Here is a 121,896-nt window from a genome sequence, read left to right as displayed (position 1 = left end):
TAAGTGCCCTATCGTTTATGTCAATTAGAACGGTATGATTTGTACCATTCCAATTTATAGAACTTACAAGATAGTTGAAATGATGGGTTGGCATGGTCAAGTTATCATTCTGACAAGTTTCACAAGAATAACTGGCGAGAAACAACACATATGGCAATGGCTTAAATCAACATGGGTTAGGCCAAAAACTCCCTAATTCAAAGAGGGACCATTATCTATAAGTCTTTTGTGTAATCACATTTCTATCTAATTAGAGAACGGGGTCAGGGGGGGGAGGAGGGGGTGGATTGAGGGTAGGGAGTGGAGTGGTCATAAAGATTTGCTAGACATTCTGTTGCTAGCACATGTTTATGTCACTTCATTTATAGACACACTTCATTTTTCTCCCTTCAAGACAATAAAAATTAACTCCTAGCACACAACTAAATGAACTTTAATGAACTTTTTTGTCAGAAAATAACGTGGAAAGTACCTTGCCAAAGTATTACTAACGCTGCATAATTTAGCATTGTGGGTATCATTTTACAGACAACAAAAAAAACAGAAAATTGAAAGAAAAGAAAATAAAACCACGGTAACTCTCGTTGAATAAGTATTATTATTATTTCTAATTGAAAATAAAAAGGTCATTCTCATGATGCAACTGAACTGTTGCTGAGCTTATAGAAATTTGTAGAAAAACAAACAGTAGATATTTACAGAGCCTATTTTTCACTCCATGTTTGTCCAATTCTATTGGACTTTTACATATCATTTTGTAAATGAAACTGTAAATACATGACAGAGTACATATGAAGAGGAATTTCACTTTTGTAGATTAAACAATGGTACAGCTAGTGGATAGATTGGGAGGAAGTGGGTGTTAGGAAACCCTCCCCTCCCTCCCCCCCCCCCAAAAAAAATGATATACTGTCCCATTATGCCCTACATAAGGTTTGAAAGATCCCCCTCCCTCCCACCCCTTGCAGTTAATCTGTAAACAAACTACTCTTGTTCTTTACTGCTTTACTTCATGCATAATACATATCTTCATTATCCTCAAATATAAATGGTTTCCAAAAAAAGTCTGAAAACAAAAGATTAGATACAGGCCTGAAAGTTCAGGCTATTTAATGGCTAAATGCCAGTGAATGTTGCCATTTGCCAGTAACAAGGGAAGTGCACTGTCAACTTTCTGGCAGCAGACATTACAAACTTCAACTCATCGGCCTGATTTCTGTACTGGACTTAAGCCCTGTGTTTCGGCTTTTTATCAGCAATTATTGGGCTCTCAAATGCCTGTACAGTAACTATTTATGTGTGTTGTAATTGATAATGCCAGTGGCAAATTTTTAGCAAGTGGCTAAATTGTGGAATTTTAGGTTTGAATTACATAGGCTTATGCTACTAACATAAGAAATATGAATATGCTAAAAGTAACAGAGATGGGGGGAAAAAACATCACTTCATCATGCTAATTTTAGTTTTAAGATGTAGAGGAAATCAATTTCTTTGTGCAAGTCATTACTTCTGTTACAAATCAAACTGTTGTTGTTGATTTTTTTGATGTAGGAAGTACAGAGATAATTCTTCTTCTGTCTTACATACTACTTCAAAATAAATTAAAACTGTTAGCAAACTGCTTATCCACTAGAGAGCCTGTGTAAGAGATTGTGTAAAAGTAAGTTGGCCTGACGTTTCGATCCTAGCAGGATCTTCTTCAAAGGCTAAATGACAAGTAACAGTAACAGAAGGGACAAAAACATGCACAGAATACAGACAGGTTAATGAGCATGGTGAACACAAAGAGATGGATGTAAGGGGATTAGTAGACAAGGGATGGAGAGAAGAAAGAAAGAAACCAACAGGGGAAGAGGAGAGGTAGGAGACATACTACTTGTATTACTTTCTTAACATGATTTTCTGAAAATTGTTGAGACCAACACAACTTTCAACCATTACTGTCAAACACCTTCTTTATATTAATGTCAAATATTTTCAAATTATCCTTACTTATAAAATGAACTTTTAAATTTGAAAAAAAAATTCAAACCAGTGACCGACCTGAGGATTGTAATCCTGACGTCACTCTTTTAAACATTTCACATAAGTTCTGGCAAATAATTTCTCTGTTTTTTTAGAATTTTTCTATTTTATTTCCCATCAGTTTTTCCATTGTTTAGTTCACTTATCAAATGGACTCTTCGACAGATAATTGGATGACCTACTTTAAGATGCAAAAGAGTGTGACAAAAAAAAAATTATAAAACTTGTTTACACATACATGGCATATCCTACTAAGCTTGTATTGTGAAGTATCGGACCAGTTACTACTCATGAGGAACGGAAAAGTTTAAATATGCGCTCAGATAGCTGGAGAAACTATACTTAGTTATACACATCGATTATTCTAGCCAAGATGTGTCCATGGACGTTTAAGGTCCCAAGTTTTATTTCTCGATTACAAATCAAACCCTCTTCTGTTAGTGTCACCCTGTGTAAGCGTTGCTCCCGATCACCATCAACCTGATGAAGGGACACAATTGAACAAAACAGCTCTTGTGACTATTCTGTATCATCAATGAATAATACTTGGTACTCCTTCTTACTATCCATGCCCATCTATTTTCTTTTGTTACCCGGCTATGGATCGCAAATCCATCTACCTATTTGTAATGGGTCTTTAAAAGTAAACGTGGTTTAGTTCATGAGCACTTCCAACTGAACTAAACGAGCATTGGTGTCTCCTGGTAACCTGTATGGCAACATGCCAGCAAATGTGATCAGTGACTTGGCTTGCATTCTCAGGCTTGATTGATGCTGTGGAAGGGCAAAACAAACAAAAACAAAAATGTCAGGTGGGTATAAAGCAATGAAAGGAATGTTTCCATAGGAGTTTAAATATCCACCTTTGTCTTTTAAAATATTATCCATCATCAAGGAACTGATAATGGATCATAATGCTTTAAGAGAAGCACTGAGACATACTGCTAAACCAGTAGGAAGGCCCTTGACTACCTTGCTAGGAAAAATAAAGTCGCAATTTAAGGATGTTAATATTAACAATTTCGAGGAAGCAATAAACCTTGCGCAAGATCGTGATACGTGGCGGAGGTTAATCACTGAGCATGTCGGATACTCAACTTACTACTTACTACTAAGGAACTGAAAGATTGCAAGCCCAAGTAGCACTGAAATGCTTTTTTAGCCACCCTTCCTTTTTCTCTTGCTCAAATGATATTTTAAAAAACTACTGGATATATTATATCATTGAAATATATATTACCAGCAAAAATGCAGCACATACGAAAACATTGGTCAAACATCAGGAGTTACTGAGTGTGCGAAACATGATAAACGTGTCCTCTATGCATTTCGTTATGAGCAAACTTTCATATGCAGGTACTCTTTTGTCCAAAAAGCATTGGGACCTCTACTGGAATGTTAAACTTGCATCATTGCCTCAAACTGGGGACATGTAACTCTGATATTGCAGCATTGAGATGGAACATTTCAGTTAAAGACAGGGAAAATGCATTGAGAGCAGCATCTTACAGCGGTGACTGATTTTATCAAAACATACAAACTGTTTCGTAGAAGTTTTTGTGATAATAATAAGTAATATTTATATAGTGCATAATCAGCGAAGCTGCTCATAATGCTTTACAAATGTAAAACCTAAATACAAATAGTAACAACAAGAACAAAAAGAACAAAAAGTGATCAGCCTTTGGTAATTACTTGAAATATATTCGAAGGAAAGTATTGGGAAAGAAAGAAATAAATATAAATGATACCCAATGACCATCCCCATTCATAATTACATCCTTCAATCAGATAACCATTCACTGTGTGCGTGTGTAGCTTACCCTTTCTTTACCCCCGTCCTCTGGCCGTGATCCAAGCCTACCTCTGGGACTCTGAGTGGTATTTGAACGAATCGAACGGTACTTGGAGCAGAGGATGTTCATCGTGGCGAGTAAAATATCCGGCAGATTCCGACGAATCTTGAGTATTTTTAGAAAAGGAAGGAGATAAAAGAAAGTTGCTCATTTCAAATATAATATCATCTTTACCAATTATTTTGGGTAGTTACTTTACAATACTTTCACTCATTATCTTTTATTATTTCCACCAGCAACTGAGGCCAAATTAATTCTTATTCAGTGTATTGCTAAAAGGTAAAAGAAATTGATGCACCTAAATTTTGAAATTCAGTTCTGATCTTTCACTGCTGATTTTTGCATACATTTTGTTTAAGCCTACTTTGGTTACCAACCCTGGGAAAAAAAAAATCAAATTTACTGCCCAGGAGATAATATGTTGTAAACTATACATAATGATCTATTGAGTTTGTACAGCCTTCTGTATACAGAATAAATGCAACACTGACCAACGCTCAGCTTGATTAGCCCACTTCCCTGTGGGTTACGTCCTTTCATAGAGCTTGACGGTCACCTAGACAGATGAAAAGAAGTTCAAGAATACAAAAACATCGGTCACTCACCTCGTCTGTGTACTGCTTAAAACTTGTAACTCGATCGTCCACAGTGTCACGTGTTAAGGCTATTACTTGGAGTCTGTTGATTGTCTGAAAAAGAAAAAAAAACTTGTTAAAGGTCTACGGCCACTTATGAACAAAATTGTCCCAATCACTCTAATAGGCATTAGAAATCATATAGATAGATAGATAGATGGTTTATTCAGCCACATGCATAAAAATACAATGGAAATTGTTCAAAACACAAGAGCTCTAAAACAGACATGAAATTGAAACGCAAAACGATGAAACACATATAAAAAGTGATATTGCATGAGTAATAAATACCGGTAGGCTATCGACAATGGTATAAAAACATTGCGATAAAAGTGACGATGTAAAAAAGTACGAATAATAAGAAATATGTACGGCAAGAACCATAAAATGTATACTTGTACGATAAACAGAGCGCTAAGTCAATGTAATATATTTAATGTTTATATATTTGTAATATGTCATTTTACCATGAAATCATATAAAAAAATAATTCAAAGATTGATCATTTTACAAGTCTTTTCTCAGTTCTAGAAGTCACATTGTTCATTAAGAATTTAATTAAGTCAACAGTTCAAAGTGATCTCAAATGATGGTTCAAACCCAGGAATTCTGTGGTCACCAACTTAAACTGTAACTTGTTATATTTAGCTCCATAACATCGCATGATTTGTGTTTGATAAAAATTATTATGATTAAGAAAAAAAAAAAAAATGATCGCCAAGAAAAAATTGGAGAATGCAATGTATTGCTCAATCTTAAAATTTGGGACTCCTTCCAAAAAATGAACTTGAATTAAAGGGAAACTAAAAAGTATCGAATATGCTAAAAGTTTCAGATATTTGATTTTACCATGATGACACAGACAAGGAATGAAGTAAGTTTTTCAAATTTTGCATTGATCCTTGTTTGAATGTCGTACACAGTAATCTGCATATACCTCTACAAACAGTTATAAAAATGATAGATGGTTTGATGAACTATCAACAGGTATGAAATAATACCTAGCCTGCTATCACTTTATGTTGGATCCTTTGAACTCTACACAATATGGCTTCAAGAATAATTTATAATAAAGTTGGTTATATGCAGGGATGTCAAGAGCTAGTTGGGGTGTAATGACAACTATATCACTGGCTCCCCATATTGAAGTCTTCATTTTGCCTTTGGTACATTTTGAAAATGAACATAAGTTTATCAAGGCCACCTAATTGACTCTGTGCCCGCCCACCCCCCTCCATCAGGCCTCTTTTCCTAAGATGTGAACCCAGTCTGACGCGGGTGAAGACTTACTTCTAGAGCCTGGTCGTGTTCCTGAGCGTGGTACTGGTCGAAGAAGGTCATCAGGTCGAGGAGGAGATAGAAGGAACGGGTGTTGGCCCTGCTTCCAGTCACAGCTTGCATCTGGTACCTCTCAGCTAGGGCCACTGCTTGCCTCCGAAGGCGATCTCTCTTGGACTGAGGAGTCATCGCCATGGAAACCAAAGGACTCAGCAGACGGTTCATTATCTCCAATACTTTACTGACGTTCTGAAAAGTGAAAGGTTAACAGAGAACTCTCAAATTATGAAAGAGAGCAAATGTAAGAATGGTGCCCCCACCTTAATGGTATTTCACTTGCAAAGTGAAAGGTTAACAGAGAACTCTCAAATTATGAAAGAGAGTAAATGTAAGAATGGTACACCCATCTTAAAAGTATTTTCACTTGCAAAGTTGTAGATATTTTCTACACATGTTACTTTCAATTTCACTTTTTCAGGAAAGAACAATTTACAATTTATAAATTATGAATAGTGTATCATTTTCACTAGTTTTCTATTCTTATCTGATTCACGAACATCCAACTCCTGACCAACACCTTTTATATACCCTTACCCAAAGATATATCTGAATTTGTATTTTTCGTTCCCTTTTTTTTTATATTTTACAATACCAAAGCACAGGACACCATTCATAGACTCACCCCTCCGAGATCATACAATTTAACAGCTTCTTCAAACAGTCCTTTGTTTTCTGTGTCGTCTGCCACTGTCTCTATCACGTTCTGAGTATCCACCCCAAATTTATCGATGGCGCCCTGTCTCCGAGACCCGTCTGCCTCTCTCCTCCCTAGTAAAGTTTCAAACTCCCTGGTCTCCACCACAAGTTCACTGAGACATTTCACAAAGTAGCTCTTTCCGTGAGTGTCATGAATATTTCTGAAGGATTGAGAAAGAGCATTTCATAGTTTAACTCCTTGTGTCGATAATCAATACAGCAATTAGGCTGCTTAAAGTTAAGATTCTGGGTTCAGGTATGGTTAACATTCCAGATAATAAGGTTCATGGACAAGATGGGAATGTTATTTTGTTTACGAGATAAACCATCAACTTTATTGGCCTATTTTGTGTTATCATTTTTTTGAATTGTTATCATACAGGAATGGCACTTCCCCATGTTAGTACTACTGATACTCACAAGTGCCAAATGTACAACAGGATAGTTAATTTGATGTGGTGACCATACTACCACAGGAATAAATACGTTAACCATCATAATGGGGATATTTGGCAGATTCTCCAAGTCTCACTAAATGTGACTCCAATATTTATCTCAAAAGATTAATCCATAATCTGGGTGGCATCTTACAACAGCTGAATTCTCTTTCACAAGTTTCCATATTTATGAATTCTCTACTGATGTTAAGAGTAAATGCAGACAAAAATAAATGTTCTGGATAAAGGAAACACCACTTGGACAGCCTTACCTTAGAAGGAAATAATACTGCAAGGCTTCCCTTGAATCTGTTGCCTCAAACTTAGCTGTATACATAATGATGAGTCTAGTGTAGTTTAATCTCTGCATAGGGCTGGGATCTTCTGGATTTCTGCTCACTAAAGGATAAAAGGATATATTAAAAAATAATTTGATATTAATGTTACAACAAATTACTCAAAGCATATTTCATAAACAAATCTCTTCTGAATATTATTGTAATGGAGGAAGAAATTGGTGCAACTATCAACAGTGTTGCCAAGGAAACAGGAGAATGCATGGGCTACAGTGTACAGTGACCTTATATATTGGTATGGTGTGCAGGTGTGGTAAGTGTCTTTAGTTTCACTGTCTGTAGATTGAGTTGGGTAGTCTTTATTGTGAACAACTGTATTTATACAAACTGATGAGGGTTGGGAATATGTTAACAATATTTTACACCAAACTTCAGAAAAGTAACATGGGTTAATTAAGCCTTTTTATATGTTATTTACTTATTTAACAATATTTTTATTCAGTTTCTTTCTTTAACAGTTTGTAATAACTATCATGTTGGAATGGCAGGAAACTTTGGGGGGGGGGGGTCTGGGGAAGGAAATAAGAAAGAAAAGACTTTAACACACAACAACTATGATCATATGGAGGCTATGAAAAAGTTACCTAATAAACAGATGTCATTTTAAAAATCACTGGCTGCATGTATGAAACATGGATAGCCATAACAATATTGTTAACTGAGTTTGACTTTTGATAACTGGTATAAATACTGCTATTCTGAGATTGGCCTCAAATGCATCGTCCTATTTTACTTTATTGGAGACTACGTCAGACAAATCCACAATTCCATTCGAACAGTCATAAATCTGACAGAAATACTCACAAATTGGTGTCTGAGTATTTTCTGGTAGAATGAGCAACCCTAACTCATGTAGGGCTATGGCCGCGTGAACGGCGTGGCTTCGTAGATTCGAGTCGGTCCGCGACAAGAATTCTATGGCAGCCTCGAATTGAGCTGACAGGAAGAGGACTTTAAAATAGAGGAATGGATTGAGATGGGCGCTGAAGTGTGACTCTCCGTATTCCTCACAGAGGGTGACCTGGAGGGTCTGTAAGGAGAGGTGGTCAGAGGGACTAGAGCTGGGAGTTTTGTCCTGGAAGGACACCTGGCAGAGCTGTGGGTGAGAATGAAATTATTATCCAGTATTAGATCAACTAAAGTATTGTCAAATATTCAGAGTTAATTACTTCACAATGAACAGGTGTGTTAGTTTTCATACAAAGGGGTAGAGATAATAATAATAATCAGCAGTTATATTTACGACGCTTAAGCTTCAGAAGTGCTATACAAGATTCGAGCACTAAATTCTTCACTGTTGCTACAATGGTTCACTCCTTTGGGTCACACATTGGTGAAGAGCTTTTGAACTTCTACACTAAATATGCTGTCATATTTGTAGGAAGTTTTCAGAATTATAATTAAGACTTCTACTAGCTTCAAAGGCTGCAATCCCAATTTTCTTATCTTTTAGTTCTAAGAAGTAAGCAAATGACTGTCTTAGTATGGCAAAATGTGACCCCCCCCCCCAAAAAAAAATCTTGCTTTTTAAGATTCATTACAGTTAAAGTAAACAGTGACTACACAGACTGATGGGAATTGAATCAGTTTTATGATATAAGATACAGAGAGGTCATCTCACCTTTAGCCAAAGATAGTCTTCTGTCTTGTCACAAATCTCAACATGGTTATCGCTGATGTCACATTTACCCATGATGCAGTACACAGCTCTGAAATCAAAATGTAAATAAAAAAAATTTAAACTAGTGAATTTAACATTTAAAATATACTGTACTGGTGTTATTAGTAAACAAAAACAAATTTTCAGACATAAAAAGTGATCAATAATTTTAGCTATGGTTTCATTATTAATTTTGATTAGATTATCACATAAGTCTGTCTGGTTGTGAAAACCTAAGCATGTACCATGGCAAGCCATCAGTAAATTAAGTCAAAAAAGACCAAACAAAATCAGAACTGAAGGTGAAATAATGGTTCTATTTGCATCATACTTTTCCTCAGTAGCTAAATATCAAAAGTGGTTCACTTATATTTTAAGCTGTTTTATTTATTTTCTCTATATTTACTGAAGTCCTCTTACCTCTTGAATGGATCAGAACTGTTTCTGACAGCTCTCCTGTAATGTAACCTCAGCTTGGTTTCTATTCCTGGAGAGAGCCTGAGGAAACAAACAAACAAAGGGCACCATTGTTATAGATTTACAAACCACAATAGCGAGAAGAAACACAACATGGAATCTGGACAATCTTTAAGGGTGATGTGAGAAATATTACCAGACTGAAATAATGGAGACACAACTTGAGCACTTCATTCTCAGAATGATCATGAGGTCAAAAGTATTAAAGGAACAAGAAAACAAATATCAACAAAGAAAAAAGGTAGGGGAGCAGGAAAAGAGAAAGAAAAAAAATTCTAAACCTATAAAGTATCATTACTTTATAAGTGCATGAGAAAAGCAAATTATAAATGTTTAATATATTTGAGTCTTAGTTCGACTCATCAAGTTTCAATTCAGAATATGAATTCTGAATTGAAACTTGATGAGTCGAATTAAATAAGCTATGTCAAATGGGGATTTCGATACTGGCTAGCATAAAAAAAACCTCCAAAGGTTTCTAAAGAGTCACAGTTCTTATGATATTTCAAGTTCATGAATATATTACCTTCTGTCTTCATTCTCCATGTACTCTTGTAGAAATTCTTCAAACTCTCCTAAATCTTGTCTGTTGATCAAAAGGATAAATATTAGTTAGATTGACATAATAATATCTATGTTTTAGGCTATTTATCATCTGAGACAGTATCTTTCTAAATTGTTTAAAGCTTCTTGAAGACTGTTTCACTGATTCAAATCATTTTAAGGTAGCAAATCTGCCCTCCAAGAGGAATTTTGATTTTCATATATCTTACTTTTGCCACTTTAAAAACAAGAAAACTGTCAATGGTTTCTTACTAAAAATTGTATTGTCTTCTTAAAGGGCAACAATGCTGGTTTAATACTGGTGTTACTAAATCGGTTGTTAACATAAAATTTGAATTTACACAACCTTGACTTTCTTGAATAAACACAACTGCACAATGATACGTTAAAGACTAAAAAGTATCCCTTTGAACAACATTTGGATACTTTCTACAGCCTAATGGTAAACATTTACATGGCGTAAGACAGTGGCTCTTGCAGACTTAGAGCATGTTACTGCTGTATGCTATGGAATGCAGATAAAGAACACAGATGGCATTGCTACACTAGACTGGAAATGCTACTACAATAAACTCAAGTGTTGCTAACCCAGCAAGTGGCACTGTTACTCTAAAGGTGATGCACCTACCTTCTCTAATCAAGAGCCTATACTACTATAAATATGACCTGCTATGATCGAAACGTCAGGCCAATTTACTTTTACACATTCTCTTACACAGGCTCTCTAGTTGGTAAGCAGTTTGCTAACAGTTTTATTTATATTGATAAATATGACCTGCTTATAAAATATACAAGAGTGTCAATATCCCAGTTAAGTGTGGTACTTTGACTAAAAGTGTGCTACTACAACTTAGACTGGAGCCTCTACAGTCATAGACAGGATAAACTACCACACTAAAACAAGGGTGTTAATACCCCCATTATATGTGACTTCTACTGAAAAAGTGCTTGTACCATAGTAAACACTAAACAGGAGTTTTAAGTACCACTACCCTGGGCTTGAGCCATCTCTGCTCTGAACAGGAGGTGCCACACTGTTTTCAAACCAAACGGCAAGGTTTTAGGTTAGCAATACCCCATATCAATCTTTAGGTATTTGTGATGAAAAGCTTAAGTAAAGCAACAAACATCATGCAGACTATGTATGAACACAGGTCAGTAAAGGACAACTTGTTTGATAACAGAAGCACTTACGAAGCACTCCGCACAGCTGTTGCTATGGCATCCAGATCGCCGCACCTCAGACAGTAGTAAATTATTGGCCATATCGGAAGGTTGTCCACTTCACCATCCTGTAAGAAGAAAAAAAAATTGGAAATGGATTATTACGTAAAAGATAAAATCATCTCCGTTACCTGTGAAAATTTGGTAAATTGTAATTCAAGCCACATAATTGTTTCAGAAATATCTGAGAGCAGATTTCTGTGTTTTGGTCAACACTTGTGCCCAACCTGCCTAGATTACTCAAGATAAGATTGCAATGAACCAAACTCAGAAACCCGACTGATTGACTATATTCCCTATCTACTAGGCCAAACAGCTGGATTGGTAATTTGATGTTGAACTTGGGTTCCTTCTAATCCAGGCACTGCAGGCAGTAGGAGTGGAAATTTAATATTAATATACAATACTGTATAACTTGGATACCTCTAGTCCAGGCAGCTGATCTGGTAATCTGATATTGAACTTGGGTACTTCTACTACAGGCAGTAGGACCGTTAATTTAATATTAATATACAATAACAACACATAAAATGGATACCTCTAGTCCAGGCAGCTGGACTGGTAATTTGATATTGAGCTTGGGTACCTTTAGTCCAGGCAGTAAGAATAATAATTTAATGTTAATACACAATAATGTATAATATGGATTCCTCTTGTCCAGGCGACTGGACTGGTAATTTGATACTGAGCTTGGGTACCCATTGTCCAGGCAGTAGGACCATTCATTACATATTAATATATAAATAATGGATTAAATGGATACCTCTAGTCCAGGCAGCTGGACTGGTAATTTGATTTTCAGGAAGGCTTGGACCAGAGGATAAGTTCCTGGTATACCTCCTAACATGGCCTGCCTCATGTTGGAACTCACAATGTTTCTGATGTATTCCACATAACTGAAAAAAGTAAGGGATCAGAAAGAAATTCAATATAAAGCATTTACAATGGTTTTGAGACGTAATATAATCCAGAGTAGGAAGTTCGATTACAATTCTATGGTGACAAAATGATTAGTTATATCAATATCTGTGTGTTGTGGGAGGAAGGCGTTGGAGGGGGTGGCAATTTGGGTGGCTGCAGGTACCAGCTTCCCTTAGAGCTCATGCCTCACTGGACACTGATGTGGAAGTGTATTAAACAACTATCACCTGACAACTGAAGAGACCAATTGAGACATTTAATGTCTTCTAACTTGACTGTTATCTCACTATTTAACTGTCCAACATTGACATTGATATTTCTGGGAAAAAAAGGCAGGTTTTTAAACCCTCACATGACTCTTACAGAGAAGAGGACTAAAATTGTTACCAGCTTTCAAGGAAACCCCTTGCTTGTGCTATCAGACTGGCCTGTACCCTGGATGTACTACGGGTGTCAGCTACATCAGATCCCTCACAGGCCGGTACTGAAGACATCTCACCAACCATGGTCCATAACTCTGTAACATTCTATGGAAGAAGGGAACAGTACAGATATGGTCATTTTAAACAAAATCTAGCAAACAAGGATCAACAAGACAGACACAAACAACTTCTACCCTAGCTGACCAGTTACAAACTAACACCGGTTAAGAACAAGCAAAATAAACAAAGTAAGCAAGAGGCCAGTCGTTGTAACATTATAAATTATGAAAGGAACGGTACAGATATGGCCATTCAAAACAAAACCTAGAAACAAACAACTACTACACTAGCTGACCAGTCACAAGCTAACAAACTCACACCGGTTAATAACAACAAAAATAAACAAAGCGAACAAAAGTAAGCAGCCATTGAGAAGCAAAGAAATTTAATTGATCTACTTTGAGATATGGTTGAATCAGTTACTAGCCAGATAAACAATATGATGAAGACACTACATGTATGAAAGGAAAAAAAGAAGAGCAAATGATCTCTTCAGACAACAGAAAAGAAGCATTAAATTTAATATTTCTTCTTAATTTGTTCTTTTCCAAATCCGTGAAGCAAACTGCCATGGTACGAGGTAAATAGATAACATTGAGATGGTATTAACTTTAATCATCCAGAATATAAGAATATGAAAATAACTCACAACAACAATTCCATGTAAGAGTTTTATAAAAAAATAAATCAACAATAAATAAATAAAAATAACTGAGAAGTTGTTTTAAAATACTCTTTTCTTAATTGTTATGTGAGTTAAAATCACTCACTTTATTTTCAAACTGCACAGAGGCTTCTTTGAAGAGGTCCACAAGGTTAGGTCTGACCCCTCTGGATACCACTCTATCATTATAAATGTACACCTGAGGTAAGGAATTAAGCCAAAGAAAAATCAATATCAAATAGATGAAAATAGTTGCATCGCTCATTTCTTCCTTTTTGCCTCAGAACAAAAGAATATTTATAGAAGATATAGAAAAAATTTCACTAAAGTAACTTTGGAATGCCCATATATGTTAATCAATGTATTTACAGCATGTGTACTCGCTGACAGACGTTTTAAGGTAGTCAGTATAGGCCCCAAATTTTGACACGCTATAATTTCTAGAAGTTTTCAAAAAGTATTTTCCTGGAGGTCTTGACTCTCAAAATTGTTCTCAGGCATTTTTTAAGGAACACACAAGATGACTGAATATCCCAGTGAGGATAATTACCTAGAAGGTTGTAATAAACCCAGTTTAAACATTTTGACCAAAGGTGACCATATTTGAACATCTAGCATATTTGGGGCCAATATACAGCATACCTTTAAGTGACAATGATCATACCTGACAGATGACAATCTTTTCTTCAACATTAATTGCAAAAAACTGAATCATATTTTATAAACTCTTAACTCTAACCCCTGTGAATGCGTTTCAATCAGATAAAGGAAATTAGCAATGTCAGGATTGACTATCTTCTATTTAAAAGTCTGCTAGATGGTCAAGGGAAGACCTGGACTTTCTCTGAAGATGTCAGAGGAGAAAAGTTGCTGATTGAATCAGTCCTGAAGGTTATCACTGGCAGATATTAACATTGCAATGTGGACACTACAATACGGTGACGACTGAAAGCAATTCGTCTTTGTCTGAGTAAAGACAACTGGTGCAAAAGTTTGACTTGTTTCCGTGAGTCATTTAATAAGCTCACAACTGATATATTTACTGACTAATTTGACTTACCTGTCGGGCATAAGCCATCTCGACGTTGTCAAGGTTACTGCGACCTTCCATGTGTACTCGGTCTGATATCATGCTGCTGCTGGAGTCGGCTGTGACATCGATTAAATCAGGACTGGAACCAATTAAAGTATCTAATATTCTCTGTTTCTCCTGGTCCCACTCGCTCTGCAATGAGTCCCAGAATCTCTGCTCGGCTTGCTGGAACGACTAGACAGGGTCAGGTGGGATTGAAATATTGTTTGTTACAAAACTGTAATATCACATATATGTGTAGTGAAGAGAATCAAATGACTTTGAGGATCGTGAAACTTTCAAATATACTAAACTTTAACTAAATCAAAACGAAAACATGTAACAGTTCACTGATTGATGATAACAACAGGCTTTGCATCTGGGACTTGTTGAACAGTCATTAAACTATATGGTGAGACCCAATTTGGGGTTTCTGTGGGTCACTGGTCTTTACCGAACGTCAGAAAATTGGTCTTCGGTTTTAAGTGCTTGTCCATATCGAACAAGTTTTTTTTAAATTTTTACATAACCATAGTCAATGCAAACCTTGATGCATTATGAGCAATATTTCTGAGTAGCGAGGATCTTACGGGTCACGGCTCAGTCCTTATGGACAGTAGTCCTAGTTTAAGGTCAGGAACAGGGACTACAAACATATATGTACATATCACAATTCTTAAATACAGTGTCTTGCTTCTGGGAAAACGATAGAGAGCCTTAGCTCTCGAGTTGGTCATCTATTAGTGGGTGACTTACTTGACCATTCAGCAGATTTCAATTCATCGAGTGTACAAATTTCTTATTATTTCATGATAGCAGAACTTCATACGTTAGGATACATTTTGGCTGACCCCCCCAAGCATCACACTGATAATACATGCAGCACAAGGTTCGGGTTTATAGTTCCATCTACAATACTGTTTGATAAAAGATGAAACATGAAGACAGCCATGGGAATTATAGAACAGCTTACAGCTTACAGTATAACAACACACTGCACAAACAGTACATTGGATATCTTTACTTTCTCAATTTTTAAATCCATCTTCCTGTATGTAGCAGACTCTAGTCAGATTCTCCATTCATGACAAAAAAAAAAGATAAAATTCCTAAAATGACACTGATATTAATTTGTTATTGCTGCTGATCGTCTGTTGCCCTTCGCACATACGTTTAATTCTTTGATACATGAATGTTAAGTAAAAACTTACATTCTGTTTTGTTTCTTCTATAACTGCCAGAAGGTTATTTTCTCTTTCATTTCTTAGAAATCCCTGAAAGATGAAAACAAAGTAAGGTAAGGTCACAACTTCTGCATGTAATATATCCATCAAAGGTTTCTCTGAGGCTACAGACCCATGCTGCCGCCCCCCATGCTGCCCCCCCCCTTCGTCTGTTTCCTTCTTTATGTATCTTCAATTTGTTATATGTATTGTTCAGAAAAGGAAGCTTGCTTGTACTCATATGCAGCAAATTTAGAAGTTTTAGAGGTATCTCACAACTTTGGGCCTTTCTATGCCGGCTAATCTTCTTCTTTTTTTTTGCGAGTAGAAGGTGGCAGCAGAGGGTGATAGCCGCACATTTCAATGACACAATGATGCGCTACAAAAATGTTTTTATACAAAATACAAATGACTTAAAACATTTTAGGCATGCCAAATTTTGCCAAAGACATTTCGGGCAAGAAGAAATGTCTTGGAAGATCCTTATGGTTTTAGTGTACATTCAGCAGTAGTATTATATATACAAAGTTGCTTCAAATATACCAGCAGTGGACTTCTTTCTGACAATTACCTGAATGTCTGTGTCTCCTACAGGCTCCAAAGGTTCAAATGTTTTTGCAGTGCTCAAGGATTCTAAACGATGTGAGATGTGAGGAACATCAAGGCCTTTGGAACCTAACAAGATCAGACTTTTGAAAAAAATGGCAAAGAGATGGAAAGATGAGTACTTATAGCAAAGGTAACTGTCCATATGAGGTAACACGTATAATATGCAGTGCATAACAAAATGAAAACAGGGCAAATTTGGAAGTAAGTTTTTTTCTGGTTATAAATCTCTCGGATAACTACCCCTTACAATCTGGTTGTCCGATCATCAAACTAGGTTGTCCAAAACAAAGGTAGAAAAACGTCAACTTTTGATGATAGATGTAAACTAATCAATGAAAAACCTGTACTTTACAGTTTTTGTTTTAAAGATATTGGAAGTATATTTGAGCCATATTTTGTTTTCCCTTACCATCAACAGCTCATTTATGATAAAGGAACACAGTAATGCAATATGAAGCCAATATTAGCAGTTGATTTTCACTCTCTTTACTTACGCTTTAACATCTGTTTCATCCTGTCCTCCGATCTGAGCTGTTTTTGTCCATAAACGTTGACTCGTTTCCATAATTTGATGGAGGTTCTGTTCAATCCGAGGGAGCTCTGTTCCCGTATCGACATCAGCTGTAAGCTGCTCCGCACTACGGAGCAAGTCTCCGAATCCTTCCATTTCATCCATCTTAGCAAGCTACTTGAACTCTATTGTAAAAAGGTCATAACCTTGTACATTTCATCTTGCAATTAATGTGCACAATATCGTACATTTAAAAAAAAAAAACATGATCCACAAAGGATGTTTGTCACAATTACATGTGGATGAAAAAAAAAAAAAAGTTTGTGGTCTTTTAAGTGTTCATCCCTTTAATGTAGACTTCTTCTACTTTATACCTTTAAATAAGATATTCCTCCGAAGTAGGGAGTCCTATAAGCAAACAAAAGAGAGTCTATGATCTGCATGTTGCTCAAAAACACTGCAAGTTTGAATCAATATCGTGTTAGCTCTATCTTGTGTTGTAGTTCTTTAGTTTGTTCAATATGCTTAGGGTAACATGACAGTTTTATGAGTGAAAAATGCAATATGTAATGTAACATTATATTGCAACTGGAAAAAAAGAGAATTCACATTTTAAGCTTTTTCTTTCTTCAAATTAATGTCAGCTCACTTCCTGAACATGATAAGAAAAAACAATGACTGCTGTAAAAATAGAAGAAATCTTCCTCAAAACTAACTGGCCAATTTTCACTTAGGTGGGGGTCAGGCTGGCTATAATTCCAGGCAAACTCATAATATACTTAGCTAAGTTACAGTTTACAGGATGTAGCCTTTATAAGCCCTACTTAGTTAGACCAGGCCTTGGCTATGGCTTGGATAGCACATGATAAGATGATGCTAGTAATAGGCCACAGTACCACTGCCAGTAATATTCATTAGGCTACTGCAAGTTGGATTCGGAAGACAAGTGAACAAGAATTGACATTTACTGCCACTATCACACTGGAACAGGCCACATTGGAGCTACCAGTTCCAAGTTAACGCAGTGTACGCTAGCTGGTTATATTAGTTAGGCTACTTAACTCTGGCCTAGGTCCTATGCCTAGGCTAAGTGCACTGTAGCAAGGATGTAAACCTAGGCCAGTAGTATGTGCAGTACGTCTATATCATGTCAATAGTCTCAAACCTAACCTTAGGCCAAGACATCATGTAGATACAAAACGGAAAACGTTGGATTGTGCCCAACAATATATCTAACAAGTAAAACATGAACACCAAAATAATAAACACAGAAACTTTGATCACCCTTTCCAAAACAGAACGCTAACCTGTACTGTTGTTTCTTTTCGGATCAGTACATTCAAAATTTAGTGTATGGCGCCGTGCGATGGACTTGATCAAGTACTAGGAGCTAGGTACTAGCTATAACAAAAGACTTGATACAGGCTAATAGTGAAGAGTAGACACTACCCGAAAAAGTTAACCGGACAAAATAAATTCTCATTGAAAGTGCGCCACTATCTCCTGGTAGGAACAACTTTGGAGTTGTTCAACAACTACTGTATGTACAACTTTGGCAAATTTCAACAGTCGTCTTGCAAAATAGCGTCAACATCAACTCTTCTCAAATTATAATCATCGATTGTAGCTAGAAGCTACCAACATGCAGTGAACGTACATGTACGTAGGCCAATCACAATGCATGAATATATATTCTGACAGAAGAACGCAACATATCACATCAGAAATGTAAATTTTGACCTCAATACATTGCTTCACCGCCATACCACCCGCCCTGAAAATGAATTTATTTATTTATTAAACTTTATTTTGAGAGGGTAACTCGTTTAGCCGAAGCTAATCTTCCACGAAGCCCTCGTACAATACAAACATAGATAAATATCAAGTAAAATATATAAGTATAAAACTAAAATGTTGCAAATTAAAAAATGCTAAGTGAAGTATGAAATTATGAATGAGTATAAACGAGTAAGATTCTTAAACTACGATCAAAATGAAACAAGAATATTATTATTAATATTAAAATTAAACAATGTGTATAAAATCAATAAAAACAAAATCACACAATTACTGATCTAAAACTTTCAAATAAAACGAAGAGAGCAATAAAACATGTCATTACTTGATAAAACGTTGAACTAATCTTTTAAAACTACTTAAGCTGTTTGCATTTTTTATTTCATTTGGTAGTGCGTTCCATTGTTTTGCAGCAATGTGGGGGAATCTTTTCCTGTGGAATTCAGTTTTTCCTCCAGTTAGAAAGACTGCCCAGATGATGTAGTTGAACGTAGGCAATATGTACATCATGAGTATACTCAAACATTTCTTTCATGTAAGACGGGGCAAGTCCGTGGAATGATTTATATACCATAACCAGCCTTTTCATATTAAGACGTTCATTGAAAGTATGCCATCCAAGTCTTTGTGAAAAATGTGGAGGGCGGAAGTATCATTCCGCCGGGCCCCGCTCCGCAAGTCAGAAAATACAAAATTAAGTTTACAAAATGGAGTGGGTGTTGAAGTGTGCTATATTGCACCAAATTGTATCTGAGGCCACCTGGAAATGCAAAAAATTCCAAAGGGGAGGGGGACACCCCCTCCCCTTAGACCCCTCCCTCAGGCCGGCCATCAGTCTTCAGCCCCCCCCCACTCAAAAGTACCTTCCTACGCCACTGAAGATTACAATAATCCATGAATGGCTGAATATAGCCATTATAGTATAACACACATGTAGGGATGTCGATAAATAGTTTAATTTAATTCTTCTTAGTGCTATTCTACTACTTATGGTATTACAAACAAAATCAATTTGATCATTCCATGTAAGATTTGCATCAATCCTGACACCTAGAAGCTTCTCTGATGAAGTATTACTTAGCAGCTCGTTATTTATCATCACATTTAGATTGTTGGAATTTAGAGTAATTTGCTTCTGTTTAGAACATATTAACATGCTTTTCGTTTTCTCAGTATTAATAACCATCTTATTTTGCTGACACTAATTGTATATATGTTTAGCATCTTCATTTAATTTAATAGAAAGCTCATCAATACTCTTATCACTAACATGAAATGTAGTATCATCTGCATACATATCCGCAGAACAATGTGCAAGACATAAATCTAAATCATTAATATAAAGTAAAAATAAGAGTGGCCCAAGAATTGAACCTTGTGGTACACCACTTGTAACGTACATTGGGGTTGATCTTTCCCCGTTTGAAAATACACTTTGTGTTCTGTTATGCAGATATGTCTGAAACCATTTAATTGATGTATCTGAACATTGGTAAATTTTCATTTTTTCTAATAGGATATCATGATCTACTAGGTCGAATGCTTTTCTTAAATCTAGTATATTTGAATAATGATGACAAACCGTGTATATAATGATGAACAATGACAAATTCACAAATATGTCATGCCATTGTCAATTTTGGGCACTTAAAAGACACATATGTACTGTTTTATTTTAATTTTATTACATGTTAATTATTATTTATTTTTAAAATATTTTTCCATGGAAATTGGATTCCATGTTCCCCTCGCTATCTCTGCAAACAAGTAGAAGAGTTATGTGGTACCTTTTTTATGGTTTGTACAAGTTATCGTCTGTACAAGTTATCGAAAAAATAAACACCTTCGGTCTATTCAATATTGTTTAATGCACAACTCGCCAACATTTTTTCTTTGGAGAGTCACTTCTTTCCTAGCCTTTATTAAGGCGTATCGGCCACTTTTTCTTTGCCAAATGCGCTGGTTCTTACTATTCATCACGCTTATGAGCGATTCGTTCCTGTGATTGCACCGGCCTCTACAAAGCGTATAAGTAGAACGGTGAGCAAAATATAACAGCCGTAGCATTTTCTAGTTTTATGTAGGGAGACGCATTCGCGTGCAGAGTCTCCTTCTTTCCCAGGAATAGTCTTTGCTACACACATGAGTTGTTACATGCAGTCAGGACTCAGGACGTAGCGGGAACGTTCAGAAAGGGCACGCGAGTTGAAATCAGAATCCGACTTAATCGTGCTTTTGGCATGAACTTTTCCCAAGTAGGTATCACAGTTTGGTTGTAAAAGATTCAAAATTGCATTTGAAATGAATTTTGAGAACGACTTGACTCTATTAAGCTTTTAAATTTTAAGCCTAACTTAAAAAACCTGTTGCATGTTTCCTTATGTTCTATCTATAGCCTGTTCCTCATAAACCATTTGCGCGAGTATTATGTGCTATCATTCATGAAGTATCATTTCAGTGTGTTGCTTTTACCATATCTTCATATGAGGCATAGGTCTAACGTTAGTCTAAGCCTAGGCCTAAATGTTAGTCCTCAATAACAGCAAGCACTTATGAAGTCAAAGACCGCACGTCAATACGGCTGGACATACAGACACACTTGTTGTAAATTTGGCAGGTTGTATTTTGCAATGTTAGTACTTCATGTAAAATGTTGGAAAGGCTCAACCGTCATGCATAGGCCTAACTAAGTTAGGCCTAACATACATAGGCCTAACTTGTCAGTGTCAGTTAATAGATACAGTTGAGGAACTTTAGTGAATTTCAGCAGGTGTAACTGCTATGCTAGGTGTTTGGTAGTGTTTACATGTCATATGCAACAATAGATTGTTGCAAGGACCAACAATGTATTGCTTATTATTACACTTTCTTTTTTTCATGGACAGTGGGCGCCTAAAGGACACAGAAGAACAGCAATATGTTCCTGTACTCGTTGACCCTTCAGAGGGCTTCAGCCATCATCCAATCCATCCATGGCAACTTTGACGGTTCCAAGCAACAGCAGATTGTCGTGGCTCGTGGCAAAATCCTAGAACTGATCAAGCTGGACCCAAACACGGGGAAAATATACACCTTACTCAGTCATGAAGTCTTTGGGGTTATCAGGGCAATCATGGCTTTTAGGCTCACTGGTGGCAACAAAGGTATCTTATGTAGAAGCTTTAAGATGTTATCACAGACTTTGAGACTTTAACATTAATAGACACTTTCCTTGTTTCCTACGAGATATCCCAGTGATTTTGACATTGACTTAATTGTACAAAGCTGTGTCCATTGCAAAAAGTCTTTTAGCAGAGGCGTTGCATTTTGTGTACAATCTATTTGATGGGATTAATTTGTTTTTTTGTTGGAATTTTAGGAGGCAGCAAGGTAAAGTAAACACTTGTGTCTAAAATCACATGCTTTAGCATTGCAGGTCCAGCTTGGCATCTACATAATATGTAAGTAGTATAAGTAGTTTGGTTGTATCAGAATCAACCTAGAAGAAACTCTCTCTTGTTGTAATAATTTATGCATTAGAGTTTGTGTGTGTGGTATCACAGCAATGATATGTGAATTATAACGTCTCTAAACCTCTTCTCTCTGCTTGCTTCCTCCCATAGACTATGTGGTAGTTGGATCAGATTCTGGAAGGATCGTAATCTTGGAGTATGTAGCATCAAAAAATGCCTTTGAAAAGGTGAGAATGAGCTCAGGCTTTGATTTGACTACAGAAAATTATTCAAAGAGACAATACAGACCAATATAATTGAAAGTCAAAAGTATATATATCATGAATTTTTCTATTTTAAGAAATGGCAAGGGAGGGTTTGGGGAGGGGGGAGAGGTTAGGGCTTTCAGGTAACAGTAATCTATGCAAGTTAGCAAAAGTTAAGATAACATCAATTTACTCCACAAAGGGTAAACCGTATACAAAATTATATAAAATTATAAATAGGGATGCACCAGATATCCGATCCGGCCGGACTATCCGGCCGGATAGTGAGCAATGTTCCGGTTCCGGCCGGATATTTGTCAAAATCTGGCCGGATCTTTTTCAAAATCTGGCCGGATCTTTTTCAAAATCTGGCCTGAATCATTCCTTAAAAAGGTGTTGGTATTAACTTAAATCAATGGAAACTATTTCCAAAAAATAATAAAAACATTCAAAGTAAGGAAAAATTAGGTTTAACATGTTTAATATAATTTTCTCAATGGTCTGACCCACTAAATGGGGTCTTAATTTCCCCTTCTTTATAATATGCGTATACCTCACCTAACATTTGCTCCTTGTTTCATACTTCTACTTCTTATTAATGATTTTCTTTTGTGTAATGAAAAAATCCGTCCCGGCCGGATTTTATCCGGCCGGATTTCATGTACTATCCGGCAAAATCCGGTTCCGGCCGGATCCAAAAATTTGGATCCGGTGCATCCCTAATTATAAAGACATGTACTAACAATCCTAAAATAAGACAATGGTCAAGTGAAGAGACCGGAACAGTCCTAGCAAAAGGTACCAAACAGGCAAGCACTAGCCTTTGAATTTTAAGTTATGAAGTTTTATGCATTGTGGAATAAATGAGGAGGATTGTCGATTTGTACAGGCCAATGGCAACCACAACCTACCACTTTGATGGATCACCGCCCTGTCCAGAAGCACACGGAGTGGGTGGCCATAATCTTGTCTTGTTTAAACTCTAGGAGCTGTTGGTAGCATGTTGCCAAGGTTATGGATCAGTCTTTCTGTCTGTCTTTCCTGTCATCTCCTCCTCCCCCCCCCCGCCTCCCCTTCATCAGTTCAGGTTTTATTAAGAGGTTACTTTAGTACAGAATGAGGTAAATACCATATCCTTGGACATGATGAATACTACCAGTTCGCGCTTCATCTGAAAAATAATGATGTAAATCTGGAATATAAATTCTGATCCAAGTATTGGTGGTGTATCGTTAAGTTAATTGTAAGCTGCCCCATTTCTACAGAAGAGCCTTTTTCCACTAATGAAGAATGAGAGAGAAGTATGTTTCTTCTTGAAGTCCACAATCTGTCCTTATAAGTTTTTTTTTTTTTTTAAGTAAATGAGGTCAAGTAAGGTTGTGTATTGCTGGCTCCTTTTTGAACAACTTTGCTTTTATGTAGAGGCTTTTGCGACATCAGATTTCAGCGATCATTTTATTTTCTGTATGATCAAGTGATACCTTACTCTTGTTTTAAAAGTCATAAAGCACTGTGTAAGGGCACTTGAAAAATAATTGAGTTTCTAAACTGGAACTTTCACAACCACTTAAATATTTAATTTTTTTTTGCATTCAGCCTTCAGATTACTTTTAAGTGTTCTTATGCTTAAACGGAAAGAAAATAGTGAATAACTTGGGTATTCCATTTTCAAATCCTTGCATACATTAATTAGGCAGATAATTTCATTCACTGATTAAGGCTGTATATATGCTCTAGCAACAATAATCATGGTTTTCACTGACCGACAGGTACATCAAGAGACGTTTGGGAAGAGTGGTTGTCGTAGAATCGTCCCTGGTCAGTTCCTAGCCGTGGACCCCAAGGGTCGTGCCTTCATGGTCGGTGCCATCGAGAAACAGAAACTTGTGTACATCCTCAACAGGGATGCCCAGGCCAGGTTGACCATATCTTCCCCTCTAGAAGCCCACAAATCCAGTACTTTCTCTTTTCATATCGTCGGAGTCGATGTTGGTTTTGAGAACCCCATGTTCGCCTGTCTCGAGTTTGATTATGAGGCAAGTTTCAAGTTTTGTTCCATCTATATGTTTTGTTAATACAAGTGTGATGATTACTTATTTTGAATCAGATGGGAGTTTTCAGAAGAAAGTAGTTTGAGAAATAAGGGCATTTAATAGCCCACCGGTCAATCCTGTCAAAATTGGCACTAAAGGTTACTCTGAATTTCAGCATGGAATGCAAGTTGATTTTGTGGTAGGTCCTCACTAAGTCTTGTAAAGTCTTGGTTTTCCTTTTCTTCCATGTTTTCTGAACATTCAGTCTTCATTTTGCTGTGCAAACCTCACATGAACCATGTTAATGTTTCAGAACTAAATGTGCTGCTGTCTTGCATAATTTGAATTGATCTATTGTTGTTCATGCTGGTTGCTATTGTTGTTCATGCTGGTTGCTATTGTTTGAATTTATCTATTGTTGTTCATGCTGCTTGCTATTGTTTGCAGGAGGCAGACAGTGATCCCACAGGAGAAGGAGCACAGAACACCTCTCAGCTGCTCACCTACTACGAGCTGGACCTCGGCCTCAACCACGTCGTCCGCAAGTACAGCGAGCCTTTAGAAGAACACGGAAACTTCCTCATCGCAGGTAAGATGCGGAAATGGGCATTACCTTACTTAATCCATGAAAGTTGTTTCCATCAAAAGTAAAGAAGAAAGAGCTCGGTAAACAATAGCCATTGAAAACAGTTAGTACCCCAGGCAGGATTAGAGTGGCAGCCACTTAGCAGTGTAGCACAGGTCTTGCCTTAATTTTGTAAACTTTCAACAACTCGATGGGAGTTGAGAATCGTTCCTTCAAGCAATTGGACATGATGAAATACTTCCAGTTCGCGCTTCATCTGAATAAGAGTGATGTAAATCTGGAATATAAATTCTGATCCAAGAGCTGCCTAGGTAATAATTTATGGAGCATCGCATAGCACTTTCCATACAAGCAATTTCTGTACAAGTGCAAAGATTTATGAGCAGATTCTGTAAACAGATACCATACTATTATGTAAGAGACATAAATCCAGAGCCTTGAAAACCCTCTACACAAAATGTGAACACCAAGATATTTCAGGCTGCCTGTCTGTACTAATAACCTAGATGGAGATGGAAGTGAAAGAATCTCATTCAAACATCAAGGTATAGAATCCTGTTGAATTGTTTCTTCGTACCGTTATGATGTAGTGTTTGCTCCATACAGATGTCCCATTGCAATGCCTTTCTGATATCGTCCAAAAATCTGTACATTGTCTGCCAATAGAGGGGTCACTTCCTCGTTACAACTCAAGTTTTCAAGCCAAGGAGCTGGTTTACCTGATCCTTGGATTTTTTTTTTCTCGTCAAACCTTGCAGTTCCTGGTGGTAGTGATGGTCCAAGTGGAGTCCTGGTGTGTTCAGAGAATTACATCACATACAAGAATCTTGGAGACCAGCCGGATATAAGAATGCCAATTCCAAGAAGAAGGGTAAATTTGGTTGATTTTCTCTCAAGGACAGTAAAGAAGTATATCCGTGTTTTAACTGGAACCATAGTATGTTATGAGAGACGAACCTTGGAGGCTTCAAAACTGCTACACAAAATGTGGAATCTAAATGATTCCCTGCGCCAGACATTAAGTTCAAAGTAATTAGGAATCCTTTTGTCTTTGCATACATGGTATTGCTGGTTACGATAGAAAATGACCAACTTGGCAGACAGTGATTTCACATTGAGACAGCAGTTATCATAAATAATGTAGCTACCTCTTTAAGGTACTAAGAGTTTTGTAACTTGACTACAGTAGTAGCATACAAATCATGCATCGTTTACTTCAAGGGGCTTTATCAATTGTAGCTTGGTAGATGGATAGACTTTATTTAATTAAGAACATGAAACCACATAAAAGTTTCAATAATTGATAATGGGATCAAATTAAATGGTTCCATCTCTCCCCTTGGGGATGAAGTTTGTCGATTGTTTTCTCGTTTCTTCACATGTAATTGTTTCAAGGCATTTCCTCTCTCAAACAGAATGATCTAGACGATCCAGAGAGGGGTATGATATTTGTCTGCAGCACAACTCACAAAACCAAGGTAAGGTTACTGGCACACTTAGGATAACCTGGCCAGTAGGGTAACCTGGCCAGGGACATTTGTCATTTAAATATGTAAAATATTCTTTTGTTCCTTTATTTTAAATAATGCATAGGACTTGATGAAATATTTGACAAGTGAAGCAGTTACCAATGGAAACCAACTGCAGAAATATGTCATTAACATCCTTTCTATGGAAATGTATGCATTTCATTTGGTAGTACTACAGGTCGTATAATCACATCCCTACCTCTCCTCCCCTCCCCCCTCATTCTTCATGAAATTAGACAGTTCGTAGAATTGAAAGTATATATCTTCATGATGCTGCAAGTGATCTCGTGGTCGTTTGAATTAGCTAATGGTGGTGATGAACTTTGTGTTGAAAAAGATGTTCTTAACCTAATTTTAATGTTTTATTTCAGTCCATGTTCTTCTTCCTGGCTCAAACGGAGCAAGGAGACCTCTTCAAAATCACCTTGGAGACGGATGAAGACATGGTCACGGAGGTGAGGATGAAGTATTTTGACACGGTGCCCGTGGCGACCACCATGAATGTACTCAAGACGGGGTTCCTCTTCATTGCTGCAGAGTTTGGCAATCAGTAAGTAGTGAGCTTCATTCCTACAATACCATTTAAATGTGACCCACTCTGTGTTATTACATGCTGCATCTATGTAAGGATTGAACTAAAGCCATCTGTTATTAGCTAAAGAAGACTTATGGACATGAATTGTACAACAGCTGTGACAGGAATCATATTTGAATAATTTCAGCTTGTTTTTCATTAATTACTTCAGTGTATGGAACAATGAACCAATTTTTTGGTTTTGAGTTTTAAAGATAATATTTTGTAGTTTTGTATGGATGAGGGGAAAAGCTGAATGTGATAACACCGTTGTACAAAAGAGACAATAGTTGTATGACACCATCATAGGTTCGAACAGATACCTTTATGGGTGCATTTCAATGTCGGGCTTGTCTTGCTTTGTTACAGGGATGTAAGTCTTCCGTATTTTTACGGAAATCTGTTTTTTTTTTAATTCCGATAAAGTTCCACAAAATTGTACAAATATCGAAGACACAACGCGGCAAAAATGCCTGGCCCGTTGTAGCAAGCTAACTTCAATTTTCACTCATCGATCAAGCAAAATACCATTTCCTGTTACACATCGCATTGCACTGTACAACATTGTGTGTGCCATGTGAACATCGTTGCGTACGTGCGAACTTCAAATCGCCATAGCTCATTTCTGTCGTTGAAAAACCTTGCCTAATTCACGTTGATTCGTAACTGCTGGTGCTCGACATAAGTTTTGGAATTAACGCTTGTGATATTTGTGAGCGCCTAAATCTACGGGATACGCATATGATAGTCGATATTCGTGATCGCTTTCAAATGTGAGACTGTTTTTTATTCCGGATTTCGCTGCGACGTATTCGTTACTTGGAGCTAGCCTAACATAACGATAGTGTGTAAGTAGTCAGAACAAGGGGTAGAATGTGTTAGCGCTAATACTTTTGAGCTAGCCTAACATAACGATAGTGCGTAAGTATTCAGAGCTAGGAGTAGGATGTGTTAGGACGGCTTTCTCCGAATAGTTTTCCAGGTTTTTTTTTTGGCTGCACTTACATCCCTGTTGTTAGTTAATGTTATAATGTCAGAAAGTATTACAGTTGGTTAATATGCATTTTGATGTAATAAATTTGGTAATAAATATTTGGTAATAAATATCTGTTCATTTTGTGTTTCTCTTTTTTGCAGAACATGCAATCATTACAAAACTTCTCAATAAACCAATAAAATTTTTTTATTATCTGATGGTTTGAAACATCCATTGGTACATTTTTCTTCTCTTGTATGAGAAAAAGCAAGATTTTGCTAGAAATATTACTTGCATCTGTGTATTAAGGATTAAAATATTTGTAAAGCAAAACAAATGATGATGGGATACTTATTTGTTATGGCTTGAAGTCAAACCTTTGAGTGCTGCATATTGCTGGGAAACAGTTGGTATTCACACAAACATTGGCTCAAGCAATAGTATGTATTGAACTCTGTGCTAAACAGTTGAGTATCTTGTATAGTCTGCATGCAGTTGTAAACCCTACGCAGTGTCAGTGTCAGTACAATGGTTATGCTTGGTGGGATATTATTACAATAGTGTCTTGGAAATGATGAAGATATTTCGGGTTTTATCTGCAATACTCTTGATGACGAATCTCCTGATCCAAGCCCATCATGATTTGTTGATTTTGTTTTCTTTGGAGAGCTAAAGTTAATGAAATCGCTAGGAATGCAATGTGTGGCCAAAAGCTCGTGATTGTGATTGTGTAGATGATTGTGTAGATGATTGTTTAGATAATGATACAACACTTTTAAATATTAACTCTGATAGTGTTGATCGGTAAGAAAAGAATGGTGTGTGGATATGTATGAAAATTGAGCAGAGCAATAATGAAAAGGGGCAAAATGGGATCAGATTTGGAAACTGGTTTGAAGTCTTTGATGAAGTGCACTTCAATAGTTGTATGACACCATTGTAGGTTTGAACAGATACCTGTATGGATGCATTTCAATGTTGGGCTTGTCTTGCATTGTTAGTTAATGTTACGATGTCAGAAAGTATGGCAGTAGATTAATATTTTTGATATAAGGAATATTATTTGAAAATAAATATCTGTTCATTTTGTGATTCTCTATTTAGCAGAACATGCAATCATTACAAAATTTCTCAATAAACCAATTACATTTTTTATGGTGTGAAACATCCATTGTTAGATTTTTCTTCTCTTGTAGAGAAAAATCAAGCTTTTGCTAGAAATATCACTTTTATCTATGTAATAATGATTAAAATATTGTATGGCAAAAACAAAAAACTTTTTTGAGGTCAATTGCAATGATGGCATTTGTTCTGCTGTTGCAATTCACAAAATATCTCGGAAATTAGATAAAATCATATATATCTTAGAAAAGTGGAGGATGTGGTTTTAAGCTAAAGATGTAGAAAACTTCAGCCACTGTAATCTTTCCCTTAATCCTTTCCATTTAATCCTTTCTTTTAATCCTTTCCTTCAATCCTTCCCTTTCATCCTTTCCTTAAATTCTTCCCTTCAATCCTTCCCTTTAATCCTTCCCCTTTAATCCTTTCCTTAAATCCTTCCCTTCAATCCTTTCCTTTAATCCTTCCCCTTTAATCTTTTCCTTAAATCCTTCCCTTTAATCCTTTCCTTTAATCCTTCCCCTTTAATCCTTTCCTTTAATCCTTCCCTTTAAACCTTTCCTTCAATCCTTCCCTTTAATCCTTTCCTTTAATCTTTCCTTTAATCCTTTCCCTTCAATCCTTCCCTCAGCTACCTCTACCAAATCGCTCATCTCGGTGATGACGACGACGAGCAAGAATTCAGCAGCGCCACTCATCTCGAGGAAGGAGAAACCTTCTTTTTTGCTCCCAGGCCTCTCAGAAATTTGGTGGAAGTTGATCAACTGGAAAGTTTGTCACCCATCCTCAACTGTACCGTAAGTGTCATTTTTTCATTGGCTGGAAATAAGGAATGAATCAAGACCCCTCATCGATGGCTGGCACAAAGTAAACGATGAAATATTGTGGACAATCCCTGCAAAACTTTTGATGATAAAATTGCTTATCCTTGGCTTTGAATGAATGGAGTTTGACTGCTGTGAATGAAAAAAGTGGTGTCTATGTGGCATGTTAGTGTGGTGATGGTCACATTTTAAATGTGTCTATGATAGCAAATAAAAGACAGATATCAAACTAATGACTACCATAGCCTCAACACACTATGTAGAACTCACATCTGTAAGGTATAGGGCTGTAACGGTTAAACGGTTAACCGGTTAACCGACCGAACGGCCGGATAAACGTCCGCCGTACATCGTATAAGTTTAACCGTTTTTGTAATGCCAATTACGCAGTCGCAACGGCGCGTCTTCACATCACTTTATTCCCGAAATAGACCGCAACATTTGCTTGCCGAAAATCACGTAACAATTTGCAAACTTTATCACGCATCCATACAAAAATTTTTTAAGATTGGCGGTACGATTGAAGGGATTACCAAGCGGTATGCGACCCGTGAAGCGCCTATTGTTACCCCGTTCGACAACGTGGCGAGTCTGCATCTAATCCTTTCAAATTTATATTGTATTTAAGCAGTAAACGTTTTCTTTATTATGATGTAATTTCAGTTCAGTGTTCCCTCTAAGGTGCGGGATTCCATTCAACAGACTCAGTAATCCCACAAAACATTTGTCTGCTGGAAATCCCCGCATCGTTTTCTTGCATTCGCGATAAGTTTATACTCAATGCACAACGTATACACTTGACTGTAAAAAAAACTCTGAAACTCAGTAGAGAAATAAGCAATTGTGTACGAAAAGTAAGTTGGTACACCTTTCAAATTAGACGAAAGATCGAGCAAAAAACTTTCGAAAAATTCAAGCGAAACTGGCATATCGTGCTAAATGCAACTAATGTCATGTAAACAAGGCTCTAGTACACCCAATTATGAATAAAACGTAAGAACACATCTGCTGTTAAGCGGCGAAAAAGTATTTTCTAGAATTTCCAAAATTGCGGAGAAAATAATATCCTACCATAGTTTAGTGTATAGCAAATAGCCTAACCACCTCGTCGGTTACGGATCTCACGTAACTACAAAAACACAACTAATTGTATATTGCGAAGTTTACGTTTTCTACAAGAACATGGAAACAATATTAAGCATTTAGTTAATCATGCCAAGTGGCCTTAAACATGTGATTACAAGGTTTACTTTCATGTATCATGTGGAATAGATTGTCTTGTTCATGCGGAGGAGTCAGTTGCCTGTTTTACTTACCTAGCTGTTACGGGGATCATATTTTACCTACTTTTCTTAAACGTCTAAGATAATAATTCTCATAACTTAACCGAACCTTTACTGACTGACCTTATTAATTCTAGACCATGAAACGTTCCTTGGCAACATGCCAAAAAATTGTTAACAACAGGTGTTAGACAGGGGATGAGCTCACAGTTGTTTGGCAAGGTACCTTGGAAAATGTAGCCTACCGTAGTTGTAGTATAGTGCAAGCAATTGTTAGGCAGTCTAGGAATGGGGCTTTGCCGAACGTTGTTTCATAAAATCGCATGTTTTTTTAAGTTTAACTTTTTAATGATTGTAAGCAGTGTTCGACTTATGGCCAAAAAATTGCATAGCAACAAATTTCGACACTTGCTATACAATATTTTTGTTGCATAGCAGTTCCCCAATATTGAATAGCAGTTTTGAAATTACCACAAAACGGACCAAATGTTGGCGATCAATGTATTAACTAGAAAATTTTTGTTTATTATTATTATTTATACTAGTGTTGCTACGATAATCGTTTTCAATATCGGTATCGGCCGATATTTGCAATATCGGCAGAATATCGGTATCGGTAAAATTTTGCCTAATTGCCGATAACAGCAAACCGATATTGAACTTTTCTTTTTAACAGCAGAGCTACCTGTACTTATTTATACTTGCAATGATTTGTTAATCTGCCCCAGACGATCCATTTCTTTAGCGTCAGTTAAACTCAGATTCATTTTCGATTAATATTCATGGAAACCTGACTCTCCGTAACATCTAAAAACACGTCTACAGCGCGAATATAACCAATGACCTTCGTGAACCTTGGCCTACACACAGCATTAGTGCAGCATATATACACTGTACTAACCATTCATTTCCTCAAAGGCCTCCGTGAAGACCTTGAACATGATGCATACAGTAACTGCACAGTTCAGCAGTGTTGGAAAACCTTGTTCAATTTCCCGCGAACACACTGCCGATTTCCCGCCGGTGTTCGCCGACCTAGCACGCGTTACGTGCGAGCATAAAGGCGTGGTGTCCAGGGGCCCGTCTTAGGGCTATGGTGGGGTCATGGGGGAGAACCCCTCGTGATCCTGAGTGCGAAAGCCCCCGAAAATTGTTGTCATTTTTTGCGATGTCTGGCGATGAAAAAATTCGCAGTTGAGGATGCAAAATACTGACAACTTTTTTTTTTTTTAAATTGTCACGAAACTGATGAAAATTTTAAAGTCACAAGTTAAAGTAGCTATATTATGTTATAAAATGAAAAGACATTTAATCTGTCTTTCAATCTTTAAAAAGTGCAACTTACAAAACTTCCGATATTATGAAACAAACAACGTTCAGCAAAGCCCCGTTTCTAGACTGCCTAACAATGAATAGCGTGCACTATGCGTTTAACCCTATACCCAACTACTGTACCACGGTACATGTGCTGCGAATTTGCCCAGGTACCTTCCCAACAACTGTGAGCTCATCCCCTGTGTAACACCTGTTTGTTAACATTTTTTGGCACGTTGCCAGGGAACCTTTTAGTTACGTGAGATCCGTAACCGCCGAGGTGGTTAGGCTATTTGCTTTACACTTAACTATGGTAGGATATTATTTTTTCAGGTTTTTTTTTCGCTATACGGTCAAGTGAATAAGTTGTACATTGAGTATAAACTCAATAAATTATAACTTCTACATTGTGATCGACAGTTCGTAAGTTAAGGTTTGAGTGTTTGCTCCCAAATCTGACTAGGAAATTGTATCGCACAAATCGGCACAATGTGCGATGCTGATTTGGAAACGTCTCGCAAGTTTGTCGTGTTGGATCGCATTTTGCGATGCGATACCGGAAAAATCGAACACTGATTGTAAGACAGATAGATCTCTTTTCATTTTATAACAAAATATGGCTACTGTAACTTGTCATTTCAAAATTTTCATCAGTTTCGTGACAATTTAAATTAAAAAAGTTGTCAGTATTTTGCATCCACAGCTGCGAATATTTTATCGCCAGACGCGCCAAATTTTCCGGGGCGTTAACCCCTGGACCCCCACAAGGGGTTCCACCACATGACCCCACCGGGGGACTACCCCACGCCATTATGCTACGCGTGCTAATTGTGTTTGCTGCGCGAACTCCGCCGGGAAATCGACAGGGTGTTCGCGGGAAATTTTACAATGTTTTCCACACTTACCCCCTACCCTCTGCCTACCCCGCCACAATGCACAAATTCAATATATCTGTGACCCATTGTTGTACTTGTAATTGCGTAGGCCTAGCCCTACTACCGTACACTTCTGTAGTAATCGCTTCCTAGCAACCGACATTCCTAACCTTGGCCTAGCTGGCCTTGTAGTCTAACACTCCATATGATCGCGAACTTCAATACACAATGCCAATATTAAGTAGGCCTAGTAATATTAGGCTTATAACTGCCATACAATGCCTGCGCTATTACAGTAGGGGCTACGCAATTAACGAAGAAATATTTGCTTCAAATATCTCTGTAACAGTTACCGATGAACTGAAAGAGAAAACTTCATGAAAACGCGCGATTCGTCTTTTTCAATGCAACGATCGTCAAAACTAAGCAAATACAACCAAATTCTTGACATACGCGTTACGAAAAAACGATACTTGCAGCGCTATTTTGAGAATGTACTTCCGCATCAAAAGTGGTGGCGCTCTTTCGGAATTATAATCTGAGCTATATAACTCTGATTTTCGGCTCTTATTTTGAGGCAACAACACGGGTTACGTTTAAACGTTAACCGTTCGGTTAATAGAAACGGTTAACCGGTTAGTGAATTGACCGGAATGACACAGCCCTAGTAAGGTAACAATTAATGATATTTATCTAAGAGAATGATAACTCTTCAAGTAAGCACAGGGTTCATGTGGTCCAAGACATCACAGAACATTGTTAAATTCAGAGATTTGTTGGAGAGAACTTTGCAAGTCTCACATGACAGATTTTCATGAATAAATATTAATTGAAGGAACCTCCTTAAATATATATTAATTTGAGGGTGTTTTCTGTCCAAGTTTTAAGTTTATTTTGTGAAATAATAAATAGATATACGTTAAAAAGTTGAGTATTCATTAGTAGTGGTTCTAGGAGGAGTATTCAAATAATTATTATGAATGCTACTATAGTAATGTGGTTTGATTTTCACTTCACAGATTGCTGATTTGGCCAATGAGGACACTCCACAGCTGTATGTAGCGTGCGGACGAGGACCAAAGTCCTCGATGAGGGTTCTCAGGCACGGTTTGGAGGTGAATGTCCCCAACTCTTACTTTTACCCTGTGTACTGAAATAGGTGCAAAGGTTTAAAGATATAGTATTCCCTTAATGATTTTGCTGTCAAGTACAAGTCTGGCTGATATTATGTGGATATTTATTTATTCCATTGGCGATATATCTTAACATTTATTTCTTGGTTGCTATCTTGACTTTCTTTCTGTCTGCAAAAATTACTGACAGAGTTTTTCCTGTTGATTCATCACTGTTCATGCTTCAGCAGTAATTGTGTTAATTAACCTTCTCTTCTTACATGATATGTCAATGATGCTTCTGCAATGGTAACATATTGTAAAGGACAAGCTAATCCTTAATGATATCACAATTAAAATTGAATAATTCCAATTTGTTTCAAACCTGGCTTAGTAATTGCTGAATTTGAATTTAATGCAATGACAATATTTCTCAACACTATTTCCTTGGTATTTAATCTTGGATTTTTTTTAGTCTGCAAGATATACATAGGATGACTTATTTTGATGCTGATTCACAACAGTGTATGCTTACATTTTTTGTCAAACCCAGCTCAATAATTGCAGAATGGATGTTAAACATAAATGCTTACAACATCTGCTGCCGTGGGGAAGTCTACAGTAAAATAATACAGCTTATACCGTAAAAAAAAACTTGTTGCTGTTCACTTTGGAGCATTCAATGTCTTAGTTTACTTCACCCATTCCCCATTTTGTTTTACCATAAAGATGTGAATATTATCTTTCAATTTTATGCGTTTGTTTTCAGGTTTCAGAAATGGCGGTGTCTGAGTTGCCTGGTAACCCCAACGCTGTCTGGACCGTGAAGCGTAAAGCAGAAGGTATGATATCAGTAAATGGTGCTCACAAAGTTAACTTGATGGGATACTTGTTTTGTTCTGGCTTGAAGTCAAACCTTTGAGTGCTGCATATTGCTGGGAAACAGTTGGTGTTCACACAAACATTGGCTCAAGCAATAGTATGTATTGAACTCTGTGCTATGCAGTTGAGTACCGTGTATAGTCTGCATGCAGTTGTAAACCCTACAGTGTCAGTACAATGGATATGCTTGGTGGGATATTATTACAATAGTAATAGTGTCTTGGAAATGATGAAGATATTTCGGGTTTTATCTGCAATACTCTTGATGACGAATCTCCTGATCCAAGCCCATCATTATTTGTTGATTTTGGTTTCTTTGGAGAGCTAAAGTAATGAAATTGCTAGGAATTGCTAGGAATTTTAATGTCATGCAATATGTGGCCAAAAGCTTGAAGTGATTGTGTAGATGATGATACAACACTTTGAAATACTAACTCTGATAGTGTTGATCGGTAAGAAAAGAATTGTGTGTGGATATGTAAGAAACTTGAACAGAGCAATAATAAAAAGAGGCAAAAATGGGATCAAAATTTGGAAACTGGTTTGAAGTCTTTGATGTTCAACAACTTTCAAAGCCAGTGATTTGCACAATTCCAATAAGGGGTGGGGAGTTAATGGCCCTCCCAGATTCAGTTGGGGAGAAATGGTTCAGTCGTGTAATTGTTTACATTAAGTTGGCAAGAATTAGACCACTTTCAAGTCCAAGAGTATGTTTTGGACAACCTTCCATGTATACCTAATTTACAGTCTGTACTAAATATCTACTCGTTTGAGAAAAATTTGTCAGTTTGTCGGAAAAGACTGCTGTTCAAATCGGTTCTTAAGGTGTATTGCTAAATTGATACAATTTTCTCCTTTGGCATATCTTCACGCTATGTAAGTAGAATTCTTACAGTAAGGTAAAATCAGTGGAAAACATTTTCATTTAGGTGATGAATATTACTCCTAAGAGGTCAATAAAACAGCAAAGCAAACAAGTGGAAACTTGCATCTAGCAAAGACCAACTCTTCCCCTCCTCTTGTAAAGAAAATCAATTTTTATCTCAATACATTACATGTATAGAGATATTGTAACAGTAAGTGGGACTCTCTCTTCTCTTAAAAATTTTTCAGCGTCTTCAAACAAAGTTCTTTTTCTCTGGAATTTCCAGAGCAAGAATATATCATATAGACCAACAAAAGTTACTATTTTTTATTCCAGAATTGTATCTCATTCTGTGACTTTTTCACCGATTTATGTCCAAATCGGGCCAATTCGGGCCGAAAACACACTTTGTCAGACCTGTTTTGCACACGCTCCAAAACTTATGTTTTATGAAAGAGAATAGAATAGAATTGTCTTTCAACAGTGGTATCGTCTAAAGTAGGGTCCTATGTATTATATGTTTTATTAACATATTAAACTTTCATTTGTTGTTTACAGGTAGGTATTAATAAGAATTTTACTAGCTGTATATGACATTTTATGGCTTTTATTTGCTTTATTTGATGTTTAAATGATTTTTCTTTCTTAAAACAACACTGAGCTGTCGCCCCTACTTTTAGTAAAAAGGTCCGTTTTTGATGATTAAGCCCCGCCCCCAAGTCTGTTTTGTAGCAGATTGGCTATGACTCATGACAGCTACATGTTATATAGGAAAATGGCTACCCTCGCGACAAATTTTCTGTAGTGTAGTTAGGTACGCGAGGTGTGTATTGCATGCTAATTACATATACACAGCCTGTACTGCTGAATTCTACGTTTTTGTAGCATCCATTTAAGGATAGTACTGGTGTTCAGGTAGCTTTTCAGAGCAAGGGCCATGATAAGTTTGTTTGAGTGCCCTTCATGTATTTTGTATAATTACGTATACACATTCTTGTATTTCTGAAGACTACTTACTGTAGGCCTAGTGCATTTAAAAAATATATATATAGGCTATAGGCCTAGGCCCCCTAGGCCTATTAGGCTTTCAGTGATAGCCACATTAGCATTGTACTGGTGTTCAGACAGCTTTTCCTAGGAAGGACCAGGGTAAGTTTGTTTGATGGGTACGTATAAAACAGGAGCCGGCCATAGCATCACAACTTTTATAAGACTATAAAAATTGTATAAGGTTATGTTTTATTTATAAGGATATAAGATGTATAAGGTTATAAGAACAAAGTGGCTATTCTTACGACTGTTTGTAAGAATAATTTCCGATTACGCATGCGCAGTTGCTATTTTTATGACAGGAGTACTATTTTTTACGACCAGGAGTAACAATAATTTCCGGTTAGGGTTAGTGTTAGGATTGGGGTTTAGGGTTAAAGTTAGGGTTACCCCTACTACATGCGCAGTTGCTTTATTTACTTTACTGTGCTTGAATTCGCCCTTTGTCGTAAGAATAGTTTATAAATAATTGTTACGACTAGTCGTAAGAATATCCATGGCCGTATGTTTAGCTTTCTTTTGAACCTGTAATGTTTGACATCAATTGTACAAGGAATTAAAATAAAATAACAAAATGGAGAGGAACTGAGGTGGCTATTAGGGGGGGGGGGGGAGGAGGCCACCCATCACTTGCATATAAAAACTTGTAATCTTCTTTTACATTATTTTTTCCAAGTCATAAATCCATGAAATCTTCATGTCAGAAAAATTGAGATGGAAAAACGTGGGTTGTTTTGATATCTAGAAGTGGACACAGTTTTGATGGTAGTCACCACTACAGTCTACAGTAACATACAGTAGGTCAATAGGCCTAGCTCTCAAGGCAGGCATCAAGAATATGGTCGAGTTGTTCGCCTCTTCTAATTTGGCCGTTGTGATTGACGTCAAACTATATGACCAAAAAGTCCAACAGAGACTGACCCAAGATGAAGGATACCACATAAAAAACAAGTTCTTAAATATTCTATGACATTACTAAACCTTGCAATGTCGTTCTTTCGACTAACAGGCAATGAGCGCTAAAGGCAAGACTAGCAGGATAAAGTGTAACCTGCAGAGACTATTAGTGGCAAAAATGCAAGTTATATATTCGTTGTACCATGATTGATATTGATAATTGTAGAGACAGAGCAAAGATTTGAAATTAGGAATCAAAATTAAAACTTCCAGTATTGAGATACTGCGTCATTGATGCTCTTGTTTCTTTTGTGTTCCTACAGAGGAGTACGATGCTTACATCATTGTGTCCTTCGTGAACGCTACTCTGGTCCTTTCTATCGGTGAAACCGTAGAAGAAGTCACAGATTCAGGGTTTCTCGGAACCACACCAACACTCTCATCCTCTCTCATAGGAGATGACGCTCTTCTTCAGGTAAGGATCTTTAAAAACTAGAAAATGGGGTGGGGGGAAAGGGTGATGAGAGGAAGAAAGTTTATTTTTGTAATAATTTTATCTCGGACATGAAAAAGAAGGATAAGATCATGAATTTATAGCAATTAACCGGCTGGCAAAAATCGTGATGAACGTTTTCCTGATCCAAGCTCATTTGACCATGATTTGTGTTGTTTTTCCGACCTATAACTCTGATGCACATTGTCAAATTGTCTTTCAATGGCTTTAAGAGAGTAAGTCACAAAAATCCAGTGAATTATCACAGCTGGTCTAAGGAGGCTACAGGTTATTACAAGTTGTTTAATGAGTAAAAAGTAATTTTACCCTGATCTATGTTATGCAGGGATTAGCACAAAAGTGATCTTGTAGGCCACAGTGATATTTTTTTAACCTAAGCAGACAACAGGCAGGGACATACCTACTCCCATGACAGAAGAAGGAAAAAGTAAATTACATGGGAACTTAAAACACATCAACGCATTGTATATCTATTACCTTAAATCCCATCTCACAACTTTGCCCTAGGCCTCTATTCAAACTCACCGAAGTATAAATATTTAATGTCGTTCGTTGCAAAATATTTGGTCGGTGGCATTAACAGGGTTTTTCCAAACCTTGACACAGGCCCCAGAAAAGATTGTACATCGTCTGTCTGTGCATGTGAGTCTCACTATGCTCAAGTGTGAAGTTATGAATTTAATAGCTGTGTGATGCATTCATTGATTGATTTGTTATCCAATTAATTTCTTTGATTTCTTTCCTGTAGATATATCCGGATGGTATTAGGCATATTCGAGCTGATAAGCGTGTCAACGAGTGGAAGACACCCGGCAAGAAGAACATCGTCAAATGTGCTGTCAACCAGAGACAGGTATGAGTACAGCCTGCAGAGCAGGTGTTTGTGAGTTGACCATTGCTGTAACAGAGCAGAGTGTGCGCTGCTTGCTACAATGTTGTATTAATGTTATAGTAATGTGCTGTCAACCAAAGACAGGTATGAGTACAGCCTGCAGAGCAGGTGTTTGTGAGTTGACCATTGCTGTAACAGAGCAGAGTGTGCGCTGCTTGCTACAATGTTGTATTAATGTTATAGTAATGTGCTGTCAACAGAGACAGGTATGAGTACAGCCTGCAGAGCAGGTGTTTGTGAGTTGACCATTGCTGTAACAGAGCAAAGTGTGCGCTGCTTGCTACAATGTTGTATTAATGTTATAGTAATGTGCTGTTAACCAGAGACAGGTATGAGTACAACCTGCAGAGCAGGTGTTTGTGAGTTGACCATTGCTGTAACAGAGCAAAGTGTGCGCTGCTTGCTACAATGTTGTATTAATGTTATAGTAATGTGCTGTCAACCAGAGACAGGTATGAGTACAGCCTGCAGAGCAGGTGTTTGTGAGTTGACCATTGCTGTAACAGAGCAAAGTGTGCGCTGCTTGCTGCAATGTTGTATTAATGTTATAGTAATGTGCTGTCAACCAGAGACAGGTATGAGTACAGCCTGCAGAGCAGGTGTTTGTGAGTTGACCATTGCTGTAACAGAGCAAAGTGTGCGCTGCTTGCTGCAATGTTGTATTAATGTTATAGTAATGTGCTGTCAACAGAGACAGGTATGAGTACAACCTGCAGAGCAGGTGTTTGTGAGTTGACCATTGCTGTAACAGAGCAGAGTGTGCGCTGCTTGCTACAATGTTGTATTAATGTTATAGTAATGTGCTGTCAACCAGAGACAGGTATGAGTACAACCTGCAGAGCAGGTGTTTGTGAGTTGACCATTGCTGTAACAGAGCAGAGTGTGCACTGCTTGCTACAATGTTGTATTGCAATTGTAGTAATGATACTATGAGAGCCATGACCTGTCAGCTTTTACTTAAGAACTCATGAATAGTCAGTAGGTGTTGATGAGTTTTCCAGCGAACTGTTCAGTTTAAAGGTGTAATAAAGCTGTAGATGTAATACCGTACGTATTCAGCTTTCACTGGATTCCTATTGGTCAGTGATCCTCATGAATATTCATTTTGATTTCCAAAAAGAGACCCCGTAGAGCTCCATCCAGATTGTATTTTGTTAAAGGAGGCTTGGAAATGATGAAGATATTTCGGGTTTTATCTGATCTCTTGATGACGAATCTCCTGATCCGAGCTGATTTTACTGTTGATTTAAGTAATGGAATGTAATTAATGTTAGCTGTGGTAGTGGTGTAACAACTTTTTACCTTTGTCATCACAGGTTGTGATTGCTTTGACTGGCGGAGAACTTGTGTACTTTGAGATGGATCCAGTGAGTAAAATTATTTCTTTCATTTTTAGCATATATTAATTATGATTAGCATTTAACATATATTCTCTGTTTGGTTGCTAATATAAAAAAAATCAACTTTTCGAATCAATTAGTCTCTATGATAAGATCCAAACCTTTACTTTGATGATGTGGATGGTTGTGGAACCTGTGACTCAATATGTCTCTATCGTGATTTATTTTATTCACAGACCGGCCAGCTGAATGAGTATACAGAGAGGAAGGAGATGTCCACAGATGTGAAGTGCATGAGTCTGGCTAGCGTACCGTCAGGTGAACAGAGGGCTCGCTTCTTGGCGGTCGGGCTGGATGATAACACTGTCAGAATCATATCCCTGGACCAAAATGTAAGTATTGATATGATTTGTAATTGCTCTAAAGAATGTTTAATCAATTAATGGAAATATAAAAAATAAAACATAATAAAAAATAATAATATTATAAAATATAATGAAAATAAATTGGATGCAAATGTTTGCTGATGATGTGTATCTAATTTTGGCTTTTGCTGTACACTGACAAAAGTTTCCAATATACAGATGAGTTCATAGAGAATCAGTCTCGGTGATGATACCTTGGAATGAATAATGAATATTTATGGTGGCTGTTAAAATGGAAACAGAACTTTTGATCATTTGCTTTCCTTTACCTCTAGGATTGTTTGCAACCACTCAGTATGCAAGCCTTACCAGCTCCAGCCGAGAGTCTCTGCATCGTTGAGATGGGATCTGGGTCCGATACTAGGGAGGAAAGAGGCGAGGACAGGGGGACGTCAGGGGGTCTGTTCCTGAACATTGGTTTACAGGTAAATAAGCAAATGTGCCTGAAAGTAGTGAAGTATGTTGCACAGAATCATTTTACAACCTTGCAAAGTTGAATTTCTATTGGGGCTCGCCAGCCATGCCTTAAAACAACAGAGGGTGCTTTCATATTGGTCCTATCTGGTTCTATTGGGGCTCGCCAGCCATGCCTTAAAACAACAGAGGGTGCTTTCATATTGGTCCTATTTGGTTCTATTGGGGCTCGTCAGCCATGCCTTGAAACAACAGAGGGTGCTTTCATATTGGTCCTATCTGGTTCTATTGGGGCTTGTCAGCCATGCCTTAAAACAACAGAGAGTGCTTTCATATTGGTCCTATCTGGTTCTATTGGGGCTCGTCAGCCATGCCTTAAAACAACAGAGGGTGCTTTCATATTGGTCCTATCTGGTTCTATTGGGGCTCGTCAGCCATGCCTTAAAACAACAGAGGGTGCTTTCATATTGGTCCTATCTGGTTCCAGAAAACTTTACTAGTTGTAGTTATTTGGAGATATTGAGAAAGAGATCTTTTTGAAACATTTTTTCAAAGTATCTAGTCAAAATCACTTACATTGCGACCGGTATGAGAGCACTCTCCGTAGAAATGCTGGAGAGCTCCATTTCTTCACTGTTCCTAACTTCAGAAGAGGAGGTCATGATGGAGGTATTTGAAGATGGTGTGTGCATTCTACAGGATATGATGACTCATTCCAATCCGTGCTTCATCTGAGAAAACTGATGTCCAAATGGAAACATGTTTCTGATCCTGTGTAATGTCAGACATTGGGTTAAATTTTCATCTGATGAGTGCACAACTAAAATATGGAAAAAAAAAGAGAATAGAAACCAAAGAAAGATAATTAAAAATGAAAAAAAAATGCTTGCATGTGCTTTTACAACAGACATTCTCAACTCTGAAATGAAATCTAACATTGTGCTCAACTATATTTGTGTTTATTAAAAGAGAAAAAAGATAGAAACTCACATTTTTTTGTGTGCTGGAGGGGGGGGGGGGGGGTTGGCATCCGATACAATTTTCAATACAATGAAGGTAGACTTTGGTTGGTTAAGTTAAGAAGAATCATGTTATTGTCCCAGGGTGTGGTGCAGCAACTGTGGGCTTCATTGTTAGAGAGACTTTACTGACTATAGACTGAGGGGATACCCTGTATTGAGTATTTCTTATCTTCCTATTACAGAATGGTGTCTTGTTGAGGATGGTCTTAGATTCAGTGACCGGAGACTTATCTGATACGAGAACAAGATACCTCGGCTCAAGACCTGTCAAGCTCTTTAGAATATTTATGCAAGGGTCAGAGGCTGTGAGTATTTAGTTATTCTTGACAGAGATTTGGTATTTCAATTTTATTGTATGTGGAGGGGAGGGGGGGGGGGAGATGGGCAAGAAGAGATTTGAAGAGAAACTTTGAAGTGGAAAGGAGATAGGGAATGTGGAGTAGTAAAATGGAAGGGGAGTTGATGAGGGAAGGAATGAACTGTGATGGTTTCCTCATCCTAAATAGGAGATGGTTTTGTATTTGCTTTGTTCTGACTCAATGATGAAACTATTTACTTATTTATGATCACTTATGTAAGGGAGGGGTTGGTGATCTTGTAGGGAATGGGATGATAAGATTTGTTCACTTACTTTGGTCACAAAGGAATTTCAGCTTTTCACTTGTTTTGTCTAAGTGAAAACATCATCCTCTGACATGTAGGTGGAGACATGTATCTTAGCGAATCTGATATTAGTATCGTGTCTTTTTTAAAATCTGAACTGCACTCATAACATGGATCCTTAGTTTCATCATCAGTTTCATCCAGTCTTCTTGTTGATGTATGCTGCCCTCTATTTCAAGTGAAGCACCTGCTAGCTGGAATTTGTCATCAACTAGCTTTGATTTCTTTTCCTTCCTTCTGTAGGTGCTTGCCATGTCCAGTCGATCGTGGTTGAGTTACTGGTACCAGTCCAGGTTCCATCTGACACCACTCTCTTATGAGACGTTGGAGTACGCCTCCGGCTTTGCCTCGGAGCAGTGTCCAGAGGGCATCGTAGCTATCTCTACCAACACACTGAGGTGAGTGGCATCAACACACAAAGACTTCTTTGGTCATGATTGATTGATGGTCCCAGCAAATAGTCAGGGATTACTGGTGTGTATGATCTACTGTGTGGCAGAAGTTATAAATACTTTGATATGGTTCCTATGGCTGTGCATATTGTTGTGTGCTGATTGCATACCACACAAAACCAACCCAGTTTGACCCCTCCAGGTCTCTGTAGACTGCACATTCCAAACATTAAAATAATGTGTTTTTCAGTGTTGTAATGAAAATATCTTGGGTAGGTTTTTCATTCAAAATTAAGTATTAATCCCATGCAGAATGCGAATAGTTTGTTTGTTTTTACTATTTCTAGATTTGACAATGTAGAAATTGACTATTCTTGCTGCTAACGAACTGAATTGTTAGTAGATTTGAGTATGGAACAGTATTGTATATCATAGTAGAATCAGAACAAGGATGTCTTGATGACTTGTTGACTTACTATTTGCTTTAAAGAATCTTGGCTCTGGAGAAGTTAGGAGCAGTATTCAACCAGGTCTCGACACCTTTAAAGTACAGTCCAAGGAAGTTTGCAGTCCTGCCAGACTCCAGTAATGTAGTCGTCATAGAGACGGACCACAATGCATACACAGAAACCACGAAGGCTCAGCGAAAACAGCAGATGGCCGAAGTGAGTCCCAAGTACAACTTTATAGACGTATACTTTCTATGATGGAGATAGGCCTGTGCAACAACTAAATGTCTGTTGTAACTTAAAGCCTCATTACTTATTTAATCTGGATGGTTTAAACCATCTCTTGTTGGTAGTAAGTAGTGTGTAGAAAGTACGCATAATCATGACATGTGCTCTTTCTCCAAACGTTTGGCCCATTCGCCGAGATCGAGCGAATGAAAAATTCAGAGGAAAAAACACAAATTTGCACAAGATATTTTCTATTAAATATTCAAAGTTGCTATTAGGAATAGATTTTGTTCTGCCAGTTACGTGTCCTTGTTGTCAAATGGTTGACAACAAGTGTTTTTTTTTTTTTTTTTTTCTTGTTTTGTCTAATTGATTCAAAGTCTATGTGTGACAGGTTAAATTAAGTTGTACATTTGCGATGTATATCATGAAGAATAATAAACAAACTCCTTCCAATCTTAGCGTGTCCAATGATGGTCAGGCATTTGGGCTGAATGGACCTGCTACTTCTAAACAGTGGACTGGAGTTTCCAATCGTTGGGGTTTGTTGACAATGGACAGCCGAGTTCTTCAGCTGTTCACTGTTAACACTACCTGACGTTGGGACTCTGTGTCGATTACCTCACCTCGTGTGAGAATCACATCTGCTGTCTGGTTGAAGTTGTGTCCTTGATTACATCTGTACTCAAACAAACTGAGGACACAAATGTTTAAAATGTTAAAGTCACAAGAAAAGATGTGTATGCTTGTTGTCATATGGTTGGCAACATTTGTTGCTTTTTTGTTTACTTCCAGGAAATGGTAGAAGCTGCTGGTGAAGAGGATAGAGAATTGGCAGCTGAGATGGCAGAAGCATTCCTGAAGGAGGACCAACAAGAGAGCGAGTTTGGATCTCCCAAGGCCGGTGCCGGGATGTGGGCCTCTCAGATCAGGCTACTGAATCCCGTCCAGGGAAACACCCTAGATACGATCAGACTGGAGCAGAATGAGGCTGCCTTTAGGTAAGAGACTAGGTTTGGAATTAAAATGGGTGTGTACTTATTCCTAGACTGATAATAGTTAAATCATAATGGTGAATAATGTTTTCAGAATATTGTTTGTATAGCTCTAACTCTCTTGTGTGTGTTCGTATTTGTACAATTGTATGTTATAGTAGGAAACCTTACTGAATTTTTCCTGTGAAAAATATATTAAAGCACGCTTTTGTATATGTTTGTCATGAGACTGGCTGTTTGCTGGTATTTCTGTATTACGCCACAAGTATGTTGTGCCAGGTTCAAACTATAACAAAACTCCACCCTCCTTAATCATGTCCATATATACTACGTAGTACACAGAGCACCCAGTGCAGGCAAACTGGTGTAACAAGTACCACTTGTTTCAACTGTCCCTAATGGCACTCTCTGCTTAAGCTTAGGGTTCAACTCCTTTTGCAGATGATATACAACTTCCGAGCGGTAAGCTCGCTTTTTTCGATTTCTGTGACTCCCATAGCATAAGGTGATGTTTGATTCGTTCACAGCCTGTCGGTCTGTAAGTTTAACAACCACCCAGACCAGACGTACGTCTTGATCGGTACAGCCAAGGATCTGACCATGAGCCCCAGGACCTGTTCTGGAGGTATCATTTACACCTACTTGGTCAAGGAGGAAGGCAACGAGATTGAACTTATACACAAGGTCAGTGATGCAGTCTCCATTTTCATTTCAGCAGTTTGTTATATCAACTAGGTAACATAGCAGTACATCAGAGTAACACAAAGAGTGCACAGAAGCATACAAATACCCCCGGGTGAATTTGTATGTAGACACAAAGCATGATTGACTCAAAAAAGTTCCAGCTTGTGCAGTTTTTCACCAACATTTAAGGTGCTTAAGCCACTGACTGAAAATTTCCACACATGTTTTGAGAGACCTCTTTAGGAATTATTATCAAACTTGTATGTACTTCTAGTAATCAACTACTGGTACCACCATGCCAAATTGAGTGGAACTTCATTAGGAGTAATATAACAGTGAATTTGGTTCATGGTTTGGGAATGTTTTGGAATAACATGGCTGCATCAAGATCATGCAGAGCATCGTGATAGGAAACCCAAACACAAAGTCAAGCATTATTCAGGTGTTTTGGGACCAATGCTCCTAGCTAATGGATTCAAAGTCTATGTGTCACAGGTAAAATTAAGTTTACACTTGTGATATATATCATAAAAGAATCGTAATAAAACTCTTTCCAATCTTAGCGTGTCCAATGATGGTCAGGCATTTGGGCTGAATGGACCTGCTACTTCTAAACAGTGGACTGGAGTTTCGAATCGTTGGGGTTTGCTAACTATGGACAGCCGAGTTCTTCAGCTGTTCACTGTTGACTACCTGACGTTGGGACTCTGTGTCGATTACCTCACCTTGTGTGAGAATCACATCCACTGTCTGGTTGAAGTTGTGTCCTTGATTACATCTGTACTCAAACAAACTGAGGACACAAGTGTTTAAAATTGTAAAGTCACAAGAAAGATATGTAAGCTTAGTTACAGAAAGGTTGGGGGTGGGGGGTGGGGGAGGAGTGCTCAATGTTGGTTTGGGGAGGAATGGGTGTAAAGTTCATCCAGTTAAACATGTAGTGATTGAACCCATAGAAAACACAAGTTATAGCTGATTATTTACTAGGTTTTCTTAACATTTAAGTGTTTAGTTGTAGCTAAAAGCAGGTAGCCGGTTTGAGCAAGCTCCAGGAATTATCGGCGATAGCAGTATCAAACAAACAAATATTCTGAACTGTGACAGAAATTTAGCGAAAACTTGATGGAAATATGGAACTGAAGTGAATATCAGGCAATACATTACATTCTATTACTCCATCTTCATAGTGATTCACAGCAAAGATTTTATGAAAATAACTGCTTCAAGACATTGTACTTCACATTCATGAGGAACCCAAAACATTTTCAATCAAACTTTGTCTTTTTTTCTCGCAGACTCTGGTAGATGACGTTCCTGCTGCAATATGTCCATTCCAAGGAAGAGTACTCATTGGGGTCGGAAAGCTGCTGAGAATATACGACCTTGGCAAAAAGAAACTGCTGAGAAAATGTGAAAATAAGGTAAGTGGAATATCAGAACATTACTCGTTGTTATGTGACTACCTTAAACCTTAAGGGAGGCTAACAATTGGAAATAGAAAGTGGAAAGTGCAAGGATTTTCTACCAATCTCAGAAAGGTTGGGACTCTGTACTACTGGCAGATAATGGGTAGAGGGCATCGTAGCCTCCTCTGAAGATGGGTGGGTCCCAGTCATGATGTTAATTATTGTCATGACAGTGATGCTGTGATTCTGATCAGTGAATTTATCTACCTTGGTTGACATCAAGCGTCACTCACTCGTACCGATCAGAAATGGATAACTCTCAAACTAGGACTTAATGGCTATCAGTATATCTAGACATTGAATTCTAGACATTCTAACATAAGTAACCAAACTAGACATATGATGTTGAAGGTGAACAGCACCAGTAACCAGGGCACTAACCTTGTTGTGGCTAGTTACCCTGAAAATGACAATAAAAAGACGAAAAAAGTAAAAAATAACACAGAAAATACATAGGTCTTTTCTTTAATTTTGCTTCACATTTGGTAATGGGGAATCCCAATCTCCCTTTACCACAGTCTGGAATTCCTTTGATATGGATATGGTGGAAGGTAGGGATGGGGGGGGGGTTGGTCGGAGGTGCCTGCCATTTTGGTGGCAAGGAAGCAAAATTTCTGAAAGTTATACTGGGTTTTATTGTGTGTCAGGCAAATATTAAATAAATGTTTCATTATGCTTGGTAGGACTAATACTGAATTTGTATGACTTTATCAGGAGGCTTAGTATCCATCTTAACTTCTTTGCAGCACATTCCAAACTTCATCGTCAACGTCACCTCCGTTGGTCAACGCATCGTTGTCAGCGACGTTCAGGAGAGCCTCCATTTTGTCCGGTACAAGAGACAGGAGAACAGTCTGGTGATATTTGCGGATGACACGTACGCGAGATGGGTTACAGCTACCTGCATCCTTGACTACGACACGGTCATGTGTGCCGACAAATTTGGCAATATTTCAGTGGTACGACAAAGCAAATGATCTCTATGGATAAACAGAGAGGCAGGCAGATTTCAGTAGATAGGTGCAATAGATTTGTTTTGATAGATTTCATTGAAATTTGATTGACATACTTTTCCCCGGGTTGTGTTGATTATTCTTCTGGAATCATGTAGAATAATTATAGCAAAGTATGAGTTATGAACATTAATTAAAGCAAAACCTGTTCCTGGTAGATATTCATAAGTGAAAATTTATCTCTGTGAGTAATAACCTTTGTGCATTAACTTTGTAAATAATGGAAATGGCAGAATTTTATGAATGGGATGTTTGGATCCATGATTATCTGTTGATCCTTATACTAGAAGTGATTATCTGTTGATCCTTATACTAGAAGTGATGTATAAACAGACGAGCTAGGATTTGAATCCTTGCATGTTGAAATGTGGTAGGGTACATCAATGTAGGAGTCCCGTAAGATGAAGGATCCTATACAGTTTTGAGTCAAAGTACTACACAAGTTTGCAACATATGCAGCAGTTTTCACTTAATCAATTTCATAAAAACATACCTTAGTTATTGTCAGCTTCAGTCAAGGCAAGGACTAGGTTATCGTAAATCATTACGGATGATGGTTGGTTACCATGGTAATCTCTCAGCTGTATTCCATGCTCACTTGTAGACGGAAATGATGAACCAATTCCAATTCGCGCTTCATCTGAGATTAACTGATGTTGAACTGGATTAAAAGTTCTGATCCATTTACAGATACGTTCCGACTTTGTTTTGTTAGCTATACATAGTAAACATCAACAAATAGCATTTATAGAACATTCGAGATTATCGTTCACAGTTTGTACATTGTAGTGTGTTTGGAAGTGGTGAAAGACCTATAGTCTAACAGAAATTAATGAGGGCATCCAGTGGCTGTTTTCTCTGCCTTTTGTCAGGAAAACTGGTAAAATCAAAACATAGTCTTTAAGCTCAGTTGACTACCCGATTTCCCATGTTGTGACAGCTGAGTTGAGCAGGGGTGCATTCAGTCGAGCAGAGTTGCCAGGAAACCACTTGTTTGCATGTATTTAAGGTCCAATGATGAGGATGTTGCAGTTTGCATAAAATTGTTTCATGTACATCTAATTCAAGCTGACCGAACCTGTTACCATCTCATTTGCAGGGTGCTTATAGCATGGTGTAACTAGATTTGGAGAAAAAAGACGATATAATCTGCTTTTGATTGTATGAATCATTTGAAGATGTTTGAGTTCATTTGTATGTGTTGAGTTCATTTGTTGAGTTCATTTGTTGAGTTCATTTGTATGTTTGAGTTCATTTGTATGTAGAAAGGTTTGTTTGACAGGAAGACTGTTTTAAATGATTTGACAATGATGACAAGTGACGAGAGGGTTTTTACATCGTTTTGTCTTCTCTCAGATCCGTCTGACGTCCAGCGTGAATGACAGCGTAGATGAGGACCCAACTGGCATCAAAGCCCTTTGGGACCGAGGCGTTCTGAGTGGAGCATCTCAGAAGGCAGACCCCATTGCCACTTTCCACGTGGGTGAGACGGTCCTGTCACTACAAAAGTGTACCCTCATCCCAGGTGGTTCCGAGTCGGTTGTGTACACCACACTTTCAGGAGCTATTGGAATCTTAGTCCCCTTCACATCACATGAGGTAAGATTGCCTCTTTGAAGCCCTATGGTCATTGAATGAATAATTAATGAATATGATTGATTGATTGATCGATCAAATTGATTATATTTACAGTACCTTATGAATATAAATTCTTGTCTTCTTTAATCGTATGGTCATTGGCTGTAGTTTAAATGTTCCCTGCAAATAACTTCTGTCATCAACCTTTCCTCTCTGTAGGATCACGATTTCTTCCAGCATCTTGAGATGCACATGAGAGCGGAATACCCTCCTCTTTGCGGGCGAGACCACATCTCGTACCGGTCATATTACTTCCCTGTCAAGGTGAGTGTAGTATCATTGCAGTGATACATACCTGTTAACCTATAGGGGTATAAGTACACTATATCTGTATAAGTAGGAATATCATGTTGAAAGTACTTGTTTATCGCCAACACTACCTCTAGGAGAAACAAATGACATCCTCTAAGCAAAGAAGGAAACTTTAGCCTCCCTCAGTTTATATGGTTGATGGCTAAGATCGTGGATGCCCCATGTGGGGTTTGCCGCAATAGGGAAAAGTGTACTTATTGAAAATTATTTCTGAAGAAAAGGAAAATACTCACTATTTCTAGTATCTAGAATATAGACCAATAGTGTCTTGCTGAATTTTAATCTTTGAAGTTAGTTGTACTGCTTATATGTAATACTCTTCAGAGGGCTGGTAAAGTGAATCAACTTATTGCATTAGAGATCGAACGTTTTCAATAAGAGCCCTGTGAGCCACATCCCGCCGTGGGGTGTGGGGGGGAGGATGCAGTCATGCTGATGAATAAAACAAATTCCACCCACATTCTTGCTATAATCAGGTATGCAGGCCATTCATGTCTTTTAAGTGGACCACCTATTCAGTGTACCCTGTACACCCTGTAATTTTGAGATAAATTTGAAAAGTTGAATGTAATCTGTACACACTTATTTATGCCTACAGGAAACTTTGTGAGTATATCTAAGGGGACAATTTGTACTGCCCATTTTTGCACTTTGGCAACCTCCAAAGCACTACAATTTCAGAGTTTGCGTTTTCAACATTCATTAAAACTATCTCCGCATTGGTGAACATTTAAAGGGGTCAAAACGATTTGTTATTTATCTGTCTCTTTAGTTTGAGGAACAGTACTTGGCTGTAACACACTAAAACTGTCATTGATGGGGAAATATTCCATTCCTAAACTAACATTTATATTACTTTCACAGAATGTGATCGATGGTGATTTGTGTGAACAGTTTAACTCTATGGAGTCAGGGAAGCAAAAGAGCGTGGCCGAAGAACTGGAGCGGAACCCCAGCGAGGTATGTCCACCTTACAAATGTCCTCCTTAGAAATGTCCTCCTAAGAAATGTCCTCCTGAGAAATGTCCTCCTGAGAAATGTCCTCCTGAGAAATGTCCTCCTGAGAAATGTCCACCTTAGAAATGTCCACCTTAGAAATGTCCTCCTTAGAAATGTCCTCCTTAGAAATGTCCTCCTTAGAAATGTCCTCCTTAGAAATGTAGTAGACAGTGTGGTGGTGTACATTTCTATACAGTTTGAGTCTACACAAGTTGAAACATTTATAGCTGTTTTCAGTCAAGGCAAGGACTAGGTTATCGTATATCATTATAGATGATGGTTGGTTACCATGGTAACCTCTCAGCTGTATTCCATGCCCACTTGTAGATGGAAATGATGAACCAATTCCAATTCGCGCTTCATCTGAGATTAACTGATGTCGAACTGGAGTAAAAGTTCTGATCCATTTACAGATACGTTCAGGCTGTGTTTTGTTAGCTATATATAGTAAACATCAACAAATAGCATTTATAGAACATTAGAGATTATCGGTTACAGTTTGTACATTGTAGTGTGTTTATCTGATTTCAAAATGTTATCGGTTCACATGCCGTTGTATTTAGGTGAACTATTCAGATATTTCCGATAGGCTCAGCTTGACCACTCTGACCTATTGTTTGGTAGTGGTGAAGACCTATAGTCTAACAAAGATCGATAAGGGCATGCAGTGACTGTTTTCTCTGCCTTTTGTCAGGAAAACTGGAAAAATCAAGACATAGTCTTTAAGCTCAGTAGACTACCCGATTTCCCATGGTTTCCCATGTTGTGACAGCTGAGTTGATCTGTGGTGCATTCAGTCAAGCAGAGTAGCCGGTTTACAACAAAGCATTTGGGAAACCTTGTTTGCATATATTTAAGGTCCTATAATGAGGATGTCGCAGTTTGCGTAAATATTTTCATGTACATCTAATTCAAGCTGACCGCACCTGTTGGCATCTCATTTGCAATGTGGTGGTGTACATTTATAGATCACTGTCATGCGGGTGGTCTCTAAATTGCTATGGCCATTTTGTGAACTACTCGCTACAATGATGGTTACTTGTGGTATGCCAAGCAGTTTTGAAAGCAAAAACAAAATCAGTATTTAATTCCTGATTTCATCATTTTGACAGATATTGCATAATGAAGAATGAGTGTGGTTTTCTTGTCTTCTCTTAGTTCATATCATTAGCCTGAAATGTGTGCCCTTGAGTTTGATATCCCTGTCAACATATTCTTATTTAAGAATCATCCTGAAAATACTGCTTATAACATAAAAATTAGCTGGTTAGCTCTGCTTGTGCACCAGTTTACAAACATGGTAGACGAACAACATGCTAGTGGCCAAACATTTCTTCAATATTTTTTGTTTAATTTACTTTTCTAAACTGTTTTTTTGTTCTGGTGGCAGGTATCAAAGAAACTGGAAGACATCAGGACAAGATTTGCCTTTTAACTTGGTTGTCATGGAAACCCAGAAATAAGAAGAATGAACTGCAATTATCTGTGAGGGTCATCTACTTCAGAACATCACATTGTACCTGAGACTGAGTTTTGACAGAGTCTTAGGTGTATCACACAGAACAGTAAAACAGGCATTGTTGGTGAATATGAAAACAATTCTTCTGGCATCTATTGCTGGCTTTGTAGATCCCACTGCAAGAAGATTTAAATTTAGAAGGATTCCCTGTCTTTGCGGTTTGGACGTCAAGATACAAAAGTCAAAAGTAGCCTCCAGATTGTACTGAGATGTGGTTGTCCCATCATCAACGTGTCAAAGAGGTCAGCTGGTCGGAGGAAACATTACACCTCTGCACCCATCAGCGTTATATTAACAGAAGTAATCGGTCGTCGAGATTGGAGACTTCTGGGAGCAGATGCTAAGCCTTGTGACAAATGGTTCGGAATTTTAGCAAGATAACGATTATAACAAGCTTGACAAGGACTTTGATATAAGAAACTGGAAGGTGATCGATTGACGGGATTGATTTCATAAGCATTGGCTTGACTACCTGTACTTTTTGGTGTATATGTTCCATTGCAATTAGGCTTCAGTTGCCAATAATCTGGATTTTAAAAGTCCTTACCACCCCCCCCCTCCAGCCACCCCAGCCTCAACACTGCCCGTTGTCCTGGATTTGCAATATCTACATCAGGCTTCATAGATCTTAGGAATCTAATATGTTGCTATGTCGTAATTTGAAGATGCTACCAGCACAGATGTTCTTTAAAAAGGTAGGCGGTAATGACAATTGCTCTGATTTAGCACTTTAGTTTTATCTTTCAACTACGTTATTCCATTTTGATGATCAGATTACGCCAGAATGGCATAGATTTATACTTGTGAACGAAAATTTACGAAGCAATTGAAATTTCTCTAAATTCCCACAAGCATTAAAAAGTTTGCTGTATAATTCTGGTATCTGGTTATATATAAATTTTTAGTGAAAATGCTAAGAAATTACAATATTGGTATTTCTCCTTTGACCATATCGATTCAAGTTGTTTTTGTGAAGGTTTCTGTAGATAAAAACTTGCATTCAAAATAGATGTCACAACTATGACGTTTTAACATGGCAACTACAGTGACTATTAGTGCAGCTGCATTTATATATCACACAGTAAATGAGTATGGGGTACATGTGTGCAATGACCGTATACCTAGATATATAATTTCAGCTAGAAGAGTAAGTCAGTGTTATTTGTTCTCTATTCAACGGGTATTTTAATCCTACACAGTGTAAGCGGAAACGGGGGCTGAGAATGTATCAATATCAGTCAAGTTGGTTTGGTTTGTTTACATTGCCATGATCTCTCTCTGGTGTGATTTTCCTTAGACTTCATATAACTATGTCTTGATTGCCAGATGGCAGATATAAAAATTGATGAAACACACCCCACCCAAGTAGAGATTTGTAACTTTATACTCCTAATTTGCTCTAGGTTGGAAGATACAAATTTATTATTCTGGAAAAATTTATTTTGACAATGCTGTACAGCCATAAACATATGTATCAGGGGAAGACCCAATAATAGATTGTAGCTATTTGATGTGGTCATCCATAGTTGCACATAAAAGATTGAGATTTTTCGGTCATGTAGCAAGACTCCAGGAGGACGCTCCAGCAAAGGTTGCTTTAAGAGAAGCATTGAGACATACTGCTAAACCAGTAGGAAGGCCCGTGACTACCTTGCTTGGAAAAATAAAGTCGCAATTTAAGGACGTTAATATTAACAATTTCGAGGAAGCAATAAACCTTGCGCAAGATCTTGATATGTGGCGGAGGTTAATCACTGAGCATGTCGGATAGACGAGACTCAACTTAATACTACTACTAGCATGGACACTTCGAAGTTCAGACACCTAAGCCATAAAAAAACCCAAAACTTTATCTTCTGGTATAAATCACCTGAAAATATACTTGATATGGTGGGAGAAGTGTGTAATTTTACGATACACGGCCAAACTTTCTTTCCCGCAAACTGTTTTCACGTTGTATTCCAAGAAGATTCTTCGTGATTGTGGAACTGGTATTTCTTTGCTAGAGTATTGCGAAGTTCGGACACTCGGTCCCACAGTGTGGCGCTAGTGATAAAATTGGTGGCGCAGTTGCTCTTTCAGTAGTTATAACAGACTTCATAGATCTCCGTCATTTTATTGACAAATATGTAAGTACTTATTTGCGAACGGGTCATTTTGGAGAGAAAGTATCTGTAGCTTCGTAGTTTTTCGTGAAATTGGCTGTTGCTATAGGTTGTCATGGTGAAATCGTGTATTTCCTAGGGGTGTCCGAACTTCTTAGTGTTCCGAACTTCGCAATACTGACTATACTATTTGATGTGTTAATATCGAGAGTGATACCCCTGTTGCAGTTTTGGGGTATTTTAATTTATATTACTCCCAAAAAGTTGGAATACCTGATAAAAGATAATGACCTGACCTGCACTGTGGGTAGTAACAACAAAGACAAAATCCTCCGAATCCATGGTGAAAAAAAAGTGACGCTTAACGCCTTTGTATAATACCAGACCTTTAATCATGTATAAAGAACTGAGCAGTGACTCATCACTGTTCAATGTTAATAGATTGGCAATGACAAATTTCTTTGTCAAGTTTTCTTCTTTTGTAAGTTTATCGTATGTAAAACAACACCTTTTTTTTTCATTGTTCAGAGCACATTGAATATTGTAAATACTTCATTTTGAGACTACAAAAGAGAAACAATTTGAAATAAACATCACATATCTTGTCTGTCAATCTTTTGTGTATAATTTTGTTTGTTGGATATTAGTAAAAATATCTTTTTTTAAGATTATTATGTAACACATTGTGGCATTTGGAAATGTTTTTATAGGAAGTTACATAGTGGAGGGGTCTATATGCAGTGGTTTAGCAATAGAGGATTCATTGAACCAGGGTCTTGTGTGCTTGGAGGGGGGGGATATGGGGAGGGTGGGTGGGGGGAGTGATGGAAGGATTCATTCCAACAAAATTAACCAGCAGATCATAACTTCCAGTCATGATTATGCATGAAGAATTGAATAAGTGCCAACATGCCCTATGCCATAGTTTGTCTTATTTCACAGACAACTGGGGTTTTTGCAGTTGACAAGTTAACCGTCCACTACTTTCACATATCATAAGCTACATAACGTGAACAGTTCATCCGACCTGCTTTATCTTTCATACATTCGCTCATTCCGTGAACCCGGTCTGAAATAGTATTGTCAAGCGAGACAGATGCGTCAATGTTAAAGGAAAGCATATAATACAATTAAACAAAATTCAATTCACTTATTCGACTGGGGGATGCACTCCACGGCAGTACCTAATCTTTCGGTTGAATCTTTGCTTTAGCAGAGTGCCAGGCAATAAAATGATCAATTCGCGTTGCATTTTACGTCATATCACGTCCAATTTACGATTTATGTTCTCGAACTATTGACATAAAATCGAAATTTCGATTTTCAAATTGGCTCTCCGGGTGTCTATAGCTATATGACAAGAGAACCGGATTTTCGCACGTAAGAGTTGCCTTCGGGCTCAGAACAAAAAACAATATATAGGATTATAGGTAAACTTACGCCCATATAATATCCTGCAAAATGTAAATTATCTCAGGTCTTGACTTGAATGTCTGAGGCACCTTTGACCTGAACTTATTTGAATCCTGTTCTAGCTAAAAAGTTATGTGATCTTGCTAACTTCATTTATCAATTTTCAGTGATTTTCAATATCCTTATTTGTACATAGTTAGAAAATAATGTAGTACTTAGTTCTGAGGATATTCACATTCTTTCTATACCTCATCTCGCACGTAATGTCAGATGTGGCTCTATAAATAAGTGAAAATTTCCTCCTAGCCGTATTTAATCTAGCGTAAAAAGTAATTCCTGAATGGTAACCTTGGTAATAATCATGAAACATTGTGCAATCTATCTACAGTGCAGAAACAACAACAAAGATTCAGGCAGAGTAAGTATTTAGTTGAAACTTAACAAAATTGATCCCTTTCCTTGAAATGTATAGTGTATACATAGTGTTTTCAAATATTGCAAACAATATTCTCAACAAATGAACTGTAACTGAGGTGCCTGACAATGAAGCTTCACTCAAATTTTCAAACATAATACGACGCATCTGCATTAACCTAGGCCAAGTCCAAGCCTAGGATAGACCAATGCTATCTCAAGACAATTGAACTGCCGTTACACTAGGGAGGTTTTACTTGTCTTGTCTGCTACTGCACTAAGCGCCTGGAAGTGGCTATCAACAAACAGTCATGCATCGCTGCTCGCAACTAAATTAAATTTTGCTATTATAGCTGTTGCCGTTGATCAGGCTTTCAAAAGTAGCCACATCCGGTGCTGTTTTGGTACTGGCTGGTAGGGCGTTCTATGTTTTAATTGTCTGGGGGTACAATGAAAATCTGTAGCAGTCTTTGTTTGGTCTAATAACATTATAATTCAGTTCATGTGCTTGGCGGGTAGTTTGTTTATGAGATGAATTCTTGGCCAGGAGATGAGTGATATCTATTGTTACAAGTGCAATATTTTTAATCAGATTAGAGCAAATACTAATTAGAAGATGCTCTCGGTCGTTGCTAAGGCTAGTACTAGCCTAGTACTATGCTAAATGCTGAGCACTTGAGCTAATAATTCCCATAGCCTAGTATTGCAATGGACATGCATATGGAAACATTTCGGGGCATTTTTAGCATTAAACATTATGCAATACATACATCACGATTCTACGATACAAACTCATTCATATAAAGACATTCCATTCTAGTCAAGGGTGTAAGGACGATGTTTCTACAGACATTATGTTTATGTAAATATCCATTGCTCATCTCACTGTACGATCTTTACACAGTCAAGCCCCTGTGACTATTCCTTATTATTTTCATTTTATGTTCAACTTAATTTACAACAAACTACTCATTTTAAGTGATTTTATCGCAACAATAGATTGACCACCATCCTAGTAGAAAGTATCCTGTACCATATTACTTAAGTCCAACCTTAGGTATATAGCTACATATGGTACTGATAGGCTAGGCTATGTAAGTATCGTCTAAGATGTGTTTCAAATGATGCCAAATTCATTGTCTTGACCAACTTACCATATTATAACAGTAGGTGTCATCAGCTACTGTGTCTTGCAGTGACATTTGTTATATATATTTTCAGTGATCAAACTACTGTCAAACCCCATAGCATTAGCAACTGCATTTCTTTGGCAAACTCGCTGTACGATGGCATGTTCTAATGCTAGCCTACTGTAGGTGTGTGATTTATTGTACAGTACATGCACACTTTGCACGTAATTAGTATATGGACGTGCAAAATGTTCATTGTGTGTGTATCATAGTGCAGTACGGTATTCCCCACAACAGAGTAGCGTCGTCCTAGTCAGTATAACCATAAACACTAAGTTTTCTCAGAATATTTATCGCTTTTTAGCTTACAAGAGATGAATCATATGATAGATTATTTTGACTATTTGCAATTCTAACACATATTAAAGCATTTAAATACTTTGTTACTTAAAGAAACAAAAAACTAAGAAGTTGTTCACGCTAACTTTGTTGTATATCAATTAGCTATGAAGTGGAGGTCTGTCACTTAATTTTCTAATTAAAAACAGGCGAGTCCGATATTTGTAGACTGAACCCATCAGTAGTTTCCACATGGTTGCATTTAAAGCCCCCGATGGATCGCATTTGTTGCGACCGAGAACGAGCCTTGTGAGTACGAGAACAGCATGAAATTTTGTGGGTTTGAGGATATTCTCCATTGAAAAATTACATTATCTATTATTTTCAAACCTTCAGTGCGCCCAAGAAAACTTGATGAAAGTTGATGTAGTTAGCATTGCTCGATAGATAACTGTTTCAATTAGCTGGTTAGATAACTGTTTCAATTAGCAGAAACTGGGCGTCTTAAAGTAAAACAATCGCTACAGTAGCCTTTATGAACTACATCATGGTACCAATGCCACAGGGTCCTTGTTAAAAGTTAGAAGAATTGATTCCTGTCGATCAAAATTGCAGGGAATGGAAAGGAAGTAGGCCCAGGAATATTCTCATCATGAAACAAACCATTAAAAAAAAAATTGTTAATGTCAAATGTAAACCAAGAAATTCAAACTCCAATAATCAATTTCTCAATCAGTTTATTCATGATCTGAGCTTGATTGTAATACGGTTACGATGGTTACGACTGTGAAGTGCTTTTAGCCAAATATATATTAAACCCCTCCTCACAGGACATATACAGTAATGCATCATTGAATACCATGGAGATTCAAACTGCTTTGGAAACATTCATGGGTGGAGGTGACGGATGGAAAGGATCAATCTATGGCCGCATCTGTACGACAGAGTCAATCAACAGCAGACCTGCATATCTCAGTGACAACCCTCAAAGAAAGACGGTATTTGTGTTCGGGGCTGACACGGTCAAGAGTGCTACAGAGAAAGAACCTTTCGAACTTCTGATTCATCTTGGTCTCTTACCTGAATATATCCACCTCAAGGTTGGTTTCAAAGTCTATAAAAAGTACAGTGTGTGTAAAAGTAAGTTGGCCTGACATTTCGATCTTAGCAGGATCTTCTTGAAAGGCTAAATGACAAGTAGCAGGAACAGAAGGGACAAAAACTTACACTTCAGAAGATCCTGCTAGGATCGAAACGTCAGGCCAACTTACTATTACACATTCTCTTACACAGGCTCTCTAGTGGATAAGCAGTTTGCTAACAGTTTTATTTTATTTTGAAAAGTACAGTGTATAATATTTAGATTTGTCAGCAGGAACAGTTTGCCCAAAATTAACAAAATGCGGGTGATTGAATTCTTTTACACCCCCTCAAAATTGTAGCAACTTTGCTTGCACAAACATAGGTCTGCCCATAAAGGCTTTCAAATGTGGTAAGTGCTAGCCTGCCCATCCCCATCTTTTACTGCCTGCAGTGCCACATCTGTTGAAGGAAATTTAACAATTTGATTTAAAAATGTGAAGTACAATTCCTGTTAAACCATTGCTTCCCAACTTACTTTACATTTCTCCTCACAACAATCTGCTGTGACTAGAGTGTACAAGTTTGCTGCATTTAAAGTTTTATATATTTTTTAAATCTTGATTAAATTTTTTCATTTTGAAACTTGTAGCTGTAATTTTCAACCAGCTGTTGTACATCTCTTCAATTTTACTATCATCCTTGAAAACAAACTCCTATCTACATGGGTACTTGAAATTTGAGAGCTCTCAAATTATACCCTATTGGTGAAAAAGTGCTCAGTTTAATCGCCTCAGATATGCTATCATTTACCTTGTGAGTTGTAGCATACCTCTGTGATGTATAACTTTTAGCTTTTAACATGACCTTTGTCCTAGACTGTTGCTGTTCTGACAAAAGTTGAAGATTGCAGTCTCATAGGTCTTGATACCATCAAGTTATGCTTGTGTTTGCTTAATGTTTTGGAAAGTTTCTTTATAGTGTCATTGATCTACTACAGGGTATCACTTGAGTTACAGAGTATAGTAATTGAATTGATTTTGATGGTAGGCCAGTGTATGGAAAGTTGAAAGGGGGAAGAAGAAAAAAAGAATAGATTAATTTCAGGTATACTAAGGTGCTTAGACATGACGTAAACAGCCATATTGTTTGCGAATATATAATTTGTCGTTTGTCGTTTGTGTGTCTTAATAGTATTAACCATGTACGAGTGGTCTTCCATGGTGAATTCTGTTTAACAAACTTCTTTTAGAGGTCCATAATAATTTATCATATTTATATGTGATGAATTCATATCAACACACTAAAAATTTGAAGGAAAAAAAAATATCCTTTCCACTTTGTGTTAAAAAGAGTACAACTAAGATAAAGTCCCAACTGAAGGTGAAAGAATCCGTTTATCGAGTAGGCGTGCAAAGTATGGGCCACGAGTCACATACGACCTGTATGCATTGTTTATGTGGCCCCCGGAGAAGATTTTAAAGACCCTATAAATATGACCTGCAATGATATCTAGAACAATGGTCTTATCCGTCCATAAATCAAGTCAAACAATTAATTCACTGAAATGAATAGGAAACAAAAGCAGAACATGTAACTGTCATGAGTTTGTATATAGAAGCAGTTACTTCAACATTAAACAGATGGGTAATGCACATTTAAAAACTTCACTAATCTTGTGGAGGCTAGTTGGCCCCATCTTGCTCTCGGCCCCCTCTGTACCCCCTCTGTACCCTCAGTCTGCCCTTGCATGGAAGGTTACCTACAGTACCAACTGGGCGGTGTCTTCAAAACTAAATGTTTGCCCCCTCCTCCTTTGTCATTTTTAGGCATGTGTTCAACAAGCGTCTTATTGGTTGGTCCTATTGAAGCATCTTGAAGATGATGCCTGCAGACTCCCATCGAAGCCTTCCATTGTTCCTGCTACATGGGATGGGCTGAAAGACTTTATACTCCAGTATTATCCACTAGCAGTGAACGATGTCACTGAACACTGGGGTACTGTCATCTCTACTCCCATCGAAACGTTTGAAAAAGTGGCCGGTTTCAAATTCATCAAGGCCTTGGAGAACGTTTCTGGTAATCTGTTTATGAGCTACTCAACGTTCTCCCAGCTTGAGAGACCGGTTCGAGCTTGGCAAGTGAGGTGCTTCCTCTATTGCGAATTGAGAATCTTTGAACTGTTCAAAGGTGATGGCTTCACTTACCGTCAAAATGGATGTAAGGACGAGAGAGAATATATGGCTCCAAACTTGAGGTTAACTGACCTGAGAGAGGACCAGGTGGCTGTCATTCCGTTAAATCTGAACATTCCAATAGATGTACACGATGCTGCCGACCAATGCAATATTAGATAGAAATATTCATGTCATGTGTGCTAGGATACAAAAAGTTACTTTATCATTGTCAATAGTATTCAGGTTTTATTTTTAACTTATTTTAAGGTTTCTTTCTACAAAAGTGTGTGAACTAGGAAAGAGTGCAGTCTCTTGCATTTTTTTCAATATTATTTTTAGATGTTGTAATTTTTTTTTTTTTTTTTTGAGGTCATTGCAAGGTAAACATTATTATGAAAAGTGGTATATTGCAGCAGGTTATGTTGCCAATTTATAAAACTGAAATTTAGGCTTTACCTTTGAGCAGCTGTTAAACTTTTGTCTTTTTCATTGGGAGAGTATCTTAGTAAGACATATCCCTCTTCCTCTCTGTATTTGTAACAACTTTGGTAAACAGGCAAGTGACTGGTGAACTGAATATCCTTTGACTGAGGACCAAATTACTTTTGTTTTAGGCATTCATAATTATGAATGTAAAAGAATGGTTTAACAGAGTTGTTAATGTTAATGTTAGATATAGGTGGTAGATAAGATTTGGTATGCTGATTTGCACTAATAGCAATGATTCAATTATTGAACTTATGTCATATTTCTGCAAGTACAGACAATAAACCATTTTAACAACATTTAGCAAAATTTTGTTGCAAAGTTACAATGTTTGGTGTAATGTTTTGCATGCGGTTGTCGAAAGCAGAGTATGCGACATCACAGCAGTTTAGATGCATAGTAGGAGCTTATTGTCAGTGGTGGAGGTCAAAGGTTATGTAAGGACAGATAATTGAACAGCATGACATCTGGAAATAGCTAACTTTTGCAGGATTCTGGATACTTCGTATTGAGTTCATGAAGCCGCTTATGTATGTTAGAGGTTAAAAGTCATTTCAAATTTGGACAGTCTAGACAGATCAGATATTTTTAAAATTCACCCAGTTGGGACAATGTTTTTACAAACTGAACATTCATGTCATGTTTCAAAGCACTTGTACTGACAGTATTATTAGTGTGGATATACTCTATCCATTAGATAAGGTTGCAAGCATAAAAACAACATATACCAAGCTATCCATTAGATAAGGTTGAAAGCATGAAATGATACTACAACATATACCATATCCATTAGATAATGTTCAAAGCATGAAATGAGAGTACAACATATACCCTATCAATTAGATATGGTTGAAAGCATGAAATGATACTACAACATATACCATATCCATTAGATAAGGTTGAAAGCATGAAATGATACTACAACATATACCTTATCAATTAGATATGGTTGAAAGCATGAATTGATACTACAATAAATACTCTATTTATTAGGTAAGGTTGAAAGCATGAAATGATACTACAACACATACCCTATCAATTAGATAAGGTTGGAAGCATTATGATCCTACAACATATAACCTATCCATTAAATAATGTTGAAAGCATGATACGCTAAACAACATTCCAAAGTTGTCTCAACTGACTGAAGAGTGAGTGTCCATGCATGTTGACAATGTGATTTTTTGTGAATTGTTGCTCAAAGATGATTTAAAGACTGTACTTTAGATGTCAAAATGGGAAATCTTTATATAAAGTTGATCTCAAGAGAGATAACTTGGATAGATATTGTAGGTCCTACTGTACTAAGAATGTATATGTCAGGTATGTACAAGGCCCATTTTGGTTTGTGGAAAAAAAAGTATTAGTACTGAGCAATAAAGGTATATAGAAAGTACATACATGATCACATTTATCAATGAGTACATTTACCCACTCGTCGCCGGTCGGAGTATTCCACTATTACGTAGGGGTGTTTTGTATTCGTGTACAATCTAAAACAGTCGTTGTTTTGTCGTTCTCAAATTATTTTCAGAACGACACGTCACATGACTTACCTGTTTTAAGTTTATGAATGATTAATATTTATGTTACACAACCGGCGACGTATATGGGAGACGATCCCAATTATAATGTGTATTTTTCCATGGTCAATTGCATACTTAAGCTGTTAGAGGTGTAAGTTTTTTTCGGATCCAATCACAAATTACGAAAAGCCTCAGTATTACTAAAACTTACAGCATTTATAAGTTGTAATGTTTTCATCAGAAAGTCGATATTGTAGAGACAAACAATGAAACAATGTATCTTCATTGATTCAAATCGCTAAAAACATTTTATTTTGCAATCAAAAGTATGAAATAATGCAGTGGCGTAGGAAGGTACTTTTGAGTGGGGGGGGGGGCTGAAGACTGATGGCCGGTCTGGGGAGTGGTCTTAGTATAGGCGTATGGGGCCATTTCAGTTTGGGGGGGGCAGACATTTTTGTGCCCGAAAGTTCCCGTGACACTATCTAAGCGGAGCGCCACCATCGGTTGGCGCGTAGCATACAAGAAAATTTTTGGCAAAAAATGCCTCTCAGATTGCAGGAAATGGCACTTCTGAGGCCTTGCAAGTTGCATCAAAACATTCTTTATTTTATAACCTCACGTTTTAGAAATTTACACTTCCCCAAAAATTTGGTAAATTAGAAGAAGAAAAATGGTAACATCACTTTGAAGGGGAAAAATAGGACAGTATATTTTTTAAGCTCCTTTTTAGTTACCGTATTTATTATTTTAACACAGTACTCAGCTACCTCCAGAAAAACATACATTGTTCAACGACACGTAGGCGGGATAATGTCGCTGTGTCAGGTGAGACTGCAATTTGTCTCACAAAAAAGTATAAAATATAACAAAGAATATGATAAACCTGTACTTCGAAGCTTGTAGGCCCCACCCCCTTACCATCCATGAAAAAGGGAAAATGTTTCTTATATACACTCATGTCGGAAAAGGCCAGGTGTACAGTTGACTAGTTAGAAAAAAAAATTGATCGTGCAAAAAGCGTGGCAGCCCAGATGAGCTGCGCTTACGGTTGTGTTACACGGAAATATTCGGACATCATGATGCTAAATAAAGTAAACATGGAATTGTCGGGCAAAAATTTGAAAAAGATCCGGGCAAGCTACTGCATATTTATATATATATATATATATATATATATATATATATATATATATATATATATATATATATATATATATATATATAAAATCTCCTCATAGGCTGCCCGAATTTTTCAGGACTTTTGCCCGAATTTCTTGTCCTGTGGAAATTAAGGGGGCAATCTGCCCCCGCCTCGTACGTCTATGGGTCTAAGGGGAGGGGGTGTCCCTCTCCCCTTTTGAATTTTATCCATTTCCAGGTAGCCTCAGATGCAATTTGGTGCAATATAGCACACTTCAACACCCACTCCATTTTGTAAACTTAATTTTGTATTTTCACCTGGCCTTAGATGCAATTTGGTGCTCCAAATGAATTTTTTTTCTCATTTGGAAATGAAAAAGGGGGTTTTCTGACTTGCGAAGCGGGGGGGGGGGGGGGGCGGAATGATACTTCCGCCCCTCCACATTTTTCACTGGGGGGATGGCGCCTCCCAGCCCCCCCGGTTCCTACGCCCTTGAAATAATGGATGCCATAGCCTTAAAAACGGTTTAACTCATAAAATACTATCATCGTGAAAATTGTACAAGAAAATTATACCATAATGAAATTTCCAGGGTGAAAGTTGCAGTTTATATCATGTTTAGCAAAAGAGCATATTTTAACTATCAATTCGTATAAACCTTAGTTTAAGTGTGTATGATATTAAAGTATAACGGCACGATGCACGTGTATGTGGCATTTGTTTTTTTACCCTTGAAGCACCATTGTAAATAAAAATTTAACACATCAGTCGGATAATGTAAACTATGTTACAGTAATTATAAAAAGAGTTGTCTATAACAAAGAGCGTGTCACGGTCAAACAAAAATCAAAATTGTTAGTTTACTGGATGTTTTCAATAATGTGGATTTTCGCAGTTCCCTTAAGCCAAAGAGGCAACTTGATGTTTCGCCAAACGTCTCTTAAACTATGATAATATAAATCGAAGGTCAAAATTCGTCAGAAGGTGGTCGATTCCGTATAATGGTGTTGACTGGAAATATCTTTAGATGACTCCATTCTTCTCTTGCTTGTGGTTGTAAGCTTCTCCTTCCACATTTTAAAAACTTCAGATTTGAAGATGAATGCCAGGAAAATAAAAACTCCCTGTAGGGAAGTCAAGATGATGAAGATGTACCATAAGTACTCCTGGTTGAAGAAAGACGCAAAATAACCGACGATCCATGTCAAACTCAAAATCACGAATATCTGTAAAAGATTAAATGAACATATAAGTGGCAATTAATACGTTTACTATTTATTATATATATATATATATATATATATATATATATATATATATATATATATATATATATATATATATATATATATATATATATATATATATATATATATATCCACAAGAAAAAAATGGAAAAAATGATACTTTCATTTCCAACTTTATTACTTAGAACGTTAAATAGATAAAAAAAATATTTCGAGCGTTAACACGGCTCTTCTTCAGTTGTACTAATGAAATGGAAGAAACTAGACCTTATTGGTATTTAGCTTAGCATGTATGCTCATAAAAGAGAGATCCCTGTTGAGCCCATGGTTGTGTGTGTTGAGGCGTAAGATAGTTTTTAGTTCCCGGTTGCTTCTTTCATGAGCGGTTTTGAAGAAGCCGTAGAGAATGACAAATTTGAGGTCAGATAAGTTGTGATTGGGGAGATTAAAATGTTCGGCAACAGGGAAACCTGGGTTATTTTTGCGGATACTTAGTTTGTGATTATTGAAGCAGAGTCTGAACTTTGTGCTGGTTTCGCCAATATACAATCTTACGCCCCCAATAAAAAGCATACCTTACCTTGATATAGATGAGAAGCTCGCGTAGTTCACTTCCGTTTTCCCTGCCTCTCACTCTGCGACTGCTGTTATGCTGTATACATAAAGCGTATACTACTCGAGAAAAGAAGAACAAATTAATCAGCAGGGACACCAGCACTGGAACACCGAATGCTATAAGGTTTATAGAGGCATCGCCAATCCAACACGCTTCCTCATTGCCGTACGTTAGTGGATATCTCTCGCCGCGATCAGTTAGGTGTACAACCAACAAAGCACCGCTAATCAAAGATGGAAACAGGAAGCAACCTACGACGTATGTAGCCACCTTCTTACAAGACGGTTTATGTCCACGAACCGTTTGATTCTTTAAGCTAAATGTCTGCTGCAAAGTAAATCCAAAGATACAACTCGATGAAAATGCAGATAGCCAAAAGAAATGACCAACCCCTGCTAATATGGAACAGACCATCGGTATGGAAGTTGCAATTCCAGCAAAAAGTAGACAACACTGTGCAATGATTAGACAGAAGCAAAGAACCATGATTAAAATGGGTGCAACACGAGTTCTTAACGTAGAGAAGCAAGAGTAGGTTAAGAAGCTAAAGGAAAGTCCAATGATCGACAATGTGATTCCGATGGTACTTAAGATACTTTGAGCTGATGTAAATGACGGAAGAAATGCTCGTATTTCTCCACTGGAATCTAGAAAATTACAAACTGTTATCATTCCATCTTGATTTACAGAGTACTCGTCGGATGTGAAACGAACGGTGGTATTGCTTCTAAAGATTAGTGTATCCGAATTATTTCCTTCATTAACAAAAAGGGATGAATTCAAGGATACCAGAGGACATGTCAATCGCACTTTACATCTCTGCAACGAAAAGTCATCAACAACACTGTTGTTGTTAAGATATTTTAATGTACGTCTGAAACGTATCCGAGTGATATTCATATCCTCTTCTGTGGACACGACTCGATTCCAAAGAGTATCCGAAGGAGGTACACCAGTTTGCCAAGGTGAAGTACACAGCAGCTGAGAACTCAGTGAGGAAGAACATACATTTAAGATCTCTACGGCGTCTATAATTTGACAAGAGGATGAACTGAAGTTGGCAGAGATTTTCACCGTACCTGACGAGAATATTTGTTTCACTTCGTCCAAGGAAATTGTTTGGCTAATAGAAAATCGAGTCACTGTCACATTGGTTCCACATGTGTAATGCTGTGACGAATTTGCGGCAGTGATTATGTTAACTAATTCTTCTGGCAAACACTCTCCAAAGATTGAAACAGGCATTTCATTGGTACATGGCATTATTGTCTTTAGCGTGAATGTTACTGTCAGAAGGAATTCTTCGCACAATCCATCGGCAACAGTAGGGTCAGTAGCATTGGGTATACATCGGTTGCTTTCGAGAATGTATCCTTGTCTACAATGTAACTGTAAGCACGTCGACGATGTCGGATCAAAAACTTGGCCTTCCTCGCAGTCAACCAATATGGTATCTATTTTATCCTGCTCACTTGAAATGGACACCCCACTACCGTCACCAAAAAAATCGAACGTTATGGAAATTGGGACCAGAGGCGGACCCGGAGGTGGACCAATACATATTTCGTCCCCGTTTGCGTTAAAGTAGCATTCCCTTCCACTAGTAACTGGGCAGAACTCAAACAAAGTTAACTCTTGTGCAGGGTTGTCTGCGTAGAAGCATTCAGCACAGTAGCGATTCCTGAATACCACTGAGTAATCAACACTCAGAGGGGCAAACACCACCCGGCATCCTTCCGAGTATTCGTCGTTGAATTCTGTGTCTGGACAACTTGACTGGACGAACGATTCCTCTGATTGACTACGGCATGGAATAACTGATGTCACATTAAAAGGGTGATCGGCAGGAGGTGCAAATGTAACATTCTGGCAAAAGCCAATGAAGATCTCAACTTTCTCTTGCAATGTAAGGTTATCGACAGGTGGCAGAAACCCCAGGTCTAAACACTCTGCCGTGATACTCCATGGCGTCAAGGAAGTGAGCTCCTGTCCATGGCAAATGGCACAAAAGATATTCCTGAAAGTGATTCCATTTTCTGACACGACCGGAATACCGGTAAGTTCAGTTAAGTTGCCCACCGTGTAGTTCAGCTCGCCTTCATTCAGTTGGCATTTATTCGTACCTTCCCAGGATGAGGGACACTCAGAAATCATCCAGTATCTCTCTGAAGATATAATATCCGTGGTACATCGAAAGTAGTCATTGTAAGAGGAGAACTCCTCAAATATGGGTGCATTCAATGAGCCGAGTAATTCCAACTGCTCGTTGTACAAATCGGTATCGTAGCAACAATCTTTGAAGCTCTTACAAAGAGGATGACAAGAACACCTTGATGCAGATTTTGAATATGTCTCAAATGGTGAACTGCACATGTGGTCATCTGGGCAATATTGTACATACACTGTGAACAAAATGATAAGAACACACGGACGTTATGAAAAAGAGGAAATATTTTAAAAAAAGGAATCAATACGAAGGAAAGTAAAACACACATATCTATAGCCTTATATTGAAAGAAGTTAAGCGCATTTAGAACTTTCAATTAATATTCAGTTAGTAAAGTTCTGTGGCAAGCACGCGGTATGAAGCTAGTTTTTCTTGTTTCTTGTACGACATCCCTTCATCGTGTTGTTTTCGTTCTCATCTTATAACTTATTCCTTTAAGACGAGGCATTCGGAGCATCTCTTTGTTACGCCGACGTCAATGCTTTTTCCTCTAGTGAACTGAAACCGTGCTACTTGGTTTTCTAAGTACGTTTTACTGATAGATACTTTGTTTACGTCATATCCTACTAACTAAATATGTAGGCTAGAATAATGATGAACCTGTTGCTAAATCAGTCACAAAATATAGAAATTCTCATATATATATATATATATATATATATATATATATATATATATATATATATATATATATATATATATATATATATATGTATATATATATATATATATATATATATATATATATATATATAAATATTTATATATATAGATGTTAAACTGTGCTTAAAAATTATTTTCTAAGTTTAAAACTTTGTGGTCATGCATAAGTATATTGCCAGTGTTTTCTGTCACCGTACAGTCCCTTAAAATATTATTTACATCAAATGATATAAAAATGGATCTACACGTCATTTTGTTTTCTCTGAAAGATAGGTAGCGATCAATTAATAATTCCGATTCGCAAAAGACAACCCGCATCTTCGTCAAGTCAAGTCTATGGTACTCAATTCATCAACTTCTAGTTTCATGAACCTGATTTGGAAGTGACAATGGAACAGCTAAAGGTCAGGTGGGTTTTTAACATAGTCCGTTATTTATTTACGATTACATGCAAAATTATAATGTTGTATAACGTTGTACTCTTAACAAGATACTCACAGTCCACTGGGTAGCTTTCACTGTTACAGTGTACAGTATCCATAAATACTACACCGACAACGATAATCCAAAGCCAGTGAACGAAAAGACCACCTCTAGGCAGAAGTAAGGGCTTCATATTGAATGATGATGACACTATGACGCAATGATCTCTAGTGCTACAGCAGCTAAATGAGTCCGGAAATATGTGCAGTAGAATACGGTCATCAAGATTTGTCGCTGGTCATTCAATACACTACTTCTAAATCAGGCTTTATCGATTGTGTTCGTGATTTAGTGTCTGAAGCAATTAAATGCCACTTTTGTCCTATCGCTCGCTTACAGTCGTTCCAGTCGAGTGAAGCAAAGGGAAATGATTGTTGTGCTAGTTGCCATTCTCCGCATTCCATGCAATGACGAAAATTACGATTAAGAGAGACACAGCAAACTGTTTGATCTACTGTTTGAAACTGATACTAATAGCCTGTGTATATAAGTATAGAGTGACCGACGTTTCGATCCTATTCAATAGCAGCCTGGTCTTCTTCAGTGGCGAACTGAAACGAATACAGACTAAGGAAAAATTTCTAAAGAGTTTGAGTCAAAGAAAGTAAAGTATAGTCCTGTAAAGGTGGCTGCACTTCTCAACGTTTGTTTGTTTTACCTTGGCCTTGGTTATTTTGGTCAACTCAAGGCGAGACGAACGTCACACGGTGACACTAATTCACAATCTGCACTTGTATTCAAGGTACCTTATGTTAGCATCTACCTGTTGCAATTGGCAAAGGAACTGTCTGGCTTTAATGTGGCATTGAAGCAATTGGTGGCAGAATACATTATTAACGTACGAGTGTAAACAAAAGGTACATAGAAACCACTTCGAAACGGTGTTGTTAAGTAAACTACTGGTTACTCGCGGAATGGGAAAGAGACACCGAGAGAGAGAGAGATGCGATGGGTGGGGGTCGGGGGTCAGGAAGAAGGAAGAGTGCTAAAAGGGGGGCCAGGTGGCATAATTTGCCCATGGACCTGGTTCTCATCGGTTTTGTGTATCGCTGTTTGTTAAGAAAGTACCCGATTGCCGTACTCCGTACTCCTTGTATGATTTGATTGGTTATTCTGATGAGCAAGCCTAAACAAAGTCAGTGAATGTTATCTATTTCATTTCTTTAACAAATTTCCATGAAGGCTTGCCGCCTCATTTACTTGTCAAAGAATGTGATTCTGAGCCTGTAATGGTTATATTAATATCTGCCTTATGTATCGATCATTATTGCAAAATTATTCAGATTATCTTATATAAATTTGCTACAAAATTATGGAAACTGTCAACTCAGTTTCTGTACGTGTCAAACAACAGACGAACGAAGCTCCTTAGATTTTGGTATCAATAAACATGCAAACATGTCCTACACAGCTTGATGGTACATTTTTGATTAATCTGTTTTCTGCATGTTCGTCCATTTCATTTTTTGTAAACCTCGCAATTTATATGGAATAATTCACCGAGTGAAGAAGTGCTAAAAGACAGATAAAAGTCGGCTTTGCTTGATTATCGAACGTCATTATCTGTGTACAATGAGCCATGAAAGAAGTTTGTGTAGGTGTAATCTGTAGAAATCACCGCTCTGCATCTCTGGAGGGTAGTACCCTAGTGGGAATAAACATATAAAACTGTTTAAATCTGTATGTGTAATTAAACACCTACGCGACCTCTTTCTCTACCTCAAAACAAATATATATATATATATATATATATATATATATATATATATATATATATATATATATATATATATATATATATATATATATATATATATATATATATATATATATATATATATATATATATATATATATATATATATATAGGGAACATAGGCCTAAGTAAGAAACTTACCTGTTTAACTGTCAATGACTTCTCGCAGAGCTTTAGGCGCTCTATAGTCATATATGATTTGCGACGCAATAATGAACACAATTTGTGAAAATTTATCTTACTAACTCCATTGCAACAAAGCGCCAGGGACAAATGTGTATTAGGCCTCTTATGTATGTGTAATTTTTTGGGGGAAAGTCTAGAACCGAGAAATGGATGATATAGTCTCCGGAGTGACTCGAACGCAGGCCGCTCACGATGTGGGTGGACGTCCTACCGTACTGGTATACTAGATATGTAGGCCACTCGCCCTCTGTAGGACCATACTGTTAGTCACGTTTGTGGTGTCGCATCATACAATAATCATACATATTCGCTCAATTGGCTTACATCATTACTATTCGTCTCCCACCGTGGTCGCTATACTATAGAGTTTAGCCTAGGGGGTTGCTAATATCCTATTCTGCTGCCACCATTATTCCATCCTCAACAGTATCACAGTGTCATCTTCTCCGTGATGGATATCGTAGTTTCCATAGCAACTGTTATCGTCATCGTTTATCTTACTCGTCGTAAACTTAATCATCGCCCTTGTCATGTCATTTATTTACGGTGACGTATTGTAGATATACAATTTGCACATCTCCATAGATTCTCTGCAGGGACTTTGGTAACATTAAATGACACAAATCAAATTAATGTTCGTCGGCACAGACAGACAGACTGAGTGACGAACATGATTTTGCTCCAACCATCGCCTATGGGTGATGTACTGAGAGATTGATATCAAGTTGATTAACACTGGACATAAGATTGGCAATGTTATTAGAGATACTCGGGAAAATCCTATGGATATGGGTGAAGGCAAGATCGAGAATATAATCCCCACAGCCAAATCTCCAATTTAATGTTTGTCATTTAGATATGTATTATCAATTTTAACATTTTATAATATCTAGTAATAATGTCACGAACTGTTGATATAAATTCATTGCAAATCTTCTTTATTTCTTCAATTTCATTCTTAAATTAATAATCAATTATAAATAACCAAAAATTCAAATTATAACAGTAGAAAATTATATAAGCACATTGCCTTAATTTTCAGAACAATTCTTAAAATTAATATATTGACGGTCTTTAAATGATAATATTAGCACCTAACGGAAACTTTTCAGCCTGGAGAATTCGCAGTTGTCAGTCCGCTATATGGAATATGTGTTACATAAAACTCATACTTGCAAATGGTCGATAGCAAACCAACTTGATGGAACTTATATGACTAGATTGTACGAACGATAAGCTGTAACCAGTGTAACGTTCGCCTCTCGTGACGTCATCCTTGACTTAACAGGTGTTTTTCAGTTTTACACAGGAAATTAGGAATCGGTTATCAAGGTAACATGTCTCATTTCGTGGTATAGCGTATTATTTTCGTTTAATCTCAGACTGCTATATAAAAACATAGCGTTCAATATTTATCAAGTTTTTTTTCTCAAAAGAAGAGAACCACATGTATTGTAATAAGCACGTAGGTTCTGTATTCAACACAACACTTGGCTCTTTTTCATTTCTGAAGCTGATTAAAAATACTGAAAAATTTATTACGGTTATATAATAACCACACCATAATAGAGCCCACTGTATTTGCATAAACATATGTTGTTTTTTCTTTTTACTTTGGCTGATATTTTGAAAACGGATCTATCAACAACAACTAGTCAGCCGGTCAAGGGTAATTAAGCTGAACATCTCTTTGTTTTTATTCCATCGTAAAGTTTCAGTTATCATTTTATACGATGAAGAAATGAAATTCTAACTTCATCGACTATCGACAGCTTAAAGCAGACTTCCAATGATAAATGAACAAGAAGACTATAGTTACCTAAAGTAAGACATGTTCATTACTGACATCATGGGACCAGCTATAGGCCTACTGTGATCTACTTCATAGAGTAAGGGAAGCTTATCGTTGACTTGCAGGTAATTTGTGCCATTCTGACGACGCCTTGACAGTTTCATGTTTTCGGGTACTTGGTCTTTTCTTGAACAGTTACACATGGTGTCAACAGATTGTAGCGTAACTCACACCATAATGATGCGAGTTAAGGTTCTTACTTGATAATCTGAATAAAAACAATATATTAGTATGATCAGCTGCAGGGTCACGGTCATAGCCTTCTCTTCAATAATAGAGGGGGCACTTGTGAATCTTTTCTGTCACAACCCTCGTTACTCCCGCCATACACAAATGAACAGATTCTCGTTAACCTTAATTATTACGTTAGTCAAAATTAAAGTACAACGTTTCGGACGAAAGACTGAGTATTCCCTAGTATTTACAAATAGAAGGCGCCATCGGACATGGCCAGTATCTCATTATAATGAAGGTTTTCACTGCCGTTCCCGCGTTATACATTTCATTTATATATGTTCTCATCTAACATTCGGTATACACAAAAAAGATTGTGACCAGGATTCTGGCCTATACTGTCATAAGAGGACACATGTGTGAATCTTTTTGTCGCACATTACCTGGTTCAATTTTGCCGCAACAACCCTCCGTACCCCTAGCATCCATTCATTGAACAAAATCCTTAGTTTATGACATCAGCAAAAAAGTGCTCACAATTAACATTTCAGACGAAAGTCTGACATTTTTCAGTCCATGCATGTTTGAAGGGTCTCGTAATAGTCAAGGTTTACACTGTCGTTATACATTTCATGGTAGGGTTAAGGAGGGAGAGGAGAAGAAACGGGAGCATGGAACGGGAGATTCGAATCATCCCCTTGCCCCTCTCGATAAAGCCAAATCAAACTTGTCATAACTGTTACTTCTTTGAGAATAGCACTTTACCTTTTTTCGTTAGACGAGCTTGGCCCTCTGGTTCTCCCTAGTTAACTATCAGAAGAGGCTCGTTATAATATATACTGTCATAGTTTGCGTAATAGAACAAACCGTCACCGTATTAGATCACACAATACCCAGTTCCTCTTATTGATTAAATTGATGAAATAAGTGAATTAGTTCGTTGACTGTGGGTGCAGTTTGCTCTGTTAAGCTTTGTAGAGGGACACATATCAGGATTTTATCTTGAACATAATGTGTCGATTGTAAATATAATATTCTCGTGACTCGTTCACACCTCTTTACTTTTGAAGGCCATCACTAGAGAGGCAAATATTCGAGAGCACGTCTAAAACTTGAACGAGCGTTTTTGCTGTCACCCTCAGGAACCTGTACTTCACGGGGACATTTAATTGTCAAATTTATCACTCGTTCTCGATGCTTGGGAATAATATGAAAGGTTGGAGCCCCAAGGAAAGTACTTTTGAAAAACTTTTACCTTGCCGAGAATAACATTTGAGGCCAATAGATACGAAACTTAAAGAATTAATATCGCGTGTGATAAGTTGAATGTTTTTGCAGAATATTACTTTGTTGATCTTAAAGGAAGGTTGTAAACTATGCTAAAGAAAGAAATAAAAAGGAAACATGACACAAAAGGAATTTGTAAAAAATTTGCTTTATTTTCATATCATTTTTTTTTTCTCGTCGAAACTCACAAAAGCTCAAGTATTTAAATTTACACATATTTACAGTTCTTCCCGCGATAGAAAATGTCTCATTAGTTGTCATGACATATTATGCAATATGAATATTCAACGTTTTAACCATTAATTGCTTTCAAAATATACAAACTTCTCTTTTAGACACTGTACGGTATGTAGAGTGCGACCAAAAATATTCCTAATATTTTGCTCAGCCATATTATGAAATCCTCATATGGATAGCGCCCTCTATTCACTTTTCGGTCATGGTATAACTGTCAGTTCAACTAAGCTAATAAAATTCGAACGCAACAATTAGGCACTCCGTACCCTGCACTGGTCTGCGCGTGTACTGTAAGTTTTCAACAAGGATAAAAAGAACCTGTATTTTTGGCGGCTGTTCGTCACCGTGATGTCGAAGAACTGACAAAAAACGGTAGATTTTTCATTTATGTCAGGCAATGTATCGTAAATTAATAGAGTATCAAATATTTTTCTTATTTTGTTGTCGAACCGGATTGTAAACATGAAACGATGGAAATTTACACGAAAAAACGTCTTGCGATCTTGAAGCGTTTGTCATACTATGTATTAGCTATTCCCCACCCCCACCACTTTCCTTGTTCAACATACAACTGATATAATTTTGAAATTCGTTTAGTTTACCGAAATTAAGACGGCTTTAAAGTCACTATTGAACACGTATTTATCATTCGCTCAAAAAATGAACAACAACAAAAAAGAAAGTTGTTTACAAAACCAAAGTGTAAACAGAGACAAAAGGGAAGTGTTGGCATTTGGCAAAAATGTACAGATTCACTCGTAAATCATATTATGGTCGTGCAATGCAGCGATGCAAATTATCCATCATTTTCTGTCCGTTGTATCATATCTGCTTATTCGTTGCTATGGTGATTCGTTTGAGGAAATTTACGTTGTGTATTGTTTATAAATGCTTCCTCTCGATAATAATGATTTCAAGACTAAATCTTGATGGAGCTTTCAATAATGAAAATAAAAAATAAAATACGTCTTTACGATTGTTGGTTATTACAAACATCGACTACTTTTTTGATGAGCTGATATTTTATATAATTGAAGCATTAACAAACACTGGCTTATATTGATCTAAGTTCAATTATTCTATGCCTCAAAAAAGTATTATGAAGAACAAAGGATGTATTGTAAGTCAACGTGCTAATTAATTTTAGAGACCAGTAATTTAATATGTATATTGTAATTTGAGTTGTTAAATCAACCATGTTAGAACATAGAAACCCTTTTTTTTAACAGATTAATAAACGAAACTGGAATCGAAACCGAATAAATATAAATAATACGAATAATATATGAACAAAACTCAAATTTAAGCATAACTTTGTGCTATAAACAACAAAGTGTTAAAACCAAGGTGGGAATATCGGTACGTATAATTTATAGAGAAATTCATATTTATCACTGAATAATTCCTAAAAAAACAACATGAAAATTGATCGTACTGAATTTTTCTTGACCCAAACATCCTCTTAATAGGCCTAATCAAGTATCGTAGAAACTCGGTTTATTTTTACATTACTTAGATATATAATGTCATATTTTTAGCATATTTACAAATATTAAGGCATGAGATAAATGTAATAAACGATAAAGGCCCAATATTCAGGCTCAATTCTCTTTGTAGTTATACATTTTAAAATTTTTGAATGCAGAAATATATCATATAGGGACAGTGATTTCTAATAAAAGTACAATAGGACAATACCTTCACGACCATTAACCACGTTGATAAAAAAAATCCTAATTTTCCCTCAGCAACTAATTATATCTTCGATATTAATTAGTGTAATTAACCAATATTGTTTCCGGCAATGCGGACGGGTGGGAGGTTGGGGTGGGGGGGGGGAGGTACCCTCTTGACAGTCACGGAAAATTATATCCGGTTTAATATGATATGATCATGTTCGTGTTACTGAGCATGCATATTCAAAGTTGATTTTCATTGTCCGCACAATTTAACAAATTAGTATTCTCTCTACAATTATTCTGGATTCATCAGTGGGTGAAACATGTTTTCTCCGTTAGCGGAGTAAAGGCCTGGATTAAAATCTTTTTCTCCAGAGAGCTGCATTCCATTGTGTTATGCCTTGCGTGGTCCCAATGCCGAGAGCCAATTCCTAAGAAATGTGATATATTTCTCAGTTTATTTCAGATCGGATTTAAAGGGCTTCTTTATTCACCATAAGCTGTCTAAAAATGTATACTGCCACCTTTTTAACTTAATTTCGAACAAAGTATTCGGTGACATTAATTAGACTGATTTTTCTGTATTTTTACGTGCCGTCTACGTCTACCCCTGTAAGGACCACTTAGTTTGTTATTGTGGACACTGGATATCACTAAGCCGAAAGCCTTGTATGCATGGCATCCAGGTACAGCGTTATTACGTCTGCGTATTTTGCCCAATAATACTTTATCCATTGTGAAAATCGATGGTGTGCGATGTTTAAAAGTACATCAATGGGATTACTTGCACGTTCATAGTTTATAGAATTTCCATCACGTGACATGATTTTGACCTAGCTCTGTAGCCAGGGATTGGTTCGTCTCCACGCAACTTCCATATTCTGTCCAACATACCACGTGCTCGATTCAGGACCGTCGAAACTCTTCTCTTCTTTGAATATTGTCGTTTCCTCATCGATGGACTGGACTTGCCCGAATCTTCGCTGCCTCCGCTCATGGTTTCGCCGTCTTCGAGCTGTTTTTCTTTGCGCAAGCGCACTTGTCTAACTACGCCGTGAAAGAGTTCGTCAATGTTGTGACCGATAGTGGCTGACGTTTCGATCAATTTGCAATCGAAGAGGGCGGCAAAGTGTTTCCCTTCTGTTAGAAATGAACGAAAGGAAAGAAACAGGAAATGATTTGTTAATAATAATAGTTTTGAAGCTATACGTTTGAATGATTTTGATCGGCATTGTATTGGAAAGTTCAGAACGATCGAGCCCAGGTTTCATATTCAACATGCCAATGGTCCTGACGTTATGGTTGGGCTAAACTGTTGTGAACGAATGCAGAGAGATAGTAACCGCACTGTAGACTCCTATCTTGTATGTAACATGCCATGGTAATAAAAAACAATTAAAAAAACAAGTATCTAGCTTCCAACAAATTGAAAACAAAACCTCCTTCACGACACCCCACATCCCACACCTTCGCCACCCCCCTCCCCCACTTCCTGGAAAAAATTTAATAATCGCGATAATATACTTTAATCTCTATTAAAGTTTAAAAAGCCATTTGTAACTAACTTCGAAAGAAACCATGTAATTTAAAACGCTTATATTTTATGTATTTTAAGGGTTTTCGTAATAGGTGGCTTGCAAAACATTTTGTAAACAAATCCACGCATAGTTTTCACAACTTTCTCTCCTCCCCCCCCCCCCCCCGTCTATCTCCACCCCTCTCTCTCTCTCTGTATCACTCTCCCTATCGCAATTATCCTTCTGTACAGTGGTGCTTTATTGAATTGACGATGGATGAGCGAGGCCACACAATATATTGTATATATACAATATGTTGTATATAACTCAACATTTGAGAGTTTTTCCACTTACAGGAAGTGGACAAGATTTCAAATTTAGCAAGATTAAATACCTAACAAGTCAATTTCCGTTTAAAATTTCCAGAATGGGAATTTCGTATCTTAATCTCTACAGACCCTCCCATACACACGAGTGCCCCTCAATTTAGTGATAAAGGTACGCACTAAAGGATCATAAATTTATACTCTATCCATGTCATGGAATCGTAAATAACGTTTACAAAGAGTGACTGCCACGAAGTTAGAAGAAAGAATTACCGTATATGCCGCTGATATTGACGTCATCGAAATTGGGGGCGCCATCAATCAATCAATGGTAAATTGAAGAGCCTTTGCTTGTTTGACAAGAGGCTACCATGTTTTTAATAAATCCCTCAAAGTATAGTTCATCTCCGATAAAAAATTTAACTAAAAATCTCGTTTGATGTATTTCGCCTCTGCGATCTTTTTCTCCCCTCGCCCCATCCTTTTCCTTAGATTTGCCAACATCTCATGATGTTTTGTTCAGTGAAATAAAACCAAATCTATCTTTAATGAAGCATATATTAATATATATATATATATATATATATATATATATATATATATATATATATATATAAATATCTATGTAATCGTACGCTAATCATGCAATCCAGAGATTAGAAACACATAAACCCTTTTCATACTGTAAACAACAGAATATTTGAGAATGAGTTTAGTGAAATAAACTTTGAACAAAATAAAAATAAAAATGGATTACCTGCAAAGGAGACCTCCCTGGATCTTTCCAAATCAGTTTTGTTACCGACCAGAATGATGGGTACAGTTTCGCTCTCTTTGGATCTTTGTAACTTGAATCTAAGTTCATTCGCTTTCTTAAAACTTCTTCGATTTGTTACCGAATAAACCAACAGGAAAGCATCTCCATTACCAAGGTAGTCTTCTTCTCTTTCTTCGAAGTCCTCCTGCAAAAGAAATAAAACAAGATAATAAAAACACGAAATTATGAAATAAACTGTCACATTGTAAAGAGAGCTGGAGGCAAAAGTAAATTGTTGACATATGACAGACCAGGTAAACGACTAGTTTAATCATATCATGCTGCAATGCAAATACTAATGGTATTTCTCGAGAAATTACCATATAAAGTCAGAGTTGGTATAGGTAAAGGTTAGACACACTTGGCAGCCACAGAAATGAACTATAATGCAAAAACAAAACGAAGGGTATAGCGGAACGCAGCGAACCCAAACAAACGAAACGATATGAGACAGGACCGGACAGGATAGGATAGGATACTGTAGGATAGGACAGGATAAGATAGGACAGGATAGGATAGGATAGGATACGATAGAATAGGATAGCATAGCATAGGATATGATATGATAGGATAGGATAGGATAGCATAGGATAGCATAGCATAGGATAGGATAGGATAGGACACGATAGGATAGGATAGGATACGATAGGATAGGACAGGATAGGACAAACAAAGCAAGGTAAAAAAATCGAAACAAACAAAAACGAAGAAGAAATGAAATTAAACAAACAGGTGATGAAAGAAGGATAACCTATTCAAACACTAATATTTGACTTGTTTTTGGTAAATTATAATACCTTTCAATACTATAATATCCCATAACAGTGCAGTTTATTATAGCGTGAATGCTTATGTTTAATGTCAAAGTAAGAGAGAGGCAGAAAGTAAATCGAGTTTGAGATTTTTTTAATTGGTCTTCAAATTTAATCAATAATAAAGTTCCACGACATATAGGCCTACTCGCTGATTAACTGTTAATTTTGGTTACCAAATCTGGGAGGAATTTGTTCAATGATTTACAACCTTGTATTTGGGGTAATGGTTGTTAGGTTTGGTTAACGTTTTTGGATACACAGTGACCAAAGAAAAGTAAGAAACGTCTCTCAAGTGAGCTTTGCAGAACTTTCACTGATACAAGCTAATGACCTGCGTGGTCGTGTATATGGTTTGTTTAGATTGCAAAGTAATTTGTCGACTTCGGTTGTGCTTTGGCATTGTGTTGTGTTGTGTGTTGGTTTGTTTGCGATTAATTTTACAATTAAAACTTAAATGCATAACACTTAGAATCATTGTTTATTTGTTAAAGTATAACAGACGTCATCAAAGCCATAAAAAAAAAAATCCTTAGACTGTGGAAATGACGATGGCTACCATACAAAAGAAAAAAAATCGCTATTAATTTTCTATGATGATATCACTTTTTACTCTGATGTTGCAAAAAAATATTCATAAAAGTTTCCTTATTGTCGAGACGAACTCTTCTATCAAGATAGGATTGTTTAACTATTATTGAAGACAATAATTTACACAGCCCTAAATAAAGTTTTGTCCCTGGAATGTCGCTTTTAATATACTTTGCATTACATCATTCGTTCCAAACTCGTTTTGCATGATGTCAGAATGTATTGTAATCAAACCTACATCTTAAGCTTATTTCTCTACTTGTTTTCTTCATCTCTTCCTGTATTCTCGGTAACTTTGAGGCACATAACTATCTTCGTTTCGTCTTGTCTTGAAACCAAGATGGTGTAGGCGTATTATATCAGGCTCCGAAAGCTAGCTTAACATAATAAGCAAACAAAAAACATATAGAAAAAAAACCCATGATTGAATAAGCCTACAGGGATGTGTGTTGACTTCAACATTCGACGGAGTTAGCTATAGACGGAGAGATTTATTGCTTTCTCGAGAGGTTCATAACGTGTTAAATTAAAGGGCTGAAAGGGAGAAATCGTGTTTTAAATGGTTCAATTGGTTGTTAAAATGCAACGCACCACCTGTGTGAGAGACGTTCATTTAAAAGTAGGCCTAAATTATATGCAAGCTATATACTCGCTAGCTCTATATCCATGGGGTATCAAGACGGACATGCGTTGTGGACTTAAAGACAACGGGATGTGTCGATACTGGGAATTATTGAAAACTATAGAGCAAATGGAATAATATAGACTGGGAATTGTCTCAATGGTTGGAAGCAAACATGTAGCAACGAGAGATTGAATGGAAGGGTGGCGGGGTGAGGTGGGAGGGGGAGGGGCAAGAAAATGCATGGTTGCTCTTTGCAGAAAGACTGTAGAGTTTGTATAAGTCAAGATATCACTATTCAGCGAATGAAGAAAAAAGAACAGAACAGAAATCAACTCGATGGTTGGAAGATATGTAGCAGTAAGAGTTGGAATGAAAAGAGGAGGGGTGAAAGTGGGGAGGGGGATGGGGGTTGGGGGTGAAGGTGCAAGAAAAAACATGGTTGCACTTTCCAGAAAGACCGTAGATTTTGTATTAGTCAAGTTATCACTATTCAGCGAAGAAAAATGAATTAACATAAAACAGTATTTTAGAAATGAACAAAGTATACATGCTGTGATATTTCCCCTAAACATCTGCACAATAACCCCGCCAGACCACAGACATGCTGGAGTACTTAAGCTCCCTAGCAATAAGGTTCAGTGTAAGTGTGTTACATTATACAGTTAACAGAAGTGTTTGCCTCCCTCAATTTTTAACTATCCCCACCCCCTCCATTTCATCCGGCCAAGAGGAAGATGTGTCAATATTTTGTTAAAACAGCTATCTGTGAGGACAGATTTTCGTCAAGTTTCTACAGGATTTCATACTCAAATCCTAAATAAAAAAAAGGCGGTGATTCACTATCGTGATGGGTCAAATTCTATATCAAATATGGAGGAGAAACGATCCACAATTTTGAAATTCCGCATGTGAATTAGATTTTAGCCTCTAGAAAGGTGTCTCGACAATCAAGTTTTCTATTAATCAACAGTATTCATTAAGTACTCGCTAATTTACGTAATTTCATGACTCCAAATCTGTCTTATTTCTAGAATACCAATCTTTTCTTAACAATTGGCATTACTTGTGGAAAAACATTACATTTGCTAATTTGTTATTGTAAAGATAACTAATACAGTAGGTTATAACGTAGACATAACGTCTGTAATGTTTAATTTTAGAACTGACGAGTCGTCTGCTACGCATTCCTCACAGGTCATTGGTAAATGAAGTGTGACGTCACTTACAGCATGCACATGCCTACTTTTCGTCAGTGTTAATTATCATGTTGGATACGAGACGTTCCACCATGCAAAGAGAAATACACCATACATTAATGTCCTACATTTTAAAACACGGTACAGAGTTGTGACGTCAGCGATGAAAACTGTTCACTGTTTTATTTGGTTGTCAACTGTTTAGTGATAGAAAATATCCCTTAAAGTATAAGTGAGTCAGCTCTAAGAATATTGTTTAGTTTTTATAGTTAGGACCTAGCGTAAATGAAAGCTGTATGGTTGAATGTGGTTTGAATAGTTAAGTAGGCCTAACCACTGTTCCTTTCGATTGACTTTTTATAGATTTATTACACTAAGTTTATATGAAAGGAAAAAATTGAGAAAGAAGATAGTAAGGTAAGTATGACATACATGGTGTAGGAAGGGATTGTGGGTTAAAATATGTAAACAACAACAAAAAGAGGAAGACGAAAAGTAAGCAATAAAAATGAAAACAACAAAAGTCAAATTAACGAATAGGGAGCTATAGCTATCTAATGGGAAAGTGATAACAGAAATCTTTACAATATCCATCAATTTCGTATCAGGTTTACCTATCTCTGATACCCCATCTAACTACAATTCAATCCACATCACCCCGCAACCCACAATATACCTACATCATATCGCCTATCATCGAACATTAAGTTTGTGTATTATGGATAGGGATTTGCGTAAAATAAAACTAGGACTTGGTTGTGAATTTGGGAGGGGTGCTGATCACTATGAGGGTGAAGAAGCAGAAATGAAATCCAAACTGTGCAGTCATTTATTGCGCAACATGTCTGAGTGTATATAGCATGGTGGATGGGTATGTATAGGCCTAGGCTGGATGAATCATTTGTACAGTGTATCTATATATAAAACTCACCGAACTGTAAGCTGGAGTGTCAACGATTTCTAGATTGACATGGTCATCATCAACAAGCACCGACTTGCAGTAAGTTTGTTCTGTCCCTTCTGTAGGATAAAATTTGAAAAAGAGAGAAAAAAATGTCATCAAATTAAGGTGGAATTTTATCTTTAAGAAGAATAACAGAAAGCGGGCAATTCGTGCTCATTGAACCCCGCAAAAATGTCTAGAACTTCCATGTTAGATCTTTCAGCCCCCAACACACACACGTGGGCGAAACTATGACCTGGGAGGAAAGAGGCGACGAGAGGCGTGGGGTGGGGTTGTAGTTCTCAATCTTTTGGAGGGAAACAGTGTTAGTTCATTTCCTTCTGTCTCTGAGTTCCTTTTTTCTTTTTGGATTACAAGCAACGTATATCTTATACGATTTGATATAGGTATAAAAAGGCAAGATACAGTGTTTACATTCCCATTTCACAAAACGCATAATAAACATTGGAATTGCACAATAGGAAAGAAAGGTATGATTATATCATCCCATTTCCCCCATTTCATGCATTACCCACATAGAAGAAGATGTTTTGTTATGTCCTAATAGTAAAACCTTCATCTTTGAGTCTCTCCGTTAGAGCTGTCTAAACAATGCAGAGAAGTAAGTACTGAAAACTGTCAAACTATGTTTTTTGTAAATACATGTATGAGACCTAGTTCAGTCTGTCAGGCGTTCTACTTGCGTGACTCTGGTATACGCGTAACGCCGGTGGTGGCAGGCATTTCACGACATTAAGCAAAAATCTATCTTTCGTGAACTTTTCGAACCGGTAGTAGATCCTCTTGTGTATATCATGTTACAGTTGGTTAGTTTTTTTTTCTCTTTTTCTTTTTTAGAACAACTATGGTTTGATTGAACACTTGTGTTGTTTCTTTTCATCAGCTAAAAGCGTTTTCCACGTTCAGAGGATAGTTGAATACGTATTAAGTTAACGATGACTTCTTCGACGAAAAACGCATCAATTATCTACTTTCGATTTTCATGTCTTTCAGGGTTTTTTTGTTTTTTATTTGTCATATTTTTTGTCATGTTTTGCTAAATGGAAACACCGCGATATCATGTCTCTATCTATGTTTGAATATTAAAAAAAAAATTAAAAAAAGTGACATTTTCTTTCATGCAAAGAGTAATGTAAACAAACAGTAGTGATACGGTATAGGCGAAAGATTGATCACCACGGGTAAAATAAGGACAATATCATATCTCGCAAGCACCATTCTCTTTGGCTGCATAAAGATTTAAGGCTTTGATTAAATGTTGCAGATTTCACCTCAACGATGGGATAGAAGTGTTTTTTTTTTGTGATTGTAAATTAGTTCAGTGTTTGTGCAGTCTATAGGTTATTACCAACGATACAAAAAAAAAAAAAACAGAAGTTGAATGATAGATGCTGCTCTTTGCTTCAAAATCGTTAATTTATAGAGTCGTTAATGTCAAGTTTTAACTTTTCTTGTGATGAATATATAACACAAGGCTTTTCACTCCACTGAGAAAGAGATGTATTTATACTTGTTTAAAGTAGCAAAGTTTGAAGAGAAAATATAACTCACTAGCGTTAAACTCGTGTAGCATATGACTGCATGTGCTTACTGATATATCACAGACAACATTAGGATACGCAATTCATCATACACAATGGGCATAGGAGTGTAAGATCAGAATATATGCAATTACCTGGCGTCTCGAACTGCATTTCTTTATTGGGGGTTGCGGGTCGGGAGGGGTGAGGTGGAAGGAGGGGGTAGATAAAAGGCAATAAATACTATATAGGATATACACCGACACGTCTCGATGCTGAGCGCAGAGTGGTACACATAACTTGTTGAGGGCTATAGTCTTACCGTACGATTTGAAGGTGATAACCTCTCGCGTGTTTTCCATTATAAAAGTCAACCACCTCCACTTCTCTCCAATATAAGACAGAAGTCAATATATACAGTCCATTGGATGCAACAAGATTTAATAGAGTGCATGGCGTTAGGGAATGCGTTCATGGCTTGCCTATACTTTGCTTTCTGTTTTTGGTCGTCGAGGGAGGGGGAGGGGGAGGGAGAGGGGTGAGGTGATATTTGAATGGCTAATTTCAGACTTTCCTGTGACATTGGGGTTACCGGGACTGAGAGGGGTGTAAAACAGATACTGACAACCCCCCCCCCCCGGCTTAATGAGATTACATGAACCAGACTATTTTATACATGATAACGCAAGTTTTACTTCATTTATTATTATTATCATCATATTTTTTATAGTGATTTTTCTTTTCTCTTAACACAGGCGCTTTCTTCTACTAGTTGCAATCCCTTTCTTTTCGCCTTCTACTTTGTATGTTTCAATGGGTGTAATTCCTCCTTGCATCGTATGTCATGTTTTTAGTATTCTGACTAGTATACCTGAGTTCCTCATTCCCGGGGAAATGAATAAATTCCCGGGGAAATAAATACTTTTTTTTTTTTTAATAAAAATGGGTCTTTGAATCCAAGTTAGCTTTATCAGATCCTACATGCCTTGGTCCATAATTTATTTATCTTTTCAAAATGTGTTTATGATTCTCTTATAGCCTCCTTTGTTATTTTCCTTCATTTACTTGTATCTATATTCTCATGAAATGGCCGAATTTCAAACAAGGAATAATTACCGTATCGAGGTTTGAAATTTCAAAGTTTAAAAACATATAAGATAAAGAAAGATTTATTATAGATAAGCTAGTAAAAAAAACAGGGTAGAAAGCGAACCAGAAAAGGGAAAAACAAGATTTAATCTTCCAACTTTACATATTTATTCATATGTAATTACTAGGGACAACTGATACCTTTATACGATTAACTTGGTTTTAACGTTGAAATACATCTTAATGCGTATATCTTTATACAAAGGCGGATGATATTTTCTGCTTTAACGATATTCAAGAAATGGAGAAGAACGTGTTATATGACAAGGTCGTTCATATCACGCGAGATGAGCATAGCCGTATATTTAAATAAGAAGAAATGCATTTACTGTTAGTAATTTATATTTAAAACGCACAGAGGCAGGGTTGGCCCTTTAGACTTGAATGTGTACAGCTAACACTGATATAGAAATATAGAGCATTGTACTATAGAACACGTATTCATACCAGTACTGGATAGTAAATATTACTCGTACTCGCACTTATAGAACATTGTACTATGGAACACGTATTCATACCAGTACTGGATAGTAAATGTTACTCGTACTCGTACTTATAGAGCATTGTACTATGGAACACGTTTTCATACCAGTACTGGATAGTATAAATGTTACTCGTACTCGTGCTTATAGAGCATTGTACTATGGAACACGTATTCATACCAAGGAGGATTTCCACTTGTACTCCTACTGATACCTTTGTACTCGTATATAGTACAAATCCAGGACTCACCACAGGTCACTCAAGACGTGATCTAGCGAAACGTGTTGTTGAAGAAAAGGCCCGGTTAGAACTCATCTACACTGTTACAGGTTAAGATTAATAAGATCTGCAATATGGACTCACTTATATTGCGGAGCACTGAATATAAGTATTTGAAAGATTGTCATATTGAAACACAATTATAAGCCAGCCACCTCTTTAAGTTAAAAAACAATCATGAATAATTTCGATCGAATAGAAACAATATTTACTTTAAAAGGTTAAAAGGTCCAAAAAGAAAGTAATTAATAAAAATCTATAAACTAATTTTAATAATCTCCCGTGGTTTTATTATTTGATACAAAGCTGGTCAGTTTGTTTATTCACCCACTCGATTCGGGATTGGAAATGTCCAGGATACCCTTATAGAAGGGTAGAATGCGTATAAAGCAAAAATTGTTTCAAAGACTCGGTCCTGTCTCTCTAGTAATTAAATAAAAACGTCCTAATTATGAGGCAGAAGCTTTGCGTGGGAGCATGGATCAATAAAACAGGGGAAAGCTTTTGTCCAGCGTTAAATAATCCATGCCGTAGGTATGAAGCTAAGAACAATATCCATATGTGACAAGATAAATTGATCGATGGCCTAGTGTTGGAAGAGGAAGCAAGAGAGACAGAGAGAGAGAGCTAGAGAGGAAAGACCCTGGGAGTAAAAGGATGCAGGAAATGAAGAGATTCCCTTTGCCTCTATAAATGAAGCCAGATTCTATTTGGTCATTTTAACTTGTATCTGTTAGCAGTACATCGTGGGTGGATTAATTTTGAATGAACTATGTTTCGTGAGAGTAAAATAAAAGGTAAAAGGTTGTTGGTTGAGGGTAACCTTAAAGGATGACATAGGATAATAAACGTGTATATATATATACCATATATATATCTGCATATATATATATATTACTAGATATGTATATAACTATATATAACTATATATATATATATATAACTATATATATATATTACTAATATAAATATATTACTATATAAATATATATATATAGATATATATATATATAAATATATATATATATATATATATATACATACATACATACATACATACATACATATATAAACATATATATATATATCAATGTAGTTATAATTCTATATTTATGTATTTATATATATATATATATATATATATATATATTTATATAGTTATATAGTTATATTAGTTATATATATAGTTATATATATATATATATATAGTTTTATACATTACGTCTTTTTATTATATACTGGAGAAACATTTATGTTGTTACGCTGTTTGTTATTGCAATATGAAAGAAATAAACCAAACCAAAACAAACTAACAACAACAAAAGATATAACACATCACATTAACGTTTAGTGACGTAATTCTATCATGCACTAGAGATCTTCACAAACATTCAATAAAAAGAAAGATAACACCCCAGTTAATTATTAGTCACTACAGCTGTCTAAAAAGTCTTAAATAATTAAATTGGGCCCCTAATAAAAATTTACTAGAGAGATTCTATTAGCTATTTTCATTCGCAATGCGAATTTTATTCAATGGGGCTTATGTTAGGTTTAATGAAAATCACATATCCATGAGCGTATGGGCACAAACCCAATTAATTTTCCTGCAGCTTGTCATCAATAACGCTCTTTTTTATTGGACTTTGGAGCCCAAAATATCTCTCTTTTATAAAGACCAAAAGGAAAAGGGAATGAAAACAAAATTGAGGAAAATACGACCAAAAAAAAAAAATTTGTATTTAAGTCTCAGGTTTTCATAATAGGCCATTGACTCCCACTCATGCTATGAAATGTTTTCTGCTGTGAAATATTTCACCTGGAGCTGTGAAATCGTGTAACTGTATAGTTAACCTGCCATTGTAGTTTCCCGGTTGCTCTTAGGTGACCGGACCAATGTCGTCAGGAATTAGTGTTTGGAAATATAACGTGATAAGCATAAAATATACGGAGGTCACATTGTAACGCGATTAATTCTGAGAAACCTACCTAAATAAGATTACAGACGTACTTCGCCTAAGATTCAACCATTCGAAGTAAACACATTTCCAAGGGAACTCAGAATATATATTTTCTTTAAATCTATTAAAGAAATGAATGTTTATTTATGCTATATGGACGTGTATAGCAAGATGAAACTTGAATTTTCCAAGTATCAAGAGAGGAATCTCAGAATATAAACTAAACCTCTTCAGGGGGGAAAACTTCTTTATGCAAACCATGTAAATTTCCAATTTTCCAAAAAGAAATGTGACCTATAGGTTTTTTTTTTCAAGCTACCAATTTCGATTTTTATAGCTATAATAACGCCTTTATTTAAGTAACAAAAATGGAACTTTTGTTTCTTACATGTGCCCCATTGTTGAAAATTTGCAAATAATGTAAGTACAGGATATAGCACGGAAGCACACAGCACTCCCTGTGGTGGTGGGGGGGGGGGAGGTGGGACAAATGTTGTAAGAGTTGAAAGATGGGAGGCGGAAGCTTCTGGTACATGACGAAACATGCTTGCTGCCCTCTGTTAACATCGTGTTGTACCGAAACTATCGAACCTCCTGCGTGGATTTTATCGTAATTTTTTATTTCCAATAAGAATCTTGAGTCTATTCTTCATGAAGAAACTAAAATAAAAGACTTCAGATTGGCATTATTTGTCTGTAATAATTCATTCTATTCAGCGCTTTACAGTGAGCGTTCTGTTTGTCTCTCGGTAGGTTATATAGGTACATTGCTGATAGAGTATAGCCTACTCATTAAAACTCTTCATTTTGACCTCTTCGAAGAGATAGACCAACCTGAATCAGTCAATTTTCAGTTTGACCCCACGGGAATCAATTGACCTACTTTCAAAATCGAAGAAAGTCATATAAAGGAACTCTCGCAAGAAGAAAATCTGCCCAGACATGTTGATTGTAAAAAAAAACTATACTAACTTTGCTCAGTCATACGAAATACTATATAGAATGACACAGATCAAATGCGTTGAAGCCTTTTGATATATGCATCGCAGTATAAACGACCAGTGAATAGGCCCCTCAAAACTAAAGTAAATTTAACGACAAATTGCTTGAAACGACAACTTACTCTGCACAACATAAAATGGTATCGAGAGTATGCAATGGGGAATGAAATGGGTACCTGCAGACTTTATAAGACGAAGTAAAGTTAGAAGAAGACATAATGGATAGAAAAAGTTCTCAATAGACAAAGGATCACATCTTCGAACCTCTATTGGTCACGCGTGACACCAATTGATATATATATATATATATATATATATATATATATATATATATATATATATATATATATATATATATATATATATATATCTATCTATCTATCTATATATATATCCAGGTGCGTATCCAGGGGGGGCGTTGGGGGCGCGCGCCCCCCGGGTAAGGAAAAGAGGAGAGAAAAAAAAAGAGAAGAAAAAAGGGAAAAGGAGGGGAAAAAAGAAAAGGAGGAGAGGAAGGAAGGGAAAAGAAAAAGAAAAAAGAGAGAAAAAGGAGAAAAGGAGGGAGTAGAAGATAGCCAAGACCTCGGGAAGAGAAAGATCCCTTTTATATACACAGGGTAGCCAGTGACAGATCAAGGATTACGGAGGGGGTGTGCGCCTCACCCTACCCCTTACCCCGACAACTCCATTTTTGACGTTTCCGTTTTTCCTCTCTCACTAATGTACTTGAACTCGACCGAGTCGTCGGGGAACATAACGCATTTCGGGAAGGGGGCGACCGCCCCCCCCCCGAGCAAATTTTCTTTATGACATAAAGTAATAATCGCTAGTAATTTCAAAATAGACAATGCTTAGATGCAACTTACAAGTGTCATTGGGAAGTGTCATTTCCAGCGATCTGGGAGGCATTTTCGGCCAAAATTTTTCTTGTACGCTTCGCGCCAACTCATGGTGGCGCTTCGCTTAGATAGTTTGCCTACAGGCTTCGCCCTCCCTTGGCAATTACTCGCTACACGCCTGTTCGAATTTGTAAAGCAAAGAGCAGATATAACATCATATCAATGAGCATTGAAATGCATGTTCCACGATGAACAGCCTCAAAAACTGTCAATGTGTGTAGTCAAAGGCGTAGGAGCCAGATTGGATTTGGGGGCTGTAATGACTTGCCCGAAAAAAAAGCCAAAATTTCCATTCAACATGTCGATGCCAATATCATATAGGCAAGATCGGTCATTACATTGTATGGCATCGTGTACCGCACGGTCCGTGAAAGTTGCACAGTATACCGCCGGATGCTAATGTAAACAACCAAATGTCTTATGTAGATGGAGAAAAAGCATACAGATCCATTTATGTCAAAACTCTCTTTTACAGTAATAATGTCGGCCAAGCTTACAACTTTATTTAAATTACCAAGGAGATAATTTTAAGCTATTCATTGCTATTTATTTTTCTTTCAGTAGGTGCCCGAAAAAAATTGGGAAAACAATTGGGGGGGGGGGGGCTGCAGCCCCCGCCTCCTACGGGACCTACGCCTATGAGTGAAGTGTTCGGTTTCGATATACCTGATATCGGAAATATCTGCTATTTTTCTGTTCCTTCAACCAAGTTTTGTAAAAGCCATTATAAGAGGTTGCAATATTTCTACACCAATAAATTAACTGTGTCGGAATTTTCGAAAATTTCCTCACCAACATTCTTCATCATACTTTCCTCTACTCGTTCAATTTTGACCTGTCTGTTAGGGGTTCAAGGAGGTTTTTCTATATTGGTTGTCTATAGATTGAATTTTGTGCAACATTATGGGTATGTTTTGAAGTGATTTTATTCACGAGAAAAGTGAATTTTCAAATTCTCAACAAGTAATGGGCTTAAAACCTTGAAAAGTGGGGCTTTCGGATATTGTGGGCCGTGACGTAGAATAACCTACAAAAGCAATGATCCATAGGACATGCAATGAGGTCGAACATGATGTGTGACTGGTGACAATCTTGAAAAAGGTTATGGCTGGAAAAAACTTTTGGGAAATACTTGGTTCTCAGGCAAAAGTGTACATCTGGTTGCTCATTTTCAAGCCCGAGAAGTGCCATTTCCGGTGATCTGGGGGGTATCAAAACCAGAAATTTTCTTGTACGCTCCGCGCCAACCGATGGTGGCGCTCCGCTTAGATAGTAATTCGCGCCCCCCGGGTTAGAAAATCCTGGATACGCGCCTGATATCTATATATCTATATATATATATATATATATATATATATATATATATATATATATATATATATATATATATACATATATATACATATATATATATATATATATATATATATATATATATATATATATATATATATATATATATATATATATATATATATATATATTTATACCCATACAGATTATGTAATACCGTGCACTGGCAAAATATTTGAGTGGCTTACCCTCCGAATCTAGTTCGGGTAACTGCTATTATTATGCAAAGTTGTTCACCGTGCACGGGAAGGATTATGCCTCAACACTGTCTTGATTTGTAATTGCTGAAATCAGCGGCGGAGGGTAATACTTCCAAGCCGAATAATTACCGTAGCCAACTGTCAACAGAGTTACTCTAGATTTGCTTCTTTTTCATGCCGGAGGATATGTCAGAATAAAATTGTCGCCTTTTTTTTGTAGTTGGTACAACAATGTATCAAAGCCAGTGCTTATCTGTAAAATTGGTACCAAATTTGCATTCGATCAAATCCGGGAATTTTCTGAATTTAGGTACAGGAACTAAACCTCAAATTACTCGCACGATATGTAAGGCTGGTTAAACAACAGATTTCTGATTAAATGAGCCTATATATTCTAACGTGAAAATATGTTAACTAGAATGCTCTTTCTGTACATGATGATACTGTTTTGAATAAAACAATCGGTCTACAATTTCATACATATTTTGTTTATAAATATATTGCTCAGTGTTATAGTTATATATCCATCTAAACGGACGAATTGAAGAAATCTCTAGAGGAATTCATGCCATGACTTTGACGGCAACTTGAAAAATCGGAATTAAGTTAATAGACAGAGATATCGTATAAATAAATCTGCATATCCGTGCATCTCGAGTGCTATCGAAATACATTACATACTAAGATACATGTCAGAAGTTACCGTGACAGAAATGGCAAGGTTGCTCAGTAGACTGCTGATAACTTTAATATCCAAGTAGAAGCAAGGACTTAGTATTCAAGGAAGCAAGACGCACATGCAATGAGAGGGAGGAATATTTAGATTTTTTCAGGGTCTATCATGTCTGCTCACTATGATTCCCCCCAAAAATTGCCAATGCCAACGCCTTCAAATTGCCAATGCCAATCGCTTTGTTTATATATATATATATATATATATATATATATATATATATATATATATATATATATATATATATATATATATATTTATATATATATGTATATATATAAATATATAAATATATATATATACAAAGCGATAAGTGAGTCTACACTAAAAGTCTTAACACTACATCACGACTCCACTGTTTTTTTTATTCAAATGATACATTTTGAATCTACTGTGAAAGACGATGCTGAATATATCTTTACAGTGACATAGAGTGTCCTGCATTCATAATGACGTAACCGAAGTTATACGAGAGATGATTTCTATCTGCTTTCAATGGTAATTAAGATGTAGTATAGCCTCTATAAGGAAAACGAGACGTAATGAGCGTCTTACATAATACGTGCGACTGGAAACTCATTTGACGAGACTAAGAAAAAAAGAAAGAAAGCGGCTAATTAAACTTTGACAACGAGATCACGTTTCTGCATGGCACAACCGATATAGACGACACGCTTTAATGCTCATAATTTTTTTTTTTTAATTATTGACGGTGGAAAAGATCTCCCTTACTGTCTTATGCAATTATTTATATGTCACCGGAAGTATATGAAAACTATCGTTAATTTGATTCGTAATAATAGATGATTAATACCAAATATATACAATTACACAAAATCTCATCAACAAGAGAAGTTGATGAGTCATTGTCTATATAGTCGGTAACATTAAAGATTGCTTAATAAGCTATTTGGCTCCTTCTGAGAATTACTTCTTAAACTTAATGAAAGGGAACGACCCATGGAATGGAATGGAACAATATAATGGAAACAAAATGTCGTCCAAGAGACCTTCAATAGCGTAACTGGACATGTATTGTGCTTAATCTCTCATACGATCTTCCTACGCAGAGAAGTCTCCGCTTCTCTTTTGAGTATTCTCACTCCCTCTGTAAAAAAAAAGCCCAACCATGCATATACACATTAACTGTAATTTCCTTCTCCCTTTTGAAGGGGGGGGGGCGGGTGGTTAGGGTGGGCGAATTGCATAAAAGTGCGTAATAGTGTGGCTTTGACGAAGGTTTGCATAGGTATAAGGCGTATATTCATCGTGGTTGTATCACGTGACCTCTAATGTTATATTCCTTCTTACCTGTGTTATACATTACTTCTGTATACTGTACAACCTTGAGACAATATGCGTGGGTGAGGTTATAGTCAAGATACCCATCAGCCGATGGTTTTTAAATTAATTAAAATGGAACAATCTCCATTTTATATCATTTTTTGTCACAAGGTTTTTAATGTCGTAATTGCTCTTCAAGGTCATAAAAATAGTGGTTTTGTTATTATTATATTTTGTGTGTTTGTGTGTGCGTCCGTGTGTTTTATTTCATCCTTTTAGCTACTAGGTAAGGTTACGTATATATTCAAGTGTAATAGGCCTGCCTTGACTGCATGAGTACCTCTCGTCTCTCTGAGTTAGATTACATTAAGTGAATACAAATCGTTTAACTCTTATCATATACACTTGAGTCTTGAGATATCAACTCACTGATTAACCCATTTTGTAGCGTAACTTAAAACAAACAAAAAAACACTTTTTGAGTGCATGCTGGTCGTTAAGTTTGCGAATTGAAACCAGTCTTACTCAATTGATCAAACAGAGGCACCCTCTTTTACCCTATTCTGTCACTTAAAGACTTGGCTAATGAGATAATAAGTAATGAATATGAATAAAAAACGACTACAATTCCTCTACAGGATACTTTGTTTTTACAATCACCTTGAAAAACTGACAAGAGAAAGCAAAGGAAAGTTACAGATTTCATCTCATATAGTGGCATTATTATATATTTACAAAATGGCCGACCCAACTTGACATCATCCTGCTGAAGTAGTGATGTCTTCTCAAGATATTTAGGTTATTGTTTATAATTTAAAAAAAAATGCCTTTTTTCATATAAGTTGATGGTTTAATATCATTCTCATTTAAATACAAACTAAATTGATAATTACTTTGTAGCATCATTGCTTTAAACCTCAAAAAATAATATATATATATATAAATCGTCATTCCTAACACACACAAACGTACACAAACGCACACGAAGACAACATCAATAGCTAAGTGTATTTTACAAATGATCCAAAAACTCTATAAAACACAAATGTATTTATAGGCTTTGTATATGTATATATATTTTGCAGCGGCAAATGTGATTGTTACTGACCTTGATTAGAAGGGATAATTACCAGTTTTCTATTTTAATGATTATAATTATATAACATTTCTACGGAACACTATATTATAGTTAAATACCTTTTTAGTGCATATACATGGCTGGATATGATATTTAACATTTTTAGTATAATGAGACGCAATTAGCTTCTTGAATTAGAAGGTTGCTTCTTCGATGAATGGCATTGTTACTTCAATAGTTAGCATTACAATAAAGTTTACTTTCTGCATGCTAAATTAGTCAGCCGATATTCACTTGATAGAATTTAAATTATATTTAATTTCACTTTTTTTTAAATCAAACTTGTCTGCTTCTGTATAACGATTTTTTATAAAAGAAACCGGCATTATGATATTATGTTTGGTTGAGGTTTACCTTCAAAACGATATTTGTAATGGCACACAATGCCAATTATATAGTTAAGTAGAACTACATTGTTTCAAGCGGCCTTATTATGCAGACGAGACTTAAAACGTTATATAGCCTACTTTTAGAAATATAAAATTAAAAAAGATCGAAATCTTTATAGAAAGTTTTCATCTTAATCTGGCATTTATTTGTACCACACTCTGATGTTTCAAAAGTACAGAGTTATACAATATATAAATCTAGGACATTTTATCATTATATTGTAAAGAGATATGTATGTCAATGATACTTTACATAGCAACCGAAATCCTTGACACGACTCCTTCACGTATTGTCAAGATATCGAGGAATTATTGGCTTCTTTCAAGACTCGCATGGTAACTACTGTGAGCCTCATATATAGTTCCACATGCATGCAAGGCTTGCGGTCAATGACTTCCACCCACTGCGATCGATTTACAGTGTCCAACATTAAGGCATACGTCAAAATGACTTGAACTGACAATATATAGGGCTATATTGCGTTCTAGAATGCACATTATTAAACACGACCGCTGGATTTATTCATGTGTTATACGGATACCACATTGGTGTTATATAGGCTATGCTTCATAAAGTGAAATATCGGTTTACTTAACTTACAAGACAAACATGTTATGACCCTTAGCGAGACGAATTACATTGTTTATAGCAAAACGATTGTAAGTTACAACATACAACCCACGCAACTAATCCAGATTTACGTTATAGCGGCCTAGCTCTTATATTCACTTGACCTGTTTAATTGCTACTTTTATACTGGCTTTAACACCGAGCAATCTTTTTTGAAATGGACATGTTTAGCTCAAAATCACCCTTTTGTAGAAAGATATTTGCCTATATTCACAACTCTTTAATAGGCTGGAATCCCAGCAGGCGCAGCGGAACGGAAAAATTATTGGGGGGGGCTAATGTGCGGAGACTACCTAAGCGGAGCGCCACCATCGGTTGGCGCGGAGCGTACAAGAAAATTTTGGGTTATTTCAAACCCCCAGATGGCCGGAAACAGCACTTCCCGTGTGTTTTATGCTGCGAATACCTAGCCCTAAAATATGGGTCTCAAGTCTGCAATTTCTCAGATTGCACGTAAAAGTCTGTAAAAACATTGTAATTTGTATATTCGATGGTGTAGCTATTATACTCGTAGTGTACTCGCAAAGACGTTTTTGAGTGTAGTAATGGCAGTGGCGGAGCTAGGGGTATTGGTCGGGGGGGGGGCAAGAATGGTCTGTAGGGGTGCTTTCGACACTATCTAAGCGGAGCGCCATTGGCGCGGAGCGTACAGAAAAATTTTGAGTAAAGATACTCCCTAGATTGCAGGAAATGACCCTTTCCGGGCCTTGCTAATTTGCAGATAAACGGAGAATAAATAGGTGTCGTCGCCATTTTGTCGGAAAATTACACCAACAGAATATGACAAATGTCAATAGGTATATGAGAGCGCAATAAAATAGTCAATAATCGCGAATAAGTAAAAAGTATAGTGAAAAGCTGAAAAGGGCGCCAGCAGTCCATTTGAATCTGTCAGGGGGGGGGGGGGACGCTCCGCCCCTGACTGTATATATGGACGCTCCGCCACTAAGTAAGGGGATGTTGGAGAACTGGCTGAAATGAGGCAAGTCATTGGCCTAAGACGAAGTTGTGTTACGCTTACTGGTACTCACACTCACCGCTTCCACTTTTCACGGGGCGTGAAGACGCGGTTGGGGTGACAATGTGGTCTATAGCCAGGGGACGGGCCGAGGGTCCCCCAGCAATTACTAAAATTATTACACCTATATAGTATACGTGTGAATCGGACAGATTGACAAGTATGCATTGAAAAATGGGCAGATGCACGTTTCGGAGCCTTGGTAAATATTGGGGGGGCTTATCATGCATTTGCCCCCTCAACTTTTTCATTGGGGGGGCTGAGCCCCCCCCCCCCCAAGCCCCCCGGTTCCGCCGCCACTGAATCCCAGTTTTCATGACTGTGGAAAAATTACCCTTCTCATGAATTTGGAATTAACCTAATAATGATCACAATTTGAGCAGCCTGTCAAACACACAAGTAATATGAACACACACCACCGCACGCGCGTCGCGAATAAATTGTTTGCACTCAATGGACAATAGTTACCGGTATATATAGGCAATAACAATTTCGTTTTCCGCCCTAAGAATTTTTGAAGCAAAACTTAGTTTCTCATTTCGCTCCCAATTTTCATCCACTGATTAGAAGAAGGCAACCTTCTTTCTTCCGTGAATTAAGCAATATATGTTATCCCTTTACGCTCTGCCTTAATATTGCTAAGACATTGCCAGTTTTATAACAATTTTTCATTAAATTTTATATCTTGAAAATGATTGAGATGACGAAAAAATAAGGCCGAAAGAAAGAAAGAAAACGTTTGAGTTTTGATAACCAATTTGGTTATAAACTATGGATAAATACCAAAGAACGATAAGATCTCTTTTAATTTTAAAACTGCACATTCATGCAAGGTCGTGCATTAATATGGACTGTGAAATATTGTTAGAATCCACGCCTTAACAGTCAAGCTGCTTTTTTTCTTTCTTTGTGTAGGTTGACAGCAATTGCCTCCAAGGAGAATAATAATAATGTCCTCGTTAATTTCAACTGTCGCTGGATCGTTTCAAGGCGACACACAAAAAACAACATGTATAAAATGAGAATAAACATTAAAAAACCCAGACAAGAGAATAAACAAAACACTTGAATTTATGATTGCTCAACCATATTCCCAGGGTTTCTCTGAGTAAAGTGCACGGGAGGCTTGCATATACAATGCCAGTAAACGGCATAAGACATATAATCACAACTGCAAATATTCCTGAGAATAAGGGTGAGAGACGTGTTAATATAATCACAAGCTGGTTTGTGGCTTGACCTGTAATAAACACGGTATACTTTTACAACACGCTATAGTCAAGGGGAAAAAATAATCTGAGGCGATGTAATAAGAGCAGGTTTTATCATACACATGTGGTCACTAAGTTTTGTTAATAAAAAAAAAGGAAATCTTGTTTTAATATCAGTCGGGCAGTTTTTGGTGTAATGTATAAGCTAAGAAGATTTTGCTCGCTACCTTAATACACACTAAAATGCCGAGTCCCTATATTGGCTTTTAGAGGATTACAATGATGATAAAAACTGATTTGATGGGTCATCGTATCATGATTGTCGAATACATCTGGTCAATGACTTACAATGCGTACAGCGACACACACGGTTACGTTTAACTTTCTCATTATAACCGTTACAATAAACTTACTTGTACTTATACAAGGTCCGTAATAAGAGGCAACTTCTGTTTAATACTCCAGGCAACTAATAACTGATCCCTTGGGTAATCTCTGGTGAGGTTGTCAGCAGGATTAACAGACAAGTATACTATTCTAGTTTACTTGAGAACACCAGCAAAAGAGAAATGAATATGGAAGATACTGGAGTAACTGGTAGCTTTTCATATTTTTCTTACAAACAATGACATGCTAATTGAAGTTAATATCAACATATGCGTAGGAGGCGGGGGCTGGGAGGACGGGGGGGGGGGAGGGGCTGCAGCCCCCAACCAATTACTTTTGGTGAAAATTCGGGCAATAAGCTGAGAATTGTTCGGGCACCTACTGAAAGAAAAATAATTTGCAATGTGTTTTTCAATGGTTAAACTTATATTATTATTATTATTATTGTAACGACTTTCCCAATAATTATAACCAATACGGAAGGTAAATAACACGTGAAATGATTGTATGTTATTGGCATGTGATGTAATAACCAATGCATGCCTATATGATATGCACATTAACATCTTGAATGCGCGAAAAAATTTGGTTATATTTTTCGAGCAAGTCGTTACCGTAGCCCCCCCCCCCCCCCCTAAAAAAAAAAAAAAATTGGACTCCTACGCCTATGAATATCAACAACACCAATGACAAGTGAGTCAAATTTTGATCTTCGTCTCCAAAACGTGTAACTGCAGCCAAGAATAGGTTGCCGCACAGCAGCTAACTGGTTTAGATATACACGAATGTATGGCCTTGCATCTAGAATTACTTATGAAATCCCCCCCCAGGCACGTAGCCACGGGGGCACGGGGCACGTGTACCTCCCCCACCTCCACCCCACCCTCAAATCATTATTTTCAAAATTTTATAGCTCAAGAAAGAAAGGTAAGGTTGTTTACGAACAGAAAATTGGAATACAAATGAAGGGAAAAAGATGGAGACGATTGCATCATTTGGCCCTGAGATATCTACAAATGTCTAACTAAGCAACAAGTAAGAAACAAAAACAGAAATAAAAACCCATCCAGGATCCAGACATCTCGATATTTTTTTCAAACAGCTGAATACTGACTGAGGAATTTAATTTCACGCAGAGAGTAACTGACATAGGTAAGTCCTTATAAGTATCCTGTTCATTTCTTCCTTGGTGTTATTCCTCAACATGCATGTCTATAAATATCATGGCAAGCCGTATGGAAATGTATTAAATAGATCAATTGCGCAGCGTGAAGTTGACTAATTACACACTACACGTGGATAAGGTTCCAACCGTTTTCTTTTCCTTGTGATTGTTTTGAACTGACTGAGGGACTCATTTAAGATGACTGTCAGCAATCATTGAACGATACATGACCTGCAATATATTGCTTCTATGTTCAAATAAAAACCAGACGCGGGATATGGATGCATCCTCTATCCCGTGGTTCGAAGTTGTAATTCTTAAATTGTATCCTTACGACAGCACATTCTTCCAACCGAATGGTTAATGATCGCTATGCTACACGCGAACTTATAAGCATGAACCAGGGTGCTCGTTCAGCTTCAAGATACGTGCTACGATGCATATTCAACTATGACATTGTCCTGCTTTAATGACATAAGGAATTGGGGTATCATACAGCTTCAGGAATTATGCTAGGATGCATACTAAACTATGGCATTGTCCTGCTTTAATGACATAAGGAATTGGGGTATCATACAGCTTTAGGGATCATGCTAGGACGCATACTAACTAAACTATGGCATTGTCCTGCTTTAATGACATAAGGAATTAGGATATCATGCAGCTTCAGGAATCATGCTAGGATGCAAACTCAAATATGGCATTGTCCTGCGTTAATGATATTGGGAATTGGGGTATCATACAGCTTCAGGAATCATGCTAGGATGCAAATTCAACTATGGCATTCTCTTTCTTTAATATACCATCATCAATCAGGATGTATACTGAACTGTTGTTAGTCATTTGTAATTAAATCAAACGTGATGAGAGCAGGGGAAATACGGGTTACGGATTAATGTTACAGAACATACTCTACATACGATAGCTGCTAGCCATATATGCTGCAATGTTCAAGGATAAGCATTAAAATGAGGTTTAATCTGGGCGAAGTTGGTAGAGAGAGAGAGACAGAGCAAGATATATAGAAGGGTTTTATGTATACATAAAAATTACATCACATGGTTTGTTCAATTCACGGAGAAACAGGGGATGTGGTGATGGGTGTGTGGGGCAGGGTAGGGGTGGGGAGGGGTGAGTAGTGGGATGAGAGTGGGATCGGACGCATCCCTTTATAAACAAAAGCCTGCAGTTGTCGTTGGACGGAATGTTAATATCATGAAAATAAATATTTACTAGGAGAGGAAGATAAATATTTCAAGAAACTGTCACTTACTTGCCACTTTAACATACATCATGACGTCATCGGTTATTAAAGTATGACTGAGGCAGATGTCTACTTGATTTAATCATAGTCAATGAGAGAAGGAAACCTTAAGTGCCAAGTTATGTTTCTATAGCTCATGATTCGTTAATTCAAGATATTCAGCTTAAAACATGTCCAATCACTGGATTGCTCCTTTAAGTTTAATATGATGACGATAATGATGACGCCGATTCCCCAGTGTAGTGGAGGCCTAAATGTTAATGTTAATACACTGTTTTATTAATTCTAATAATTCTATGGCGAACGTGTTTTTTCCCCTTTTGTAGCTTCATTTGAAATTGGAAGTATACTGGACCATGACTTGAACAACATGAGCACCCCTTATTAGATGACTTTCAACAATATTAATCTTGTGAAACATCTCTAATGCATTGTTAACATGTCATTGAGGTAATAAAAGTCTTTGTTTTCCAACTAAGATTTATATCGCATCTGAAGAGCTGACGTAATGGTCTTCATGTTAGACTATAAGAGGTTCAGCCATTCTAATTGATGAGAACGATATCTGAAAAGGGTAATTCATCGAGAAAAAAAAAAAAAAAAAAACTTGGTAAGAAATACCTTGATTAATATCAGTGTTATTTCTTTGTTTTCGTAAGGACTACACTATAAATTACCGGAACTAATTTTGTGCCTATGTTGTCACCCATTAAATTTATTTATCGCGAACGTTACTACGCGGTCACGTCCGTATCCAAAACAAATTGATAGCGGTTTTTGAACATATTCGTGATTATTAGATACAAACATCAGATCACAAAGATTGTGACGTAAACGCGTTTACTTGTTTTTAACTTATAACACTACTGCGTAATTGAACAACCGCAAATCATCGACAGGTTTTGTGTGAATAGATGAGGCCCCAATCTGTATTAAATAACCATCGTAGGGCAACATGTTCATGTTTTAGTATCGCTCTATATAATGTCAATTAAAACTGAGCCGAGTTTACAAAAACAACCGGATTTTCGATCCAGCTTTCTCATGCAGCGCTCCCAATCGGTGTCAGGCTGATAACATCTTCCGGCCATTTTGTTTTCCGATTGGAAAGTTGCATACTAATCATCTTTGGCATAACACCTGGGTGTTTTTTTGTGTTTCAATAAAGCTTATCTATACTAAGGTGTATAGCTTTATATATATATATATATATATATATATATATATATATATATATATATATATATATATATATATATATATATATATATATATATATATATATATATATATATATATATATATATGGCAACGCCAAAGGGAATGATATTATACTTGCAATAGAGGTGAAAATCAAGTTCAAAATCATTCATCATTCACAGACGAGAAATACTATTTCTGCAAAAAAAGTTGTAATGTTGATGACGTTGTATACACATCTGAAGATTGAAAGTTATAATCAAACATTTCCAAATGTATCTTTCACACTCGGTATATAAAATAACAAGAAGATTATCCTAAGGATTATCTGCCATAATCATAATCATAGACCACCGACTGGGACCCACTTCTTTAGCCGGCGGGGATTTCGCCATCCCAAATAAGTTACATTCATTCAACTATATATCAAGGAAAGGACGAGAATTTCCAATAACAATGTGAAATGGATTTACTTTTTTTTGCCACCGGAATGTCCCTTTAAATTTATAGTTTGAATAACAATGATCTATTTGTTTCGAGACAAAAACATTCTTCTCACTTTCCATTCAAGATGACAATTCGCCACCCTCGGAGGGCTTTAATAACGAATATATCTTCTTGCCTAAAGCCTTTAGTAACAGTTTAATAATTCTAAGAATAAGAAGTACACTAACCACAATATAGATCAATATAAGATAAGTGACAAGGTGTTGGAGCTTGTTCTAATATTTCGCTTGTCACATTTTACCTGTTTACTGTTCAGTTACCTAGAATTCTAATTTAGTGGTGCGTGGATGAACGCTCTACTTAAAACACCAACGTGCAAAAGTCTCAAACACACAAATATACTCAAACACTTATAAAGATGCTAAGAAGGAAAATGTTAAGATTAATTTAACAGTCTATAAGCATATATAAATAACAGGCATTGTGTTATTTCTAGTTGTCAAAAATAGTGATTTCTATAAGCATTTACGGTCATCCAAGTGTAAACTGACTCGAGGCTAGGATAAATAACAAACCATACATGCCATAAGGGCATACAATGTATTTTCGACAAAACAATATATAGTTAATGTTCTTGAAAAATTAGATCATTTCTCAAGCGTACCGGAAATTCCTGTACTAAAAACGTATTGTCTGGTATAATACGTCTGAAACAATCAAGATTAAAGAATAAACAAAAATGAAAGATTAAGAATTACCAAATAAATGAGACCAAGTGAAGGTTTATAGACTGGACTAGTGTTTCCTTGCGCTAGCCACATGTTTGTGCATTATACGCGCGCCTGCAGTGATTATTTTGATATCTGCGCCAGTTCCTATAATGATACTGTTTTATCATTAACCTATGTGAATATCCTGGCCACAATGACACCCAGATCCAAAGCAGTCCGACAATTTGTTCTAAACTTTTTTGCTACATTATAGCTCATGTTATTTGTTAACTCTGCTTGACTTTAATAAATATGTAATTAATTTACATCTGATCACACTAGAGCAAAACAGCCCTGTAAAGGTATGTATTGACATATTATTGAAACTAGGTGATTAAATGTTTAACCAAATATCTATCCACAGACCCCTAGAGATGATGCCATTTGCACGGAGCCCCATGACATATAAGGAATCACCAATGTGCCCAGCCCCAGCCCCAGCCCAAGCCCTAGCCCAGCCCAGCCCAGCCCCAGCCCCAACCCCAGCCATATCATGGCTGGGGATATGGTCAGGAGGAGATGTCTGTTTTCTTTGTCCAGAATGGAAATGGAACAGACTCGTTCTTCTGCCTGTCTTGGCAGCACATGCCGTATAAACAAGTCAGTAAAGTCGTCACGAGCCAATTTGTATTTACGGACCCCATGGTTCCTGAACTCAAGAGGACCCCTTTGTCCCCATAGGGACCTCAGAAGATTTCCCTGGTTCCCCTAGAGACCCACATTCTACAGATTCAGAAGGACGGAACGATCCAATACCAAAGATACACATGGGATGAATGGTTATAGCAATCAACAGACTGAACATTCTGCTCTCTTGAACAATTCCAGTCATTTTAATGATGTATACACGACCGAACAAGATTCATTACATACCAACGTCTCATCAGTTTACAATTAAAGTCCCACTGAAACAACACGGTAGTAACCTTGATACATTATCATAATGTAGTATATATACCCATATAGTAACCTTAGGAGTATTAACAGTGGCACTGCCAAATGTACACCATATATATATATATATATATATATATATATATATATATATATATAAATTTACGATTTTCATATATATATATATATATATATATATATATATATATATATATATATATATATATATATATATATATATATACAATTGAAATCGTAATGAGTTGGAAAATCAAGAACAGTGAAAAAACTTCCAGCCTCCACCGGGTGTCGACCCCGGGCCTCCCGCTTTGTATTCGGACCCCTAACCACTAGGCTATGGACGCTGATTGTATGTCCAGAGGTTCAAAACCGGTAAGGGAGGTCGTAGTTCCACTGTAGGAGTTAGTCACCTGTATCGAACAATACTAGTTCTGTTTTTGGTTACATATTTGCCATACTCTAGAGATCAAACATGATGCTAACCAACTCGAAATCATTTGTGATTCCTAAAGCCGGATCTCGAAAGAGATACTTTGAACAGACTTAATTTATGCGTGTGTGTGTGTGTGTTCACTTGTTAGTATATAATATGCTGTGATATTATATCAGGTTCGATGGGGCGGTGTAAAGTGATAGGAATTTATTTAACAACCGAAATAGTTATATTAGGAGATACGCATCCCCCAGGGTTCATTTACTTTGTATATTAACATATGCTTTTAACTACTTTGGACTCCCTTACTGACAGCAGAGAGTACTCACAGAGATCGATCTTCAAAATGGGGTTTCAAACTCACTCTAGGATCAATGAAGGTATACAACTGTTAAATAATGCAATTAATGATAAGAATAAGAATTAAAAAGAAATAATCAAGGCAATAAAACAAGAACAAATTACTCTGGAACACACACTCGCACATACACGCACATACACTCAAAAATTGGTAGGAAATTAATAATGGTTGATTGCTAGGTAAGAAATGTTATGTACATAAGATAGCAAGCAACCCAATCAGACAGTTTTATACTAAAACATATACGTAACATTTATTATTTGGGGGGGGGGGTGCAGGGAGGGGAGGGGAGCGGAGGGGGATCAGATGGGGAAGTTCTGTAACAATAGAATCGGATTCCATGTTTCCCGCTTTTCACTTTCTATCATTTAGACATGTTTCGATAGAAAAAAAAAAATCGATATCCTTAAACTTGCCATTTAGTTGAACAACGTCTCATTACCTATATACAACACCAGATATTTCGAGGTACTTAAATATTTCAGAGAGTGAAACAGAAGTAATCTTATCTACAGAAGGTAACATCATCCTCCATCCAACATTTCAAAGAGGAATTGAGATTCAATATTCATTGAATTTGATTGTAAATGAGCCGTCATTTCATGTCTCATCAACAATCAATTTCACTGGCTACATCCGCGTTCTATACAAACACATGTTGTTTGATATGTATCGCTCAGTTCATGCTGTTGTCATGACAATATTATTCAGCTGTAACAAAATAAATCTTTCGTTTTGGTTAGTGTGTGCGTGCATGTTCAAATTGTGTGTTTACAGTAAACAGTCCCATTGATAATAACAGCCCCATAATGCTGCCGATGTCAATCACAAAGATTGACTATCATTTTCACATGAACTGTAAGGAGAAATCGGCAAGATAGTCCTCTGTATTACAAAACACTATCACAGTACAAGAGATATATGATCTTTCTGAATCTGTTTACTAATCACTGTGTGGAATTTCTCATTTACTTACGTTTACATTGATGGCAAGTTGATATAAACAGAAAGTTACTGGATTACATTTCTAGTCAAGTCCAGCGAAATGAGGACCCACCATATTCCTGGTAGACTATATGTTCTTTGCATCGTTTGCGATGGAGAGTAGAATTGTGTCAGTTTTAGGTCATCAGGAATTCGGTAAAGGGTGATGGGAAGGAGCAGAGAAGGAGAAGAGGATGGGGAGGAGAGGATCGGGATGTAGGAGAGGGAAGGGATGGAGGCGAGGAAAGAGGAGGAGGAGAGGGGGGGGGAAGGAAGTAGATAAAGGCACGAGGTATAGAGAGGATGATATCCGTGTACCGGCGGTTTACAACTTCATCTGCATCAGTATGGGTCTGTATTTGATGTACCGCCAAAATTTAAAGTGCAAATTGTCCAAATTCATTAAGAGGAATGAGATGGGCGTGGGGACGACTTGGGTGATTGAAACGCCACATAGGGTGGATGGGGACAGGGGTGTCCGACGATTGCGTTCTATTTACTATTATTTATGCGGATTCATAACATTTGAAGGGAAAAACAACACACATTACTTTTACAGTATATGTTGGGTGAATGTTTAGACAATTGTTGATCACACTGTAGAATACTATCTCTCCATTTGGCCATGAATGAATGAATGGTCGGTCTTATGTTAATAGTGGCCATCATATCACGAGAGATCAGTGCGCTTCGGCTATGTGCGTGTGTACCGTATGTGCGCGTTTTCTTGTGTGTTAAAGCATGTCTTTGTGTTTTTTATTCCGAAATCCCGCGTCGCAACGCCCTGGAGATATACTTGCTTGATTTCCGCACTGTGTTTTAATTTGCCGTATTATATGAACATTTCGCTGCAATAACAGATAAAGTATATCTTAACAACAAATACATTGGGATTTTCCGGTATGATTCTTCATCTATACTTTTCCTACATCCCTATATAAATCTTGTTGGACACACTACTTCCCTGACATTAAAAAGTAATCGGTCCGGAAGGCAGTTGTTTTACGACGCTTATAAGCCGCACATATTCATGTGGGAGATGCAGAATTGATTATTTCACTTAGCCTTCGCGTCGGTTGGCTAACCAATCTGACAGTTTCAAAGGCTCATTTGGGGACTTAAAAAACATTTTGGAAGAACGTTTCTGTTGGAAAGACTTTGGATTTCTCCTGAATGATAAATCCACCTCATACTTTGGCTTCCGGGGTTAAAACCCAGGCCCTTCCAGGTGCCATGTTGCATTACTTCTAAGCCCGTTACTGCCCCCTGTATCCACTCAACTGCAGTACGACGTACTTCTGATTTCTGTTGAGCTCTATCCTCCTGTTACGGTTCCTTATCTGTATACTACGGAAGAACCGTAGTGTGGTCGCCATCTTATAAATATGGCGAAGCAGTTTCACGAAAAGATCGGCGTAGTCCAACGAATGCGCCCGTGTTAGATTGTTCATCGAGTTAGATTTTTCATCATTAAGTGTATGCGCACACGAGTTAGATTGTTCATCATTAAGTGTATGCGCACACGCTGTAAGATGTCAGGTGTTGAAACCATGCGCGTGCAGGTGTTGGCGTTTATTGGCTAAACCTTTTTTATTCTTTTGTGTATATGTGTGAGAAGTATAATTTTCATAAACTTAACGCATATACATAATCTTTGCTTACAATACAACAGTGAACTTTATCCTTGCATGGATTTGGTGAATGTGTCTTTCATCACCGTGAAACTTGATTAGTATTCAACGTATAGAAGTGTGACGTGATAAGAAGGCTCCACCATGCAGTCATCCATTTACAAGCATATACCTTACAGCTTACCATTCAAGAAGTGAAGAAACATTTTGCGTTAAAGCTTGTTAGATACTCAATTTATGCAATTGATATCGTGGTTGTCAGATACTGTATATAGAGCGACTGTGAACAGTTAAACCAGGGAGTTGTTCCATAACAACTCCCTGGTTAAACGTTAACAATAAATGCCTAAAAAAAGCCTTTAAACACCACCAAATATTTTGCAGTGGTCGGTCGTAAATTTACAAATTGTTAACGCGATTGATTTCACATCATATGTACGTATACAGACAACCAAATTTTACTCGTCGTAACATTTAATACTTGCAAGTGGGTAGAATTTATTCATAATGCCGAGTCCCTTATTAAACAAAAACTAATTTTATCCTGTGTATATCATAAATCTAAATGGACGATTCACCACTCAATGTTTATACGAAGGAACATCTCCCTGTTAATACGTACTTATAAAATACTCATTCATTTTCTATGAGGTATATGTATCAATACACTCAATACACCGACAGCCTGTTACCTCAGCTTATACATAAAGGTGTCGTGATGTGAATAGAAGCTCATTTGTCAATCTTAAAAGACTATGATCTTAATGGATACAGTCGCCGAGTAATGTTGGTGGTAGTAACACGCATGCGCATTTCACTGATATTCACATTGGAAACTATTATATTGCAGTGACGTATGTAATTACTCTTTTATACTGGTAATTGAGATAAGATTGTCTGAATTTATAGAATAAGTGGATTGTTTGAAAATGTTTCCATTTTAAATCGATTTTATATGACCCTTATACACTTTTTACACAAAAGAGGTTTAGAATAAAGTAGTTGAATAATCACGAGGTGAATTTATTCAACGATAAACTGAACAATGGGAAGATATAATGCACGTCACGTGCAATAATATAACTTCACGATTTGGATCATCAATAGTTACATTTTGGTCTCCATTTCAAGAAACGTATAGCTTAAGGTGGTTTATTCCATAAATGTGGTCTTTATTAATTTTTCTTATTAGTGCTTAATTGTTTAAAATTTCTCAGTCAGTTTCCCGCTTTCCTTTTCTACATATTATATATATATATATATATATATATATACATATATATATATATATATATATATATATATATACATATATATACATTTATATATATATATATATATATATATATATATATATATATATATATATATTATTTACGCGAGTGAGAGTATACCTAATTGAGCACTAGTATCTTCAATACATTCCCCCATAATACTCCGAGAGACAACTACGAGAACAACTTTACTTCGCGAGGCCGAGGCCGAGCAGAGATAACTTTGCTAGGATAAAAGTTTACAAGTAAGGACTCGCTACAAGCTGGTCTCTTACCTTTCCTCAAGCTACGAGAAGTGTATATGTTCAAACTATCAACAATGTAGCTTTTGAATGTAGCTTCTTGCAGTCTGTATATGGCGTCAACCCCCAACCCGTCCCCCACCCCAGCTCAACTTCCCAATTTATTATCAGTATATATATATAGGAGATTTATTAATAGCCGATTTTGAGATATTACAAGGGCCCAATTTTCGGATCACGTGGAGAAAATAATGGATCCAACAGTAACCAAGGAAATGGTACTCCAGAGGACCATTTTCCTGCTGAAACTGGGCCTTTCTTGTGTTACATAAAAAGCTTTACAATAGTTTATAAAAAATAACCTTTTTCGAACAATAAACTTATTGGGCAATTCGACAGCGCCGGTGGGAAGTGGGATGCGTGGAGTGGCGTTCCTCTCTCTATATACCAAGTACAAGATGCACGTTAATCGTCAATTGACCTCTGGCTATTTGATCCGTCGAAGAGAGGAATTGTCTAACGGCTCCAACGTAAATTAAGCAGGCGCTGATGATGTCTTTAAATCGCATTCAGCAAGATAGTACAATTTCAAAATAAGTAAATTTACAAGTTTCCTTTTCTTTTTGAATCTATCAGTCACGTTTAATTATTTAATCTTACCATTAGGTTCAATGTATATCATATTCATGCATGTTTTTTATCTTTTGTAGTCAAGTTTCTCGTTATGTGTGGTACATACATGACTAAAACTATATACAACACGATTCCAAACACTGCTGACCCGAAAAAAAATGGGTGGGGGGGGGGGGAGGATAAATGTTCTCACCTGTGATTAAACTATCGTTGTCAGGCCATTCGCTATCCACACACGATAAAAATTCCTGGACTACAGATGATTTACCTACACCGGACTCACCAAGAACAACGACTTTCAATGAAGACAGAGGAGCTGGTCTGCTTGGATTCTGAATCTGTAGGTTACTCAGCATAAGGAATGGGAGACTGGCACTTCTTGATCGAGCATGGCGTCGAAGAGGTATCAAGGGGCTATCCGATGGTTGTAAACGTAAATGTAAATCCCTAGATGGAATTTGTTCGTTCGATTGGTTTGAGCATTCTTTTAAGACCTCTATTTCTGTCGTATTTTCTTGGTGAGTCGCCAGTGACGATATGGTCCACCTGCTAGAGGAATGGCTATTTCTTTGCGACGGTGGCGTTAGTGCTGGACGCGGTGTCTTCTTAGCGAGGAGAGGTGAATGTTCATAGGTCTCCGCTTTGTCGCTGTCGATAGTCTCGGAACTAGACATAGCAGTTGGTCGATCGAGCTCCAAGTTGGAAAGCCGCTCGATCGTCATTTGGACAAAAAGATAAATCAAATAGTTGCTTGCAGGTTCACAAACGTTTGGTTGATTTCTTCTTGCAATGCAGGACCCCTTTTCGGTTTGTGCCCGCTATCGATGGTTGTTCATTTGTGCGATTTCTCCGCTCTTGATATTCTCTGCCAATACCGCGCCGTGTCTCTGTTTCCCCCCGAACTTGACAAAATGGTCAAACTTGCGCACCAGATTTGATATCACACGGAATTATTACGAGAGCAATCACAAGTCCCGATTCGACATCCACGGGTTTTTCTGTTTCTCTTCACTTAAAAAATAAAATCTGATGTAAGCCCAAAACCCAGAGTTCCTATAAAACCAATGTTTTGTTGAAGCTTATCTATCGTAGATAACATACTTGCTTCTACAAAACGATTCCAATATGATTCTGACTTGGTTTCGCTGTGATTGTTTTCAATCTCTTTGAAGCTCCGCTCGTAAAGTCGTACCTTTTTATATCACAGATGACTCGGTGCACGAAAATAGATAACAACAGCATGCTCGAAATGAGCAATATGTATCATCATTGGTGATAAATCACGTCAGCCAAACACACAACACAACACACACGCCCATCTACTGAAGATGAAACGTTGGGATATTTTGCAATGAACAAAGTGGGTATTCTCGACTGGAAGAGAAAGTGTTGTCATAACGAAGAAGACGTAGAAGATGATGAAATGAGCACACACATACACACACACACACACAATCACATTATTATTTGTATTCAGTGTAACCTAGTCAGGCAGAAGGAGAATACAGAAGAAAGGGAGATTTGAAATAATGATAACAGTTTTTTTTTAAATTGATTTTTTCTTTTTTGTAGAAGAAGGAAATATGGCGTATAGGATTAATGCTTTTCTTTTGAGATTCGCGTGAAATTGATGCTTGAACTATAAAATTGGACGCACGCATTTAATTTAAATATACCAAACCATGATTACAATCGCTTTGTTTTTGTTTTGCTTTGTAATATATAAATATATATATATATATATATATATATATATATATATATATATATATATATATATATATATATATATATATGGAGCACGCGGAAGGATTATTACTGTAAAGTATTTTAAGAAGGATAACCTACAAATGTTAGTGTTACATGGACTGTTGGAATCAACCTACAAAGTTCAGTCCTACTGCCGCCTTTTTGTCATACCGACCTAACAAATTGAATGTAAATATTCGCCAAAAAGGATGTATTTTACACAAAAATGAGATGCAATCGTAAGAGTCGAGCCCAGATAAGACAGATACACACAGTTAACATCTTCTCAGCATTCGTCTAAGCACCTGTATCGGTAGACATTCTGAATATTTGGACGATACGTCACCATGACTTAACGTCGCTTCCTTGTGCATGAGTCAACAAGACGTATGGTACGGTCATATACATTACTAAATCATATCCACTGTTGACTGGTACCTCCTGAAGGGTAGATGGCCTTCAGATGACGAAATTATGGTCAGTGAATCTCTCATCATGATGTACAGCATAGAAAATTACAATTAGCAATCAACAGTATATAAATGACATGTAACACATACGTAATAAATTATTATGATGACAATTATACCTATATATATATATATATATATATATATATATATATATATATATATATATATATATATATATATATATATATATATATATATATAAACATTTTGGCGTCAATTGGTGCATCCCGAGGCCTATTTAAAAACTACGTCGATATAATGATGTATAAAAGCAAGATTATGCTAATAAATACTCTTGAATTGTAAAAAAGCTCCCCCGACTGAATATTTCACCCCAGACGTACATTGGAGGCGGTACCATGCACCGTGAACCATGCACCCCCACACCCCCTCCCTCCCTCTACGTAAGCCGCAGCTGGAGGGATCCTGTTTAAAATGTAACTTTGATGGACAGTACCAGCCGTCTTTAACATGAGGCAGATGTTGTGGTGATGTTACCTATCGTCTGGGAAATACATGCGGGGGAGAACAGACGAGACAGTTTGGCTGTCATGCGGTCATTGTTGTTCAGTACCTTAAAAGGCTGACTATAGGCACATAATTAATTTTGTTGTTAAAATTGGGCAAACAAGAGACATTTACTGCCTCACACTTACAATAATTGTTAGAATTAATTGTATAATTAACATTTAGGCATGCACTGGTGATTCGATGCCATGCATCAAGTTGCCTTAAAGGAGCATTCTATAGAGTCTTAATTTATTTTAAGGCTTCATATCATGAGCACTGCAAGATAGCTATAGAATCATTACTATACCGCTCAACATGTTCGTCTTTCTTCTTGGACTATAGGGTTATCTAGAACACAACATCTCCTCCTAAAGGTTTAAATATAACCGCGGCCTGGTTTAACTAAAAAACAAATTCCCTTTTTAGTTCTTTAAGATGTATTTCGTGTTCGACTTTAACATTTGTTTTACTTTGACTATAGAAGCCATGATGGTAATTATGTTTACACAGAAACCCTATATATATATATATATATATATATATATATATATATATATATATATATATATATATATATATATATATATATATATATGTATATATATATATATATATATATGTATATATATATATATATATATATATGTATATGTGTATATATATATATATATATATATATATATATATTTATATATATATATATATATATATATATATATATATATATATATATATATATGACATCCTGACTCTCATCAACAGACTATTTATAGTATAATAAGCACGATGAAGTCACGCAAACAGCAACGGTAATTTGGGGAGTTTGCGGTCTCTTTATAGACAAAAACGATGTAAAGTATTATAGGATAACGTCACAGACTATATAGAAGTGCTTGGTATTGATCGTTTTTCCTGCGTTTATTTTTAGGTTGATGACGGAGGGTGTTGTTTACAAACAATCAAAGTTTTCGACGGTCTTTATTTCTTGCAGACTTTTCAATAAACACGTTTCCTAGTAGCACATTTTAATGTATTACACGTGTTGACAGATAGACAGGTAAAATCTCAAATAATTAACCAAAAAAGTTCTTAAAACATCTGAAGGAACCATAAGATTTGCCGCAGCTTGTAAACAAAAGCATTATTTGTCACGACTGGTAAAATTTATCATTTTCATTTATTTCCCACACGAAATCAGAATTCGTTTTATCGGGAGGGGGTGGAGAGGGGGCGGGGGGGGGGGGTGGCGTGGCGTGGCGGAGTGTCCATCAAAAGTACGCTTATCACTTACATGTGACATATTACGTTAACAGGTTTCTCATTTACAGGATCATGATTTATCATAGACGCATAATTAAATTTTATATATTGTAAACCATTTAAACACACTGATGTCATTTCTGGTTGTATTTCTATATAAACACTTTTTTATAATTTGTGAGAGTTAACCATTTGAATAAGTGACAGGTTATCAACTAAATTGACTGGATTATGAAGTCTATATATAATACACAGACCATTGGATCAGTTCATAAACATAGAAACCACCAAATATGGGGAAAACATAAGACTTTGTTGTTATGTTCTCACGTGGCGCGTTTACAATGCAACGTAATCAAACGGTGCACGCTCTTGTTTATATGAAGTTAAACAGAGCATGTATTGAGTTGAGTTATAATTTATAAAACATGGATTAACATTAGTGAGAGCGTGGTGGCCAATTGGCTAAGGCGTCGGACTCGTGATCCAAGGATTGCTGGTTCGATTCCTTCCTAGTTCATTACGTTGTGTCCTTAGGCAAGATACTTTATCTCACTTGCCTCTCTCCACCCAGGAGAAAATGGGTATACCTGTGAGGTAACTTGTCATTGGGCGCAGTATAAAACTGCTGCCGACTGGAAGGATTGTCTCTGGGACGAGGTTATCATTGACCAGGGGTAATTTAACGTCTGTAAAGCGCTTTGAAGCTATCGCTGGTATAAAGCGTTATATAAAAGCAAATATTATTAAGTATTAGTTTTCAGGAATGCACCGAGGAGCCGATGTTATCATATGTGGAGCATTCCAGGGTTGTAGCATATTTCACGAAGATGAATATCTTGGAACCCGGAATAAAAACATATAAAACATTACCGACACTAAATGGTTCTTTCTCTTCAAGACTAGAATTCTGCTTAATTACTAGTGTTATGGAATATTAACAAATTTTGTTATTTGTCTTCTTCGTATTTCGTGCAATGGACAGACATCTAGGCTTATAGTAGTTTTTTTCTATCTTCTCACTTTTTCTCTCAGAAATATCTCTATAGTGCATGTATTATATTTTATTTTAGTCTTTACCAATGTTCCCTTATTCCAGTTTCATAGACAATATTTAGTTCACGTTTCGGTTGGTTCTTGACTGATAAAAATAGCCTCCAATAATATAATAAAGTCCGTGTGTGTCATCATGTGATAAAAATAGAATCATTACATCTCCTCGACTATTGTTGACTCATGTTTGTGGCTAAAAGTGACAAAAACAATCGCCTTTTTTACATTAAATAGCTTGCAGCTAAACCCAAATATCCCTAAGAAAGGGGTGAAAAAATAAAGAAAAGATTGAATATATAGATAGGGTGTTCACATTTGTTATTGACTATTATTTCTTTTGAGGAAAGAATTCTTTTTCTCTCAGAAATATCTATTCCATTGACTTGCATGTTTTAAATATAATAATTTCTTTTCCGGATCAGGTCTCATATAAACACCCAATTAAATATATTCTATTGTTTCTTCATTATTTGAAAAACAAATGAGTCAAATGATACAGATTATGCGTATGTATGTGTTTGTTTGTTTTCATGTGTTGATTTTATCGATTAGATTTTTTGCTATATTATATTATAACGGTTGCCATGGAATGCTGCCAAAAACAGAGTAAACTGCTCAATACTATAGAATTGTATTCAAAATTGCAAAATTTACAATTCCTTTATTACTCTTAAAAACGAAAGTTCCCAGAAGTTATTAACGAAAATAAATCAAAGTGGTCCTTTTGGTATATGATAATGATAATTAACATAATAACATCGCTAAATCGCAAAGTAGGTAAAAACAGCGGTTGCATAAAAATGATATAAGTTTAAATGTAGTGTAAGAGAGGAGTTGAAATTAATCCCTTTAAAGCAACAATTTCAGGGAATTCAGAGAAATGTATAAAATTTATTTTCGTGGTAGGTACATCTAAAACCGAACAGGGGCAAGGTTACCGTATTAACGGCGATAAATTACATTGTTTTAATTATTACCATCACAAAATTACAAAGTATATGTTTATACTAATAACAAATCTCTTGGATCAAATGAAATGACAGATTTGGTATAAAAGGGGACTTTAAATTAATCCCTTTTAAAAGCAACTATGTTCTATCAGGAATATAAACTTATTCCTGTGGTCACTACATCTTTAACGGGGGGGGGGGACAAGTTTACGATATGAATTTTCAGCACGAAGGTAATAATAGTGCAATGACTGGCTTTATATATGCTAGTGCAGTTGTAGTGTGTATACATGTGCTATATATTATGTGAAATAAATGTATAGCGATGGTGCGTGTAATGGGGGGGGGGGTAGGGGGGGCTGTGGTGAGCCTGGCAGTATCGAAGGCAGAGGCGTAACGATTAACTCGGGTAGCCAGGGGGCCAAGGATTAGATCAGAACCCTCGGACTGCGAACGAAGCAAGCAACCACTCTCTGCATGCATGGGGACAGGTTTTTTTTTTCAAATTTTCTCCTTACCATCCGCGCCTCTTGAGACAGGATTGTCTCATCTATAGTGTTAGACAATGATTGGCCAACATTTGAATCAATCTTACAAAACGGTCCCATAATGATATTCTTATGCTTATTAAATGGCATGATATTTGTTGCAGATATAATACCTGTATTTTCTTGACATAACCACACTATACAGTGCTATGAGATTCGGTTTGCACATCTTCATTTTGATATTGAGCCTGTCCTTTTTATAACAATGTCCTGCGATGTGTATCCCTTTTTGAGGGCTGTTGACCTTAAGGCTCCGCAGGGCTCGGGACTCACCCCCCCCCCCCACACCATTCTCATCTCCCTGGCGTTGCTCCACTGGTCGAAGGTTGTAATAGCTTTCAATCGATCAAAATTGTAAAGTGTAATTCCGTGAAACCTTTCAACCGCTTTATGATTGAGCTTTGAAGGTTGGAATTATTTTAATCATTTAATGTCTTCTATATCATGGAGCCAGTCTGTTTTTCGCTCCGTGATATCAACATCATTATCCGTATTAGTTGATTTGTAACCTTCGGATTGTATTTGTTCGATTTAAAGGGATAAGGCCAGTGGCAGGAATTGTAAACTTATCCACTGCTCGAACGGTTGGAATAACTTTCAATCGATCAAAATTGTAAAGTGCAATTCCGCGAAACCTTTCAACCACTTCATGATTGCGCTTTCATGGTTGGAATTATATATATAAACCATTAAATATCTTCTGTCAACATCATTATCCGTATTAGTTGATTCGTAACCTTCAGATTATTATTTTTGTTTTCGCTTTAAAGGGATAATGCCCAGTGGCAGGAAATGTAAAACATATCCTAAAGGGGAAAAAAATGACTTTTTCTTGAAAAAAACATTTTAATATATTTTTAGAATTTAGATATTATATTTTTAATATATATTTGATATCATGTAACCCATGTGACTGGCTAAACCTTCTATTCTTCTAGGGTGTGTATCACTGAATAGTGTCGTGTATGTATGTTTGTATGTGTGATATCATCACGGCCTACTAGTGTTCTTTCGTAAACCAAGCTCCTACTTTAATGTCTTGTTGACTTATCATCGAAAGTGATATTCCGGTGGTGGATTTTGATTGCTTAACAACAATTCTGCATCTTCGGTTCAAAACGACATCTTCATAGTATTTTACATTGCGAATTGATAAGTGTTTTTGTTTGCTTTATAATATTTCGGTCACTTGTTCGTAGAGGAAGATGTTTTTTTTCTACAGAAAAATGCAATTTTTAAATTGATGAAAATTCTAACTACAGAGTACTTTCTACAGATAAGCAAGCATTCAAATTTAAGGCTAAATCAACAAGAAGATTATAATTGTAAAAGTAAAGCTTTTTAGAAATAGCTACCTAGATGACATTACAGATCACCCAGTGAGCCTCACTTCCTGGGAGAATCCAGTGTTTAGCAAGTCAAATTAACAATAATAATCAACAATATATCCGGTTATATATAGGAACAAGATATTGAAATGGGGTGTTCAACTAAACCAAGTACTATATTGTCTGGAACCGGAATACCCATTGACATGATCATCGAAACCTTCATATACCGGAAGAATAAATTTGCAGTTCATAAAAGGGCCAAATGTTGACGACACAAACACTCGATCTGTGCAAATGGTCGCTATCTTTAAAATATACACGTAGCTACAAACACATGCATATGTTTCAGCTACACGTTTTAGAATAATCTTAATTTAAATGACGTAGTTTTGAATGAAACAGGACTATGGTGTCTCGAGTAATGTGTTACATTAAAGTATGTTCAGCTACGAGTATCAGGCGATGTGTCTACTGCTTCACTATATAGTAAAGGTGAACGGTGAACAGGCATGACCAATGGGGTCAGAGAACTACAGTCCATGACCTGGGTCAACTTTGTGCCCTCGGCTTCAGTCCGAGACTCGTGGTCAATTAAGAGAAAGGCCCGAGCAAATTATGGATGGGACTTGGGAAATATGGATGCATGTGTTTATGTGTTTAATAGATGAATGTTTACTTGCCCACACCGTGTACTAGATCAAAAGAGCGTCAAAACATATGACAAGACTATACTCTCACCAAAACTCTGCAACTCTGCATCAATTGCATCAAGTGCTCCTGGATATGTTGATAAAAACCCTTCTTCTTCATTTATCTTCTCATGGCAATCAGTTGATAGAAGATTTCTCAAAGTATATCTGCAACATTGAAACGTTTTATTTGATTCATATGTTAATCAATACATGAAACCAAACATACATGTATCTTATTACCTTAATGTTCATATTCTTTTGTTATTTACTCCAGGGAAAAGAAGCACCATTTAATCATTGGAATTAAAGTATATAGGTCTCGAAACATTGGTCTCCATTTCTCGCTCGCCAACAACTTAATCATTCTTAATTACCCTGGTCTGCTTCTTACGACCTTTATGAGATATTAATTAGCCAAACATATTTTTTTCATATAGTCCTGACAATATTACTTATTAACATGATTGTTTGCAAAAGTCGTTGGCAGACACGTATATGCTATGTTATTGTTCATTGTATGTTTTCAAGAATTGTACTGAAAAATAGATAAGACATGAAATATAGATGTCGCTTGCAGGAGGAGTAGTGAGGAGATTTTGAACTAATTATTGAAAAAAATAATTATGATAAATAATAAATTATAATAAATATATATATATATATGTATATATATATATATATATATATTTATATATATATATATAAATGTATATATATATATATATATATATATATATATATATATATATATATATCCATGGTGATAGTGACGTGATAGTTGCTGCCTATGATATTATTGAAATGATAAATCATGTTGAAACCACATCTCGATTAGGTATAGCCAAAAAGTAAACCGATATTGCAGGTCATATGACAGATGACTTGAGGTAAAACTTTGATATTAATATTAATTTAATATATTTACATAGTAATTAGTATGTTACGTGTTTGCAACGCTCTTTAATAAGGTTATCGTGACGATGCCGAATTGTTTATAACTGTGCACTGGTTGATATACTCGAATAACACTATCCAAAATAAGCACATTGATGTGACCGCTTAGACTCTGCCGCAGTCGTTTATGCGGATTCCGAGTCTTCTACCACCTAACCATATAGTTGGTTATAAAAACAAAACTAGAGCGAGGACTCACAACACTGCCATGGATGACTTGTGACTACTACGAAACAATTTCTTCCGACAATTCTAACAGAAACTCCGAGATTTCTAAAAGAAACTTCTGACTTTTTCTTTCAGTTTGTCGCGCTATTCGTTACCACAAACGACACCAAAAGTTAATATCTGTAGGCTCTATATATTCATGCACATGTATACATTCCGCGAGGTTTCCTGCCCGCCGGGGCAGTTTCGTCACGGTAGACGGCTCTCCCTTGCGGCACAGTAACGATTGTGGGTGTGTACTCTATTTACATCCAACTCTTTCAGGCGCGTATCCAGGAGGGGCGTTGGGGGCGCGCGCCCCCCGGGTAAGAACAAGAGGAGAGAAAAAAAGAGAGAAGAAAAAAGGGGAAAAGAGGGGGAAAGGAGGAAGGAGAGGGAGGAAGGGAAAAGAAAAGAAGAAAGAGAAAAAGGAGAAAAAAGGAGAAAAAAGGAGGGAACAGAAGAAAAACGCCAAGACACCGGGAAGAGAAAGAGGAACAGTGACATAATTACAGCGCTGATCCCTATTAATATACACAGGGTAGCCAGTGACGGATCGAGGATTTCGGAAGGGGCGTGCGCCTCAGCCTACCCCTACCCCACCGACAACTCCGTTTTTGACGTTTCCATTTTCCCTCTCTCACTAATGTATATATATATATACTATATATAGTATAACATGACGCGTGTGTGTGTGGACGCCTTAAACAATTGTAAAATTGAACTATGAAACCAACTATGGCTGGTCTTGAACTCGACCGAGTCGTCGGGGAAAAATGACGCATTTCGGTATTAGCCCAGTATCTATATGCGAACTGCACTAGACGTATGTCCTTCGATGCAACACTCTCATCCAGAGATAACATGTTATACAACGCGAACAGAATGCTAATTGTTACCCCACCCCTATAGTACCGTAACTCATACAATGAATCTAAAAATGAAAATAAAAAATTCCGCATGCGATTTGAGAATTGAGAGCACATTTCCTGTGAATATCATGTAGTGGATCCAAAG

General features: G+C 36.9%; 5 protein-coding genes across 6 annotated transcripts; 2 read left to right on the top strand and 3 right to left on the bottom strand.

Annotated features, from left to right (window-relative positions):
* Positions 1–579: 579 nt before the first annotated feature.
* On the bottom strand, positions 580–18,214 carry LOC139965362 (nuclear pore complex protein Nup93-like). 2 transcript variants are annotated; one of them, XM_071967654.1, is made up of 19 exons: positions 18,058–18,214; positions 16,734–16,935; positions 16,202–16,319; positions 15,619–15,681; positions 14,396–14,602; positions 13,442–13,534; positions 12,577–12,716; positions 12,032–12,164; positions 11,239–11,336; positions 10,007–10,066; positions 9,424–9,501; positions 8,965–9,052; positions 8,148–8,439; positions 7,260–7,386; positions 6,477–6,711; positions 5,807–6,043; positions 4,487–4,570; positions 3,849–3,986; positions 580–2,799 (listed from the first exon to the last, which is right to left on the bottom strand). In XM_071967654.1, exons 2-19 carry the CDS (start codon positions 16,913–16,915, stop codon positions 2,680–2,682), a joined length of 2,493 nt encoding a protein of 830 aa, XP_071823755.1. In that variant the 5' UTR covers positions 16,916–16,935; positions 18,058–18,214; the 3' UTR covers positions 580–2,679. The 2 variants fall into 2 exon arrangements, with proteins under 2 accessions (XP_071823755.1, XP_071823757.1); XM_071967656.1 differs by having other exon boundaries at positions 18,035–18,183.
* Positions 18,215–20,641: 2,427 nt separating this feature from the next.
* Positions 20,642–55,829, top strand: LOC139965361 (splicing factor 3B subunit 3-like). Its single transcript, XM_071967653.1, has 27 exons — positions 20,642–20,802; positions 21,433–21,690; positions 22,150–22,226; positions 24,014–24,280; positions 24,725–24,866; positions 25,622–25,734; positions 26,279–26,341; positions 26,764–26,942; positions 29,693–29,858; positions 34,377–34,472; positions 35,239–35,311; positions 38,487–38,638; positions 39,426–39,530; positions 40,886–40,936; positions 41,146–41,301; positions 41,610–41,759; positions 42,953–43,075; positions 43,677–43,831; positions 44,316–44,490; positions 45,298–45,503; positions 46,025–46,181; positions 47,477–47,602; positions 48,394–48,606; positions 50,017–50,259; positions 50,458–50,562; positions 51,475–51,570; positions 53,000–55,829. Exons 2-27 carry the CDS (start codon positions 21,465–21,467, stop codon positions 53,042–53,044), a joined length of 3,660 nt encoding a protein of 1,219 aa, XP_071823754.1. The 5' UTR covers positions 20,642–20,802; positions 21,433–21,464; the 3' UTR covers positions 53,045–55,829.
* Positions 55,830–57,015: 1,186 nt separating this feature from the next.
* On the top strand, positions 57,016–65,346 carry LOC139965360 (uncharacterized). The gene is made up of 3 exons (XM_071967652.1): positions 57,016–57,064; positions 59,360–59,629; positions 61,439–65,346. Exons 2-3 carry the CDS (start codon positions 59,390–59,392, stop codon positions 61,964–61,966), a joined length of 768 nt encoding a protein of 255 aa, XP_071823753.1. The 5' UTR covers positions 57,016–57,064; positions 59,360–59,389; the 3' UTR covers positions 61,967–65,346.
* A 196-nt stretch (positions 65,347–65,542) lies between these two features.
* Positions 65,543–70,592, bottom strand: LOC139965584 (uncharacterized). Its single transcript, XM_071968110.1, has 3 exons — positions 70,194–70,592; positions 66,770–69,207; positions 65,543–66,168 (listed from the first exon to the last, which is right to left on the bottom strand). The coding sequence occupies exons 1-3, from the start codon at positions 70,309–70,311 to the stop codon at positions 65,920–65,922; spliced, it is 2,805 nt and encodes a 934-aa protein (XP_071824211.1). The 5' UTR covers positions 70,312–70,592; the 3' UTR covers positions 65,543–65,919.
* Positions 70,593–76,182: 5,590 nt separating this feature from the next.
* On the bottom strand, positions 76,183–112,400 carry LOC139965343 (GTP-binding protein GEM-like). The gene is made up of 4 exons (XM_071967592.1): positions 111,346–112,400; positions 84,165–84,253; positions 79,950–80,154; positions 76,183–78,489 (listed from the first exon to the last, which is right to left on the bottom strand). The coding sequence occupies exons 1-4, from the start codon at positions 111,872–111,874 to the stop codon at positions 78,149–78,151; spliced, it is 1,164 nt and encodes a 387-aa protein (XP_071823693.1). The 5' UTR covers positions 111,875–112,400; the 3' UTR covers positions 76,183–78,148.
* Between the last annotated feature and the right edge of the window lie 9,496 nt (positions 112,401–121,896).

The sequence above is a fragment of the Apostichopus japonicus genome, chromosome 3 (genome assembly GCF_037975245.1).
Source record: "Apostichopus japonicus isolate 1M-3 chromosome 3, ASM3797524v1, whole genome shotgun sequence".
Lineage (NCBI taxonomy): Eukaryota > Metazoa > Echinodermata > Holothuroidea > Aspidochirotida > Stichopodidae > Apostichopus > Apostichopus japonicus.
Note: the sequence above shows the minus strand (reverse complement) of the source record. Positions and strands in the feature narration are given on the sequence as shown.

Excerpts from the sequence above, each read along its gene's own strand:
- LOC139965362 (XM_071967654.1), bottom strand. The coding sequence starts at position 16,915 with ATGGATGAAATGGAAGGATTCGGAGACTTGCTCCGTAGTGCGGAGCAG. Across the intron at positions 13,535-14,395 it reads AGATGGCTTATGCCCGACAG|GTGTACATTTATAATGATAG; the intron begins GTAAGTCAAATT and ends TCCTTACCTCAG. Across the intron at positions 9,502-10,006 it reads ATGGAGAATGAAGACAGAAG|GCTCTCTCCAGGAATAGAAA; the intron begins GTAATATATTCA and ends TTGTTTCCTCAG.
- LOC139965361 (XM_071967653.1), top strand. The coding sequence starts at position 21,465 with ATGTTCCTGTACTCGTTGACCCTTCAGAGGGCTTCAGCCATCATCCAA. Across the intron at positions 26,342-26,763 it reads GCACAACTCACAAAACCAAG|TCCATGTTCTTCTTCCTGGC; the intron begins GTAAGGTTACTG and ends GTTTTATTTCAG. Across the intron at positions 45,504-46,024 it reads CAGAATGAGGCTGCCTTTAG|CCTGTCGGTCTGTAAGTTTA; the intron begins GTAAGAGACTAG and ends ATTCGTTCACAG.
- LOC139965360 (XM_071967652.1), top strand. The coding sequence starts at position 59,390 with ATGGAGATTCAAACTGCTTTGGAAACATTCATGGGTGGAGGTGACGGA. Across the intron at positions 59,630-61,438 it reads CTGAATATATCCACCTCAAG|GCATGTGTTCAACAAGCGTC; the intron begins GTTGGTTTCAAA and ends TGTCATTTTTAG.
- LOC139965584 (XM_071968110.1), bottom strand. The coding sequence starts at position 70,311 with ATGAAGCCCTTACTTCTGCCTAGAGGTGGTCTTTTCGTTCACTGGCTT. Across the intron at positions 69,208-70,193 it reads TGAAAGCTACCCAGTGGACT|TGTATGTACAATATTGCCCA; the intron begins GTGAGTATCTTG and ends TTTTGTTCACAG. Across the intron at positions 66,169-66,769 it reads AGCTTCTCATCTATATCAAG|ATATTCGTGATTTTGAGTTT; the intron begins GTAAGGTATGCT and ends AATCTTTTACAG.
- LOC139965343 (XM_071967592.1), bottom strand. The coding sequence starts at position 111,874 with ATGACGATCGAGCGGCTTTCCAACTTGGAGCTCGATCGACCAACTGCT. Across the intron at positions 80,155-84,164 it reads ACACTCCAGCTTACAGTTCG|GAGGACTTCGAAGAAAGAGA; the intron begins GTGAGTTTTATA and ends TTTCTTTTGCAG. Across the intron at positions 78,490-79,949 it reads CAGGGAGGTCTCCTTTGCAG|AAGGGAAACACTTTGCCGCC; the intron begins GTAATCCATTTT and ends CATTTCTAACAG.